This window comes from Talpa occidentalis, unplaced genomic scaffold (genome assembly GCF_014898055.3).
Source record: "Talpa occidentalis isolate TD23 unplaced genomic scaffold, MPIMG_talOcc4v2.1 talOcc4.6, whole genome shotgun sequence".
Lineage (NCBI taxonomy): Eukaryota > Metazoa > Chordata > Mammalia > Eulipotyphla > Talpidae > Talpa > Talpa occidentalis.
In genome coordinates, this window is record NW_023604972.1 from 123,612,971 (window position 1) to 123,757,149 (window position 144,179).

The 144,179-nt window shown below is 43.7% G+C and overlaps 2 protein-coding genes and 1 long non-coding RNA gene across 3 annotated transcripts; 1 reads left to right on the plus strand and 2 right to left on the minus strand.

The window, feature by feature from the left end:
- Positions 1 to 10,217: 10,217 nt before the first annotated feature.
- NPR3 (natriuretic peptide receptor 3) lies at positions 10,218 to 66,670 on the minus strand. The gene is made up of 8 exons (XM_037529440.2): positions 65,759 to 66,670; positions 54,990 to 55,112; positions 46,405 to 46,571; positions 23,088 to 23,223; positions 19,014 to 19,108; positions 18,297 to 18,432; positions 16,724 to 16,811; positions 10,218 to 15,706 (listed from the first exon to the last, which is right to left on the minus strand). The coding sequence occupies exons 1-8, from the start codon at positions 66,066 to 66,068 to the stop codon at positions 15,595 to 15,597; spliced, it is 1,167 nt and encodes a 388-aa protein (XP_037385337.1). The 5' UTR covers positions 66,069 to 66,670; the 3' UTR covers positions 10,218 to 15,594.
- On the plus strand, positions 45,610 to 80,425 carry LOC129144678 (uncharacterized). The gene is made up of 4 exons (XR_008549097.1): positions 45,610 to 45,705; positions 47,590 to 47,659; positions 76,777 to 76,849; positions 80,405 to 80,425. It is a non-coding gene; the product is annotated as an uncharacterized LOC129144678 (long non-coding RNA).
- Positions 80,426 to 115,575: 35,150 nt separating this feature from the next.
- SUB1 (SUB1 regulator of transcription) lies at positions 115,576 to 124,708 on the minus strand. Its single transcript, XM_037529517.2, has 5 exons — positions 124,630 to 124,708; positions 122,324 to 122,396; positions 120,420 to 120,542; positions 118,824 to 118,932; positions 115,576 to 115,907 (listed from the first exon to the last, which is right to left on the minus strand). Exons 2-5 carry the CDS (start codon positions 122,393 to 122,395, stop codon positions 115,828 to 115,830), a joined length of 384 nt encoding a protein of 127 aa, XP_037385414.1. The 5' UTR covers position 122,396; positions 124,630 to 124,708; the 3' UTR covers positions 115,576 to 115,827.
- Positions 124,709 to 144,179: the final 19,471 nt, after the last annotated feature.

Genomic DNA, 144,179 nt, shown 5'->3' on the forward strand with positions numbered 1-144,179 from the left:
TATTTTAAGAGAAATTATTTTTTTATTTTTTTATTTTTTTTTATTTTTACATCATTGTTCATTTTTAAACAATATTTGCTTCCCCACACCCCCTCAGGTGTAGTCCCCATAGAATTTCCTTGACAATGCACCTGTATGCATGGGTTTTTAGATTGGATCAAGGCAATGATTCAGAACATTTAGTCAGTGAGACGCCACGGAATATCAAAGAGCTGAAAACAGGGTTAGCCAGTGAGTTAGAGCCTGAGAAACAGACATCAGCAGTCTGGACCATAAGTACGAAGAGGAGCCTCTCTTGCCCACGTGGGAAGTGTGTCCACTGGACATTTAGGGACTCAGTCAGGTGAACCAGGCCACAGACCCAGGAACCCCGCAGGAAAATGTAACTGATGCCCATGTCAGAAAGCTCCTCCGAAAAGTAGTTAAAGACCACCGCGTATGTAAACTTACCTCACCACAATGACCCAACTCAGAACTTTGCCAAGGCCTGTCCTTCCTAAGACTAAGGGAGGTCATGGATCTCTTTTCGCCCCCCTTTATATCAAATTGCAAAGACATCCTTTCTAGCAGTATGGAAGATGTGATTGCCTGGAAACCATCCCCTTGAGAGAGCTTGAAATATTGGGCAGGTAGAACAACATTCCTATAAATGCATAGCTGAGCGCACACAAAAATTAAGGGAAAGCTCAGGGACACAAAATGCAGAAGGGGTTGAGTAAACACCAGAGCAGTAAGAGTGTGAGCCAAAGGACTGCCTTCCTGGGTACAAAAAGGGTGGGGAGTTTGCCAGGTTACAGAAAAAGGACTTGGGCTTTAGCTGTCATGCAGGAACAGAGATGAATGTTTCAGAGAAAATTTGACATGACTGAATATTTCTCTTGGGTGACCTTGAGTGACTTCTAGGCTCCTGGTCAAAACGTGTCCCCAGATTTTTTCCCCAGTGGTTGATTCTGAGGAAGAAAGTAAGGAACTTTTTCAATGCTTCTTCTGGATGTATTTCTCTCTATCAGAAAGCAGAGGACTCCAAAGCCTCTTTAGTACAACAACAGACCATGGAGACCCCCAGAGCCTGCAACTCTTGAACATTTAGTCACCTGGAGACTTCAGCTCTTCATCTTCTCACCCAGGTTCCCAAAGTTTCGGGACATATCTTCCACTCTTCCTCCCTGCTCTGTTCCAAGGCTTCTAGACTATAGACTCTATAGTCCGAAGGATCCTGAAATCAAAACCTACCTTGCCTTCCAATGTACAGTCAAGCCTAGAGTGTTCAGAAAAATAAAGTGATTATTCCTTTTAAAAGGAGGGAAACTTCCTGTTTTAAAAACCCAATATGATATCTTTCTTTTAACAAATCTCCATGGTGACAACTTTGGTCATGGCTACCTCAAGTCTGAAACCAAGACCTGAGAGAAGAATTGGAGGTCTCAGGAAATAGCACCAAACTCTCGGGTCAGGAAATCAGTAGGCACCTGGAAGGTGAAAAGGAGCACACAGTCACAGTAAAAACAGCTCCTTATCAGTGGAGTTCATGCTCCTCTAACAAGGAATTCCGTGTTTTCCTGAGAAGGTAAATATGAGAAGGTCATTAGCCCTGAGATGACTCACTGAAATGCACCCAGAGTAGCCGTATGTTCACTGGGAGACCCCCATTGGCATTGCAGGCTGTAAATTATGGTCATTCCTGAGAGGTAACAAGAGAGGTTCTGTCAGCTGTGCAATTACTTTGTTTTGGCAGGACACTTTGGAGTCAAGAAAACATTGGCTGGAGTTCAAGGCCAAGATTTTGGATCAGCTGCCACCATAATTTTTCAGAAATGTGATGACTGTTCCTCAAGAAATAGTTTCCTAAGTAGGCTGCAGGAATGTCTCCTGTACATGTTGAAAAGGGAGTTAAAGAATGGAGCCGTTGGGGACCCACCGGTACAGCTGAGTTTCCATGGATTCTCAAGCAAAGGATGAGCAGTCCAAGTCGCGTCAGGAAGCCTTCTCACCAAGTGTCATGAAGGAATGAGAGAATGGCTTGAACTGAGAATGGGCATGCCTGCTCTCTGCATCTTCTACATGATCTGTGCACATGGAAACATAAAATCTCTCAAGGTTACCCAGATAGCTCTCCCTTCTTCATTGAAAGTTCTGCATTAAGCTGACAGTGTATCTTCCTCCACTCCTTGGTCCATCCTATTTGGATGTAACAGTAGTAAAGAGTATCTTGTGGCCATCTAAATGACCCTCAACCCTCCAGAGGACCACAGAATGCAACCAGACTCCACTTCTCACCTAATCACAGTCCTTCATTTGTATACCAGAAACCATCACTCATACTTAAAAAATTCAGGAGTTGTTGCAAGTTGAATACCCAAGTGTATGATTTGGTGGAGACACTATCCCTGTCCTTTTATATTTAGGATGACATTGCATCTAGACAAACACTGCATTAGAAACACTATATACTGTGGTTGTCAAGGACAACATTTACAATGTACCTGAGTTCCTAAGATAGAAAAAAAGATAGAAGTCTGAGTGGTGTGAGGTTGAGTGTCAAATTGGGAGTCAAATACTGAATTAGAAATACCATTACAGAATTGCTGATGTAATAATTATGGAAGCACTGAGCAAGTGTAGCAAGTGAGGAGAGTCCCTTGAGGGCAGTAGCTGGGCCATGCAAGTCATTAATTTATTATCAAGTATTACATTCATTATTAATTTTAACAAAGTAAAGTATAATAAATACACTGTTTGCTCTATAAGAGATTTATAAACCATGGTCTCTCAAGAGTTCATAGAGTTAACACCAATGGTTTCTGAAATGGAGACTGATGTTGAATTCCTTTCTATTTAGGAAATTATAATCCTTACTCTTGGGAAACCTATAAACATTGTATGCCCTTAGATTGGGTCTACAATATAATCTTTTAAATGTTATAAAAAATAGAATTATGCAAATAGATGTGAACTGAGGTCTTGCTTGGAAGGTGTGTTTCAAGTGTTCCAACTGTATTTCATTCTCTTTATTTTTTATCATGTTTCCAACTTTACCATATGTGTCTTGTGTGAGTATGTGGTAGTGAGGGTAAGCGCTGTAAATCTGGGAGAAGGTGGGATATCTAAAACATCAACAACAGAGCTTCTATCTATAAGATTCCCAGTTAGTCTCATCTTCTTGTATCACCCACCTGTTCCCACCCACAACATGCAATGCATACACAAACCTTGCTAAATACTGAGTTTCTTGTGAGACAACACTTGGGGACTACTAGCTAAAGCCATATTTTTCATATTTTAAGGATTTCTATTACAAAAATTAAAATATTTGATCTCTCAGCCAATACTAAGGGCAGAACTTTCTCCAGGGTCAAGATTAAGCTGGGAAGTTCACCCTAGCATCCAAGTTTCTCTTTAGGATCTGAGGTGGCCTTTTTTCTCTAGGATATAAAGAGCATGAAGTAGGCTTTCGAAACCTTGAACTCTAGTCCTGGGCTTACTATTTGTCAGCTGTGAGAATTTGAACAGATTTTTGTCATGCTCACAACATCAAGTTTCTCATCTGTGAAAGAGAAGCATCATTGATAGTTGAGTTCTGAGTTCGGCTGGGAATCATAGACAGTAGTGTGCTGGGAAGCATTTAACAAGCAGTCTCTGAAGGAAGTGACATGATTTGTGGTACTTGTCAATTGCCCTGGTGTAAATACTCATCCCATGGCCCATTTCAAGCTTCTGATGTGATGTCAATAGGCAAGGAGCTGGGAAGAAAAAAACAGTAGCACACCATTGTTTTGTATTTCCACTAGAAGATACCTTACAGTGTAGATGTAAACCTCAAAAGCATAGATAGTATTAAAAAAAATTAGTGGTGTTCTTAGTACTAATTCCTTTTGTTTAAAAAAAAAAACAGCTTTAAGAATGGCTGTTAACCAACCAGTTCACAAAGTTCCTGAAAATTTAATCATTTGTTCTCCTGAGAGCCTGTTGTACAAGCCAACTCCAACACCCCACTAGATACATTCATTTTCTTTTATATGACAGAGATGAACCAGAGAATGGCAATTAATTCTTAAATAAGCATCCAAGAATTCCTTGGGGCCAAGACTTACTGGAATGAGAAGACATAGCATTTTGGGAATATAACATAATATTATAATGTAATGAAATATATGTATATTTTATTTACATGTAACATAAAACACAAAAATGCATCCTCACTCATATGCAGTTTTGGCATCATGGGCTATTCTTTTTCTCTCCTAAGTCAAGCAGCTACGTTTCAAAAAGGCATAAAGTAAGGAAAACTTTCAGTGTGGACATACTACATAGAAGCCTCTAACATGGTCTTCCGTTAATCGCTACTGTTATTATACTAAGCCAATAAACAGTGATTTTCACAACAGAAGCTTCTGGGAAGAGTAGCTACAGCAACACTAGAACATTGGAAAATGGTTTTGAGAAACAGTTATGTAAATTTTTGATGGTTAGAGCCTCAGTCTCAGATGTTTGCTTTACCAACAAACAAACGTGTTACTCAACTAGTTAGAATGTGAGTGATCTCAAAGGAAAACAAAGATAAACCATGTGGAATCTGGGCTGGGACACAGGTATTGTGTGGACCTTAAAATAATCAGCCACAAGAGCTTTCCTGAACAGATACCTCTAAACAACAGGCTCCAAAAGGGAGCAGTCTGCCCAGGACAGGAGATATTCTCATGTTGCATGAATAAACAAGTAGACATTGTGTAATCCCTTCAGACAACAGGCTGATGTTTCTGGGTGGTTTCACTTTCAGGGGAACCAAATAAGGGATCGGGAGGGAAAAACAAGAACAATATATTGATGAATTTTATGATTTTCAACCATTATTTATGGACTTTTTGATAAGCAAAAACATTTTTAAAACCCACTATCATCACTTCCATTTTTTAATTATTTATTGTATTATTTTATTGAGGTAATATTGGTTTACACACCGTATATGATTGAGAGATACAGGCTCACACCGCGTCAAGTATGTGTTACCTCAACACATCCACCACCAAGGCACCCAAAATCCTCCACCAGAGTCCGTGGGACTCCTGCCCACCTGCCTCTCCTCCTTCTCCCCATGTCTGGAAGCCTCAATTTTAGAGATAGGTTTCTAGAGTTTATTTTGGTTTGGTTTTGTCTAAACCTTCATTTTGTTTCTGCATATACCACATATTTTGAAACCATTTGATCGTTCAATTTCAAAGGTGATATTCACAACTCAGATACAAAATCCTAAAGTTATACTCTCTGAACAATTTTGAATCAATGTTCATTGATCAACATTTCCCCATTATTGCCCTAAGTTTTCTTATTTCACTACAACCTGGCATAACTCCTTGGGTCAACGCTAGTCTGCAGATAGTGCTTGAGAATCTCCAAGCTAAATCCTAAATTCTAGTATAAAGTACTATTTTCTTATCATCGTGATTAGTGTATGATAGGGCAGGGGTGACAGAATTTGAGGTGGGAGTCTCCGAGGGCTGTGCAGGCACACTTAGGGCGTGAGTGACAATTTGTGTATGTTGCCGCCTGATTCAGAGCCGAGAAGCATTGAGCTCTGAATCCACATTCCCAGGAGCTGTGTCTCAGAAATGATGGCAGCGCCGCCTCCCCCCGGGCTGTGGGGGGACAGTGTGAGGTGCCAGCCCATGGAGGATCCTGACCTCAGACGTGCACAATCATCATCGTCTGCACAGGAACTTCACGCCCGCAGTCCTGTGCCCACCCAGTGTCCCCGTGTATAAATAAGGACAGGATTAGAGGCGGGCGTCTCTCCTGTTAGCTCCATGCCCAAAAGACCCCAGGGTCTCAGTCATGGGTCAGCCTTGACCGCAGGTATCCAGGAACATGAAGTGCTAAGTAAGGTTGCTCGTGGAAATAGAAAGGGACTGTTAGAAAACACTACAATGCAGTCATTATTCTCCGGATTGCACAAAAGAGGAAACTGAGCAGGTCCTGTGATTTGCTGAGGCCTCACAGCTAGTAAATAGAAAAGCAAGGGTTGAAGCTCTGGAGTCCTTTTAGTGGAAAGTCATGTAAAAATCTTCCAGTTTTAAGAAAATTTCACAAAGCAGAAACTTGATAGAGCATGAACATCGTAAAAACTACATTAAGTTTCTTTGGGTAGTAATTCCTCTGCTGCAGGAAGTATTTTATTTTGGAACCACTTAGTATTTGATAAGCTAAAGGGAAAGAGACAAATCTAAAGTGTCAGGGGGAAAAAATTAAAGTAAAAAATACAATGTCAGGAGCCTCCCCTGGTGGCGCAGCGGTTGAGCGCTGGGCTGCGAAGCTGCCCGCAGCCTCTGCAGCGCCGGTTCGATTCCCAGCAGCTGGCGAGGGTCCCACAAGGTGCGACAGACCTCTCCTGACGTGCCCACAGCTCCCCTCTGCAGTGTATTTCGTCAGTCTGCCTGCTCTGTTCCCCACTCTGGCTCTGGTGAATTCTCTCACCCTCCCGCGCTTTTGACTATACCCAGTGCTTGTATAAATAAATAAATCAATCTTTAAAAAAAAAAATACAATGTCAGGAAATTTTTTTGAAGACTAGCTACTTGGAAGGTATGATATTAATTGGTAAGTATGGTGGCAATAGCATGAACCTATACATGATTGTCCAATTAACTGCACAAGTGGAGATTGAAAGCCCAAATCTTGAGTATAAATTAGTGAAGAAAACTGGATGTAAGAACATCAGAAGTCTAGGGGTTCTGGCAAATTCCAATTTACCCCATCCAAAAGCATTCAAAATCCTCTTTTTTTTTTTTCCTAAAAGCAGGCTGACCCTACAGAACACATGTGCATACCTCCCATTCCTAACCCCCAACACAATAAATGCCACAAAATCAGATAGAGCTCATCTGGGACTGGCGGGGGTGGGCGGGAGCAGGGGAGCTTCTGGGAGAACTGGAATTTGAGCTGCAGATGCAAGACGGACCTGGTTGGGTTTTCCAAGCAGGAAAATGCTGTGAATAAAATGTTCACAGGCAAGAAAATGCAGGAAATGTTTCATGGGTGACAAGTGAATCAATTTGAGTCCAATTTAGCACAACATAGCAAACCAAAGGAAAGTGAATAATAAGGCGATAAAGCAGGATGGAGGGTCTAGGGCTGTGAACACCAGGCACAGGCTAGAGGATCTGGCCTCTGAGCAATGGGAGTCATTAAAGGTCCTTGCACAAGAGGACATTACGAGTGTTCTTTTAGCAAGACTGATGTGACAGTGATGTGGACAATGAGTCGAGAACTTAAAAATAAGGGGTGTTAAGAGGCTGCTAACTTGGTAAATTGAGGATTCAATGATAAAGACTTAGTGACAGTGACAATGGAGAGGGAGAGCTGGGTACAAACCCGAAGTGGACAATTGATAAGCCTGACAGCGCCCTGGCTGCAGGACAAAAGGCCAGTCTGCCATGTGGTCACAGGGAGGCCTTGGGCGAGCCATTTAGCCTCCCTCTGCCTCAGTTTACAGATCCCTAAGAGAGAAGGATGACCCCAGTCCTACTGAGGAGTGACATGAGGGTAACCACGTAAGGATCAGAGAAAAGAACATGTTTAAGATGCTCAGCCCAGTCTTGGCATGTAGCTGCTCTCGACAATAGCTACCATCATGGGCCGGAGCAGGGATGCACTCTTGCTCACTCTCGTTCCCCTTCTGCACATAGTGCTAAAAATAGCCATAAAGTAGCAGTCATTTAAGATAGTAGGGAAACAGTTCTATTAAGATAAATCTCAGGTTGGATTTTTGCCTGAAAGCACAAAATAACTTTAACACCATCCAAGATGTTCCTGCTGGGGGAGCGTGGCTCTCTCGCACACTGCTGGGTTTTCTCAGGCATTCCATGGAGACAGCCATGCCTTGGGCCCAGATACCCTCATCTTTGGGTACCAGGTGCTGGCCACTGTGCTTAGCGGCCTGAAGCAGGTAACGCGGCCTAGAATGCCGCCTCCCAGATGGACACCCCCCAACCCTCATTTTGAACTATTGGAGACCGTTTCAGAAGAGCAGTTTCGTCTTTATTCTGGTGTCTGGGGATCCTAGACTGGGGAAGAGAAGGCCCCCGGGAGTGCTAGGAACCTGGTCACGTTGATGCGGTTGCTTGTCACCAGCCGGCAGCACACTTGATCCCATTAGACACGCTGGAGCAGCAGCAGAGTAAGAACCTCCTGTGTCCCCCAAGGAGATTCTCATTCTGTGTGTGTCTGTGTGTATGTGTCTGTATCTATCTCTCTCTCTCTCTCTCTCTCTCTCTCTGTGTGTGTCACACACACACACGGTGCTACTATTGCATTTGAGACAAAATCCCAGCATTCTCAGGGGAGACCTGGGCCTGAGAACAGCCTCTCACAGGAAGGCCTGTATGTCCTGGGGGAGCAGGACTGCTGTCTGGTCATGGACCCAGGGGGTGAGGAGCAGGGAGCAGTTCTTAGGGCCACCTCCTCCAGGGGCAGAAAGCAGGCTGAGGGTGGCAGGTATGACATGCTGGACCAGCCGTGGCATCTCCACTCTGAGGAGAAAACAGATTTTTGGGAGACCGGCCCCCTGAGAGCTTCAGAGATGATGTGGCCATAGCTGTTCACATCTTGGCTCTTGTCTGGATCCTTCAGGAGGAGGAGAGTGCACAGACACGAGACCTGTTCCCTCCTTGTCTCTCATCTCAGCTTCCACGTCATGGAAGGAACGGCCAAGGCCATTCCAAGCTTAAACGGCCTTAAAAATGGCCAGTTGGGGTTTTATTTCTTTATCCAAAGTGACAGGAGGGTATAATCTTCCATCTGTTGAGTGCTTCAGTCTGTGCCCGACAGGCATCTGAGTACGAAGTCCTCACAGCAGCAATGCAGCCAGGAACAGGATTGTCCCTGTTTCACACAGGCCAGTGAGCCCCACATAGCAGAGCCAGGCGCCTCCCCTAAGCTATCTGCCTCCAGGATGTCCTCACCTCTGAAGTGGGGCTGATAGGGCTTTAGCAGTATGGACAGCAGGGACGCGCGAAGCCTGCGAAGGCAATTATTTGTCTTGGTCCTAGTTTGGTGCTAATAGACGGTTTATTAAATGGCTATTTTTTTTAAAGACCTCCAGCCATTGGTGCCTCTCCCAATAGCAGCTGCTATTTAAGTCAATCCCAGAAGCCCATAATTTAGGGTGAGGGTGGGGAACTAAATCAATGGTATTTGGAGCGCCCTGGGGCTCCCCTGAAGTACATATCCCCTACTAGTCAGTCATCAGGCATTCTGGCCTTCTGAGGGGTGTTGAGTATGCAGGAAGAGGTTCGACGGGGATGAGGAGGTAGGAGATGAAATGGCAAGATTCGAGGAGCCCATGGTCCCCATGGTGATGTGGGAAAGTAGTCGCAGCACTCTGGACTGAAAGTTTGTGTTCCTCCTAAAATCCATACGTTGAAGCCTGAACCCCCGGCCTGGCTCCACTTGAACAGGGAAAGTCAGAGAAAGGAATTAAGGTAAAATGAGGATATAGGGGTGGCGCCCGAGTGTGAGAGGATTAATGTTCTTATGAAGAGAGACACCACAGTGCCCCCTTTGCTCTCTCCTCCTCCTTTCTATCACTATCTCTGTGTGCCCGTGTGCATGCGCACGTGTACACACACACACACACACACACACACATGCGCGCGCGCACACACACACACAGAGCAAGAAGGAGCCATCACTAAGCCAGGAAGAAAACCCTCACCAGGAACAAAATTGGCTGGCACCTTGATCTTGGGTTTCCCAGATTCCAGGATGGTTTTAGAAATAATTTCTGTTGTTTAAGCCCTCAAGTCCGTAGTGTTTGTTACAGCAGCCCGAGTAGACTAAGACATCCTGTGTTCCCTGGAGGTTTCCCGGCCCCACCCTGCATGCCTGCCGCATCTGCCCCGCCCTCTCTCCCATCTCAGACCCCAAACCAGCATCTTGCTCAGAATGTTTTCGAGTGCCATGTGACTGCCAGGCGCTCCCATGGTGGAGACAGAGTAGCAGGACCAGGAACGGCCCTCGGACCAGGAGAATCACCATGTGCTTCTCAGGCTTAAAATAAATCATGAGTAACTTCCCAGACAGTGAAGCAGCATTTTACAACCCAGAGCAACTGGAGAGGCTGCTTAATCTGCTTAGCAGGCTACAGCCCAAGGAGCTCGTTAGAGTGACACAGTTGACTTAGGACAAGAACACCGAGATGCAAGTCAGAGAAGCCAGCGTCTAACTACAGGGGGCCAGTAAGCTGCAGGAGCCCGGGATGACATTATTCACGCAGGTTTCTTCCCTCATCTGCCAATTCAAGATTTACCCTCACTTTGATAGTATATTCTTTTCTCATTTCTGCCAATTTCCCTTTGCTAGACAGAAGTTCTCGAGTACTTTTGTGAGTACCATTCAAACAGTACAATCCATCACGTCCACCAATTCCTCTTTTACTTCACCCCATCCTAGAAGAACAGAAAATCCTTGGAGAATATGGAAATGGCAGTGTAGGATTGCTGAATTATAAACAGGAAAAGGTCTCATTGGGGATGTATTTTTTTAATGAGAACACATTGTTATACTGTGAGCATGTAGTATTCTTGCTTGATAGAAATATTTACAAGAACACATACACATCTATATCCAAACACCAAATGCACCAAATGAAGTAGATACTCTAAATAACCGGTTTGCACCAGAAATAAAATATATTATACAAAACAGGGGTTATATCCACAGTCATTAATTCTCATTTTCTACACAAAACAATAATAAATTAAATCACATTATATGCAGATAGTTCTACTTACATCAGAATAATAAGCTGTATGTAGCTTGTGCAGCTTTTACTTTTACTTTTCTACTAGATTCATGGTAGGCTTGTATTGTTCGGTAGTCCTGCATTTAAATAAACAAAGAATAAGACGACCCAGAAGACAGGGGGTGCAGAATCCATCTTCCACAGATCTACACCATGTCCTCTTGGTTCCCATTATTTACCATACACAGGGAACAAAGCTTCCTTTCCCAGGACCCAGAAATAAGTCTGCAAACTCACAGCATCTCCAGGCTGTGGGTGCACACTTACTGCTCTCTTCAAAGTACCACATTGGACATTTCCAAATCGTAGCACTAGAGAATCCATTGGTTAGTTATTGGATATTTCAAAATCCAAATATTCTTCTTTCCCAACCTTCTTTGCCCAATTATTAAATTATGTGATATGACATCTCTGCTCTATCCAAAAAAAAAAAAAGCAATTTGGTGGCCTATGTTGTGATTTACACGTGGTGAATAGATCCTTTATTCCCTGTGCATAGAAACTTAAGTCTTTAAACATGTGAATCAAAGCAAGGCAGCGTGTTTGCTAACTCTTAATTCTGCCTGCTCAAATCGCTCCCCTAGGAATCATCCCACACCTGATACATCAAAGAGCTATTATAACATATGGATTTTTACTTCTAAGACTCAGCTCCCATTGAGACTCTCCTACTATGTTTGAAGTAGCTTAAAACATGAACAGTAACAGCATCAGCTGGGTTAGAATTGCTTTGCCTTTGGTATGAATGAACATTAGTGGTTAATCAGAAATTTGAACAAACCCCAATCCAGCACCTCTTGAAAGTCATTTTGATCCTAGAGTCTAGCTGTGGGGCATGCCTGCAAGAGATATTTGTGACATCTATAAAGTGAAAACAAAAGCCAGGCTCACTGCTACAAATGCACAACACAGGCTAAAACTGCCCAAGAGCGAATCTGGTCAAGTTAACACAAAGGGTCTGAAGAAAATCCAGCCACATTCTTACAGACAGTACTGTTTTGTCTTCCATCCCACTGAGGAATGATGGAGGTCCTGCTCACAGTGTCCACCTCCATGGGCAGATGCTGATGCATCTTAGGGCCTTGCTGGTAGATCATGCTGTGGGGAGAGGGGGTGGTTAAGATGGTATCAAGACCACACTCTTCTGTGTCTTCTGGAGGCTCAAACTTCTGATTGTTCTTACTGGATATGTCCCAGGCTCTTTGCTGCACCTGGCTGCTGAAGATGGACTAATTGCTAGTTATTCTGTAGTTCTAACAATCAACCCAAACTGAAGGGCTATCCTTAAAATGTAGCTGTTATAGCAGCCTCAGTGGACTGAGGATGTTTGGGGAAAGCTTCCTTGTTGTTCACTGAAGTTGTTCAGTCCAGTATGGACTCCCTGTGAAGCACTGAACCACGGGGCATGACTCACTGGGACCGGGACCCAGGACACACAGGCCTGAGGCCTGCTTTTGGTGGCATTTGGCTTTATGATTGCATCCACTCAGGACCTGAGGCTGTGTCCTAAGAAACATAGGCATGTGTTCCTTTCAGTTAATAGACACTTTTTTTGGTTCCCACCAGCATTATTCTACTTGGCCTCCCAAAGAGAATTCCACAAAGAGACTCACAAGAGGCTCGTGATGCCACTGGAACCGACTTTCTGAATTCCTGTCTCTCTGTACGGGATCCATGCAGCAGATACACTGTCAATGGCATATCTCATACTCCCCAAATCAATAGCAGACAGAAAGAAAGTGGTACATTCGATGCAAAGGGGACACATGTGCCTTGAATCAGTTAATGATGCCAGAATCATGTGACAGGGAAAGTGAAGGGACATTCCAAAGCTCAAGTCTTTGAATTTCAGAAAGAGAAGAGAGACATTCTCTTTCCATACATTTCTCTCCTCATCCCATTAAATGCAGTTTCTGAAACATAAAGAACTATTTTAAAGCCTGTGGAACTATGTCTGTGGTCCAGAAAAGGACAAGTTGATGGGTCTTCCAAGAAATGTAATGTTTACAAGGGCTTCCTCATGGATCCTGTGGTCTAGGGGAAGACAGGCACTCTTTACAGAAAGTAAAGTTTCTTGGTAGAAGTGAGTATATGGATAAAGCTTTTATTTCTAAGCCCTCCCAAAGATCTAAGAAGGTGACAATGATGACGATAAAACCTACACTTCTTCCTACCCCATGAATATATGTATATACTCATCTCAACCTATATCAATGTTTGGCCAAATGAGAGGATACTGATAAAGTATCTCTTGAAATCTGAACACCCTGGATTTCAGGGTAAAATTTTATAGAATGATTTGAGAACTAAAGCCCTATTTAGATACTGTATCCTATGTGGCTACTGGCAGAGGATGAATGGCTAGTTGTCAAAGGCATGTTTAGCAGTTAGAACTTAAATCCCAAGATATACTCTCCAGCGGTCTTAACACCGGTAACCTGGGCCAAACACCTACACTTTTAGCTAATGTTTCCAACTTAATGGAGTTTTGGTAACTCATATGGCACTTTCAAGGAAGAAAGAATAGATAACAGACATGTAAGAAACAATCGCTCTTAGGGACCCTAGATTTGCTTTAAGATTGGAGAGAATCTGCATAATAGAAATATCATAATTTGTTCTGCCATTTTTAAGATACTAAATTCTCACTTATTTTTATAAGTTTATCTGAGATTATAGTACTAAGTTTAGGACTATTCCGCTTCCTGAAGTAGAAATAAATTATATTTGCTCTATATATGTTAGAGCTAATGGGCCCCTATATAAATCCTGGAAACATCAAAAATGTTTATACCCAAAAACTGCAAACACATAGAGTGATTTTTCCCATGATAATAAGTACATAGGGTTTTTGGTTTTGTTTTTACAAACCAAAGATAATAGAAAATGAGTATCTCTAAAATATATAAGAGCAATAAGCTCTCCAACCCATGTAAATAATATGGACAATCCTCCTATTCTGTTTTCACTCTGAGGAGTCCTGGGCTTTGCTTTGCTTTCCTAGATTTTATTTCCCAAACTGCCTACATTAGAATTTCTAGAGCTTGTCTTTCTTACCCTCTTCTTCTAGCATCATTTTTTTTTTTTAATTCAGCACTTTATTCTTTGCATTGAACTGGAGAACTACAATCGAGTTGTTTCAGGCCATCATAATTAATTTTATCATGCTCTCCTGCTGCCTGCATTCTGTTTTTTTAATAGTAGAGTGGAAACGTGCCTCACACACAAATAATCTGTTCACTTTGGCTGGTTGAAGTAGGAGTGACAAAGGCAGACTCCTCCAGCAAAGCAAGCTCAGGCCAACTTCCCAGATGTGCAGCTTTCACTTACCACTCTACACCACCATTAGGGGTGACCCGTGACCCCTATCACTACCAAGGACTTGCGCAGACTCCCCTATTTTCCTCCTTACACATGCTCTTTTAAGATAGTTTATAACACTGTTTTCTAGATATTTAAAATGTTATTGAGGAAAGACCCACAGAAGTCCAGCAGCTTCCCATTCTTCCCTCACTGTTTCCTCCACAAATCATAATTCCAAAGGCAACCTGAGTTTAAACCTATGCGCAGAGTACTAGGTACAAAGTATTCAGCACTTCTTCAACTTTGGCCAAATTCCTTACATCCAATCCCAACCCACCGTTATGCCAGCGACTAGTGGATGACGACAAAGCTCTGTGGGGTGTATTGTCAATTTTGATAAAATGTTGTGTAAGCATTTTTTTAATTTGTCACTTTTGTCCTCATTGTCAAGTTCTAACTCTATAAAGTTGTTCTTGAGGAAAAAGGGCTGCCTCCCTTTAGGACACCCTCCTATAAATTCTAATAAATTTCGCTCTTGATCTTAAAATTTATCATTTGGTCAAATGTAGAGTCTGTAGAATCTGTAATCTGAATACAATTCTAGATCTCTGTGTTTCAGCAGCAATTGGCATTTGGTTCTGGTCAAAGGGGAGGGGAGCAGGGAGAAAAAGAAAAGTATCTTTCATCACTGTTGGCTTGTTGTACACTTTACCCATGCTTTTAAAATATAAGTGAAATTTAATCTTCAAAATGAAAAAATAGACACATTTTCTAATAGCAAAATATAAGATTAAAATACTTAAAAAATAAAATGTTAGTGTGAAATATGGCACTTTTTACATTAAAAAACAAAACATTTATATTTGCTTCTCTTGTACAAATCCTCTTATCTCGATAGTTATAGCTTTCCAGAGTAGCTCTTATGAGACACTAAAGGAGACAGGGAGGAAATTCTTTGTCAAGATGATGAAGTCAGGACCTGAATGTAGGCATATAATGGACAGAACAGTTCTCAACCTCAAGTCTGCCCCAGGCCTGGAGAGAGGAAAGCTACATCTCCAACCTTGAGGTTTTTCATTACATTTTCCTATTCTTAGGTGTTAAATTCTTTCCAAGAATATTCTACTTGTAAAAATTATTTTATTCTAGCTATAAAACATTTCATTTAAGAAAACCACATTTTATAGCCTTGTGTGAAATGCCCCCAAAGGCCATCAAGATATATGGAGACATCAGATTTTCAAACACATATCTAATCATATGCTCTCAAAACAGCAAGAACATTAACAGAGTGACTTTGTATTCTTATATTTGTCATGAGATGAAAGGCTGAGAGGCATATGATGATTAATAATGGTTCCTGAGCTTCTAAAGAAATTTTACAATGAAATGATTGCTTGAAAGAATGAGTTCAAGAGCGCCCCTTCTGTTTTCATTGATTTCTTTCATCCCGTCTATCTCCTTAAAGATCTCAGAGTGAAAGAAAAGATTTCCTTTTAAGCCACCGAAAAATGGGATCTGATGGAATCTTCCCGTAACTCCCGATGTTTTCCAATGTTACTTTCTTCTTGCTGGTTTCGCCTCTCAATGGTTATTCTGTATTTCTTCCTGGGTAAAAGGAAAGTGAATGGGTGAATATAGTAATAAAACCTCACTTGGCTACAAAATACTATGGTTTCTCTTACAAAGAATGCCCTCAAGGGACATCTGGGTTTGGGTTGATAAATGAGAAGTGACAGAATATGAAACCCTGGTCAGAGATTAAAGTAGTGTGCCCCAAGGCGTGTGGCCCTTATTCAAGGAGGAAAACTGCTCTGTTTTCTGAACTGCCACAGAACAAGCTTCCCCTTCTTCCCTTTGTGCCTTGTGGGTTAAGTCTTGTCTGTTCTGCCACAGACGTTCCCCCAACTCCCAGAATATGCCCTAGATAAAGATCAGATTAAGTGCCCAAAGGAACAGGACTATAATTGTCCCCACATAGAGTCACATACACCCAGAGTTTCATTTCCATGCAGAAAAGAAGAACTCTTAGTCTAATGATTTAAGAACTAGTCAAACTCAACCACCAAAGATTACAAAGGAATAGACCACCCTCATGATGCAAAAGTATCTGTCTCTTGAACACACATATTACAATTTTACAAGCCTTGGAGCTGAGTCCCAGTGGTAATTAGGCAGTGGGTCCTCCAAATGCTGAGAGCAGACCAGCTGGGGAGCCTGTGCCGTTGTGAGCTACCTCCACCTCTTCAGAAGGTGAACCCACACCTGTTTCTGAATTAGGGAAAGCCTGAGAATGAGAAAATGGAGCTCCCCTTCTGTCTGGATTCCTTTGTACGCACTAACTTGGTGGGTGGTAGGGATTCAGATCAGCATATTTATGGTCAATGGAGAGCGGCTGCTCTGTGGCCTTCAGGGGGAAACAATAGAAACCCTAGCCCAATACCCCTACTCTGCTCCCCACCAGTCACAAACATGGTATCTGTCACCAAAAGGATGGCTTCCTTCTTTTAACCACCATGCTTTTTGGGTGAGAACAAGCTATGAACAAGTCACAAAAAGGCTCGTGCAAAGGCAAGTAATGAAGGCAGGAAGAGCAGATTTCACAGTTCACACAGCAGTCCCAACCTGAAAAAGTAGAACGCCATTAGCAATCCAGCTCCAAGTAAAGCCCCCACGACAATTCCTGTCACCGCTGACTCTTCTAGGCCACCTGCTTGAAAAAGAAACATAGATCATCAGAGTTCATTTCAAGAAATAGTTAGAAAGGCTTCAAGTCTCATTCACTGGAATGTGTTTCTCAATGTTCCTCAAATTTTCCTGTCTTAAAGAAAGGTGTTCTGGAAGCTCCTGCATTTGGGGATTTTGTTTGTTTGTTTTTTTCCCAGTGCAGAGGTTAAGGTGCATTTAAGAAAGTCTAGACAAGCTAACTAACTGCTGTAAGAGAGTGAGCACAAAGCAGTGAAGCAGGTCCTGAAGGACTTGAGGAATGCTGGAAACTGCCGGCTTCAGCTGTCTACACCCTCGTTTGAGTTTGTCGTCAGAGGTGACACCTGGGTGGCCCATGGGGTGGACCCAGTGCTTGTTTTCACAGATGGGTGGTGACACTTCAAAGTGCTGGAGGGTTTGGTGAAAAATTCATTGGGTTAATGTTCTGTTTTTAGATGTTCTCTCACCAAACCCAGAGATTCATGTCAAAATGTCCTATATAGCTTTGTGAAAATGTGAATAACAATTTGAAACAATCAAGTTCAGCACTGTCCCAGTTATTATATAAAAGTGACAAAAGCTAACTTGTATGTGAAGTCTAATGTACAGCCTTTAGTGCATTATCTCATTTAATCCTCAAAAACAACCCTAAATGTGGGGCACGTTTCTTTCATTTTACATATGGGGAAACTGAGGCTTAGAGAAGTGAAGGAAAGCTCCAAGGACTGTAGTAAGTGTGTCGAGTCACACTTGTCACAGTAGATGACAAGGGTGAGAATTCAAATAAGCCCAGTAACTCCAGCAACCATGTTCTTAACACATTCGTGCAATCGCCACATATACATAAGTTTCTCACAGTTTGAAAACACAAGTCAAACATACATCAACCTTAGAGTGACCAGCTGACTGGAAGCAGGATGTTGCTTTGTTTTCCTTCATTAGCTTACAAAAGGGTCTCAGTAATGGAATGACTTCCAACAATTGTCCCATTTGTAAGTTCCTTATAAGAATATCCACTCGCTTCTACATTTATGAGAAGGCTGCTTATAAATAAAATGCCATACACTTGTTTGACAAGTTGTCTGATTTTGGCCATTAAAGAATATTGTCTGTTTGGGTCTGAGGAGTAGAAGGATAACCACAGACTCTGGAATTCAGAAAGAGACTCCCTGTGAGATGAATAAGTGAGAGACATTTGTTATTTAGCCTTTGATTTTCCCTAAAAGTAGAAACCTCAACTACTAAGAAATTATAATTGTAATAAAAGATGTAAAAATAGGGAGAGGTTTTCTACCATTTTGGAAAAGTAGACTAGAAGCCTCCTATAAGGTAGGATGACAGCTTGTGAATTATTCCCCAGGGTTTGACCACATCAGAAAGAGAAATCTTAACTTTCAAACACGAGCTCCTAGATGACACCTGTCTTAGAAAGTCAAGTTATGCTGATACTACAGATGAGGAGACGCATAGCAAATTAAGTCTCTAAACTTACATGATTTGCAAGGAGAGCTGTTTGTGTGCTCCACAATTCTGGTTTCATCTATTCTCAGTTTTAAAGGTCCCCAAGGATATTTGACGTTGGGCCGCATTTCAAAACGACCTTCTTTTCCAAAGTAATCACCAATCACCTAGATAAAAGGCAAAAACAAATATACAAACTGAAAGGTCAATTTACTTGTGTCTCAGAGGCATAGGGCGGCCCCCTCTTACCCACAGGGACTATAATGGCGTGTTCTGAGGGTGTTGTATGTGAGGATTTGGAGTCGCTAAAGGTACTCTGAAAGTGGGCATAGTTTAGGGAGGACTATGGTTCCTTGGCAGAGAAAGGGTTATACAGAAACAGAGGATGGGGGAAGTGGTAGGGCTTGTGTAGGGAGGCAGTGGGGTTTCCAAACTAAAGGCTGTCTCGCCAGCCTCGTCTGAATATTCTGCTGTAGCTACCACGCAGTGGGAAGGCAGGATCTTCCGTGTCTCTCTTGGCCACTTGAAGGGTAGGGCTTCCCCACTTACAATAAGCATGAACCATTTCCTGGAGTCTTCCCTGATCACCCCAATGAGAAGTGGGCCTCCCTCCCTAGAAACTCCCAAGTCTTGAGCTCCTATTTATGTGGAGGCTGCTTTCGGGACTGTTATTTGGACACCAGGAAACACATTCCTTGGAATCCCAACAAGCAGAAGCAGCAGCTGGAGCAGAACCTTCTTTGCTCACCTCCTGGGTGCCCGCTTCCATGTCGGTCATGGCGATCACAGAGAAATCCCCATATCGGTCTCCATTGGCATCTATGGACACCTGGCCAGCAATCCCTAGAGGAGGAGATGGGAGAGAACTCCAAGTGAGTTACTTACAGTCCCTCTGTCCGCCAACAAAAACAAGAAAGTGAATTGACGGGATTTTTTAAACAAACTCATGCCACAGGGAATCTCATCAGACTCTGAGCTTTTTGTTGGCCTTTGGAAAGACATTGTAATTTCATCTGTGTCTGCATTCCTAAATTCTTAACATTTCTCCATTTAAAATGAAAAGAAAAAGAAGTAAATGGCCTCCTTTGGGGAATATGTTTAAAAAAAAAAAAAACGGACAGGCTAACACTCAAAACAGCCTACTTAACCCCCCAGTTTTAGATTAGTTTTTTTAAAAAAACTGCCAGTGGGAAGTGGCAGTGGGTACATTCCTAAACTTGTTATGGGTTCAAGTTATCGCTGGAGAAATGTTATGAAAGAAAACTCATTCCAGGCCCAGGCTCAGCGATGGGCTATTGCGCTGGTTCCTCTGATGAACCAGAGAGCAGAGACCCCCATCCCAGGTCCTGGAGCCAGGAGCTGAAGAGCTGGTCTCTATCCCACTGTGTTGTTCATTCATTGTTTATCCAGAGGCTTTCTGGGTGATTGCAGCATGCGGGATTTAATGCTGCAGCTAAGGCAAAGATGCACTGAACACATTCTTTGCCCAAAAGAGGGGCAGCCTGGAGTAGGGATTCAGCTTGGTGAACTCACATTGGAATCCCAACTACTCGCATTGGAATCCCACCCCTATATTTACTAGCTCTGTGCCCTTGGCCCAAGCCCTTCAAGCTTCAGTATCCAGGGCTATAAAAGAAGCACATGAGTCCCTGCCTGCCAGGAGGCTGTTGAGAAGGTTAAATGAGATAAAACAGGTTAAGCACTCTCAACACAGCTCTAAGAGGAACTAGTTGTTTGCATCTGTGGTTATTATTACCATCACGGTGCCTAGAATAGAGGAGACCATCTGACTATGCCTGCAGCCCTCAGAAAAGAAGCTGGCCCATCTAGTTGCAGAGTCTGGGAATACTCAGTGAAACAGCAGGTCTTTGAGAGGGACATTGGAGAAAGTCTAGAATTGGGACACGCAACCATCAGGGATTGGGAGTGTTCTGCAAACAAAGGTTGCCCTAGCTAGTGTTTATGAAGGCACAAAAGCCAAAAGGAAGCAGCAGACCATGAGGCCCCAGGGAGGTAGTGATTGTAGGAAGGGGAGCAGTGGGTGGGAGGCTGGAGCATGTGGTGGGAGCACGGAGAGCCCTGAGTGCTCCCATGGAGGATGTGAATTTGCTTTGGCGGGCAATGGAGGCTTACAGCAGCCGATCAATAAAAATAAATGTGTCTCATTAGTTGGTATAACTATGTCTATATTATAATTTTCATTAGCTAAGTAAGAGATTGCATATGTCAGCCACTTTCTAATTAACTAATTTGTTCTCTTTCTCTTTAGACCATAGTAGACTGCAGTGTCATTCTTAATGGGTGTTTCTATTGATTGCGTTCTCTGCAGAAGTAAAATGAATGTCTGGGAAAAAAGAATCCCAAGGGAAAGTTCCATGCTCTAGTGTGGCTTGGAGAGGGCAGGTATTTGGGTTGACTGTCCTTTGGGTTGTGGTTTGAAGGCTCAATTATTTTTCCAGACTTTGGTCTACTTTGCCGGAAACAGAATGGAGTTACCCATTCATCTTGACTTTTTTGTCTTCTGAATATAGACTGGTTACAAAGGCTACACCTATCTCAGACTTGTTTATCCTTTTCAGCCTGTAAATCTTTTATGTGATTATACCATTTTTTAAATATATTTACCTCCAAACGTACTGGCTCTTCAAAACCTTGTGTCATGCTGTTCAGATGTGTTTATGATGGTGTGTTCTCCTAAGTGTTTTGCAGAGTATTTTATAAGACAAGGTGGCCCTCGTAATCCAGACCTCATTACACTTGAAGCTATTACAATTCTGCCGAGAAATGGGGTGAGAACCCTCAGGGTAGCCAATTAGCAAGTGAGACTTCACCTGAGAGTATTGTGTCGAAGGTGAGAGTGTCAGGCTGACAGCAGAATTTTCCTGTACATAAGTAATGACATTTTCCACCCTCATTTCCATTGGCCTGTAGCGAAGCACAAGCTTTGAGCCACAGCCCTATTTACCTCGTCACTTCTATCTCTCACACAGAGAAGAAATTCAGCTTCTCTCCAAGCCATTTATTGAAAGACTTGGGAGTTGGTCACAGGTTTCACGGTAATAAAATCCAAATTTGTCAAATAACCTCCAGGGGAGTTTTCCCTTGACAACTTAATGGTCACTGTAAGTGACCATTAAACTTAAAAGTGTTTTTAATGTTAGAAAACTTGGGGTTTTTCTTCACACAGATACTTTAAAGTTCTGGGGGGAGAAGGGGTTACGCTCAGATTGATTGTCAATTAGCAAATAAAATGGACTCATCTTACAAGTCAAGCTCAAAACTCGTCTTGGTTTTCATTGACATTTGAACAGATGCGATTCTAAATTTAGACTGAACTATACAGAACAATATAGATTCAGTTCACATCGCCTGTGTAGACCTGGCCCAGAATGAAAGCATAAGGCTGCTGATGGTAACACGTAACCTGTGCCCCTGGCTCTGAACAAAACGGGGCTCCAGTCATCGTGGGCACCTGCCTTGCCCCTAACAACCCCTCTCAGCAGACCAAGAACAAATGACCACTGGGGAGTGGCTTAGAGCAGGCTGTGGCCTACCTGCCAACGTTGTGCCCACACATGCTGGTTTCTCGGTGTATTGGGCACAACTTCTGGGAAATGTGAGCATGTCCTAATGTGCCCCTGAAGTTATTCTATTTGACTCCAGCTCCTAGCAGCAGTAGTCAGAGGTCAACAAGCAAGGACAACCCTGCAGACCTAGTCATTCATCTTACAGTCTGTCTTTAGGTAAAGCAGACGTCACTCTGGTTTTGAATAAGATGTGGCATTTGCTAAAACCACCCACCAATGAGAAATGAAACCCACCAATTTGAGCATGGCAGCTGCTGCTGGAGGCCTCTAGCTAGAACTTGTGGCAATAGCTATGTCACAATTGCTAATGCCCTTTAAAAGGCAACAACTTACTTTGGATCCACAAAAATTCTTATACAGTTAGATGGTAGAAAAATGTGGAACTATCACTTTTTAAATGTGCTAAATCTGTGAGTGCTCATCTGAAAATTCTTTTACTTGACATACAAGTTTAAAAAAAGTTAAGATGAAGAATAGCATTCATAGTCTGATCCTTTTGTGTGAATTTTTTAGATAAGATATACAAGTGCATATGTGCTGGCAGAAGGCACGAAATATTTTTAGACAGAATCATAGGAAATTGTGAATAGTGATTACTTTGGGGAGAGGGCAGTAGGGTGGGAAGAAAAACTTTCACTTTTCATTTTGTACATTTTTGTACTGTTTAAATTTTCCAGCCAAGAAGTGTCTCATTCTTGTACAGTTGTTAAATGTCAGTAGGGTTTGCTTGAGTGATGAGATTATAGGCCTTTTTTTTTTTTTGGTTGTAGTTCTTGCACCTCTTTGTTCTTAAGAAAGCAACAGCTAGTGGTCACCATTGCAAAAATAAAATAAAAACAGAAAACTCAAAATAAAAACTGTTCTTCTCAATAATCCTTTCATAATCCTTTCAACAGGGGATTATTTCACTTAAAACTGATCACAGAACTCTTCACAAACACTACTTGTTGTGGATGTGGCTTGTGATCCATGTAATTTGAAGACTCATAGAGTAGTTATCCAATGAGCAGAAGGAGAAAAGGCACGTCCTATTTCAGTGGGACTTTCATAAGCTTTATCTCATTTAATTTTCACAAGCCTGCGAGGTACGTTGGTCTTGACTTATTATCCTTACTGTATAGCTGTGAAAAACAAGACACAGGCAAGGTCCCACTGTTGTAAGAAAAAAGCAGAACAAGGAGAGAAGGGGCTGGAAAGGCTGCAGAGTGCTATCACCTTAAAGAGTGAGTCCTCACCTTCAAATGTTCTGTTCCAGGTCTGCTGGATAATTTTCCCTCCATCCTTCTTGCTGTAGCCAGCTCTGAGTACTTCATGTAAAGCCAGGGCATAGAGAAGAATGGCGTCATGAAATCCTTCAACAAACATGTTAACCTGGAAAGGAAACCCCACAGGGTGAGCCCAAACACCAAAGGACTGGCATTCAGGAATAATGCAAGCAAATTAAAATGGTTAACAAGTTAGACTCGAGACCCACAGGCAATAGCAGAGGGGGGCAGAAGATTAGCTAAGGGGCATCCCTCCCTGGTTTTCCGGCAATGCTCAGTGAGGGAGCTCTTCCCCCTGGTAGAGTTGTAGAGAGGAGACAAGACAGAGAATCAAGAACTTGGTACCTATTACTAGGTTCGGCTTCCAGGGACATAGTTCCTGTGTGCTCCCCCTTCTGCCCACGTCTGCTCTCTACCTCAGGCCGCCTCAAGTCCGGCCTCTCCTTGAGGTCTTCTCCAGCTTCAACAGACCCCACAATCTCTCTAAACTCTTCATGAGGAGCATATCTAAGAGCACAGTAAGGATTCCTCATATTCAAATATTACTAAATGCCCCGCATCGTGCTGGTACTGAAGTTACAAAGAGCTGGGTCTAACCATTGCTGTCTGCCCTGCATCTACTTCCACTCTGTCAGCTGTCACATCTCAGCTTCTGTTTCCAATTTATATTTGAGGGGTTCCTAAGCACTCAGCCATTCCCTACTTCCACCCCTGCATCGCTCCAAGGACAAGAAGGGAAACAGGGCCTCCCCTGGTGGCACTGTGGTTGAGCACTGGTCTGCGAAGCTGCCCACAGCCTCTGCAGCACCGATTTGATCCCCGGCCACCGGCGAGGATCCCACATGGTGCGACAGACCCTTCCTGCCACGCCCACTGCTCCCCTCAGCAGTGTATTTCGTCAGTCTGCCTGTTCTGTTCCCCGCTCTGGCTCTGGTGAATTCTCTCACCCTCCTGCGCTTCTGACTGTACCCAGTGCTTGTATAAATAAATAAATAAATCTTTTTTTAAAAAAAAAACCTCTTTTTAAAAAAAAAGAATGGAAACAGGTCTGGATCTTTGGTTTACCCCAGTCAGTTCTGCTCAAGTGAAATAGCCCTCAGTTCACTTACAGGCTCACGAGAAGTTGGGGAGTCAACTAATCAGTTTCAGACTCGTTTCCTTCCTTGAGCACCTATCATTTGGCAAGTTCAAATGCTACATTTAAGCCTCTGTAGTATTCATTAGACATGAAATATGCATTCATAATCTTGAAAGAGTGAGTAACTTATAAACAGTATAAAAGTACAAAAAATATCTGAGCCTTCTTAGTTCAGGAGAAAGTGTCGAGAACAGAATGCCAAAGCAGCAGAGAGAATCGGGTATCATGACTTCGACTACATGAGGTTTTGTGAAAGGTCTTCCCTGCCCAACCTAGAAAGACTCTGTGGGAATATGCCACAACTAACCAGTGTCACCCAGGTCAAATATACAGTCAGAGAAGTCATGGCTCAACATCACTCCCCTTGGCCTCATCCCACCCCTAAGAGTGGGGGAGCCCATTAGTGTGACAGCAACAAGTATTTCAGGTTTATCAAAGTCTAGTATGGTGGGCACACCTGGACTATAGTGAGGACTACGGGGGCCTTGTGATGAGCGTGGGTGGGGCATGTATCTGAGAGGTGTGATCTTAAACCTCTGATCATGTACAGTGTTGCAAACCAATGTACCTCAATAACATGTTGCAAACCAATGTACCTCAATAAAATAAAAAAGCACAACAAAGCAAAAACAGACAATTATAAACCAGAGACATCCTGCAGGGGAGGAGGCGGGAGAGGGATCAGAGGGAGGGAGGGAGGCGCACAGGGGACTGAGGTGATGGTGCACGGGTGCATTGGGGGAGTAAACTCTATGGGGACTACACCTGAGGGGGTGGTGGGAAGCAAACATTATTTAAAAATGAACAGTGATGTAAAAATTTTTTTTAAATTTTAAAATTAAAAATAAAATAAAAAGAGCTTAGTGCTGAAAAGCAATTTATAATAATGACTAAAAGAGCCTGGGCTTGTTTCCTAGCTCTGCCACTTCCTAGTTTCTGCACCACTCTGGGTCCAGTTGGGTTCCCTCCCCCAACTGGAATATAGGAAGAGCAAGTGTCCTGGTCTCGTGGGGTTGCTATGAGGTTTAAATGGGTAGAAAAGACTTTGAACAGCACCTAGTAGAGTCAGCACTCATTGCTAGCTTTTGTCATGGTTACTGTCCAGAGACAGAGAAATCTAAATCTAGGGATTCAGCTTGGTTTCTGAATCCTAATAGCAGTACTTAGGAGTGCCCTACAGACGGGCATGACATATCTTATAGACCCATTTTACACATTATGGAAACTAAAGCTCCTTGTTCATGCTCGGGCATTCCACACAGCTCTCTCCCACAACATCTAGCCCTTAATTCCTCCCAAGTGTAGTATCTCAAGCTGGTCAAGTCCATGAATGCTCTGGGAGAGGCAGAAGGTAGGAGAGTGTACTGGGGTCTCAGGGAGCTCTGAGTTAACTGCTAGACTCAAGAGCTAATCCTGATACCTTACGTCATCTCTCTTACCTTCCATGTGCTTGTGGGTTAAACTGGGGTAAGGTACCTACTCATGTCAAAGAGTTCTCAGAAGGAAGGAATGAATGTAAAACATCTAAATGTAAAACATTTAAATGAAGGAATGAATGTAAAACATCTAAAACAGTTCCTGGGACTGTAAAAGCCAAGGGGAGACATTTACTCTTAGGCGTCAAGCTTAAGTCTCAGAGTCATTATTTTCTTAGGCAAAGAAGAATAGTGTAGAAATAACATCTACTAGTCAAAGATAATTTTCTGCAGAGTTGGCTGTGCTAATTCAATTTTCCAAAGGAATATGAAATGTTCACTTAGGCCATGAAGTCATCAGGGCCCGAGAAAGTATGCATGCTGATGAGCTAATGCATTTTAATAAGTGGACTTCAGCAGTGTCATTTAACTTCCAGGCCATAATGAGAAGAACCTTTTTCAGAAGATCTACCTCCTCTTTGATAAAAGCATAAAACCTATCCCGCTGCAGACAGAAGTCACTGAAATGCAGAATCATGGGATATGAAAGAGGTAAGGCGCCTTAGGAAATCTCTGCCTTTGCTCCTCTCCTTACAGTGAGGGCCAAAGAGTATCAGTCGCCCTCAACCTCCCTGCGCTCTGTAATTGAGGGTTGCTCCCTCTATATTCCTTGTTCCTTTCTGACTCCTCAAAATACTAACGCAGGGGAGCCTCCCCTGGTGGTGCAGGCTGTTGAGCGCAGTACTGTGGAGCTGTCCGAGGCCTCTGTTGCTCGGGTTCGATCCCGGCCTGCGATAATCGCACATGGTGCAGCAGACCTCTCCTGTCTCGCCCGCTGCTCCCCTCAGCAGTGTATTTCAGTCAGTCTGCCTGTTCTGTTCCCCGCTCTGTCTCTGGTGAATCCTCTCACCCTACCGCACATCTGGCCTGTACACTGGTTTTGTACACATGAATAAATAAATCTTTAAAAAAAAAATCCTAACGCAGGGCCACCAGGCTACCATCAGCCACCCACAGCATCAGATGGTGGCCTGGTCTGGCCTTTGCACTCCTCCCCTTGGTGATCGGCCCTCTAAGCTGCCCCCTCTATGATCCGGGATGGAAGAAGCATGAACTTGGGTCACTTCTTTTCTATCAGGTTTGGTGTAGAAGAGACTCCATAAGCTCTGAATACGTGCTGGGTCTGGAGACTCACTTTATTCCGATTTGCAAATGGATTGAAAAATTCACCTTTTTCCCTCTCAATGGGGCTGAGTGTCTCCCTCTCCTGCCAAAATTAGCAGGAGAGCTGCCGACCCCCACCAAGGTTCACTGGCACCCCAGCCTGCTGCGGGGGAGGTTTCAAAACACCTACCTCATAGGACCTCAAGCCAAAAGCAAAACCCTAGAGGCCATCTTTTCTCGAGGAGAACATTCTCACATCCACACGTGTTTTTTAATGGGAGGAAAGCCCGTTAGCACATTATAGACACTGAAAATAGGAAGTGCAAATTAAAAAGAAAAACGAGGGAGAAAAAAAAAAAAATCCAGAGTATTAAGTTGCCTTTGGAACACTTTCCACTAGACCTCTGGGCTGAAAGGAGCAAGGTCATCTGTTTTATTCCCTGCTCAGAGCAATACTTGAACCTCAGACTCCTGACTGACACCTCATGCTGTCGTGACGGAGGTCACTGAGTGACCTATTCTAGTATTTAGCATTATTGTAGCCAGAAGGTTCTTCCTGCCAGCCATTCCTTACCATTAGCCATAGGACTTCATGAAATTCCTAAATGCAGCCAATTTCCCTGCTAGATGCTGAACAAAATGAGTTAAAAAAAAAAATACAGTTCATGATTCCTGGATTTACAACCTCAACTAAACAATATACCGCCACTCCACACCATACAGACGGACTCTACTCCACACACCACACACTCAGGCCTCACTCCACACACCACACACACAGATGGACTCCACTCCATACACCACACACTCAGGCCTCACTCCACACACCACACACACAGATGGACTCCATTCCACATTCCACACACACAGGCCCCACTCCACACACCATACACACAGATGGACTCCACTCCACACACCACACACACAGATTCCAGCCAGGCAGCTATGAAGTGAACCCCGGTGCGGGGCAAGCACAGGTGATGATTATTTGTGCTGGGTATCAAGGAAAGCATCATTCAAACAGGATGGAACTCACCATCTTCCACCATCTTCCATTCACTCACCATCGTCTGCTCATTCTGGGAGTTTGCCAGAACACGCTAGCATGCTGACGTTGTCTCTCCTATCATTGCATTGCAAATCTCTTGATTTTGTCCTCTGGTAGTTGACTGTAGGCAGCAGGAATTTCAAATGGAGAAATGCTATTTTTGCCTTTGGCCTTCCTTTCTGATAGCACCTGTCAATCATGTCTATTTATTCCCCTATCGTGAAGAAAACTGAATAGAAATCCTGTTATTTTTTAACAGAATACAAAGAGTTGCCATTCACAACAGGCTGCACTCTCTTTGAGGATGCAAATTCATAGACAAATTCCTCAATGCTTGTGCAAGTACGCAAAGAGGGCTGTGTGCCTCAGCTGTTCTGTAAAGTGAGAGTAAGTGGCACGCAGTATCTAGCTCCCCAGGGCCATCTGATAGCTGAGCCGGCCTGCAAAGGAAAAAGCTACCCAAGTTAAATGCATGAGAAGCTGACCAGGGGTTTGGCTAGTGGCGCCCACGTGAGCTCAGTCTATCACAGTGAGGCTGCCTTCCTTACCACAGACCACTGGTTCCCAAGGCAAGAGAGGGCCATAGGGGGTGCTTGGCATTTCTGATGAGCCTTGTGAAAAAGATAAGCTCCTTAACCTCCTGTTAGGGTGAAGGAGAGACAGGGAAAGGGAAATCTGGATAGGTGCAGAACCTGCCCTTTCTCCATCGGAGCTGAAACAAGGGCAGCAGCATCTTGTCTGGTTAATAAGAATCAGAACCTGGTCCCGCATTCCTGGGCCATGGAGACGCAGGCAGCAGATGGCAGCCGCATGGACTGGCCAACAGTTAGAGAACATGAGGCTAGTGGTGAGCACTGTTTGTGCCTGCCGTGCAATAAAACAGTTTTCATTCAATTTTCTTTTAAATCAAGAAAGTAAATGCATAGGATTCAGGCAGGGAAACAGCAGGAATTTCCATAATCCCAACTTCTTCAACACTAAAGAGAGGTTCTCACTCTTACAGATACCCCAAAGTCTGCTCGCCTCTCCTGGATCTGCCTGCAGGGAATTTGCATTTGGTCATTTGCTGACTTATTTGAGACTGAAGGAAATTTAAGTTGAAAATAGGCATCTTTATCCCAGTTGAACTCTGAGGAAATGCAAGGGGGAGTGGCTAACAGCCAGGCAGCTTGTCACAGAGAGCACCCGGACCCAGCTCTGCTTGGCCAATGCATCACTGTACCCCCTTGGCCACCTTCTCTCTCCCAAGACTGAGGTTAGGATTTCTGGGAAGTGGCACTTTATCCGAGGATGACCATCCTGTCTCCATCCTGGCCTTGGCTCCACCCCATCCCAATGCTCTAGTCAGGCAAATCAACTGAGGTCTGAAGCCTCAAGCGTGGTGCCTGCCAAGAGAAGCAGACCTTTCCTCTCAATACCCAAGACAGAACGGATGATTCAACAAAAGCAGTGCTGGGACACGCAACACCCGTTAAGTCAAGTTAGGAGACCTCATTATGAGTAATGACAGCAACTGCTTGCTCCTTTAATAGTCAGAGCAGTGGTGCAGGCCCAGTGCAGCCTGGTGCTGCATATGGCAGCCATTTACAAGAGGAAACCTCAGCAAGGAAAGCTCCCAGGGGCCTCTTTGTGGGGAGCAAGCAGGGGGGAGAACTCCGTGGAGCTGGACTCCTGGAATTGGTGGTTGTGAAGCATGAGCAGATGAGAGGCACTCTAAAAAGTTCTCCCAACGTTCTGACAGGGAATTCAGTCATCTGATACATTTGCCCTTTGAATGTGTCACACACGCGTCACATACGGATGCTTCTCATCACCCATCGCCCTTGGCTTAGTTGAGAAGTGCACATTCATAATGACATAATTGTTTCTGGCTTTCAGATGAGCGAATGAGAAATCTGTCCTTGGCCTTGACATCCCGGCAGTGACGGACTGATGTGCCTCTGGAAAGCCTGGTGACCAACCCCCACACACTAGGCTGCACACTCACTGGCTGCTCTTCCCAGGACCTGCATTCCTGTCAGGCACAATATCAAGGTGAGCAAATGCATGAACCAAAATCCAATGGCAGGAGGATGGGGCGGGCAGCAGACACCCCACGTGTCCTGTGAGGCTCATTGTAGGGCTGTGATGATTTGCTTTTGAAGGATCTTTGTTCTATATTTCCTGATTCTTGATAATAACAACAACTTTGATAAATAATAAAAAATGTAGCAAAGTTTCATTTCCCCAAATGAAAATGAGTTTCATCAAGGGAAAATGGATGTTTCACATAAGTAAACCTTTTAAGTTCTTAAATGTTATTTCTCTATCAAAACTTTTTGGACCATATAAACACCTTTTATATAAATGCTTCTAAAATGGAGAAAGGATAGTCTCTTCAATGAATGATGTTAGGAAGACAGAATATATACACATAAAGGAAGGAAACTGGACCACTATCTCAAGCTACTCACAAAAATTAATTTGAATGGATGAAAGACTTGCATGTAAGACCTGGAACCTGGAAACTACTGGAAGAAAATATAGGGAAATCTGTATTGACAAAATCTCCTTGGCATTGGTCTTGGCAATGTGTTTTGGATAAAACAATAGAACAAGTAGGTCTTCATCAAACTAGAAAGATTCTGCAGAGCAGAGGAACCATCGAAATGAAAAGGGAACCTATGGAAGAGGGTAAAATATTTGCAAATCATCTTTGGTAAGGAGCAAATATAAGAAACTCAATAGCAAAAAAAAAATCAGATTTTATAATGAGCAAAGGGACCTGGAAGAGACATTTGCCAAGGGAGACATATTGAGGGCCACCAGGTCCATGAAAAGCTGTTCAGCATCACTGATCAGGAGAGAAATGTATATCCAAACTGTAAGTGAGATAGCACCTCACACCTCTTAGACTATTACAAAAAATAAAGCAATAAGTGTTGGCAAATGTGGAGAAAAGGGAAACTTTGGGTGAGAATTTATATGGCTTTTATGAAAAACAGTACAGCTTTTCCTCAGAAAGTTAAAACCAGAATTACCATATGATCCATTAACCTAGATATATCAGGACCTTCGCTGTCTGACCCTCATGTTCACTGCAGCGTTACTCACAATAGCCAACACATGGAAACGAGCTAAGTGCCTGCTGATGAATGAATAAAGAAAATGTGATATAAACAATGGAATATTATTCAGGCATAAAAAAGAAAGAAATCCTGCCATCATCATTATCGTGATGTCATAAATGAACCTACAGAGATTATGCTAAGTGAAATTAGCCAAGCAGAGAAAGACAAATACCACATGATCTCTTTTATACATCGAGTCTAAAACTCTTGAATTCATAGAAATGGAGAGGTGAGTGGTGTTACCATGGCAAAGTGAGAAATGAGGAGACACTGTTCAAAGGGTACAAGCTTTCAGTTATAAGAGAAATCAGTTCTGGGAATCTATATATAGCACAGCCACTACAGCCAATACTGTGTTGTCTACCTGTGACAGAGTAAAAGAGTAAATCTTAAATGTACTTATCACAAAAATAAGAAAATCATAACGATGCAATGTGTTTGTAACCATTCCACAATATATACATGTATGAAATCACACGGTAAACCTTAAATTTACATAATTTTGTCAAGTATACCTCAGTAAAAAGGACGGGAAAGTGGTTGTTTGTGGCAGGTGGAAATTGGTTGGAAAGAGACATAAAAGAATTTTAGGTACAAATTCCCTGTATCTTGATTGGGATGGTAGTGACAAGGACATCCACATTTATCAAGACTGATCAAATTGTACAGGTAAGATCTACAGATTTCACTGTATAAAAATTTTATTTGGATAAAATAATAAAGAACCTGTATATTTAAAATACATACTGAAATATTTATAGATTAAATTAAAGTGCCTTAGATTTGCTTCAAAATTATCAGGAGTTGGGCTGAGGCTGAAGAAAAGGTTATAGATGAAGTCAGAAACTGAGTTGGTAACTGCTGAAGCTAAGTGAGGGGACATGGGACGCCACTGTCCTGTACTCTCTACTTTTGTATATATTTGAAATTTCCCATAATAAGGTTATCTGTATTAATCAATCCCCTAAATGAAGTCTATAACAGTGCAGAAACTTCCACAGTCGGTACTATTAGCACATATGAAAATACAAGGTCAACATTGATGTTTTGCCCTATCCAATTCTGTATTTTCTATATTGAGCCAAAATTCTATTTAATTTTTAAACCAATAAATTTTTTAAAAAAGACATTTACAGATCTCAAATATCAACCTAAAAGAATAAGGCCACGCACCAATCAACACTTTCTCAATCTCATTTGGGATCCATCATAATGAACTAATCTAAATCATTCTGGAACCATTTTAAGACAACCTTTGGAAACTATGCAAATAATGAGTTTCATATGCTTACTAACTACCAGAAAAAATAGTCATTCTTTGTAACTATCCTAAAAATATCCCTTTAGGTCTACAGTTTGAAAATTCATTTAAGACTCCAAATTTCAAGAAATACCCCCAACAGTCTTCACAAAGTTGGATCATGCTACCTCTAATTATATATTTTGAAGAGACTGTTCTTTTTAAGTTTATTCATCAGACAATTGCTTCTCCCCTGGGCAATTAAAAGATACTCTATTTCTTTCTTAAAATGTTAGGGCAAACATAACCTACTAATGTGAGAAAACTTCATTTCTCTGTTAAAAGTTAATCAAAACTGTGCAGAGTATTCTAGATGTGGATGTGACAGAACTTTATACCATGGACATTGACCTAATTTTTGAAAAGCAGAATGACACTGAGCTTAATAAATATAATGGCCACTGCATCAAAGAAACTCCTGAGATGTCTTGGGCATTAACCTCCCAGGCATTCTTTACAACCTAAAAGAATTTCATAATCACAAAACTTTACAACTTGAAGGGAATTTGGAGCTCATGTAGTGCCACCAGCTATGTAAATGAGAAAATAAAGACCACAGCGGCTCTCCGATCCAATCCACGTCTCCCGGTTATTAAAGACAGCTGCATTGGGACTCTAGCCCCCCTGACTCCAACCAGCATTTTTCTCATCAGTATGAATTTGTTTATCAAGCAAAGCAACCCCCTAAAGACAGAACCCACACACCCGGACTAGAGCACCACACTTCTCAGCCTCTTCTTGGAAGACTGAATTTGATTTCTCTGACATGTATGTATAAGACTTCCAAGATGTTTTCTGCATATCAGAAGGGAGGGGGGAAAGAATAAGGCAGTTCATCCTAGCAAACACATGGTAAATTTAAGTATCGGGAAAATAGGATCAAGTTGGAGCCAGGGGTGGATAGGAAGAAGGATATTATTCATAGATACCAAATTATTAAAATCAGCTCCAGGATTGCTTAAAAAATTATAAACTGACATGAATGCAGAAAAATACATTTAATCTCTTTAAGCCTATTGCTCATGTAGTCAGTTTATCATTTTCTACAAGGAGCTGTTACTTGTTTTTAAAAGTTGAGACATAGAACATAAAGGGAGGAAACTAATCAGAGATTGCTCTCAAAGAACTGAGGCATCAAAAATCCTGTCAGATATCACTGTCATTTGAATCAAGGACTCTCAGACCCAGGGCATAATGAATTCATTAAGGAGGTTGGGAGTCAGCTCACATTCTTCCTGTCCACCCACATTAATGCTTTCATACCAGGCCAGTTCAGCTTCCCTGGGCATTATTCATTCATTCAACACTGCAGTCTCTTGGTTCCTGGACAGCTATTAGTTTCATGAATTTTGTCTCCACTCAGTTTCATCAACTCACCCTCATGGACAGACCCTCAACCAATGTTTCTCAGACTTCACTGTGCTTTCAGCTCACCTGAGTCTATTGTCCACATGCAGCTTCTGAGTCAGTAGGTCCTGGTTGTGGGTGGGGGGAGCTAAGACACCTCCTTTCAGGCAATGCTGATGCTCCTGGTCCACAGACCTCCCAGGTCTCATCAGCAGACCCAGATCTCATCAGGAGCTCTACTTTCAGCATCCTTGAAAGTCTCTTTTGTTCGTAATCTCCTACTTCCTACTCCCTCTGGGTGCAGAACATGTTCTTTGTTGGGTGTTTTTTTTGGTTTTGTTTTTTATTTATTTTTCCTTTTTGTTATGTTATTATTTTTTAATTTAAATATTTTATTTTATATAATTCTTACATCTTTTTTCATCTTTGCACAATGTATGCATTTTCATTTTGGTTATATTCCCCACACAATTGCACCCCCCCCTTATTTTGACTCTAGTCCTTCCTTTCCCCGCCCCTCCCCACCCACCTCGTAGTGTGTCTCTGGTTTATAGTTGCTTGTTGATTTTGATCGTTACTTTGTGTTGACAACTCCAACTTCTCTCCTGAGGTGCCCACTTCCAATTTCCCATGGGCCCATCCACCTGACAACCGTCTCTGCTCGCCTCATCTTTGGGCTGGGCCTTGCTCTCCATAGAGCTCTGCTGGGCTGAGCTTCAAGAGGGCGTCAAGGAGGAAGCTTGAGTTCAAAGAACATGTTCTGCGTGCACGCAAGGAGGAACTCAGACTTCCTCCTTGACGCCCCCTTGCAGCTCAGCCCAGCAGAGCTCTATGGAGAGCAAGTCCCAGCCCAAAGATGAGGCGAGCAGAGGTTGTTTTCAGGTGGGAAATTGGAAGTGGGCACCTCAAGAGAGAAGTTGGAGTTGGAGATAGAAATTTAGGATTTCTCTTCATGGAATGAACATCCCACCCAGAAAGCCAGTGGGTTTGCTGCCCAGAATAGCGTGGAGAGAGAAAACGGCCTACAGGAGAACCTGGCAGAACACAATATTTGTGGAGTAAGTGGAAAAGAGGACTTATGAGAGGAGACTCGGACGCACACTGCAATGTAGGCAGAGAACTTGGAGATGGTTGGCAGCCAAGAAAAGAGCAGATTTCAAAAGAGAGACCTTTCCAAGCTACTCCTCAAGGAAATCCCTCCAGCCAAGCCAGGTTATTTTGCTCACTATTCCCTAAATACGTCTAATGCAGTCCTACTTCAAAGTTTGTGTTCCCACTTTTTTCTCACCTGGGAAGCTCGTCTGTACCCATCTCTTCTTACCCATCCTTCAGAAGCCACCCTCACAGGTACGCGTTGTCCTCACAGGACCCAGCACGACGCCTCGGACAAAGGAAGGACTCTAAATGCTGCTAGTGTGCGAGTTAATCACTCACCATCTGCAGGTTTATGAAATGCACAGTGATTCACAGCGTTGAGTGGCAGCAGAGATAGCTGTGCACTCAGAGGACATGTGAACTGTACCTGAAAACTGTGCAACCCAAGAGACTCTTGGACATGTGGTTACCATAAATACATGTCACTGCTGAGTACAGAAGAGAGAAAATGGTGTCAAGTTGGAGTGAGTGTAATTTTATGGCAACAGTCAGCACACTGGGGAACCAACATGAGGAAGGACTGATAACTCATTAAGATCTTTAGGAAAGGGTAGAAATTAGCAGTGAATTAGCAATTCCCCACCTCCATAGAGGTAACCAAGCAAAGGCAGTCATTAATAAAACTCCCCAGATTTTGTCAAATTGTCTGTAATGCAAAAAAAAAAAAAAAAAAAAAAAAAAAAATTGGTTCACCTACGGCCAACCTCTAAATCAGAGCCTTGGGAAGCAAGATTTTTGGAACTTTATAAAATAAAGCAAGTTCACTCTTGGAGGCGAGGGGCTCAGGGCAGGATCAGAAGATAAAGACTAATCCAGAATAATTTCCTACAACTGGTACTACTTTCAGATTTCATAACTGAAAGGGCCTGAGACCCCAGCAATATATTATTCTAGTTCCTCTCTTTAACAATTGGCTGGACCCCAGGAAGGATGTCATTCGAAACGGCTACTACACACTGCGTGCAGGGCCGTGGGGTGTTCAGCGCTCAGCTGCTTTCTTTGGAAACTATCACTCAAAGTGCTTAAGCTTATAAAACCCCTTTACAATCATTTTTCATAACTTCCAAGAACAACTCAGTGTGGTTTTCTCCATTTCACAGATGAAAGTCTCTGGCACACAAGGTGGCATGGCCTGAGGTCACTAAAATGCCCATCAATTCATATTTATTGAGCCGCCACCTTGGGCTCTGCCCCACATCCACCCACAGGGATAGCAGCATCGCTGCTCAGGCCTCCTGAACCAGAACTCTGCCCTGAGACTTTAAAACCTGCGGCTGCTGTCAGCTTCAAACACCAGAGTCCTCTATTAGCACCAAGGCCAATGGAGCTGGCAGGGCCCCGTGGGCTCCCTTCAAGCTGGAAGGCTGAAGCATGAGCTTTCCCTTCGGGTCCTGTCAAATTTTGGGGGTTGCTGCCTTCTTGCTGCTGCTTCAGACAAATGCAAAGCTACATGTTAGGGGCGTGAGTCCTGAAAGCAACTCGCTGCTTCTTCCACAGAGTGATCTCACTACAGAGCACTTGTCCGAGCAGAGCTCTCTTGTAAATAGAATAAATCCTGGCACTTGCAAGACTTTTCTCTACAAAGAACAAAACACCACCTTTAGATTCCTTTTCCAGGTTCCTGCTTTAAACGCAACATCCCAGTAAAGCTCATCTACCAACCCCTCGGCATCTTTGTGTAAATGAGTCCTCACCAAGTGGAGAAAGATGGATTCAGTGACCCAGAAGCCCCAGAAGGGGGATTAAAAAAAAAAAAGACATCTGCGCTTTTATCCACTGCAATTTTGTCCCGTGCTCCTTTGCTTACACCAGTGAGTGTAACTGTTGCCGTTAATACATGTACTTTCTGCAAATTGAACTGGTGCTGTCCCTATAGTCCATATTTTAGGTGACTGGACTATGCTGAAAAATAATTTTTGTTTCCATGGTGAAGGATTTGGCCAACTGTGGTGGAATGTCCTTCTACTCCATGCAGCGACAGTGCAGGATGAAAAATAAAACAGTTTAGCCTTTCAGTTGTGAAATTTCCACACTGCATTGCTGTTTTAGTCATGCATATTTGAGTATATTGTCACCGTTATTGCAAAATATCTTTCTAACTGAAATTATATCATCACACATAAGTTGAAAAAAACACAATGATTGTCTTTCAGAAGGTCACAATGAAGCCTGTTACTAGGGGAAGTCATTTCTCATAGGTGCTGTGGTTCTTCCTGGAATATTTCAGCTTGCACCAGTTCAGCAACGCTTTTGCAATTAATAAATCCAAACGTGCCAATATGTGGAAATCACAAGCAAATAGATACTGCTTGACAACCAAACCATAAAAAAAAAAAACTCATCATGAGCGTCCCAAGTTTTTAAAATATTCTAATTTAACACAACTAAGACTATGTCAACATTCCAGGAATAAGTCATTTTAAAGCAATTTCCCTTTATTTCAAGAAAATGCAAGTGATTTTTTCTTTTAGATTGAGTACAACTATTTAAATGTGTTTGGAAAATCAACTGATGTTTCTTTAGCTATATAAAAAAAATGACTTTTAATAAGTCATTCCTCCTGCAGTGCCACGGTCCACCTGATTGCATTTCCCTAATAAAACTAATCTTATTAATATGTTGGCATGTGAACTCATTATATTTCTGTTGTTAAAAGCCAACTATGGTTTGCTTTTATTCTTTCAAATACAATTAGCAAAGCTCTCCAGTGCCTGAAAGGGCCTTTTCATTTGGACAAATTATTCCCTGGCTGACTTTAAAGAAAAGGGGTGAAAGCAAAAGAAGGGGGGCGGGGGGTATAGTCTCCTTCTATTCTGATGCAGCCCAGCAGACACAAAAGCTTGCCTGTGCACAGTCTTGCAGAAGTGAGGCGAATACATCTTGCCTGGATGCATTTTTTCCTTTCATTGCTTTAACTGAATTGCTGACTTTTTTTTAAAATTTCAGTAAGAGTAACCAGTTCCAATGAAATGACATTATGTAAGACAAGATGGGGGTGAAGTGTCTGGCCAAGATGTTAGTGATAACTTTGCAACTGAAGTCACCTCCCACACGGCTTCCATGCAAAGTCAGTGTCAAAATGTAAGTTGGTTCAGACAGATCTTCTGCAGGGTCTTTCTGTCATTGAAGGAAATGAAAGCATTGGTTTTCAACATTTTGGACTTTCCAAAGTGTAATGTCTGGCCTATCTAAACAATGATTTATTAAGCCCTGTCTCTGTTCAAATACTTGGGCTGGATAAATTGTCCACTCCCAGGGGCTCCCATTTCATATATGAGTGTCGGAGGGAGACTGGGAATGAGGAATACCCAGAGGCGCATTCCTCCTGCCTAACAATACTGCTGTGCAGTCAACACTGCCAGAATATTTGTTTAATTAGTTAAATTTTCAACTTTTAAATAAGGAGAAAAAACAAGCTATGGGTGGCCCGCTAACCTCAAACGAGCAAATATCCAAGGTTATAAAATCACCCCCTGCTCAGAATACCTGGTTAGAAATAAAAACAGCATTTACCAAATTCTAACCCAAGTGAAGAACAGAGATCGCATTAAGAAGTATGAAACTGAATTGGAAAGCCGAAATACTAAGGGTGCAGCATTATTTCAAAAAAAGAAAAAATGGACCCTGAGCATTCTTTTAACTAAAACCTTTCTGTAATAACAACAAAAAATCTTCTCTGAGATGGAGAACAGGAGAAACACTATATATTTAAAAAAAAAAAAAAAAAAAACTGCAGACCCTCCCTTAAAAACTAAGCTCTACCCTTGTATTGGCAAAACTGCACTTGCAACTGTATCTGTACAGATGCAAATTGGAGCAGAACATTGCAATTACTTAATTTCTGAACACAAAGGTCAGCTGTGCACATGCAAACAGTTACAGGCCACAGAATGGTGACCAGTTTGGAACTGAGAAAAAGTTGGTCCTTTGTATTTTAAAGCTAGAGTCTTGAAAATTTCCAAAAGATTTTTCTGATGTAATGTTACATGCAGGAGAATACTTCATTGTAGTAAAACTCTCTAAAATGGGGAAGAGGGGCCTGTGATCATTTTACACTGTGATTTTTCAATAAAGGATAAATAAATTTGATAATGAAATATATGACAATGACAACGTATAGTGACAATGAAACACAGCCTCTAAATTAAGACTAAGGTTAGAAAACACTTTCAACATGTAACAACAGAAATTGGGGATGGGAAAGCCCTTTGAGGTAGTGCCTCCCTCGTGGCTCAAGGGGTTAAGCACTACACTATGAAGCAATCTGAAGCCTCTGCAGCACGAGTTCAATCCCCGGCCCATCAGGGAGCAACCCACATGGCGCAGCTGACCTCTCCTGTCTCGTCCGCTGCTCCCCTCAGCAGTGTATTTCGTCAGTCTGCCTGTTCTGTTTCCCACTCTGTCTCTGGTGAATCCTCTCAGCCCCCACACCTCTGGACTGTGCCTCAGCTCTTGTATGCATAAATAAATAAATATTTTTTTTTTAAAGCACACAAATCTCTGGTTTTAGAGAAGAAACCCTAAAAAGTAAAAGGGTCTGGCCACAAACTTTCTCAGCCCAGATTTATGGACTGACCCATGGTCTGGAGCTCTGCCTCTTTCCCAGGTCCTTGCTGGCAGGACTACCGTCAGCTCTAGAATGATGCTGTCTCCAGTGCTGGTGAATACCAAGAAATGGTCTCTGCTCTCCAAGGTTGTATGGGACTATAACTGGGTCCCTCTTGGGGGCCCACTTAACCAGTTTCTACCTTCAAATGTCTTTAAAAATTTTTTTCTGAAGCACTTTACAATAAAAGAGTCCTGACAGATTCTAGAAAGAGTATAAAATTGCTGTCACTGCAGATTATAAATAACTCGCTAGGACACAAACAGCTCCAATTATTTTTATGTAAATATCTTATTTTTCATCCTTGCAACTGAGTCAATTTGGCTTTTTAAAAATCTATTTTAAAACCTCAAATTCTGCTATCACTAATAACAGGATTCCTAGATGATGTACACAAAATATTATTTTTCAAATGAGGTTGGCATGAGAGTTGTGTTAAAGGAAACAGTTTAGACTGGGCGGGTAGTAAAATAAAGCCTTCTTATACCAGTCTAACAGACCTGTAAAAGAACAAGCCTTTTCTTAATGAGTATGTGTTATTGTTAATGCATGCTACCGATATACAATTACCTTGAAAGAATTAAAGAAGGCCAGTGTGTCTGAAAGGGTAAGAAATTAAGCTAGTAAATCAAGAAAAAGTAGGCACTAGAAGAGAAACTTATCATACAGGTATTTATAAAGGAGCAATACAAACATGTTGATCCCCTCTGCAAACGCACATATACACTCTCTATTTCCCTCTTCCTTCTTTGATTTGAATATAACAAGATCCCCCCAAAACAACAACAACAAAAAGCACCACCATCTTCAATCCATATGATTCAACAATCCAGAAATTCTCATAAATCACAGACATTAAAACACATATTCCCTCAAAATCCCCATCAAAATGACAACAGAGGAATTTTTAAAATTTTAAACTTGCAAATCAAAAGAATACAGGAAGAAAATAGTAGATGAGAAATGAAATGTCAGCAAATATGTGCAAGTTGGAAAGGGGTAACTGATGTCAAAGACACCTGAGTAACTGCAAGTGTGCACAGGAGCATGTCGGGAACTTCAACAAAAAGCAAAGAGCTCCACTCCGGAGGCTCCTATTGGAGACACTGGCTGTCTCTGGAGGTAAAGATGCAATGGGTCGAAAATAGCAAAATTAACTGAAAATCTGCATAAAGAACACTTAAAAGTTAGATTCCTCACCCCAAACCTTACAGAGAAAAAATAATTGCCCCTTTCCATCCGGACAGAAGACAGATCTGTTGTTTGAAAATGTTGATGCAAAGAATATCTGGATGGAAGGATACCAAGCACAGCTGGAGATTGGGTGAAGCATAAAATGGAAGTTTCATGCAGTCCTAAAGGATAGACTCCCCATCCCTTGGCTCCCAGAGCATAGGGCAGCCTTATGACTCTCCAGAGGGGTTTGGAGGTGAATTCTTTAGTAAAATTGACCAGCCTAAGGAAACAACTCCAGATAATCATATTTGAAAAAGTTAGCTGGTCATCATATTGTCCTATAATAAAGTCCACTACTAAATACGTCCCCCCACACACAGAGCTTCTGGAGAGTTCTTTAACATCTCACCCTTAAATGTAAACATACAGTTGAGGATTACCGACATCTCAAGAGAAGGTTGTAATAAGAAAGGAAAGAGATCAAATTTAATATTCAAAAAAGAGCACTTGAAAGAAATAGCCCATACAGGAAGCACAAGAAAACTATTTTAAATATTCTAAACAAATGTAAGACAGCAGCAATTATAAGACGCACCTTTGTTTTGTGTGCCCTTAGAAAGAAAATGTTCTACTTCTTAAATTATGACAGTCCACCAACTGTAAAGTGAATCCCAATCTTAGATAAGTTAGAATGCGAATGAAGTGATTTCTAGAACTGATGAATGGGTAAACTCACAATACTGCAGCCAGGAAATAAGATCAGGGTTTGTTTTTGTTTGTTTTTTTTTTATAGAGGCACTCACGGCATAAGAGAGAGCGCTTGGAAATTAAAAATATGATCACAGAATGAAAGAGGTTAAATTTGTTTCTGTTTTAGAAGAGCAAGAGATAATTTTTAAAAATGTATTATCATTAACAGCAGTATAAGTAGGTTGTAGACTGGGCCTCCTCTGGTGGCGCAGTGGTTGAGCGCTGGGCTGTGAAGCTGCCTGCAGCCTCTGCAGTGCCGGGTTCCATCCCTGGCCGACGGCGAGGGTCCCACATGGCACGACAGACCTCTCCTGCCATGCCCGCTGCTCCCCTCAGCAGTGTATTTCGTCAGTCTGCCTGTTGTGCTCCCTGCTCTGGCTCTGGTGAATTCTCTCACCCTCCCCTGCTTCTGACTGTACCCAATGCTTGTATAAATCAATAAATAAATCTTAAAAAAAAAAAAAAAGGCTGAAGACATATAGGAGGGAACAGCAGAAGAAGCCAATTCCAACATTAAGGATTATTGCTTCTAAGGAATGGGAGGCAGGGTCAGCAGAAAAGGAGGTTCATGTTTGTCTATAACACTTCAGAGGAAAATGAATTCATTGATATTCACAATGTGGATCCTTTACATTAATTATATTGCTTTAAATCTAAAAGGTCATGTGTTGTTTTGATGTAAACAACTTCGGGGCAAGGAGACAAGCTACATCCATGGGGAGAGCCAACAGTTAAGGTCTCGGAAGTGCCAAACAATAGGGTGAACGGGGCAAGAGCAAGAGTGGGATTTACAGGACTGAGAAGTCAGAGAAGCAGCCAGAGGGGGAGGATGTCTCCAACATCAGCGCCATCTAAACTGAGAAACAGGGCCTCCCCAGTGGCGCAGCGGTTGAGCGCTGGGTTGCAAAGCTGCCCGCAGCCTCTGCGGCGCTGGTTCGATCCCCGGCTGCTCCCCGGCCACTGGAGGAGGGTCCCGCATGGTGCGCAGACCTCTCCTGCTGCCCGCTGCTCCCCTCAGCAGTGTACTTTGGTCCTTCTGCCTGTTCTGCTCCCCGCTCTGGCTCTGGTGAATTCTCTCATCCTCCTGCGCTTCTGACTGTACCCAGTGCTTGTATAATCAAACAAACAAACAAACAAACAAACAAATAAAAACATGCCTCTATAAAAAAAAAATTTAAAAAAAAAAATAAAATAAACTGAGAAACAGCGTCAGGGACAAAGCTAAGTCTACCTCTCACAAACATAACACCAACACCCTGGGAACTGGAAAGACTGGCCTGACTGCCTACCACAAAATGAATGAAGGAAGATCTTTATCATCTCCAAGATAAAACTAATAATTTTACAAGGTAAGATTAGGAAGCGTTAGAACATGCAGGTGTTTCTTCATTGCTGTCCAGGGGAGCAGCTTTTCAGTGCAACCCCTGTGCGCGCAATGTTGTGCCTCATCCTTGTGAATAAGCCAGACGAGACAAGAACCGGGTAAAGGTATGCTGACCTGCCAGGGTCAAAAGCAATGATTCCTAGCTGTCTGTGACACTGATCCCATCAAAAATCAGAGGCGAGGTCTTAGCCCCTCTCTCCAAAAATATACACACGTGCACACAAAATTTTGAACATAATTATGAAGTTAATGCACCCTGAGTCAAGAAACCCTCATCCACACAGAAGTCAGGGAGACTCGGGAGAATTTGGAAAGAGCCACCTACTAAAGTACCCACTCCCGTGTGTTTGATTTCATTTCTGTAGGAATGAATATAGTCACGCATGCACCACATTTGGTGTGCAGTGGATATGCTGTCCAGACCTCTGTGAGGACCGTCAGAACTTCAGAGAGCTTTACACTGAGAGGTGAATGACATTTTATGTCCGTGCTGACACATGCATGCAGCTCTGTGGCCTTCCAGAACGTATGGTTGTGGGTATCTGCACACCTGTTTAAGCATTTTTAGGTGGTGAGGATTCCACCCCAGACTGGACCACCACATGTCCTGAACCTGCTCTCCTGGGTACTCAATAAATAGCACCTGATGGTCTAGGAAATAAGGGTTTATACTTCAGAGGAAAACAAGTCACTACAGATGAAGAGGAGACAGAGTCCTAGCCAGACTGTCAAGTGTGTGAAAGAGTAAAGAGAAATTGACACCTGAAGCGTGCATGGGGGCAGGCAGTGTGCAGGGTAAGGAAGGAAATACTCCAGCCTGTGTTGCCTGCCAGGCTCACTTGTAGGGCCCGAGACATTTAATCTTCGGGTCATGGGTTCAACCCCATGTCGGGCACATTGTTATTAAAAGGGTCAGACTGATGTAGTGGAAAAAGAAAGTCACGCAGCCAGGAGTCAGGGAATGCAGCTGATCTTGGCTCAGCCACCACACAGCGCATTCTAAATTAAATGCCAGTGCTCTGGAATTGGAACCACTCTTGTGGTAGAGGCCAAACACCTCCATGAAGACACCCGTGAGCAAGAGCCACCAACCGTGTGGGTGACCTGGAAAAACCACCAGACAAGCGCAGGCAAGCACCTGGGGAGCCCTCGTCCGAGCCTTGCCGGCGCCCCAGTGACGCTCAAGGGCCTCTCCAGTGGGCTTCTCTTCTAACTTTAGATTCTGATGCTCCCCAAAGAGCTTTAAACACCCTATTGTGGAAACCCAATACTATCTCCCAGCATAGTCACCCACAGTCTAAGTGAAATCGAATGCCTGGCTCCGATTAGTACAAATAAGAGCAGCACAAAGACCTAGAAAAGAGAGGAGTTCTAGACAGAAGAACACCAGTCTTGTCTTGTTTACCATCTCCAATTGCATTAGATCAAGGGCTAGCAGCTGTGAGGCCCGGCCACACCAGCTCCCATTTTTTGGCTCCCAAAGCCCCCTCTTCCATAATATTCACCCGATAAATATCTACAGGGGGAACTCAATGGGCACAACTAAAACACATGTAAGTAGGAAAGAGGAACTAATCTTCAGAACCGGAATAGGTTATTATAATGAGCTCTAACTTCTACTTAAAATTATAATTTTATTTATAAAGTAGGTTTTAATGATGGCACAAAGAAAAGAGTATTGTAATCTACTACTAGACATAATCTCTAAAGCACTAGTATTTGGTTTAGAAGATAGTATGATCTTTGTAGCAGGTATACTTTCCCTGATGAGATTGTGCTTACACTGCCATTAAATTAAGATTAATATGCTGAACACAGAATAACGGATGACCAAGAAGAATTATCCAGTAGTGTGTTGGGATGCCAAATTTGCCCAATGGATATCATTATGAGGACAACCTCTGCTGAAGACTGTTGAACATCAACAACCTCAGGAAGGAGGCCAGACAAAATGACACAATTTTTGAGCTTTTATACCAGAAAATTAGTATGAATCTAATAAAGTAAAACAGCATATGTCAAGACTTCGATATTTTCAATATTGGGACAGGCTACTAAAGGCAGTACCACTGAAGTAAGCTCAGTGCCCTCTGTGTTCTTTCATATTCCTCAGGCAAAGGGTTTGGAAGATGGCAACACTATCACAGGTTTCCATAAACTGGGGCTCTACTGCAGACACTCTACTTCTTTCATACTTGGGACTATGCTGTCAGAGTAAAATACACATTGGATTTCAAAGTCTGTGTACAATTTAAAAAAAAAATTTCACTCATAATTTTTACCTTGATTAAATGTTGAAATGATATTTTTAACATTTGAGTTAAAGTGCATTATTAAAATCAATTTCACCATTTTTTACATTTTTTTAAATGTGATTACTAGAAAATTTCTAAAATTTATAAGGTGTGGCTCACATTATGTAACTACAGGACAATGCTGATTTAGAAGTCAAAGGATACTTTAAGGGTATATAATATATAAAATATTGAAGACACTACTAATATATTTCTAAGACCCTTTGTATATAATTTGACAACAAATTCCTATAAAGTATAATATAGCACAAGTATAAAAGATGTGTCCTTTACTGAGTCCCAACTTTTTGACAGGTATAGTGCTGAATGCTTCAGATAGTATATCTATAATCCTCCCAAAAGAGAAGAGGAATTTGGATCAGGGAGACTGAGAAATTTGCCCCGCCTCACACTACTGAGGTGCTAGATCCAGGCTCTGAGTGCAGCTCCATCTGAAGCCAATGCCTGTATTCTACAGAACTCAGGTGAAGAAATCAGAAATGATCAGAAATGATCCCCTCTTTCGAAGTGGGTCATTATCCAATGTGGATAATGATAGCCATCTAGCTATCATTAATAACGTGTTCCTTTCTGCTTTAAAGACAGAGTCCACGGTTTGGAAGACCAGCCACCTGCCCAATGAGCCAGAGGGGCCTCTGCTCATCCTGTTTTGAGAAAGGATCTGCAGCAGTGATACAGAGGTTTGTGAGACAGTTACACACAGGAAAATCTTTTATTTTAAAAGAAGTAAAGAGGGGTGACACAGCAACATGTAGCAGAGGCACCAAGTAAGATGTGGTCAGCTGACCTCAATGCCCCTCTAAAGGAGTCTCTCTGCTTAATACTTAGCCTGGTCTACAATTCTGACCTTAATCCACTCCTAGAAAATGCATTGGCAACAGCAACACTATGGAGCAGGAAACTCTAGAATACTTGATAGGAAACAGCAGAAGTGGACAAGAACACACAGAGAGAAGCACACTTGCCACTAACTGGGCCAGATGACCCAAAGAAAGAGCCTTCTAAAACCCAAAAACAACTTCTGCCACCAAATTTTGGAAAAATAAGGCATGCAAAACATTGCCACTCCTTCCTTCATCTTCTCCCGAACATGCTCCTAGCCGAAGAGTTGATGGAAGTCTACAGACCTCTGCTCAGCATGACCACAAGTACCCACAAAAGGCCATTTTCCTTCCCGCAACAGTTGGAAAAGGGTGGGGGGAGGGGAGGGAGAGAGGAAAACCAGCGAGAAGAAGGCACACATAGAAAGCAACAGGGACATTCAGAGCTGAACCTGGGAATCTTTGAATGGCTCAGAATGGGACACTTTGTCACCTCTGATTTAATTAGAAGACTGTTTTCAGGATGCCCAAGGTCTAGGCTCATAATCAAGCACTTACGTAATCCTCCTCATTGAGTCCTTGTTTCTCAACAGAACTTTTCACCTCCATGGAAAACTTCTCAAACTCAGGTTTCACTGTCCTCAGTAGAGTGATTGTTTGGAGGGATGAGTACGCTTGCTTAGCTTCAAAGTCGTGTTTGTCTCCTCTCTTCCACGAGCCATCTCCTACGGGAGAAATAAAAATATTTATAATTCTGAGCCGGTCACCATAAAAGGGCCATTCTCCCTTTGCAACTGTGTCTCTACATGTTACTTCTGGCAGCAGGGGCAAGAGGTATTGTCACAGTTTTGCACTAAGGTAGAAGGTGACAGTGTCAGGCCGTCAAAGGAAAAGACTGTGCCCTTTGAAACTCGAGAGAGAAAGAAAGCGCTGTTGAGTTCACCGCCTCATAATAGCCACATAAAGGTGATTTTCTGCCTTCTGGACATGCAGCACAGCCAGGGTGCGAAGTGGTTTTATTCCCTTTTATTTCCTTCCACTCACACTTACTTTGTAATACCTGAGGCCAAGGTACTACTGTGATCAATAAACCTGATGGTTATGTCGATACACAACAGCTGCAGTCTGACGACAGATATGCACAAATATTACAGAGCCTGTTGAAAGAAATCACTTAGCGATGGTTGATATTTCTTGAAATACTTCTTGCACCCCTTCAGAGTGAAAAGTAACCTAGGTGAAGGTGAGCATTTCTCTCTCTCTCTCTCTCTCTCTCTCTCACACACACACACACACTCTCTCTCTCTCTCTCTCTCTCTCTCTCTCTCTCTCCAGTGTTGGCCACATGATATAAATTGTTGATTGACAATATTCATCAATAGTGAAGAAATGAAAATTGCTAACAGAGAGTGCCTCTGTAATAGTGAAATCTCACTGAGCAATGAAAATGTATAAACTCATTTAATCTCACAAGACCCCACAATGTGAGTACAACTATTCTCTCAATAAACAAATACACCAATAAAGAGAAATCAAAAAATAAAATGAAAACTGAAGTAAGATCATTCCATTCAGAATTATACTGAAAGTCCTCAGAGGTGCATTAAGAAAAGAAAAAGTATTAAAAGCAGGAGGATTGGGGTGAGGGGGAATAAAGCACAAAGCATAAAAATGAAATGCTCAAGGAGACAGGATATTTTATAACTAGTATTTGAAAAAGCAGTTACCCCCACTGTTTTCCAGATGAGGAGATCGAAGCATGGAGAAGCTGGCACCCCGCTCCTTCACCGCCCGCCTCTTCACAAAAGCAAAGGTAAATTACAAGGGTATTAAATCATTACCCTTCTCTTTGCTATTTGGTTTTTGAGAAAGCATGTCATATGCAGGCCACCTAAAGGAAACATGGACCCCTAACTTGTGACAGTCATTGTTCCTATGAATTATCATGATTCCTGAAATCTCTTCAAGGCATTCAACCTGCTCGGGTCCAATGCCAAGGTCACTTGTTCCCTATGATTCCTGACTCCACAGCAGATGCTGGAGCCCCGCTGAGCAATGTGGACACCCCTGGAGAGGCTGGAAGGGCCCCCCAGGGCTCACTCTCCTCTTAGTTCAGTGAGATGCTGTTGGCTTTGGAATTCCTATGACCACTTAAATCAGACAAGCCTGGCCTAACTGGGTACCAGGTGCAAGGTTCTGTGATAGCTACAGTGGGGAACGTGACTGTCCAGAACAGTCTCCACCACCTTCAAAGGAGGAATTTAGAGACTGACGTGTCACCAGCTGAAGATACTACAGGGTCACAGCTCGCTATGGCATGGGGGATGAGGGGGCAGTAATAAAGAAACAGTGCAGTGTATAGGGGACGAGGCAGTGAGCCCCAACAGGGGAAGGTTTCATGGGAGAAGGAGGCATCAGCCTGGCCCTAACTGTGCAAATAGGATTTTAACAAGAGGAAGGGCGGGCAGAAAAGCACTGGCAAAGGTGAAAATGCATACGGCAGCTGGGGGCCTCCGTCTGCTGCCTTCTCAAAGCATGAGAAAAGACAGAGACAAAGAATTCGTGGAGGCACCTGTATAATCATCATCCTAATAATAGCCACCATTTATTAATTGCCTAGTACGAACAAGGGAGCTGTTAAGGGATAAATCAGACAGACCTGAGGACACAATTCATTAAGGGCTAGATCCACTCTCAATGAGCACAAGATTAAATTTCAGGCTACCAAAGAAAACTTGATAAAGTCCTCCTCCTCCCATAGGGAACCTCCTTAAAAACACCAACGAGGTCTCAGCACTTGCCTGTGCTCGTGAGCAAGTTAGGGACATGTCCCTGCCGGAGCTGGCTGGCCCCAGCTGGTGCTCAGGCCCCGCAGCATTGCCTGTAGGGGCTGAATCCATTTGCCAGGAAGTCCAAATTATGAACACACCCAGAACATCCTCACCCTAAGGAGCAGCCCATCTCTTACAGGCATGCAGGCATCTTCATTAATTCGTCTATAATTGGCATGAGGCCTCAGGACTCAGCCGGAGTCATGTTTCTTGGACAAAGAGGGTCAAAGCTTCTCAGCTCCGGGAGATAGTTAACCCTATAAAGTTTTATGCCATGTAAATGGAAAATACACGTAGAACTGGAAGTAGCAACTTACTATTTTGAAAGAAGTAAAATCTGTACAATAAGTCTGTCTACCACAACCTAAAAGATAATAACTTTGGGGTTTATTTTCTAGAAAAAAGGGATGGAAGCAACAGTGCTAAGTAAGTAGGAGCCAAAGTGTTACAGCCAAATTCTGTCAGGGAAGCAGGCAACACTCAGGAGGGAAGATCTTTATTTACGCCTGCGGGCTTTCCGGGCAGGCCCAGAGGCGATCTCTCTCCAAAGTCTAAGCCCAGAGCAACTAGGTTACAGAGTGTTTATTGACTGAAGCAAGGGGTACGGTCATCTGGAAATGCATGAATCAGGGTGCGTGTGGTCTTGAGGGCGCTTATCAGCTGTTCCCTGAAACTTCCAGTCCACAGGCTCTGTCCCAACTTCAGCTAATCAACAGGTCAGCCTGACATTTTCCACTTCAAAAGTACATCCTATCACCACCATGGCCCAAACTGTGACCGCCAGCATTTGTGGGTGTTTCTTACCCATGTCGGTGGCACCCCCATACCAGGCTGAGGAGGGCTAGGAAAGCAGAGGCTGCTTGGCATGACCCCCCACTGGTAGAGACAAATTGAAGTCAGTGGACAACTGGGTGTCTCTGGAGATTTACGAGCGAAACAGAAGAATGGCATGATCAGAGCCACCCCTGGGAAATGGTAATGGTCTGGAATGGGGAGACACCGAGGTTCAGAGTGATAGCCGTCCAGAGAGAGGTTAGGAGAGGTTATACGGGGGAAGCCACAACCCTCGAAATTAAACATGGTTCTCTGTGTGATTAGAGTAAGGACATGTTTTCTTTTCTTTCCTTTGTTTGTGTCTTTATAAATCTAGTCAGTTTTCAATAATACATAGTTACTGCTTTTTAAATCATAAAGAGAGTCCCTGAGTGAGAGCAGAGGGCCTTGCAAGAGGAATCTCAAGACTCCCCCAGAGTTAGGGAGTGAGGGACAACAGACAGAGGTGCGTCATCACTGGCAGTGAGGCGAGGGACAGCGGGCTGTCAGGTTGTTGTTTGTCCTTAGAGGCCAGGGCAGAGCCAAGTGGAGGCGGTGGAGGGGTGAGGTGGGCGTGGAAGTGACAGTGATTTCAGTTGGGCTCAGCAGCCCCCAGCAGACTGACTATCCAGGTAACACCACCAGGCTGGAGAGGCAGTAGCAGCCTGGACCCAGAAGAGCAGTAAGAGTTCAAGAGAGTTGGGCGGCCTTTCCACACAGCAGGTGGGTAGAAGCCAGGACTGGCTGCGCTGGGTAAGAAAGAAAGTGCAAAAAGAGACGGAGAAGAGCTGAGCACAGACACTTTGGGCTGTTATTTTTAGTGGGCAAGAGGAGGCGAACCTAACTGAGAACCAGAAAGATTCCAAACTAAAAGCTATGAGTTTCCAGAAAGAGACAGATGGAAACAATATTGAGGCTCCAGAGCCGAGCTGTCACATCAGGAGCCTCCCTAGCCACACATGTGACTGTTTAAATGTAAATTAATTAGAATTCAATAAAAGCTAGAAATTCAGTTCCTTGGTCACACTTGGCACATTTCAGATGCTCAGAGGCCACATGTAGCTAGCGGGTGCTGTATGGAGCGACGCAGACAAGAGCCCAGTCAGCATACCCGAGGGGGTATCCTGATATTAATGCAATAAAAATAAGCAAATAAATAAAGGAAAAAATGATCCACACTATAATTAACTGTGACAGAGACACATGAGGTGAGCACATGCTGACAGGAAAATGGTGCCACAGATTGGCTCAATGCAGGGTTTTCAATCTGTAAAACACACATCATCTGCAAAGTGCAAAAAAGGAAAATGCGATAAAATAAAAATAAAACAATAATAATAAATTTTAAAAGCTCAATATCAAGTGTGTATTCATTAACAGAGAGCATTTTTCTGGAATGGCGTAGCTTGGTGTGAGGAAGCACTAGGAAAGGATGCGGTAGACAGACTTTTCCAGAACACACATCTCATTCTTAGGACACAAAATCCCAGGGAAGGCCCTTCACTGATGACAGGCACCAGAGCTTTGGTCTGGGCCACTCTGCCTGCCCTAGGATTCTGATATTGCTCCTACTCTGTGGAGGAAGCAAGCAGCAGCAGCAAACACCAACATGTATCTCCCTATATCCATTCTCCCTTCTTCTTTAGTAACAGATTCCTGAGATGATTTGGGGCAGCAGTGACTCCAACTAAAAGTATACATACATTTCCTGACCACTCTTGCTAGCTGGGGAAGCCAAAGATAGGTGAGCAGAAGTTAATGAGAGGGGCTGGCAGGACAGCCTTCCAAAAGAACTGAATCAACTGATCTGGTTTCGCGTCTCATCTTTCCCGTCTAGTCTAGAATTAGGACACAATTTCTGGAGCCCTACCTTGTGATCTTGAGGACATCATGCACTAAACTTGAGGGAGCAGAAAAATTAAGTTGGACTCCTGTTGGCATTATGGAACCACTGTCTCTGGTCCTCTCTGGACTGCTTACAGGTGAAAGAATAGCCCCCAATAGTGATTTGTTTCAATCACTAAAGCTGGTGTCTTGGCTATTTGCATGCAGATGTAATTCCCAATGCCCGCAGGTCCTTAACATGTAGTAGATAAAACAGGTAACAGAATACACAGTCCTAACTCTATTTATAAAACTAACCACAGGAAAATGTACAAACCTAACTTAAGCACTATGCATAATTGTCAAAGTAAACTGAGACTAATAGTAAGTATAGTTACCACTTACTAAATACTCATGTTCCAAGGAGTTTACTGTGTATCTCACATACATCCAGTCAGCCTGATGCCAGATGGTAGATACAGTTATTATTGTTGTTAGAACTAAGGCTTCAAAGGAAAGCAGGGTTAGGTCAATTTCCAAGAGCTAGCATGTGGAACATTCTCTCATGCAGACTGACATCAGAGCCCAAACCTGAGCAACCGTACTGCAAAAGGTTAGTAAAAGGGGAACCTCATGGGGAATGCCCAGGATACTTGAAGGTTTGCAAGAGCACCCTATATATCTCTATGCAATTAAACTTTCAAGAAGCAAAAAAAACTGAACTCACAGAAAAATGTCTTTAAAAGTTGTCCAGACACCTCCAGCAATAAGATATATATGTATAATCAAATATATATAGCTGTGTATATGCATCTGTATATATATACACACATATATGGTGTATGTATATTTGTAGGTAGATATATATCTGCCTTCTTATGCATTGAGGACACAACATCATTTTTCCAGTATTCTTACAAGAAGTATATAAACTCAGTCTTAACAGGTGAAAATACCAGATAAATCTAAATTAATTCTACAAAATAACAGACCCATCCAAAGTGTCACATCATGAAAGACAAGGAAAGATTGAAAGACTATCACAGATTGGGGGAGTATAAGGGGACACAATAACTAAATACAACATGAGATCCTGGATTGGATCTGGAAACAGAAAAAGAACATGTGAAGAAAAGGTAGAAAATTTCAAATTAGGCCTAAGACTTAGTGTAGTGTGCCTGTGTTAATTTTCTTATGATCATTGCACTGGTTATTTAAATAATTAACATTATGGAATCCAGGGGAAAGGAAGACATGAACTCTGTAATATTTTTGTAAGTTTTCTGTAAATCTAAAATTATTTTAAAATAAATTTTTTTTTAAGTTTTCTAAAAATTACCTCTAAAAAGAAGTTAGGTCCAGATACAGAGTGGAATTGTTTCCATCTTTCAAGGTCTATTCTTATGGTATATATACTGTTCTAGAGCATAAAAACAATGGGAATTGTTCCAATAAGTTTTATAACGCTAATGTAAACCTAATATTAAAATCTGGCAATACCATCTCAAGGCAAGAAAATAAGTGTCCAATCTTCACTCACAACTATATATTCAAAAATCCTAAATAAAACACTAAAAACTCAAAAATCAACAATATGTCTAAAAAAAATCATCAAGATAAGTACCTTAACTCCCAGTGTCTCAGTATTAGGAAGTCTATTTTAAAAATAGGGCAAATGTATTTAGTAACACTTATTACCTACTTTTTAAATCATATTTAACACACTAGGAATAAAAGGATACTTTAACATCTACTTAAGACAAGTCAAAGTATCACCACTGGTCTATACTATTATTCTGGAAGCTCTTGTCAAGCAAAAAGAAATAAGGTATCCGGCTATCCAAACATGGGGGAAACTGCTACTGTTTGTTGAAAATGATATAAAAATTAATATAATAACATATTAGTATTATTAAATGATTTGTGTTAATATTACATTTAAATTAATATAATAATTTAATAGGCAGCATCCTGGCAAGCTAAATAAAGAAAATTCAGAGCTTTTTATGTGATAATTAATTTTGAAAATGTGATGGGAAAAGATCACAAGCATAGTGACAATTCAAAAACATAAATGGTGCAGAGTATAAGTGAAGAAAACAGCAAATCTTTGCTCATGAACATAAAAAGAAATTCAAATAAATAAAATAATTTAAAAGTTAGGTGGTGCAGGATTGACAGGATGTAGGAAACCAATTTCACTCATTGTTGCAAAAAAAAAAAAAAACTCTTTAGAGGACAACTTGGGCATCTATCTGTCAACACGTAAACACACATCATTTTTGACTCAGAAATTCTACTTTCAGAAAATGATCTTACAGGTAATATGTAGCCCTGTATATAAATGCGTGTGTGTGTGTGTGTGTGCTTCATCTGTGAATGAAAGGAATTTGGGTTCCTAACATGAGTATTGCATTGGCCCATTCACACACTCACCTCCAAATTCTACGTTTGCGGTTGCCAACTTGCATGACTCAGATTAGATGCTTTTCACTTTTACCAGTTCCCACTACTATCTCAGTGAATTCAGTGCTGAGTTACAAGCGCGAGCTGCTGGTGGGGGCAGAAGGAAAGCGCCCGCCTGCTCTTGTAATGAGAGGCGGAAAGACAACCACGGCAGGAAGACGGGAAAACCAAGCTCCACTTTTATCAGCCGCAGGAGGCCTGGGCTACTTTTGTCCATTGACTTTTCTTCACCTCCATGAGAAGTGGGTTTTATTGTCTAAGCACGCAGCTCTATTGCTTCCGTAAACTGGGCTGCCGGAGAGCCAAGCAGAGGTGTATGCTTTGAAGATTAAAATCAAACTCTGTCTCCACAGCAAGAACTGGGGAATGGAACTCAATGTGCACGGCCCTGTGTGGTGAACACACCTCACGGCTCCCCATCAGAGCTCGGTTTTGAGCAACGAAGGTACAGTACTTGGAAGAGTGTTCCCCAATCCTACATGTCTACTCAGAGAGCGCCCCCAGCCACACTCGGGAGGTGTGCCTGGGAGGTGTGCTCCTGACAGCCTCCTCCTCATCCTCCTCACAGAAGTCTGGCAGCTTCCCCAGCTCCACCTAAAGGAATCACAAGCTTTCAGTCCTGTACACTGATGCTGTCAAACTTCAGTCTCAGATCTGTTTGAGAGGCAGTGATCTGGAAGGAGCGGGGCTGTCAGCAGTGGGTTCAAAATGTTTACCTCAGTTGACAGTACTGGTCCATTTATTAGTTTTACAATGCAGCCCTTCACAAACACACATATAACATGCACAAACATATACACACATACAGTTGTCTCTCTAAAAGAAAAGTTTCATGAATCAATACATAATTCTACATGTGACACACTCGGACGTGTCCTCTTACAGTGAGATGTTTTGCTCTAGTCCATACTATTAAAAATTCTGCCCAAATCTCACTAGATTAATCCCTCATGGGGGAAACAACGGTGCTGCTGGGAGGGCAGCAGGGAGGGGTCTTTGGGGCCTGGCTGTGCCACCACTTGGAGAGCTGAAGCAGCACAGGCAAGTCCCCTTGGCTTGAGAACTTACCAGAAGTCGTGGGAATGTTCACAAATTACTAAAATCCAACTTAATGGAAATCAGATCTACTGACGTTCATTCAAAGCGCTGGCTCCCTCGCGCACCCCCTGTGTGACACCCAGCAGGGGAGGCGAAGCTGGAAGCAGTTACCGTAGGAGGAGCTGTTGAAGAGCTCGATGTTGAAGAAAGCGTAGTCTCCGCTGGTCATCCCGTGCCTGTGCGCCGCCAGCATGATGCCCCGGACCGTGTCGCTGCTCGCACACATGATCACCACTGGGGAGGGAGGAACAGACGACACGCGTGAGTCGCCCCTCACCGGGGACAGCCACGACCGCAGAGCCGCGGGGACGTTTGACGAATGACTTGCAGATTACCGCGGGGGCAAGTAGGGGGGCAGTTCCGTGGAGAACCCAGCATCCCCGCCCGCCAGCACCCCTAAGCGGGGCGCACAGACCAGAGCTCACGACCACCCCCACCCCCCAAGTGGAAAACGTCCAAGAGGCAGCCTGAATCCAATCCGGAGGACGCAGGGGCCTACCCAGCCTGGGCCAGTGTGGAGACGCGCCTCCCGCGGTCTTTACAGGGTGGGTGTCATGAAAAACAGGGGGAAGCGCTCCAGACCAACAGAGACTTAGCAGAGCAGGAAACTAAGGCAATGAGTGACCTCGTTGGGTTAGGAACCTCAAGAAAATAATGAAAGTCCTGTATAAAGGGCATTATTGAAACTACAGGAGAACTCGGAAGGGGGTCTATAAATTAGGTCATTGTATTGCATTTGAGCCCATGTTCTGGCGGTGCCATGGGGTAAGGGGCGAGTGGCGAGAGTCCGCCGCTAAGGCCCATGTGGCAGAATGTTAACAACTGATAAAATCTCAGTGAAGCCTCTACAGAAGTTCTTTGTACGTTCTTACAGCTTTCCCAAAATATATAAAATCATTTCAAAATAAAGGTTTTTTTTAATATTTCAAAGAAATCACCAGATTTGCCCTGCAGAAGAGAGTGAAGAATGCCAGCTGCTCTGCACTGCAGCATGGCAAACACACTTCCTGAAAAAAGCAAACCGAATGGTTTTAAGGAGAATATTCATGTGACAGATCAGCAGAGGCCGCAAGAGCAAGGCAGACTTTCTGCTGTCAAATTTTGAACCGTTTCTCGACTTTCTCGAGCTGTCTCAACATATACAGGAAAGGTTAGCAAGATTCCAGGTCGCGTCTGTGCGCTCTCGGTAGATGGCCACACTGTTGGCGCTGTAAGCAGCTCCAGAATATTCTCCCCTGCCACAGAAGAGCTGCAGCTGACGCCAGTGACGGGGAGCCTGGCCGCAATCCAGTTAATCTGCTCATTGTCGCCAGGTCCCTGCCCCAGGATGGTGAACACTGTTCGGCTGCCCACGTCAAGCAAAGGGGAGACCCCCAGAGGCCGGGGTGCCGGCCCTGCGTTATCAGCATGCGCGCCAGCTCCGAGATGTGTGTGCTCTTTGTAAAAACACAGGCGCTGAAAGATGTAAAACAAACTTCAGGCTGTGCCAAAGCTGCCCGGGCACGCTGCAGGGGTTAGGTGCTGTCAGTCCTCGCTCGGAGTGAGACAGCGTGATTCTGACATTTACTACCAGAGGGCTGGGCCAGCGGGCTCCAAGCTTTTGCAGAATGTATTGTTTTTCAAAACAACACAAAGCTCCTAAACACTGATAGCTGTGAGAGTAGGTGTTCTTTGTGCCTGGAAATATATATTAGGGATAAAAAGTCCAATTTCAAGATGCGTCACTGAGGAAGTCATTGAAGAATCTCATTATTCATTTTGCCCTAAATTCTGGTTTTTGCTCTCTAATGTGTTGCTAGGCCCTTCCGTGATCTAAGTGCCAATAAAGGGCTCAGGCTGAACAGGTTTGAAGAATGCAGATTCCCAGGGTGGGTGTCTATCTCCAGGGAGCCCCAGGAAGCACCAGCTGACAGTCCAAGGACACCCCTCAACAGTGTCTGATCAACACATGGTCCAAAATCTGGCTTCAAACCCCCAGGCACAGAACCCGATCCTGTCAGCACAGTTGTGCCAGTGCTCACTGGCAGATGCCCAATAGCCCACCTCAGATAGTTTTAGCATCAGAAATGCAGATTACTTCAGTGCAGGGAGGCCCAGGATTGTCACAAACATGTTGGTGTGAGTATGCACCTGGGCATGCTAACTGGGAAGCCAAATTATAAGCAGTGGGTGTTGGCAAAGATGAAAACAGAATCAGAGAGATCAGCTAAAATCAGGCATCCAAAGCATCAGACTCGAGAGCCCTAAGCATCCAACTAAGAGATACACATACCCGGGTCAGGACTGAACAGGTGGTGCCCCCCAGGCTGAAGCACAAGCTTCCCTAAGACCTGGATGGGCTCTGCCCAGCACCGGCCTCTGTTCTATTCTTTCTCTATTTTTACATTCCTGGCCCATCTTCTCTCTATCCCCATGACCCCCAAGGTCCACCCCTTCTGATGGACACATTCTTTTCCCAAAGTCTACCTGCTGCGACTGAGCAGAGTGAGCCAGAGGACCCTGGGTCCATCTGAGCAGACTTTGGTGATTTTAGATCTCATTCACTTTGTGTCCACCATGTGGGCACCTCAAGAGGAAATCCGAACCTCCAAGTCCATGGTTGGCCAGCTGTTTCTCTTGCATTAAACAAACCCATAATGCATGCCATTGTCCAGTTCAGGCTGCAGCAGATACTGGCAAAGCAGTCAGAGGGCAGAGTCCTTCTAGGTTTATAGGATATTCCTTAATCTGCTTTTTTCATTCAACGGCAAGTACTTTGAGCAGCTTGCCTTCGTAGTCTATCAGAAGATTTAAAAGAGTTTTCATTTAAAAACCAAGTTCACCAGTATGGACAAGATCTGTGGCTACCTAGAGCCGGGGGGATGTAAAATGGGCAAAAGGGGTTAAAAGGTACAAACTTCCAGTTATAAAGTAAATAAATACGGGGTTGTTATGTACTATATATTGTGACTAGACTCAATATCTGAAAGATGCTAGGAGAGTCGATTTTATAATTCCCATGAGAAATTTTTTTCTTTATAACTATATACAGTGATGGATATTAACTAGACTGATTGTGGTGATCATTTTACAATATTCTCAAATATAGAATCATTGTGCTGTAATGATTATATAGGAGCTGACATCAATATATTATTATGTCAATTATACCTCAATTTGCAAAATTTTTTTCAAGTTTTCATTAAAATAACTTTCTCTTTCTATTCATGTTTCATCCATTTATATCATTAAATTACATACCTAAAATGAACAGCACAAAGGGCCTAAACAGATCTGGGGTCCACTCTTGGGCTGTATGTGTGGGCGGGTGGGAGAGGCGCAGGCACATGCCGGAGGAGAGCGGCTGCTCTCCAACTGTCAGAAAGGTTTAGGGAGCAAAGGAGAGCCCCGCCATCCCTGCGTGCTGCTTAGGCAGATTTTTTTTTTTTTTAATAATTTCCTCTGCTACATTCTTTTTTTTTTTTTTTAAGATTTATTTATTTATTTATACAAGCACTGGGTACAATCAGAAGCGCGGGAGGGTGAGAGAATTCACCAGAGCCAGAGCAGGGAACAGAACAGGCAGACTAACGAAGTACACTGCTGAGGGGAGCAGCGGGAGGCAGGAGAGGTCTGCGCGCCATGTGGGACCCACGCCCGTGACCAGGGATCGAACAGGCACTGCAGAGCCTACGGGCAGCTTTGCAGCCCAGCGCTCAACCACTGCGCCACCAGGGGAGACCCTGCTTAGGCAGATTTAATTAAGAGTTTCTGCTGTGTTTTTTTAAAGATTTATTTATAATGCAAGAACTGGGGTTCAGGCCAGAGACTCAGGGGGTGAGAGGATTCACCAGAGACAGAGTAGGGAGTAGAACAGGTGGATCTACTGAAATACACTGCTGAGGGGAGCAGCAGGCGAGACAGGAGAGGTTTGCTGCGCCATGTGGGTAGCTCCCTGGCCGGGAATGAACTCGTGCTGCTCTGGATAGCTTCATGGTGCTGCGACTTAACCCCGTGTGCCACCAGGGAGGCCCTGAGTTTCTGCTGTACTTAAGCATATTTAAGTATATAAATATTAATTTTTTGGTGGAATTGTTAACCTTCTAACAGGGGGGTGCTGGTATGATTCTAATTTCCAGGATAGACTTTCCACCATTCTGCTTTATTTTCTCCTCCTTGCCAAAGAACTCGAGGTGTCCCACATTATCCTGTACTGTCTGATTCCCACAAAACCATCTGTAAGAGGCTTCTTGTTTGGCACACATTCTTGCAGTCACGCCAAGAGCAGCAGAGAGGCTTGCACAGGAGCGGCTGTAGATGTCAGTTCAGGGAACCAGAAACATCCCAGGTAGCATATCTGAGTTAGGGTGTCATCCTTTCTCTAGGACCAGGTTTCCATGTGGAGCAACCTCTGTTAGGGCGGCACGTCTATCAGTGTGACTTCATTGATCCCTGTCACCCCTGTGTACACCTCTTGGGAGAATGTAGAGTGAATTGTCTGATTAATGACTGGGGATGGAGGAGAACTGAGCATACTGAGCTCAGCCCTTCTTTCATCTTTGCAATGTGTCTGCTTGCGAAGAGCAGACATTATGGACTACTTTCGTTGTCATGTGATAAGGGAGCCTCTCCTTGAGAGGGGGTCTACAGCTGTAGAGCATTGCCTGTGAGTTTGTGGACGCCTGTTAGATTACTGTGCGGGGGAGGGAGAGTTAGACATGCTCTCTAATAAGTTTACCGATAATAAAAATTATTTTCATATTCTCCGTCCGACTCCTGCATCCACCTTGAATTTAATTCTGAACTTAGAAGGGAAAGGGACGCTACCATGAGAAGCAAGGTTGCCTTATACTGAAAATTGAGGTTACAATAGCATAAATCAGAGCCCAAAACTCAGCAATAACGTTAGGACTAGTCAAATAAACATTTAAGAGGAACTTTTTTTTTCTTTTAAAAATAGGTGATCAATAAAAAGAGAGGGATTAGAAGAGTAGAATGTCCCTACATGTAGCCTAACTTCCAAATAAAACAAATTCTAGAAAGAATAGAGAAAACAAAGGGAATAAAAGAAATAGCTAAAGATATTTTCCCAGAACTAAAAGCCATGAGTTTCTGAATGGAAGAGGCTTACTCGTCAATATCCTAAGTGCACAAGGAAAAATACCGGCAGGAAAGTGCCAAAATGAAATGCTAAAACATTAGGAACATTAAGAGATTGCAAAAATTTCCAGAAAAAAAAATCATTTGGTCAAGAATCTGAATCAATTTAAGCTTCCTAAGGGAGACTGGAATTTAGAAGACAATCCTTCAAATCTTAAAGGAAAATTGTTTCTAATCCAGAACTCTACAATTATGTATAGGGTAGGATGAAGGTCTCAAACTTTTGTTATCGTCCATCCTTTCTCAAAAAGCTCCTAGAGGATGTGCTCCACCGGAACAAAAGCATAAACCACAAAAGAGGAATACACAGGGATCTAGCTGAGAAGAGATGATGGGGGCTCCCAGAGCATGTTGAAGAAAGAACCCAGCGTGCATCATGCTTAGAGAACAACGAAACTGGACCAGATAAGGAGGCTTAAAATAGGGAAATGATAGATGACTTAGTTGTAAGGCCATAGTTGTAAGACTAAACAAACAACAGCAGACATTTTTTAGTTCCAAAGAGAACAAGCAGGACAAGAAAGGAAATGTCCTCATGGCAGCCTCTATGGCTGAGCTGTAAAGCACTGTGTATCTATTTTATAGCAGTTAAAAGGAAATAATACTACAGACACTAAATATGAGTGAACTAAAATGTCTTACATATTGGAAAGAAGACTGGCTGGAAGGAAAGCTTGAGTGTGTGGTTAACATGCAGTAGAAGAAGGAACTAAATCATCCACTGGGATGGCAAAAGATAAGAAGGACATGTGAACAAGTGGAAATGAACTTGTTAGAGATATAGATTCAAAAACCTACAGAGGGCCTCCCCGGTGGCGCAGCGGTTGAGCGCTGGGTTGCGAAGCTGCCCGCGGCCTCTGCGGCGCCGGTTCGATCCCCGGCTGCTTCCCAGCCACCGGAGGAGGGTCCCACATGGCGCTCAGACCTCTCCTGCCGCCCGCTGCTCCCCTCAGCAGTGTACTTCGGTCCTTCTGCCTGTTCTGCTCCCCGCTCTGGCTCTGGTGAATTCTCTCACCCTCCCGCGCTTCTGACTGTACCCAGTGCTTGTATAAACAAAAGAAAGAAAGAAAGAAAGAAAGAAAGAAAGAAAGAAAGAAAGAAAGAAAGAAAGAAAGAAAGAAAGAAAGAAAGAAGAAAGAAAGAAAGAAAGAAAGAAAGAAAGAAAGAAAGAAAGAAAGAAAGAAAGAAAGAAAGAAAGAAAGAAAGAAAGAAAGAAAGAAAGAAAGAAAGAAAGAAAGAAAGAAAGAAAGAAAGAAAGAAAGAAAGAAAGAAAGAAAGAAAGAAAGAAAGAAAGAAAGAAAAACATGCCTCTATTAAAAAAAAAAAAAAAAACCCAAAAACCTACAGAAACAGTTATGACATTTGAAAATAGTTCCCTCTGGGAAGTAAGAAATGGGAAGTAGGAGACAGGAAACTCTTGTTCCTAATATGACTTGTATAATTTCTGTGTAATTTTCTGATTTCTTAAACCATGTAACTGTATCTTTGATAAAAATAAAATCTAACAAAAATTTTTTTCTCTCTGGTTCTTTCTACACTACATAGATATTTGCAAAATAGAGATCACACCTTTATTTTTGTTGTTCACAAAGTTCCATCTACTCCAAATGCTTTCAGAATTTCTACACTGCAGCCTACATTGTTTTTCGTTCCTGCTGTGTATTTGTTATTTTACACTTATCATGGGTTCTTGGCTTAAAAATCCTGTTGACCAACCACTCGGTCCTTTACCTCAGTCTAGTTCTAAAAATAAATGCATCATACTTATTAAGCACTTTTATCTCCCCAGTTGTTATGCAGGCCCAGATTAATGACATATTAATAACCATAGGGATAAAATGACAGTTCTTCGTACAAAAATATTTCTAGTCTTGCATCTTATAAAGTGTAGAGATGAGACAACTACTGACTTTTATTGCCCAAAAATATTTATTTTCAAACTTGCATTTTTAAAAAACAAATTTATTGTTGAGTGTAGAATATTAAGGGCAGTAGTTGATCAGTTAAATCAGTTTTAAATAACGATCACTGGTTTCAAATAATTTGTGCTAAGATGTGTGTATTTCGGTGAATTATATTGTCTAAAGGCATGAGAGAAAAAATTAAATTGACATCACGGGTAATCCCTATAATGAAGCCAAATGAAATTTTAGTCATTATTTGAGCTAGTGGCACTATCAGTTTTTATCTTTTTTGTTTGTTTGTTTTTGTTTTTATACAAGCACTGGGTACAGTCAGAAGTGCGGAGGGTGAGAGAATTCACCAGAGCCAGAGCAGGGAACAGAACAAGCAGACCAGCGAAATATACTGCTGAGGGGAGCAGCGGGTGCAGCAGGAGAGGTCTGTGGGCCATGTGGGACCCTTGCGGGGATCGAACATGGAAGAACCGGCACTGCAGAGGCTGTAGGCAGCTTCGCAGTCCAGTGCTCAACCGCTGCACCACCAGGGGAGGCCCAGTTTTTATCTTTTAAAAGATTCAAACATTTGTGATCTGGTTTTAAAGATGAACTTCGTCCCAACCACCCCCCCAAAAAAAAGTACTGAAATTGTTATTCAGAAGAGGGGGGAAACCTCTCTAGTTCTATGATGTTTAATAGAGAACTTTCAAATACGAAAAAATGGTCAGTTACATTTTAACTCTTGAACACAAATCAGAACTACCCAAGATCAGTCTGAACAAGCCTGATTCTCATGGACCTGATTCTCATGGACCTACCCCCTCCGTTTCACAGAGGCGGGAACTGAGCCTCGGAGAAGGTAAAAGATTTGCACTGGACACACAGCTGCTAAGTGGAGCCACCTAGTCCAGCTCACCTGCTTCTCACCTCTGGGCTCTTTCCCCACGGTGTGGCCCCACCTTCTAGGCAAAGATGATTATCATATAATTAATAATAATAATAATAATAATTAATAAATAAAGACTATATTAAAACCTCGTATTTATGGGGCACTTAGTCTGTGTCTCTCCATGTTTTAGCGCATGTCCCCTATTAGCTCAGTTAACCCTTCCAGCAGCCTCACAATGGGAATGCACTTCACCTGAGGAGACTGAGTGCAGAAGTTTAGAAGCATCCTGACATCCCCTCCACCCCTCTACCCCCACCAATGAATTGCTGAGCCAGGGCAGGCATTCTCTACACAGAACCCCTCACTAAACCCCCTTTTAATTCATTGACTGCGACAAGTGATTTATAAGACATCCCCTAGGAAAGCCTTGTCACCAAGCAACTTTCTCTCCTGAGTAAGAAGGGGGAGGGGGGAGGGCCTGAATAAACTTAGGAAAGAAACTTTTATTTCACATTTCTGAACCTCTGCCAAGTCACTGTTGAAAGTATATTTTTGAGTTAGAATGGTCTCTTCAAAATGGTAACTACGGGGCCTCCCTGGTGGTGCAAGGGGTTAAGCACACTATGAAGCTATCACAACCTCTGCAGCACGAGTTCCATCCCCGGCCAGGGAGCTACCCACATGGCACGGCAGACCTCTTCTGACTCGCCCGCTGCTCCCCTCAGGAGTATTTCAGTCAAATCTGCCTGTTCTGCTCCCCACTCTGTCTCTGGTGAATCCTCTCACCCTCCACACCCCTGGCCTGTACCCCAGCTCTTGTATGCATAAATAAATAAATCTTTAAAATAAATAAAAAATAAAATGGTAACTACATCCCGAGTAAGATATTCAGGTCAGTCAAGCAAACTTTTGCAACTAAATTCAAAACTGGAAGGCAGCTGGGGGACAAAGAGACTTGGGAACATCTATGAGGTTTTGGAAATTAAAAAATAATCAGCAGCAGCAGACTGTTGCCCAAACCTTCCCAAGGTTCCAGGCCCACTGGACTCTGGTGCCCTCCCTGTGCCCCTCCTACGCCCAGCCTCCACCGTTATGGTTAGGCTGAGGGCCGCGGCGGCCGCGATCCACCCTCATCTGGGTTGGTGGATACCCGTGGGCCACAGGCCACGGATCCCGGGCCACGTGCACAGGGATCCCTGCGGGCACCGGGACCTTCTGGGCAGCGGCAGCAGAGACTCTGCAAACTGCGGTTCTAGCCCGCTGGGGGACACACCCCCATCCCCAGCCCGACCCGGGAAGTCTCCCACCACTAACTCCCGGCTCTAGAAAGTCAACATCTGAAGAACCAGGTTCCCGGGCCCCGGGCAGTGCGAGGGCTGCAAAGGTCTGCAGCAGCCTGGGGACTGGAACGCAGAGAAAAGCCGACGTGGGTTTCTCCTTCGGGCGCGGCCGGTCTGTAGCGGTTGGACACAAGTGCCCTTTTTCATAATCTGCAAAGCCCGCGCCCCGCCTGCCTGGCTGGCAGGGATTCGGCGCAGACTGCCTGGAGTTCGAAGGCTCAAAACTTGGCTGCGCATCCCCGCTGTCAACACCTCCCTCCTCTGGGCTCTAAAGAGGGCGTTCACTCCGCGTCCGGCGGCCAAGACGCGAGGGGGAGGGGGCCGCAGGACCATCCCCAAGGCGCATCTGCCCACTCACCTGTCCCTGAGGCCCCTCACCCCCGCCTCCGGTTGCGCTGCCCCCCAAGGGGCTAGGGCCCAGGTGCCCGACCCTGCCCGGTCATGGACTGGCCAGGCGACTGACTGAGCCCCGCGCCCCTCGGTCTCCTCGCGTGAGGGCTCCGGGAGCTTTTCTGGGATTGCACCAGTGACAACCCAAGCGCGCGCGTGCCGAGGGGCAGCAGAGGTGGGTTTCCCGAGGGGTTGCGCTCGCCAACTCCGACGGCAAGAAAGAGGGAAGGGCGCCGTGCCGAGACCTCAGCCGCAGCCTACCCTGCAGCAAGATGCGCCGCACTGGGGGCGCTTCCGTGGTTAGGAGTCCGCGACCCCCCGCGTCTCCTTCCGCCCCCTGCGGCCACGGCCACCCCGCTCAGTCTTTAAGCTCTTTGTCCACTTGGGTTATTATTGCAAACTCCCGCAGACCCGAGGGGGGAAACGTAGGGGGCGCGTGGAAAAGAGTCAGCGCCCGCTTCCCTAGTAAGCGTTGCGGCAAAGCTTCGCTCCGGACGCTTTAGAGGCCGCGGTGCCAAACGCGCTGGGGGCAGTGAATTTCGCCTGAGTCGACACAGTGTGGCATTTTTGGTGGAAACCACAGAAGCTCGTTTATAAGGGACAGGAGGCCCAATGGAAGGATTGAGAAGGGCGATACAATGAGCCTTTAAAAGAAAGCTGAGATCTGTGCAAGCAACAGCGGGGAACACCCGGGGCCTGGAGCTACCCAACTGGAGGCGCGCACCGTAGCGCGCCCGAGTACGCTGCGGCGCTGGGAAGGGGCGCACGGCCGGGAAAGCAGTGGGAAACTAGTTCTTCCGTCGTCCGCACGCTTGCAGAGCCCCGCCGGAGCAAGCCGCGGGCTAGGAGTGCGCCCCTGATCGCCAACCCCGCGCCCGCGAAAGGGAAACAAGGAAGAAAAACAGCCCAGGGTGTTTGACGGCACCTGTCGGACCTGGCGGGCGGGAGCAGCTGGCTCGGACGCCCCTCCCCCTGGCTCCGCCACCTCCCGGGGACCCTCAACTCCCACCCCGCGACCACGACGGACGACCGTCAAAAGTCACCACAAGAGTGTACACAGGGGGACTAGTCCTCGCCCGCGCCCCCCCCCTCGCCCCGACCCAGAGCAGTACCAAGTGCCGCGGGGGGTAATGAGGTCCGCGGAGGCGCGACGGGTGTGTGCGGAGAGCCTCGAAGAAGAAGCGCTGGGTTAGGGCAGGGGGCCCGGGCCGCGCTCCCGCTCACCTCGCTCGCTGGCCTGGATGTAGCGCACGACGTCGTCCAGGTCCAAGCCTTTGGTCTCGTCGAAGCTGTAGGCGGATGTGTGCAAGCCCTCCTCCTGGAAGACCTCGTGGACCCCCTCGACGGTGAAGTAGCAGTTCCGCTGCAGCTTGTCGTCGCTGTAGACCAGCAGGGCGCGGCTCCACTGGTGGTGGCGGAACAGGGCGAGCATCATCTCGCCCATCTTGGCGTAAGCGGGCGCCACGCGCGTGAGGTGCGAGTACTCCGTGTCCTTGTGCTGGAAGCCCGCGGCCAGCGCGCCGGCCGACAGCATGGGCACGTCCCAGTGCGAGGCCAGGCGGGCCACCGGCGCCGCCGCGTACTCGCACACGGGCCCCAGGATGAGGTCGGGTCGGGCGCCCCGCGCCGCCGCCACGCGGTCCACCAGGCTGAAGAGCGCGCGGTTGCCGCAGTCAGAGTCTTCGTAGGCCACCTGGAAGCGAGTGCCGGCCGGCAGGAGCCGCAGCCCGGAGCCGTTGCCCTCCACGCTGCGCAGCGCGTACTCGATGGCCGGCCGCACCCGGGCCAGGGAGAACAGGTAGGAGTCGTCCCGGGGCAACAGCACCAGCACCTCGATCTCCTGGGGCGGCAGCGCCTCTCTCTCCCGGCGCCCGCCGCCCGCGCCCGCGCCCGCCCCCGCCACCCGCAGCGCCGGCCAGCAGCGCCCAGCCGAGCAGGACGCACGCCGAGAGCGCGAGCGCCCGCGGGGACCGCATCGTGCCGCAGCCGAGCCCTTCGCGCGCCGCCGGCTCGCCCGCTGCCCCCCGCCCGCCCCGCCGCGGCGGTCCCCACTCTGGTCTCCGAGGCCCCGGCGCCCCCCTGGGCGCTCTGAGCAAACAGAATACCCCCTCGCTACGTCGCCAACAGAGAGCGAGGACGCGTCTCGTTTGCAATGTCACTCGTTTGAAAAAAAGAAGAAGAAAAAGTTCACCGGGTGTGAACCTGCGCGCCTGCGATGTATTTGTGCATCCTTATCATAAATAGACACATGCGTCCTCCTGCACATAGACTGTTTTGCTTAGAGGTGGCTTCTTATTTGGGCGTTGCTAAGGTTGCTTTTGAAAGCGTATTTGTAAAAGAAGAAAAAAGTTAGACTTGTCCGAGTGCTTGTAATTGACGGTGCATCTCCCTCGCGTTTGATCTCATTGATTCGCGCGGGGCCCCGGATCCATAGCCCGCGTTTAAATAGCGTGGCGGCGGCGGGGCGCGCTACCACACATGGCGCGCCCGGGCCGGGCTTGTGTTTCCAGCGGGGAGGGCGGGGAGGGCGGGGAGGGGGGGAGCGGGGGGGGGCTGGGCTGGGGGAGCCTCTCATTAACATTCTGACATCAGGGCTCCGCCCCGCACCCCTTCCCTTCCCACCTCGCCTGTGTCCCCCACCCCTGCTGCTCTCCAGCCCTCGGCCTTCTCCGGAGAGCCGCCGGCGCCCGCGCCCCGACCCGCACGAGCCCCCGCGCTGCCGCGCGCCCCGGGGTCCCCGCGCTCCCCGCCCCGCGCGCGGCGCGCGCTCTCCAGCTGCGCTTTAAAAAAGCGAGACGTGTTTCCAAGTAGAGAAATGCTGGCAGGCGCGCGCGCACACACACACACGCGCGCACACACAGAGCCCAAAAAAAAAAAGCAGGATCAGAGGAAGCGGGTGGTCCTAGAAATGTGCAGATTCGTTGCAGAAATCCGTAGATCCCTCTCGCTCTCACCTCTGTTTTCACTCCGGCCACATTCCCTCCGGACCGACCGGCTCGGGGCGGGCGCCGGACATTCCCGGTCGCCTGGCGCAAGGTCAGGGAACAGGGACCGACGTCCCGGGGCAGACAGCTCGGCGCGGACCTGGAGCGCCCTGCCAGCCCGGGCGCACGTCGCGCCCGCCTTCCCCTGCCCCGCAGCGGCCTCTTCCCTCCGGGGCGCGCGGACTCGCGCCGGAGTCGCCCCGGGGTGGGGATCCCCGAGCGCCGGCGCGCGGACCCTCCCGGCAGTGGGAGCAGGAAAGCGAAACTCGTTGCTCCCCCAACCACGCGCACAATCCGGCTTCTGGAGGTGTCAAAACTTGCAAAAGCATCTCCAAGGTGTCTTCGGCGCTGGGTTTGTTGACCCAGGTAGCTAAGTGAAGAGCGTGAAGAGAGCTCCCCAAGTCGGCACCCTGAGTCCCCGGGCTGCCCGCGCGCGCTCTGCTCGCGCCCCGCGCTGGGGGATGCGGCCGCTTCTCCTCCGGGCGCGCGACCCGCGGGGCCCCGGGTCCGCAACGCCGAGGACGGGCTCCCTCGAGACCCAGCCCCGCCCGCGGTCACGGCCGCGGCCGCGGAGGACGCGGGATGGACACGGCCGGGGAGAGGTCGGTGGCCGCAGCAGCCTCGCCGGGGTCCGCGCCGCCGCAGGACGGGTCCGAGTGGAACGGGACCCTCTGAAAGGGGCAGAACACCGAGGTCGTTTGCCACGTGAAGGGCTACCCTGGACGCGAGAATTCTCACCCTTAAGTGCCGCAAATTAAAATACTTTGAAAATGGTTTAAAGCGGTCTTGGTCTGCGCGCCCCCGGGCACGCTGCGGCGGGGCTGCCACCTGCGCCCTCCCGCGGCAGGAACTCGCCGCGGCCCGGCGGCTGCGCGAGCTGCGCTTTTGGTTTGGGGGCGTTGGTTGGGGGTTTTCTTTTTGTGGGTCCCGGGGGATTTGACGGGGGTGGGGGGTGTTTGCTCCGAGACCCTAAAGATCCGTGGTTCTCGCTGGCGACGGCGAGAACGCGAACCCGCGCGCCCGGCGACGGGACCTGGGGCGCCCGAGCAGCGGCTCCGCCTCGCGCCTCCCGGCTGGGGAAACCTCGGCGCTGGTAGCGTTTCAGCCTCGGGGTATTTAGTTTTCGGATTCCTCACCTAAACCTTCAGGGAGGCCCTTGCAAGTCCTGCGAGAACTTCCATGTATTTAATTAGAGCTGCTAACCAGTAGCAAAGGAGCCTCTGTATAAAATGTAATTCCATAAACTGCATCATCCTCACACACTGAGATGCAGAGTTTGCAATTATTGTATCTTCTCTGAACTCCAAGGAATGGGGGGGGGAGAGAGAGAGAGAGAGAGAGAGAACACAATCCCGAATTCCAAGGGACTTAATGGATTGGGAAGCCGGCGGCCAGCGCGCAGTGAAGGGACCGGGTCTCCTATTACTGTCCGCTGCGCCCGGTGTCCGGGGGACGCCCGCCAGCGGCGAGAGGGTTCTGCACAGGGCGTAGCGTGGGCTTATGCGGAGAGTCTGGGGTGTCAGCGGCACCGGCCTCGCGCGCCTCTGCTCCTGCAGGCGCTGCCCGCCTGGCCGAGGGTCACCGGCAGGGCAGTGCCTGGGGGTGGGGGCGAGCGTCGCAGCCTCTCGGCGGCCTTTGGAGCAGGGCTCTCCAGCTCCAGTTGCCACTCCAGGGCGCTGACACACCCAGCTCTGGAAAGGCAGAGCCCCCCGAGTGGACAGCGTAACGAGACCGCGGCGCAGCTCTCAGCGGCCCTTCATTTTTTCCAGGGAGCATAAATTCGGATTTTTAAAGAAAAGTTTTTTTCATGAAAGTAGACACAAATGTATAGGAAGACCCACCTGGTAAGAATAAAAGTATATGCATTTGGATGTTGTTTGTTTGCTTTCCATCAAATTAGATTTTTCTCAAGCAGTAGAAAGTGTGTGTGACTATAATGCAGTTTTCCATTCCTAAGACTGGAAAAGATTTAACCAGTCATCCCGCCTGACACCCACGACGGCTGCACCCATGGCTATAAATGACGCACTTACCTACCTCTTTGTCTCCTGAGAATATTTTTGTGTCGTCCTGAATTAGAAATCCAGGATGTACCACCTATAATACCATGTAAAAGAAAGCTGGAAAATCAAAGCTAACTTTCATTAAATAATAACATTCTATGAAAACTTTATATTATATGTAGCTAATTTTGAGGCTCTACAGCAGGTAAGATGACTAATATTTTATGATAAATTTTTTGCACCTTTGTAATCATAAAAGTGAATCAAACCAAGAAAGAAAAAATAGCAATAACCCATCTCTGGGACTCACTCTTCAAATATTGTTCCTTTCAATTCTGTAAAGCACTGAAATGGAGGGGCACATGCTTTTTAAACATTCAAAAGATTACCGATCTTTTCACTACATTCTCTCTGGCTGAAGTTGTTGAGTGAAAGCAGAAGAAAATTACAGGGAAATGCTGCAAAATAAAATAAAATTAGCCAAATGAGAACCAAGCTTTCTATAAAGGATTCAACTGGTTGTTTTCCTGCCCTGAAATAAAACCAGCATCTGCATTACCCTTCTGCTGGCAAGAAAGACAGCAATGCACAGGGAATCCTACAGATTCATACAAATGTGTTAGAAAGGCTATCAGAAGGAAGTTTTCTCCACCAATTGTTATAGTCTGTGTAACCTTTTCCCTCAGAATCCTGGCAACCAGGAATCCTTCAATTTTCAGAAAGAAACTCTTTCATCAGGCCAGCCCTGAAGTCACATTCAAGAATAATACCCTAGTGCCTGCAGCCTACAAGAAAATACCTTCTGGGACAGAATTGTTGAAAACACACTTCCCCCTAGAGGTGAAAAAGATAAAAGAATATTACACACAATTCAAGCACATTTCTGTAATTCAGTGTGTTTCGATTTTATCAGTAACATATACTTGATGTTTTAGGCAGAATCATTCAAGACATGAAAGGAAAATCAACAAACACCAAAAAATTAAATTAAAACGTTGCCTTTAGGTTGTAGCTGTCCATAGCAGGGGCTCGATGGACTCTTCTTCTATTAGATAAATGTATAAGTTTTTTTGCCAGCACTATAAATAATGATTACATATTTTTTTCCTATTTAAATTTATGATTCAATTTCACCAGAAACCGTAGTTTTTAAATGTGGCCTTGAGGGAGGGATTCTTTTGAAAACGTAGCTCTAGCTGATTTATCTCTTTATGGTCAGATTTGTTTCTATATTGCTGTCCTCCTAGGTTTCCATCTGCTTCAGTTTTTTTCTGTCTCTTTAGGGATTTTCTGAGACACAAATAACATTAGAAAGACATCTGAAAAAAATGCTGAACTGGTCTATTATTTAACTGGGGTACTGACACGAAGTTTTCTAAGATCTGCAAGTGAGATGAAGAATTTTCACATCATCAATTTATAGAAAGTTATTTAATGTAGTTTATTACTACATTTGCAATAAGAAGTATATGTGCCTCAAGTTGATACCAATGCCAACTATATTTAATTGGTTTATTAATTATTTCAACATTGTGATATTCCAAAAAGCATTGAGGAGGCACACAAAAATAGAAAATAGAAATTTGGGAATAGATCATTCAAAAAGAAATTTGCTCACATATATAAATTCATGACATATAAACTTCTAAAAACATAAAATTCAAAGCATTCAGCTATGATATGGGATTTCTGATTATGCCAACAATGTAAGAAACCAAAAATCCTAAATACCAACTCTTAGAGGCCTTAACACATTGATCTACCAGCACCTCATCACTCATGCTTTAATTTTGATTATTTCCTTGCTAAAGATAAAAATTCAGACCCCTGAAAAATCAGTATTTTGTCTTTTGTAATGCTATGAACAGGAATTAAAGGTGATAGGAATTTTTTTTGTTACCACCATGTGCAATGTTTTGAGAAATAGTTTTTCATTTCTTTCCAGCAAGGCATTCCGCTAGGTATTAAATCTTGGTTAGCTGATGCATGAGACCAAAATAGAATAGAATGCCATGAGGAAAACATCAGGAAAAGTCTTGACATTTGTCCTCCCATATTTTTGGTCATCATGTTGTGACATCAAATTTCACCCTGACTTTAGTGGAGAATATTGTTGTATCAAAGTGACATTGTTCCCTTGCAATGGCTGGTCACTCCTTTGACATTAAATGTTCTACTTTGTTCCTCGCCCACTCTACAAAAATATTCTCTTTTCAACTTTTATGTTCTTTTTTCCTTTACTAGCTACCTGGGGAAAATAGTAAGGTTTATCGTTAACCTGAATCCTGTTGTTTTTTAGTTCTTGGAAGTCTTGTGGGATTACATAAAATGACTTTCTACTTGGGCAATTTCTCATGTGCAAATGTGTGTAAAGATACAAATTTTCTTAAATTGCAAATCATTTATGTCCTAGTGAATCATTTTGAGTTTTTTCCTAACCTCAGGTACAAATTTTTTCATTAACCATATCTTCAACTCTTGGCCCATTGATTGTCAGTCTGCAAGATTCCTGTATTGATATTATTTCTCCCCTTGGTTGCTCTCTTTACATTGCATTTTTTCCCATAAGATCCTCTTTGTGTATGCCATAGATAGGGTTATGTTCTCAGAAAAGAGTGCTTTTTGTTCATGTATGTGTTATTCCAATATATAAATTGCTTTATGCTATTTCTTATTCTCATAGTTACATGCATAGATCTTAAAAAAAAAACCATTAGATAAAAAATCTACATTTTTATATATATTTGATTTTTAGAACTCAATCTTTTTGATAGTTGAGCAATAATTGGCAGACAGGATTACATATATTTAAAGCATATAATGTGATAACTTTACACACACACACACACAGAGTAAAATTATCACTGAATGAAGATAATTAACACAGATTCTACCTCACAAAATTATCTCATTTTTTGTTTTTGGGATGAGAACACTTAAGATCTACTCTTAGCAACTTAAAATTACACAATACTATGTTACTAACTAATCACCGTGCTGATATTATATCCTCAGAACTTACTCTTCTTATAACTAAAAATTTGCACCCTTTGACCTACAACCCCTCATTACCCTCTCAGTTTGCTGCTAACTACTTTTCCCTTCTATTCCTATGAAAGTTGCTTTTCTAGATTCCACATATAAGTGATACCATACTGTATTTGTCTTTGTCTTGTTTCACTAAGCATCGTGCCCTCCAGTTTCATCCAAGTTATTGCCATTGGTGGTATTTCCTTCTTTTTTATGACTGAATAATATTCCATTGCTGTGTTACTTTATACCACATTTTCTTTATTCTTTCATATGTTAAAGGACTTACAGGCTGTTTTCATATCTTGCCTGTTGTGAATAATCTGCATTGAACTTGGGAGTTCAAATATCTCAAGATAACTAATTTTGTTTCTCTTGGATAGACCCCAGGAGCGGGATTAGTGGGCTTTATGGTAATTCTATTTATAATTTTTTGAGGAACTGCCACATGTTTTCCATAGTAGCTGTACCAGTTTACATTCCTCCCAACAGTGTATAAAGATGTGTTTTTCCCATGTCCTTGCCAACATTTGTTATCTCTTGTCCATTTGAAGTAACTATCCTAACGAGTATGTGATTTCTCATTGTGGTTTTGATTGCATTTCCCTAGTAGTGGTGTTGAGCACCCTTTCATGGAACTATTGGTCATTTGCATGTCTTCTTTAGAAAAATGTCCATTCAGGTCTTTTGTCCACTTGTTGGGTTTGGTTTGGTTTGTTTTTTTGTTTGTTTGTTTTTGTTTTTGTTTTCGTTTGCTATTTAGTTGCATGAGTTCCTTACATATTTTGCATGTTAACCCTTTATCAAACAGATGATTTGCATATATTTTCTCTGTTTTGTAAGTTGCCTTTTCAATTTATTTTGGTGTCCCTGCTTACTTATTTTGCTTTTCTTACTTGTCCTTTAGTGTTTTATCCAATAAATCATTGCCAAGACCAAGGTCAAGAGATTTTTTTATCCATTTTATAGTTTCAGGTTTTATCTTTAAGTTTTGAATCATTTTTTGATTAATTATTATCAACAGTTTAAGAGTCCAGTTTCTTTCTCTTGCATGTGGGCATCAGTTTCCCCAGAAGCATGTTTTAAAGAGACAGCCCTATCCCCACTGTGTGTTCTTGGTGTCCTTACCAAAAAGACAGTTGACTGTATAAACAACAGCTTATTTCTGGCCTCTCCGTTCTGTTCCACTGGTCTGTGTACCTGTGTTTATGCCCGTGCCATACTATTTTTTTGCATGGCAGTCTTTGTTTTTAAATGATTGTTATTCATACACAAGCTGATAACATGCAACAAATCCTTGAAATCTATCATCTAATAATTTTAATTAGAGAAATGAGAAGCAGCCCAAACAATTATACTGTATTTATTGTTCGAACCCTCAGCCAGAAGTGATTATTTTAAGTTTGGTTCCTGGGTCACATGGTTTACAAATAACTAACTTTTGTAGCTAAAGCTCCTGGCCTTCAAAAAGGCTTTAGGGGGAAAAAGTGTTTAGCATTTTTCTTTCTTTAAAAAAGATGATACATTTTTTTACAAAAAGTCAGTATTGATATATATTGCTTAAGCTAAAGGGCATAGAAAAGTAGATAACATATACCCATTATGTTTCTAAGAAATATGAGGTTAAAATCATTATGTCTGCAGGGCAAATGGAAGTTACCAATTTTTTTCCACCCTGCCTCCATTAGCACCTATGAGTGACACCTGTGTCTTCTGCGTATGCCTGATGGCGGACACTGGAGGATGGTGTGGGCGTGTGTAAGTGAGCACACCTGAGCCGAGCACCCATAAGAGCGGCTGCAGAGGCCAGTGGGGCAGAGGACCATGCGGCAGAGTGTGGTGGAGAGCTACGGAGAACCGCTAAGAGAGGAAAAGACTTATAGAGATTCTCAGGAGTCCCAAGTTGCTGTCTCCCTGCTGGCTTGTTTCCCTTAACCTGTGGGGGTGATGCCAAGGGCTCCAAGGTTCTCTTTTAAGCTGCCTGAACCAACTATGAGCCTGCTTGACCTGGGATGGGTTGCAGAACAACGTCTTTGGATAAACTCTAAGTTTGTACAGAGAATCTAGATTTGTCATTCTTCAACAAGTAGAAAAACCTACTACTATACAAATAACATACAGAAGTCATTTAATGCCTTTTCACAAAAATAGAACTCAAGCTTTACTAAAGCATCGTATTCCAGGAAGGCATCAAAAATGCTAATTCATGGAACAGGTGGTGCTTTCTTCATCCCCTACCCATTTATGCAACAGTTGTTTTGTTGGGTTGTTTTTTTTTTTTCATGCATTTCTGACTGGATATCACATACAAAGGTCAAGAAGCTCTCCAGAACTTCATCCCTGTTCTGCAAGGCCATCTGAGGATGGTCATCTTCTCCTGTGTCTCCTCCTTCCCTTCAGAGCTGCAAACTCCATGGGATCCCCAAGGGGGATTTCAACCTGAGCTGCTGCTTTGACCAGCTTCAGCCTCTAGTTCCTTCACTTGCAGGCCTCAGGCACCTTCTCTGCTGCCCCCTTCTCAGCCTGCAGCCGTTTCTGTGGTCTTTATTATTTTGAATCCTATTATCCCCTTGGAACCGGGAAGCCCACTTCTCTATCAACACCTCTTGTCATCAGCCCTATGCTCAGGAATAACTACCAACAGGGATGTCAGTGGCCCTGGTGCATTCTAGCCAAAGGGTTCTTTCATCCATGGAAAAAGTGATGGTCCTCTGGGCCCTCCCCCAGGTGGTAATCACTGGTGGGTTCTGTGGCCTTGGACTGTGTGTTGACCTTACCATACCCTCTTCTCTGCGCCTTCTGATCAGTTTTTCCACTCTGCCTTAGCAGTTCCAGAATTTCTACTGTCCTTGGTATGAGCCTTCCGGTTCTCCAAACTTCTGAGAGTCATCATCTACCAAGGTGATTGCAAAGGCATTAAGTCATGTCTCATGGAAGAATGCTCTCACGATAAACTCTCCATTTTTATATTCTACAAGAATTTCCCTTCATTCGACATTCCCAGGATCCAATTAAATATATATCCTCCCAGCTGCTGTTGCATGTTGGTGAGTTTCTTCCTCCTGTGTGGAGACCCCACCCTTCCCTAGCCAACCCGTCAATTCTACAACTGAGTTTTATGGTGATTTAACCCTAATTATTGTCCTTGTATCCAGATATAGAGATCATATGGTGCTGAGTAGCAGAGGCATCGTTTTCAAGCAAGGGGGCAACATGGCCCTTTAACAGAACACTGTGCCCTGTGTGCTCAGGACATGCAGAAGAATCTAGGGGGTCAAGATGTTATATCCTATGCCAGTACACCAGCAGTGGAAGCTTTAACAAAGGCATCACTGCAACAAACAGGGTTGATCAGTGTCCCACATGCCACCAGTGATGCTGTTCTAATGCACTGATTCCAGTTTCCCACCTTGTAAGGTACACCTATCAGAGGGTAACACTCTCCCAGTCGGGACCCTAGAGTCACAAACATTTTCATGTTGAGAATTCAACCACCCTGGGAAAAAGAGAATGATTCCTAGCATGTATCCATTTAGATGTCTGAATTGACTGGAATGAAAAGAAGTTATTCTTCAGAAAATGACAGTGGATCATTTGATGTTTCATCAGGTGGAAACAGCATTTGTAGTTGTCTAAGCAAACATGGGCAAATCAAACAGTCCCTGGAATCTCTTACACAATTATTGACTCAACAAGTTATTTCCCCAAACCAAGAGTTAGCAAACTTTCTCTGTGAAAGGTCAGATAGTGACTATCTTTGACTTTGCAGACCGTGTAATATCATCTCAAATGCTCAGCTCTGCCATTGTAGATGAGAGCAGCCATAAATAAAGACCATGACTGTGTTCCAATAAAACTGTAGCAACAAAAGATGTCAGAAAGTTGTTGTTTGCTGACCAATAAATCAATAGATGGAGTTTCTTTGACCTGATATGAGGGGAGGAAATATACTTTTGTGATAGCACCCAGCTATATTCAGTTCACGAGAGCAGTGACTCAGCGATTGTGTTTGACTTGATTTTTCAAATTCAACGTTTTATCAAACAAGTCATTTTTTTAAAAAACCTACCAGGTTTATTTTGCAGGAAAATTCTTTTTTAATAATACATAATCCCTTGCTTTCTATTTATTTTGGATTTCCCCCTCCCAAGTGAATCGCCCATTTTCTTAGAACTCCCTGTTTCCCGGCCTCATTGTGAACAGGCGCTCTTTTATTTCTCAACAGGAGTTATTTTTAAGCTGCCAGAGCTATAGACACCAAGTGGAGACTTGGATTGACACATCTTTTACATGGCCAGGTACTGTGCTTTGGGGAGAGATTCGCATTTATAAAACTTACATCTGTGTGGCTGCAAACATATTTCATCAATAAAATCCAGGGGGGCTCTTGGTACATGCAGCTATTCAAAGATGATGAAACAAAATAATGGATTGTTTTCTTCTTCTGAACAAGGAAAAACCACCGAGACGCAGTTTAAAAACTAAAGAAAATTTTTTTAAAAATTGCAATACCCAAAGGGTATTCTGTAGTATAGGGTGGGTGAGGGTGAAAACTTTGTCTACACAGTGTACAGAGCCTCAGGGCTTAGTGACCCAGAGCCGCAGCTGCCTACCAGCCCTGCATGACTGTTGCTGTGACCTGGGGAAGTATGCTGTGGACAGGCAGAGAATTGGGACACACAGCACCTTTAAAATATCTGTGGTTACGTAGAGAAAGAGGGTGTTCTAAAGTGTACCTGCAACTTATTTTAATCAGGTTTGGTAAGGTGACAGATACAGAGACAACTGCCTTTGGAAGAACAGTTTATTGCTTACATTTCCCAAGAAAAGTGTGTACGTCATGCAGCACCACATGGGGAAATGTGTGATCATGAGACTGATGAAGAGGGTATGGGTGAGGCAGGGTGGACATGTTGGAGTAAATTTAGAATTAAATAGTTTAAATAATGTCATAGGGCTATGAGCTGAAGGAATGGTCTCCAGTTGTCTGACACCTGCTTAGGCCAGGTATTGGTTTGAGGTATGAGCGTTAGATAAAGGAGGTAGTTGGAGATTTTAACTTTGGGTGAGTTGGTATGTACATGAAAGACAAGTTTACAGGAGCACCCTTTGCTATCCCTAGGAATTACCCAGCCCTCAGTGGGCAGTGTTTCCCTCACCAGCAATGCCAAAATATCATAAAATACATAAAAATGAAGGCATGATTAATTCAGATGGCAACTATTAGACAAGTGTTCTTAGGCAAAGGTAACCAAAAACAAAATGTCAGCAAAGAGTCCTCTGCTGTTTGAGCTCAGCACACAGGATAGGGTACATATTCCAAGCAACCTGGAAATACAGTCTGCCCCACCTTGGCTGAGTCCAGATTCTGATTAACCAATTCAGCACCCTAAAGCCAACACATTAAATCTGGGTTCCAGAAGGATTGCTCCAATGTTGATCTACCCAAAGATAGCCTCAAATGTTGCCATTTTGGTCTAACACTCTCATGGAAATTTCTCAGATTCTTGTCAACAATGATCAGTGATATCTTGTAACTGTGTATAAGCTCTTGCTCCCCAAACCAGCCTTCACACATGCCCATCAGGACTCTGTGGGTTTTAACTCTTGTCATAGGTCTACAGACAATGAATGGTGACATTAGTTTGGGAGGTAATTGCCAGGGGCCCATATAAGAGACTTTTGTCAAAGGAGGTCTCATTCTCTTGGAGAACGATGGGGTTTCCTCTGCTACCAAGGACATTAAGAGGAAATTTACAGGCTCAAAGTTTTCCATCTTGTCCATCTCTGCTCAGTGTCTTCAAACCAAGTGCCACCAGTGTCCTTACCCTAGTGGTTTAAGCTCTTGACCCTAATCCCCCACCAATATCAATCCTGCATTTATTTACAGAAGGTTTGGCTTCCACAAGGCTGTCATGGAGGCCTTCTGTTTCCCTGTGTGTTTTCTTCAAACTATGTTCAGAGTTCTTCATTTGTCCTTCACTAGCTGGGGTTCTCAGAAGCAGCCAGATGACTCCACAATCTTGACAAACAAAATCTTGACTACCTCCACCATAGGAACTAAGTGTCCCTGCCACTTGATCCCCTATCCCTGCCCTCCGCCTGCACTTCACCACTTGATATGACACAGTGATAATTTGAGTAATTCTGATGCCACTGCATGCAGTGATTCAGGCCATGTCTCATACCCTCCTCGCCCCTGTCAAGGAAACAGTCTCTGTGTTCTGTGTGTTATTAGCGTAACACAACACAATGCCAAAATCCTGTTTCAAGGGTCTGTTTCCTGAGTAGAAAGTGAACTAATAAAAACTATAACTTGAGTGTTGCCTCTAGAGTCAATAATCCCATATATAACATCAGAAAAAACACAGTTGACTACTGCCCCCTAATTTTACAGACTGGATCTTATTACATCACCTTTCACTCTAAAATCTCCAGTTTCTCGTTCCTTATATAGCTTCTATTCCCATCCTCACAAGGCTTGTAACTAAACCCTTCCCTAGGGGTGTTTAATTCCTTGCCCTCCCCCAAAGCAGAATACCAGTGTACTTCTTCCAAATGCATTGATTTTTTTATGAATATGGGTAAATTTAATTTCTTTTATTATTTTTGTACCCCCAGCACATATTGTTCAATGACCATCACATAAAACATGTCTATTTATAACAGTAATGCTTTCCATTTATATACCCTGTTTCATTCAATCTTTACAATATACTGCTATTATATTCAACTCATCTGTGAGGAAACTGAGGCTTAGAGAATTCAAATATCATATAACTAGAAAGTGAGAGAACCAGCTATATTTGACTCTAAACTCACCAAGTTCAAGGTTTCCTTCAGTAGTGTTTATAGAATTCATAGCCAGATGAGGAGCCTCAATAAATCCAACTTAATATGATTTTATTTCCACATTATTTTCTTGATCCCAAGCAAAAAATTCCTGGCATATCACTAACCCTTTTCACCAAATTTCACTCCTTATGACCCTACCAATGGTTGCATGGAATAGAAACAACACTGGCTAAACTGTTCAGGAATGAAGGGATTTGTTGAAAGGTAAGGTTAACCCATAGAATTACAGCAACAGCTGACCAGAATCTGAGGGGGAAAAAAAAAAACAGAATCTGGAAAAAACAGAATCTGGGGAAAAAAAAAAAAAAAAAACAGGGAATAAAGTAGCAGGAACTAATTGACAGCCTCTTTGGGCCACCACCATTGGGATGAATCAGCTCCAACTATTTTCAGGGCTTCTGTCACTCTGCTTCAAGCCTCAGATTCCAGCGAGTCTGCCTGACTTCATTTGCTTTCCCTGTCCAGCCCTAGGCTGGGGCATGAGGGTGGAGGAGGAATTGGGTGAGTTGTTTGGCAGTTCTACCAAGACCACATTCCAGGAAGGAAAATAGAGGGTCAAGCAACCAAAAGGTTCCATGGATGCGAGACAGGCAAATGCATAATGTCTGATGCGCGACCCTGGCAATCCACGAGCGGAGGAGGGAGTCTGATACTCTTGAGAAGTTTCAAAGAAATGCACCTTCGAGACAATTCCCAAAGAAAAACATTGGGAGCGTGGCTTCTGAAAATTCCATTTTTACTATCAATACATAAAAGATTTTAAAGGAAAACTCTCACAGATCATTTACTGTTGTCTTAAATTGCTTTTCCCTGCAACATTCCATAGATGTATACAAACATAAAGAGGGAAATAAAAATATCCTTGGATTGGTAGCACTTGTAAAATTATACAGCACGACAAATTTTAAAAGGGAATTCAAGCAAAATGACAAAAATCTATAAGAATTCAAATTGTGTACATAAGATTAACTTGACAGATGATATTTTTTTCTGAAAAGGGGCCACTGCGCCCAGCGCGAACATTGCTGTGGCTGCTGGTCAACAGGTGTCTTGGAGCTCAGCATGACTCTGCCACCACGAGTCCAGCGGTGACCCAAAGCTCCCTCTGCTTTCATCCTCTCGATTCCCTGGGAAACCCCCAACCTTGGGGCCGCAGGGCCAGGTGAGTACTAGGCCTTTGTTTGAAAAGAACACCTCTGTGTTCTTTTCTTCTTAACCTGTGACAATTAAAGTCTGGTTATCTGATGCTGGTAAGTTGGAAATTCACATGTAAACAGAGGCATAAAAATACTTGGCAGAGTTCCATCATGAGTGGTCAGTCAGATGACCCCTAGCATGCTGATATTGAAGTTCTGGAGATTACCTTAGAAAGGTTCTTATGGAGAACCCACAGGTATCTGAGACTGTATCCTGGCACTGCAAGGCTCACAACCCCCAGCTTGAGAAACAGTGGTTTGGAACAAAGGCGTCATCCTTAGAATATGCATGTGGCCTCCTAGATGAACTCTTTGAAGGTTATGACAATCGTTTGCTACTATAAATTCCTGGATGTAAACTTGGTGCCAAATTTCCATATACATATTTATGTCCTTGATCGTCTCATATTGTATTTAAAGAGGAAAAACACCTTACAATTTCTTGATAATCTCTATTAAGTAGGTGAAAACTCCAATCTTTATCAATATTGCTTTTTAAAAGCATCAAATTATTTTTAAAAGTATATAAATTGAATTCATGAGTAGAGGTTGGGATTCAGATCATTCCTCTAGTTATGAAATTGCTAATAATTATCTAGCTATTGTCTGAGTAAATTTGCACATGTGGAGATTTTACTTTCTAGTGATTGTGAAACACAGTAATTGATTTTGAAATGTTTCTGATCCAGTAATACTCACTGACATTCTGCTCTATTTAAAAAGGCCAACTCACCATAATCAAGTTTTACATGTGTGGACTTTCTGAATTCTAAAAATTATTCTAAATAATATGACTGCATTAGATTTGGAATGATAGCATCATAGAAATAAAAGAGAGCGCACAGATAACTGAAAAGAAATGCCACCATATGCAAGGGCATTCCAAAAATGCTTAAATTTGGCATTTATGTTTCTAAAATAATCTTTAAGAGCTTAGTGTCAGCATACTTATGGGGTATCTGGGTGACCATCTACATTGCAACATGAGAAATATTTTAATTGTCACTGGTAGAACCAATCCTTATAATTATAGTTATACCTTATTTGCAAGTATATTAAAAACATGAACAAATAGCACTGAGATTATTATAGAAAAAAAGAACTCTCAGGTCATTCAAATAAAAAAGAACTATTTCATGTGTTAGTTCCCAAAGCCAGAAAGATTCCAATTGCGTAGATGGATACAAATAGTTAATGTGCTAGTTTATAAAGAGAGGCGCTATATAGAACCCTCTTCTTAATATTCACTTTCACTCTATGCAAAATCGAACTATTCTTTGCTTCTACAATCATAAATTCAAAGAATTTGCCTCTAGTACTTGTGTACATTTAGGGTAAAATATCCCATCAACATTTTATATCTCTGTTTGACAACTCCCATGATGAACTTGTCATACTGAAGGAATGTAGGGTTGGGTAAGTTTAATTATTTGCACAATTCAAAATGAATTATGGTTGGGTAATAATGGGGGAAAATGTAAGGATTTCTGCTTCATCTATAACTGTAAGATGTCACTTTTCACAGTCGCTAATACAAGAAAAATTAGAAAATTTTCAAAATAGTAGAAAAATCTATGGATTATCCCTCTGTTAGTTGTGATTTGGGGGTGGAGAAAACGTCCTACAGAAAATATTGAACGTGCAGGGGTCTTCATCTCTAAGAAGATATGAGTATCATGGGAGGGAGCATAATGGATGGCCCTGAAGCCAACCAGGCCTGGGGCTGAACACAGGCTTTGCCATTGAACTGTGTGAGCCAAGGCACACCCTTAACCACCGCAACAGTTTCTTAATCCAGATAAAGAGACAATAAGACTTAACCTAGAGGAGTTGGTTTCTTCTCTGTCTTTGATTTACTCTGTAATTTTGGCCAGTTTTATGACTTCCTTGGGCCTACCTATCCTTGAGTGAAAATGGAGATTTTAATGGTTCTCAATTCTTTTCTCCCACCCTGGGGCATTTGGAAATGTGTGGGGAGTTTTCTGGAAATCACAAAATGTAAGAGAACCAAGAATGCTACCTGCCCTAAAGGGAGCAGGCCAGCCCACACCACAGGGAATTGTTCCATCAGAAAATCAACAATGCCCTGTTGTGAAACCACACTAGGTCATCTCTGAAGCACCTTTCTCATTGACATTTCCTCATTTTGTTTTTCACATCACTGTTTCTTTACAATTATGTTGGAGGAACCCAAGAATTAAGAGCTGGGAGCCTTCGTGACACACCTGAGCATGTTTGTCAAAATGTTCGTGGAGCAAAGAACTGAGTTTTTTTTTTTTTTTTTTTTTTTTTGCTTGGAGCTCAATGTTTACCGCTGATCTAAGAGTACACGAGACAGAAGCTTCCACAGAAATGCAGCCACAGGTCACTTAACAATAGGATACCTTCTGAGAAATGTACCACTAGGCAACTTTGTTGTTATGTGGCTGTCACAGAGCATCATTACAAAAACCGAGCTGGTCTAGCCCACTACGCACCTAACCTAGGTTGTTCAGTGTAGCCTCTTGGGAGCACTCGAATAATATATGTGTCCCCTGTTGCCTGACCAGTCCCTCTGGTGATTTACTACAGAGAGGGCGGAGCAACACCCATTAATGAGCAGACCTGCAAGTACCAGTCATGGATTATTCCACTTAATCCCCACAGCCCCCTGTGTATGATGTCCTAGCTCCTCACTTTACAGATGATGCAATCTGCCATAGCTCCAGGGATTTTATTTTTCCAATTCAGGTGACTTGAAGTGTGTGTGTGTGTGTGTGTGTGTGTGTACACACACACACACCCACACATGTGTTCCTTGTTTCTGAAATCATGGAAAAGTACAATACAGAGACAGGATTAAAATCCTGCCCCAGCCTGGACCCTTCCAATCTGTCTTTACATCGCAGCCCCCAGCACCTGCCACCACCACAGGCCCGGCTGAACAGAGGCCGTGGAGGAAAGCGGCCATCCCTCCTCCCGCGGCCCGGCCCACCTCGAGGCTCCCACCTCTTCCCAGGACCATTGGTGGTCGAACTGTCCGTTCCTTTCAGGGAAACTCCACCCTCCTCCCCAGCACTGTAGCATTGTTCTTCAGCCCCAAAAGACGTCAGAACACATTTCTATATCAGTATGTTTGCCAAATGGGTTATTCAATCTTTAATAACACCGTGTGGGGTCAGCCATGACCCCATCAAGGTCCCTTTGCTCCAAAGTTCTTGGCACCGTCTCCCCTCCAGTGAAAGGAGAGAGAAGGTTTTGGCCTGTGTGTGTTCCCAGACTCCGCGGGGTCTCAGCTGCTGATGTAGGAGGAAGAACAGACTTCACAGCCTGGATCTGGACTGAGAAAGTCTTCTGCCTCAGGAAGGGTCATGGTGGCCAGGAAGCTCTGCCCACCGCAGTGTCCCTGTGGACATTAGACTCATCATTGCGTTCACACCTTCATGCCCCTAAGCATAAGAGACAGCTGACTCCAGAAATTAAACATCAGGAAACTGAAAATGACCATATTTTTGGTTTCTGTTTATCAACGAGCAGTTCAAGTATGGTGGCCTGTAACATCAACCAAATCACACAATTGCACATCAGTTATTATGTGCCAGTGCAATGCCAAGTCATAAAAAACAAAAATAATTCTTTTTAAAAACTCCAGACTCAGGAATAAACATGTGTAGAAATTCAGTCTCAAGTTCCTGATGAACAGATCCTAACAATGAACCGCTAGAGCAATACATCTCTTTGGCAAGCCTGGGAATTTTGATTCCAGTAAATCCAAGTCATTCCTGATAGGCAGATTTAGAAAAGGAAAAATGGAGGTGGAAATAGAATTGTTGAAAATAGAAAACAGAATCATGGAGCATTTCTGCCATGAAACACCAGGCAGATGAAGGAGCTGAGTGAAGGCTCCTTCCTTAGGATTGTACTCGGGTTGTGCAGAAGGAAGGAACTAAGATATTCGTAGCAGGGCTGGGCTGGGCTGGGCCTCCCCGATGGTGCAGTGGGTTGAGCGCAGCGCTGCGAAGCTGTCCACAGCCTCTGCAGTGTGGGTTCCATTCCCAACCAGGGAGATACCCACATGGCGCAGCAGACCTCTCCTGTCTCGCCTGCTGCTCCCCTCAGCAGTGTATTTCAGTCAGTCTGCCTGTTCTGTTCCCCACTCTGTCTCGGGTGAATCCTGTCACCCTCCCACACATCTAGCCTGGACCCCGGTTCTTATAGGCATAAATAAATAAATCTTTAAAAAAGAGGGATGGGCAGCCGAGGCTGAGCAGAAAAACAGTAGCCCTGGGAATACCAACAATGTGGCAGATTTTCAAATCAAGGCTATTTTTAAAAGTAGCTCAACATTTATCTATTGGGGCTTGGGGGCAAAGGATAGTCATATTAAAAAGTATATAACTGCACCACCTCCTTCTCCCTGCTGCTCCCTCCTCCGCTTCTCCATTTCCTCCACCTTCCCTTCCTACTCCCCTTCTCCTGCTCTCCTTCTCCCTCTTCCAGGCCCTTCTTTTCCTCCTCAGGCAGTTCAGTCAAGAACAGGTGAGGGAGAACAGGTAAGCTGCTGCACCGGAAGGAGAAAGCGTCCACACGCACACAGCCCAGGGGCCATGTCAGAACTGGGGCGGAGGGAGGAGAGAGCTGTCCTGCAGGGGAGAATGCAGCTGGAGTGGTCTGAAAAAATCAATTAAACATTTCCAGCTTGCTTGTAGCTCTTCCCTTTCTGGAATTTTCTAATCCTAGCCAATTATTGGGAAGTATATTAAATGATAAACGCACTATTTAGTCCGCCCCTTGGCAATCCCTTGGGCCATGCTTTACTTGATTTGAGAATTCCGGGTGCCCGGGACTGCTGACTTACAGCTGACTGGATGAAACTGCATGTGGACACTGCAAATGATCGAGACATTGGAACTCCAGCTATTTAATTTTTCTTCAAGGGTCCTTCTGTCTGCAGAGTCAAGTCACTGTGGCACTGCCATATTCCTGTGCTGCTGATGCCCTGGATGGACTGTGGCCACTGGATGGACTAGGCTCTGAGGCAGCTTCATTATATGGAACCACTGATGATTGTCAGAAATAACTCAACAGTCCTGACTCGCAGACCTGTCAATAGACACACGGGAAGAAAAATAAAACACTTTGTACTGTACGTGCTATTTCAACAAAGTCAAACACATTGGCACAAGGGCATCTGGTCAATTGAGCTTGTGTTAATGGTATTATTTTATTACCAATATCAACTTTATGCTCTAATTTAATGAAGAATAACAAAAAGCAGTGTATAAGGAGATGCTATGGTGTCACCTTGGAAGATAGAGGAAGGGGCCACGATCCAACAAAAGCAGGTGGTCTCTAAAAGCTGAAGAGAATGAGGAAAGGCGTCCTGCCCTAGACCTTCCAGATTTCAGGACAGTCTTCCCAGCACCCTGACTTTACCCCATTTTTGACTTCTGCCCTCCAAGATGATAAAGATGCATCCTTGAGTGTGTGGTAATTTGTTACGGCAGCCATAGCAAACTATGACAAAAGTGGAGGAGGACCCACTGTGAGTTGTCACAAATGAGCACTTGTGTCTCTCCTTCCTGATCTTGAGATCAGGGCTGGCTCACTCCAAGACTCCCCATCAGAACCGAAACTGTTGGCAACACAAGGGCTCCTCCCATTGACCTGTTTGGGATGTGGCGACCTGTTCCTGCAAATAGCCTGTGATGACCTTTAAAACATAGAGGTCTCATTGTTTGAAGTAGATCAATGTATTGTTCGTATTGACTTTCCCATCAAGGAATTGGGGGGATTCTCTCTGACATCATTGACTCTGCAGGCTCTGTGATAATGCTTGGTGCAGACTTGCCTCCTGATTGTGGAGCCCTAGGCATTGTCCTCTGTCTCCTTGTTCTACATTCACAAATGCTCCCTGACCTCTGCCCACAGGGGATCCTACACTCCACCCCGGGTGACATCTCCAGACCTTGCTTGGAGCTGGACCAGGTCCTGCCTCATTTGACCCCTGCCTATGCCCTCTCTCCTAGATTGAACCTTGGACATTGACCTCTGGCCTGTTATATCTGAGCGTGCCTGTGCTTTAAGACAAAGTTTACTCTTGTCATTACCATTCCCTGGACTTCTGACCTGATTTTGTTTGTCCTCCAGCTTGGCTTGAGCTCTGAGACCTACACTTTGGCCTAACAGCCAGGTCTTGTTATAACTCTATGACTTTTATTCAAAGTACACTCCCTAGCTACTTCTCACCTGCTTAGTTTAGCATCTGCGTGTTAGGAGGGGGGTCTCACTCTTCTGCAACCTGAATAGAAGAATAGCCTCAAAGAATCCACAGCTTAGTCCAGCACCAGGAGCCATGCCAGCTCTACATATGTAATGCACTAGATCCCAAAAGATCGCAAGATGCGTCAAAGTTCAAAATATCAGAGTCCCAGATTTCTTCTTCTAGAAATCATACCTTCTTTCTTTCAGAGAATGTTTCTCCATCACCCCATGAAGACCTTGCTGGTGACATGAATGTGGCTAACATCATTCTCCACTCTCTAGGCACAGTAGCAGCAAGTGAGCTGAGCTGATGAGAGCACCCTCACCTCCCTCCAGGACTGGGTGTATGGCCTCAAGTCAAGGCTAATCATAGCCCTTCTGTGTCAACAGAACATGAATGTGGAGGAGTCCTTCCCAGGAACGGGGTGAGGGGGCAAACTGAGAGATGGACGCCAGGTCGTTCATCTCATTGGGAGAGTTTGTTGAAGGGAATGAAATAGATCTAAGGACACAGGAGTCACACGGAGAAAATCAACTTTGACAGCCTTTAAGTCCCTGGAGACATGCCTTGAGAACTGGTTCCAAGCATGGGCTGGGAGTCAGACTGCTTAGGTAGGTGACCTCAGGAAACAATCTCTCTGAACCCAAGTTTCCTCTTTGTGAAAAAAAAAGAAAGAAAACAATAGTACTTAACACATGGGGCACCTGTGAGGGTTGCTTGAATGCATGTTTGTGAGGCATGTTGAATGGTGCTTGCCATGTGGTTGTCTCACAACACATATTAACTATCCTAAGCTACTCCAGTTGTCTGTGAGGCTATGTCCACCTTCATCCTTGGTTTGGTTACTAAGCAAGTCTTCCTCAAGAGCTAGTATGTGCTGCATATTGCTTGTTTCCTGAAGAGTCCCAAGGAATACAGTCATTATTTCACTCAGTTCCTGAATTCTATGAAAAAATGTTTCCAGAGATAAACTGGGCAACTCTTGGTTATTGTCTTAATTTCTATATTGCTCTCCTCTTTAATAGCCTCAGTATAATATAATATATTAAAGGCTCAATATAATATAAGGCGCTTTAATATAATAAAGGCTCTGAGTGACCCCACAATTAACAAGCCAATTATGAAGCTAGTTTAATTTAGCATTTCTTAAGTTTATTTAACTTTGGTTTCCTTTCATTTTTGTGACCCTCTTTTCATATTGTATAAAATGAGTACTCCACAGAGTACACCTTGGTGGGAAAGAAGAGAAAATTGAAGAATAGGCAGGTGGAATCCAGTTCTATTTGAATCTAAAACACGCACACTTGCATTACTCACAATAACCAGGACATGGACTCAACTGAAATGCCTGTCTATACACAAGTGGATAAAGAGATGGTGGTACAGCTACTGCATGGGATACAACTCAGCTATTTAAAAAGACAAAGTGGTGCATTTGGGGAGAGCATGGGTAGATCTTGAGGTGATTATTGATGCTCAGTGAAATGTCAGAAAGTAAAAAACAATTACCAGATGATTTTACTCATTCATGGAATACAAATTATCAAAAAAATCAAATTAGCAGCACACAACAAACACAACTCTCAAACTGTGAAGAACATGTTGGTGACCAGAGGGGGCCGGGGGGCGGTGGTGGGGGGAGAGGAGGGATTATGTGATAGCATTGCACAAGCTTTGGCAGAGGGTTGAGTGAACCATGTACGTGCATGTGCATGTCAAGGTGTATACTCCTAAAATTATATAGTTCTGTAAATGTATGACAAATCCATTCATCTTTATTTTTTATTATGCATGCTCTTTCCACAGTTCTCTGTACATACAAACACAAGATCATGAGGCATTTGAAAGGTAAGTGGCAGACATATTGGTTTGGAGTTTGCTTTTCCATTTTAAGTGTTACTTTCCCAGAGAACGAAGTTTTAAGTGCTTGCTTTTGAGGATTTCATCTACACCATGCAAGATTAAGTAGAATTCAACCTTTTTTTAAAAAAATAAAAATAAAAATTATTTGGCCTCTCTGGTGAAAAATTACAAGAAAGATGTCTTTCCTTTTCTGGTTGCCAGACCAGTTGTGAAGGAAACACTAGCTTGGGAGATGTTTTCAATCTATTCCCACTGTCAGATACCTTTGTCTTCATTTGTAGGATGGCCAAATTATTGCATAAGTCACTGTCATGTTCTTCTGGGCCAAATTCTAACGTCTGGTCATCCAAAGCTATACGTCTTGATCTGTAGGTCAAATCTGGGCAATGGATATGATTGTCATCATCATCATCATGATTACGGAACGATATTGATTGTTGGGCCTTAAGAATTGTCAGACCAAAGGAGAGATCTCGTCCCCTCTGGCAGACTTACAATCTAAATTAGACTGGGTTGTATAACAGTTTTAGGCATCTGATATGGGACTTGCCAAATTTCATGGCTTCAGGCACACGGAATGCACATCCCTGTTCCAGGGAGGCTAAATATTTTTCCAAATCAGTAGATAAAACAAACTCCCTGACCTCAACTTGCTTCCTGGCGCCTGGAGTCCTGAGTAGCTGATGAAGAGTGTCTGTCTGCTATCAAGTGACACCACACATTCAGACTGGCTCCTGCGCTCAGGACCATGTGGTACCTGATCCTGTCTCCATCTTCAGAGCTAAGATTTTGGCCACAACTTAAAGCTCTAAGTCCAGAGGGCAGTGGGCCAGGGTTAGATACCATTAAATGCCATTGAATCAGCCTTGAAGGGCAACCGTGGCTTCTTAGCGCATGAGGCAATGTGCTGCAGCTGGAGGCTGGTGACAGGCAGCGATCGCAGACCCCAGAAGAGTCACGTCTCAAACGTCATCTCTGAAACGGAGAGGTGGCTACACCACCGTCTTAAATGCCATGTATGGATTTTAGAACTTACGAAGTCAACCACGTAGAGAGTAAATCCATCGAAGGGAACCTGAGGCTTCTGACCTAAAGGCTGTGTCGGGTGGACACAACTATTGGACAGCGACATCTGCTGGCTGTGCTAGACCCTGCCCCGTCCAGATCACATAAGAACCAGCTCAGCTTTGAAGGCTCGGAATGCTCAAGGGCGACTGAGGCAGGAAATGCTCGGAAAGGTCTGGAGAGATTAGTAGCAGAAGGGAGATAGAGATTTTAAAAGCATTACAGGGAGGCATAGACTTAATTCAAGTTAATTTCATAGTGTCACAGTCCTTTGAATCTTTTCCAGGAGTCGTGCTCTAAATCCGCTGGGCACTGTAAAGGGCCTTTTTATATTCAGGTTATTCTCATGGCATCTACCTTGAGGTCTCCCCTTCTAGCCAAATGCATTTGCTGTTTTCCGTTCTCTTGCATTTCATTACCATACACATGCATGCTTCTGTCCCCGCTTTCTCCTGCCCCTGCCCCAGCTCCTGCAAATAAGTCAGGTGTGATCAAGAAAACTACGTTCCTCTCTCTTCTTTTTTTGAGCGATCTAGTAACTCTCTGACATCTCCTTCTGCACCCAAGGAGCTGAGCTCGTACACGCATTCTCCCCTCAACTTCTACTTCTATTATACATCAAACATCAGTTCTGACAGGTCTCCCGTCCAAACTACAGAAGTGGGTTCCGGAGGGAAATTTCACCACCTCAGGCTCTGACTGCAAAGGCCCCCAAGGCAAGGAGAGTTGTTTCCCCCCCACATCCCTCAGGTCCTGCCTGGTTGCCTGCTCCGCACGCAGGTGGCCCTTGATCAGAACTCACTGTGTGCATGATTGAGAGGCGTGTTTTTATTCAAGGACCTCAGTGCCGTGAGGCAAGGCGCTGCAGCTGTAGGCTGCACTCATAGCATTGCCAGGGTCCAAACATTCAAAATTGGAAACAAAGGAATTAAACATTTTTGAAGAAAACTTGAGTCCGTGTTCCTGGCCTCTTCTATCACTGTGTGTTTAAAAAAAAAAAAAAAAAAACCCTCTGCTTAAACATTTATCTTAATTGATATCAGAACACAAGTTTCTATATTTCTGCAGTTTTACTCTTTGATTTTCTTTTTTGCCGTGTAGTTGTTCTTTAAGAAAATGGGTCTCCGTTGTTCAAGTCAATGTTCAAAGAATTCTCTGCCCTGAGAGTCAGGAATTAAATTGGCAAATCATGAGGATGTTGAGATTTCAGAGGAGACAAGTGACCCATCTTCGAATCCCCCAGATCTCAAACTGGGTCCTGCCTTAGAGTGAGACAGCAGAAGCCTAAGAATTATAGCTTCAATGATTTGGGAAAATAAATGAATCCTTCTTTCTGCTAAAATTCTCCTTTATTAAACTAAGATAATTCCTATCAAATTTTCATTTCATAGACGGAATCTATGAAATGAAAAGATGTTTTTTGAATATTGTTCCAAAGATTGGATGCTCATATAATTTTCAGCCATTTCTTGATTGTTGTGCAGCTCTGGGGGAACCTATAGGGATCTTAGGATGGGTTTTCATGCTTTCTGATATATTGTTTAGTAACTATAGAAAATAAACTATCCAAGCGAGATATAACATAATTAATTGATCTCATCCCTTCTGACTTTGTACTAGGCATTGACTGTCATTGGGAGAAAAATCATTAGATCTGTGACTCACTAGATCTGTGAATAAATGCAAGTGTGAACGACCCCAGTTTGAAGAGATCACCTGGCATTCAGGTGGGAAGATGACACGCGAACAAAACAATACATTCCGCAAAGGGTGCCTAGCACACCCCAAACCTCGTTGGAGTGAAGGGGATAATAAATCTTTGCAGCTCCCTGCTGAAGGGTCTTAGGCCTGGTGCAGTTAATAATCCAACGCATTTGTAATCAACAAATTGTGCTCACTTAACATATCTTTCCTTAGCAGACTAGCAAAGTTACAGGGTCAGGCAGCCGGCCACATTAGTCTATCTTTTCCAGGCCATCCTGAGATGTCTGTGTTCCTGCCTTTCCCCATCCCCTTGTTCAGGAACTTTGTAGCAAATAATGTTATCAATGTAAGGATAGTTGTGTATAAAAGGAACCCTTGGTCTTTAAATGGGTGCTCAGACCTTACTTGCTCCCCAGGTCTGGAACCTCATGCATGAGTAACAAAGCTTCTCCTGACCTCACCATTCCTGAAGTACCGCTTGTTCTTCCTCTGCCTGGGTAAAAAGTAGAATTTATTTCTACAACAGGAGCACTGGGAGACAAAGACAGGGCACCCACCATTTAGCCACAGCAGGGACTCAAAGAGGTGAGGGTCCCAGAAAAGGGTAGTCCTGGTCCAAAATAATGAGGGCCCGTAGGGTGAGTGAAGCTGCTCAGGCTTGCACCCCGCTGGCCTCTGTGGCTAACACCTGCGGCCTTGATTGTGCTAAAGCAGGAGGCGCTTGGGAGCGTGGGCGCAGGGCAGGCATGCCTGATCGTGGACACCGGGAGTGTGGTGTGGGCATGCATAAGTGGGCACACCTGAGCCTGGAAGTGAGGCTATAAGGGTGGCGTCTCGCAGGGGATGGCATCATGGGGGGGGGGGAATGAGGGAGGGCGTGAAGATGGCTGCTAAGGGTGGGAAATGGCTGTGGGAGGCAAGACCACGGGAAAATGCCAGAAATAAACCCAAAGAGAAAAGCATAAAGATTGGCCGGGGGCTGGGGGCCCTGCCAGCCTCCTGGCCCCCAGGCCTCACCTCTCTGCTCTGCGTGGGGTTGCCTCTCTACGGGGTCTTTCTGACATGGTTATCTTGGGGTCCTGCCTCCGGGACTTCTCTGCAGAAGGATGCTCATCACGAGGGTAACCAGCCAGGGGAGACATGGCAAATAGGAAAGAAGACATTAGGAATTCTCTCTGGGGCTAGAACTGGAAGGTGTGGGTATCTTTAAGGCCCAGGAACCAGGGAGCAAGGCAGCTAACGCCAGTGGGCCATGAAATGGAAGATTTAGCCAGGGGGTTATTGTCTTCCTGGGGCATAATTCTCTCTGCCTTTTGTTACTTCCCAAATCTTAGGAAAACCTCTCTTAACTGCCCTACCCTTGACTGGGCTGTGCAATGGGGCATGGGTGAAAGAAGGGTCATGCTTTCCTGTTTCGGCCTGTTTTGTTGAAAGAGCAATGGCACCCCCATCTTCACCCCAACCTCCACCGGGCAGAGGGGATGTGGGGTGCATACTCACGACGGTGGAACTTGTTGTCAAGCAGCAGGGCTCTGGGATCTAACTGTTGCTCCTCTCCAGAAAATTCTCTTTTCCTTCACCTTGAGACATCTAGTTATTGGGGTGCTGCTTTAATAAAGTTGAGGGTGGAGGACAATGACTAACAGGCCCTACTGTTTCCTAGTTGAAATGATCTGCTAGGTAACGTAAAAGATGTTATGGGCTGAATTCTGCCATTAAATTCATGTGTTAATGCCCTTCCCCTCCCCACCGAGATGGTACTTAGCAATACTTAAAGTTACATGAGGTCCTCAGTGAGGCGCTAATCCTATAGGAAGTACTGGTGTCCTCAGAAAAGAAAGAAACTGCAGGCTCTCTCTCCCTCGGGGCCATGGGTCAAGCAAGGACACAGTCATCAGGCAGCTGCCTTGAAGCCAGAAAGAGAGGTCTCCCCAGAAGCCAGCCCTGATGGCCTCTTCACCTCAGACTCCCTCGAGAACTCTGAGAAAACACCTGTTAGTGAAGCCCCAGCCTGTGGTATTTTGCCACGACAGCCCAAGCAGACTAATACAGAGGCAAGAGCACTAGCTTCTGGAGCAGCCATGCCCTTTGCTGAGGTCCAGTTGAAGGCTGATGTACCCCTGGGGACTGCAAGCCCCCAGGATGGACCCTCCCAGGGAAGGGGGCATCTCAACACACTCACTGATGGCTTAAGCTCTAAGGCTCCAGATCAAAAGACAAAGCATCTTTGTAGCTTACCGGCCTTTCCTTTTCCAGAAAACAACTACATTCTGAGAGAATTTAATTCTTGTATCTGTAGCTACCTTGGTGGTGTGTGCAGTGCTACACAGTAAGCCACGTATTGCGGTGGTTCCTGTCATGATATTTAAATGCTAAGTATGTTGCTTAGAACGCTCTAGACCATCAGTCACTATTCATCCACTTCCACTAACTTCAGGAGACTATCAATGACTGCACTTCTGAATTTTAAACTCTAGGAGGACAAGCCTGATAGTATTTATTCCTCTTCTAACCAGAGAGCACTAAATACAGTGTATGCAATAGTCATTAAATAAATGTTGGCTTAGGCAGTGAAATTTAATAAAACAAAACCCCAGTCATTTGAAATATCTGCTGAAAACTGAGTTCTTTTCTCACTTGGATGAATTTCACTCATGTTTGCCTCAGTTTGACTCAGGTTTCTCAATCTGTTTTTTTGCAACATTCCTGGCGTCATGTCAGAAAAATATTATAAAACAGCAGTTTTAAGACAATCAGCAGAACATCTGAGTCATGACGAAGACATAACCCAGGAATTTGAAATGCAAATAAACCATTTTTTCTTGAAGTGTCTGAACCAAAAATATAAAGCAAATTCAACCTAGTAACACAGATGGTTAAAGAGACTGGAAATTTAAGATGTGTAATTATTTTTGTAGTGTTGAGTCAGTAAAACTGATACTTTCTATATGAAGCGTGTCGCTTTTGATAACGTGGAAACTCTTATAATCAGAACAATGGGCTGAACTGGCGTTGCAGAAACTTCACCTCAGAACTGCAGGATGATTATTAAGATAATTGACATCTGCAGCTAAAGTAAATGATCCCCCTCCGTTCCTTTTATTGAAATATTTGAATTGTTATTTTGAGATGTTTTCCTACTCTGATTTTGGAGTCATACAATGAAGATGGGGGAGCAATTAACAACTGGCTGTGCATTGGGGCACAGAGGATTTCCTGGTCCTCACTTGTAGATGAAACATCCACACGGTGAAACGTATGATCATTGGGGGAAATCACTACTTTCAATGAGGCGCCCTTCCTGTTTGGGGACCAGTCCCTACCACTGCTCTCTATCAGAACGTCTCTGACTTTTGACCATTAAAAAAAAAAAATGCAGGTTGGTTTTGGGATAAGGGTTGCTTGGTTTATTTTTTACTTCTACCATAATCCTCGTTATCAGTCTTCCCATTTCTAGAAGCTCATGCCCAAGTGCTGGCCAAGATGCCTTAGAATCTCCTTCCTCCACAAGGAAACTGATTCCATATTGTAGGGTAGATAAAAGTGTCAGGCTTTTCTGCCCTCCCGCCATTAGGGTAGATGAGGGAACCCTGTGGTCCTGAATGCAGGCCTGATGGCGGGCACCTGGAGTGGGCACACCTGGGCTGAGAGACTGAGGTTATAAGGGCGGCGTCACGGGGACGCCAGCAGAAGCCAAGAACAAACAGTAGCTGAGAGAAGAAAAGCAGAGAGAACACAAGAGAGCCAGATAGAGTGAGGATTTGCTGGGGGCTGGGAGGCCTGCCGGCCCCCCAGCGCCCCTGCCTACTGTGTGCCTGGTAAATATAAAAAGCCTGAAAACCCACGAAGGTCTCCAGGACTCTCTCCTCCTCTACCCCGTCTGCAAGGGATCATAGGAAACCTGCTCGGTGCCCTGTTCCTGCCCCTACACATATAAACTGATACCAATGCAACAGCTTGCTTCCTCTGCAGAATTAGAAATGTGTCACTCACGAGCTCATGCCAAAGCTCCACAATGGTCAGGTTTTTGGTTTGCAGGGTTTTGTTGTTTTTTAACCTGTGTAATGTTGGGGATTTTTCTTTATTCTTTATTATCAAAAAAGAGAAAATAAAAGGAAAGATCGGACACCCCTGGGTCTACCTTTCCAAATGGCAACAAAATGGCTAACGCCTGGTGAGAGCTGCTCTTTGCACAAGGGCACACCCTTCAGTGTGATCCAAATCCCCACCTTTCCCACCACACACCCGGGCCTCCCACACTCATTTTCTCTACTCTCTGACTCCTGAAATCCTCTGGTCTCTGACCTTTGAGATGTTTGCTAATCTACGGCCGCTGATTAGTAGATTGAGTGAGCAAAATGAAGCCCACCCCACACTCACAGGCTGCTGATCTAGACCTGTGCCGTGCACAACAGCAGCCACATGTGTAGCTCCGAGAACTTGAAATGTGGCTACTGTGGCCCCAAGACACATTTCCATCTGTATTTAATTTTTTTTTAAGATTTATTTAATTTATTTATACAAGCACTGGGTACAGTCAGAAGCGCGGGAGGGTGAGAGGATTCACCAGAGCCAGAGCAGGGAGCAGAGCAGGCAGAAGGACCGAAGTACACTGCTGAGGGGAGCAGCGGGCAGCGGGAGAGGTCTGCGCGCCATGTGGGACCCTCCTCCGGTGGCCGGGGAGCAGCCGGGGATCGAACCGGCGCCGCAGAGGCCGCGGGCAGCTTCGCAACCCAGCGCTCAACCGCTGCACCACCGGGGAGGCCCTGTATTTAATTTTTAATAATTGTTTAAAACAAAGTGAAGAGCGCAGGTCTAGATGGAGAGCGATTATGAGATTGAAAGATTTTGTGACCCGCATGCAATGTGGGCCTATTGTTTTTTTCTCGGGATTGGAACAGACTTCTTCATTCCGGATACTCTGTTATTAGTTCCTCTACCACAGCCCATGCATCACAAGGTGGAGGTGATCTGAAAAATGTGTTGTTCGGTGATTTCATTGCTGAGTGAATACCACAGGGTGTGATTTTGCAAACCGAGGCACACAGCCCACCTCAGACCTCGGCGTGTGGCGTAGCTACTGGGCCACTGGGTAGATGTGTCCTGTCACTGACCACACGTCATCGAGCCACGCAGGACTGCACTCCCCCTCCTGTGGAACATGAGTTGATCATGCCCCACGATTCAAAGTTCCCCAAATTGTCATCTCCTCTCTCCTACTCCCAATGAGAAGCACAAATAAATTCACCAGGATGTCGAAAGAGGAGAGACTGTGGCCGTCTGCAGAGCTTTCCTCTGCCTGCTCGCCATCTCGTCTGCAAGTGGCACGGGACATGGGAGAAATCTGGGGGCGAGCGCTGAGGGTGAGCAGGAGACCTGACACACGCACCCCCTCTCAGCTGCGAGATAAGCGGTGCTGAGAGGTGTCCCAGGGGCCAGCTTAGGAGAAAAAGTAAACAAAAAGGAACAAAAGGCATTTCTAAGAAAGGGGGAAAGGGCTTGATCTTGGGGGTTCTCCTAGAGAGTCGGAGGCTAAATCAGGACACCAGTGGAAGGCAGGCACCCTCAAGGAGCTATAACAGTGAGGGAGATACCCCCAGAGCATAGAGGGGTGAGGGGTAACTGCAGAAGGGAAGACAGCAAAGGTGAAAGTGCTTTCCAAGTGCTCCTGAGCAGTCTGCTGTGGGGTCCTAAGCAGGGGGGAGGGAGGTGGGTAGAGGAAGGAAAAGGGGGGAGCTTGCTCTTCTACCAAGATGCTGGGAACAGGAACCTTCCTGTGCCCTTTCTGCTCCTACAGAACCAAAACTAACCTCTCAACCCCTTCCAGGTGGCTATACTGATTAAGCAATTTCCAACAACAAGACTCGGAGGTCAAGCTTGTGAAAACTAGTGCTTCTAGAACACGGCTGGTGACCCCCCACAATGAACTAGTTTGATTAGCTGCTGGTCTTAGTATGTTGTCCTAGGCCCCCAGAAGGAGAAAGGGAAGAATAACCCCTCATACGGTGTTTATTATACATGAGGAAACATTCGCCTCACTTCAACAGCACTGTAACTACATCACCCCCTTTCCACAGATGAGAAGAGGGTGGCTCTGGAAATTTAAGCCACTTGACAAAGACCCCACTGCTAATGAATGCAGATCCAAGACCAAAATCCAGGTCTCCTGACTCCAAATCCTATGTCATGTCAGGGTAAGGAAGCTGTAAAGTAGAAATTATGCACGCGAGCAAAACGTGAAAACATGGAGACCTTTCTGAAAGCAAGACCATTGAAGACATTCGGATGAACATCAAGGCTTTGCCCCAAGGCAGATTTAGGCCACATCACGCAGTGGGATCAACGTGGGGCTTCTGCACTAGCCCTGGGCCCACATACAGCTCCCTAAGTCCCTGCGAGCTGAGCCGCCCGCCGCAGGCTTCAGGGAGGTCGGTGACTCTGAAACAAAGCATGTGCTGCTCCTGGAGTTTCATTTTCAGAGGTTTCCCTCCTTGCCTTGAAACATTCCAACTGCTGCGCTGAGAATTGGCATTTAATGAGCGCACAGATGCGGAGAAGCTTCTTTCATCCCCTTGTGCTGATGGAAGCTGCCCTGAGCACATGCTTAGAAGCCTGCCTTGAAGGTCATCCATTTGCTGAGGGTTTCCACGAAATTTCCTGACCTCGAAATCTGTGAGACATTGGAAATTGAGGCTCTGTTGCCAGAGCCTCTGTGGAATCTTGTTCAGTGGAAATAGAATTACAGAATTTTAAGACGAACACAAACCTTGCAAGTCCCCTCCTGCCAAAGGCAGGGCCGAATTGAAACCACCACAGAGAGGCGTTGCCTGTGTTAAGGCTGCTCCTCCGTTGCTTTCCCTCCCCAACAGACATGTATGAGAGGAGCGTGTATAAATATCTTCTTTATGCAACCCTTGTCTCATCTTTTTTTCTGATTATTTCTTTCGGAAATAGCAACCATGTCTTAATTGGTTATGAAAGTAGATTTGGCCTAGTCCTTGCAAATCAAAGAGAAGGTGTAAAGGAAAAAGGAACTATGATTGAACTGAGAAGAGTGGGCGGCAGGAAGGTGGGGAAGGCTCAGCCATAACCTCCCCTGCCCCGACCCGGCACACTCCGTCTCCCCAGCAGCTCAGATATTGAGAGTACCCGCAAGCCTGAGAGGAGACAAAGTCTACCTTGGGATGGATCACTCACACTGCGGGGGCCTCGGGCCTGAAGCTGCAAGACGGAGGAGGCAGAATTTGAAACAGAACCGGGCTTGGAATAAAATTTTTGAGGTTTCCCTCTTTCTCTGGCCTACAGAGAGGATGGAACAGGCCTGCATCCTCCAGAGAAAAGGCACAAGATGCTGTTGCCAATCACTGTATTTGCCAAAAAACGCAATAAGAGAGGAAGGGAATTGTTCTTTGTCCTGGCTGCACTCTGAGAGCTCAAGAACTGTGGGCAGGAGCTGTGAAGTGTTGGGTTGGACTCAGCTCCATAAAGATATGGGATCTTGACCCCCTACAGGGCCAAGAAGGTAGAGGCTGTCATTCCTCAAAGGGCTTCTAGGGAGAATGGACCAACATGGACTCAGTCTCCACACAGCCTTCTGGAGAATCTCAGGTGCGTTTCAGCCAGAGTGTTGACAAGTTTTCTAACAAGTGAGTTTCCTCATGTGAAAACAGGAGTCTTTAACAAGGGTGATACTTTGAAGCAATAAACTTCAGCTGGATATGTAAAGAGTTATTTGAAAATTTACCAATCCCTTCCCCCCACAAGAATTGTTAGTCTCACAAAGTCAGTTATTTACCTCCCATTTCTTCCAATGCTCAAGCCCAGCACAGATGGGACAGACAGGTAAGAGAAGGACTCTTGGGTCAGGGGTGAACTCTGACTGCTTGACCTGAGTTTCTTGCAGACATTTGGACATAATAGGATGTCATCTTGGACATATGTTGTTCTCAAATTTTGATCTGCTTTTATTTCTTAACAACTTAATTTCTTTGTGTCTCTTTACCCAACTCAAGGGCATTTCTCATCTTCACGCTGCTCTCCGAACCCTGTGATTAACTTGGTGGGCCCTAGAAAAAAAACCACAAAAAGTGAAAGGAAAAAAAGACCCTGTGTGGGACTGATATATGTACTCATGTCCAGCACAGACAGGTATTCATTCCCATCTTTGCTCAGAATTTTCTGTAGATTGACAGTAAAGATACTAGGTCTCACAAAAAATTCTGAAAAGCTCATGTTATGAGGTAATTGGCTTATTGTGCAGAAATCTTAAAGATTTAAAAGTGTTTTTTTAAAAATTTATTTATTTATGCATAGAAGAACTGGGATACAGGCCAGAGGTGAGGGGGGTGAGAGGATTCACCCAGAGACAGAGTGGGAAAAGAATAGCTGGCTGACTGAAAGACACGGCTAAGGGAGCAGCGGGCGAGACATGAGAGGTCTGTTGCATCATGTGGGTAGCTCCCTGGCTGGCCTGGGATCGAACTCATGCTGCAGTGGGTGTGGATAGCTTCACAGTGCTGTGCTTAACCCCTTGTGCCACCAGGGAGGCTCTAAAAGTGTGTTTTATGCTGTTATTAACTAGTAATACACTAGGACAACTATAATCAAAAGGACATGATACATGTCTTGTTGAGACTGTAGGAAAGTTGGGGTCCACACAGATTGCTGGCATAAACATAAAATGGTTCCCTCACTTTGGAAAACAGTTGCTATTTCCTCAAAATGTTAAACATAGTTACCATATGGTTCAACAATTCCTGAGAACTGAAAATATACTCACATACAGCCCTGCACACAAATACCCATAGTAGCCTTATTCATAATTCATTAGTCAGGAGAAAAAAGAAACCAAGCCAAACACCAATGAACTTAAAAGTGGGTAAACTGTGGCATATCCATCTACTGGGATATTATTTGACAAAGTAAAGGAACAAGGTACTGGTAAATGTCACAGCATGAATGAGAGTTGAAAATCTTGCGCTACATTTAAAAAGACATAAAAGTTCATATTTATGATTCCATTGAAATGAAATGTCAAAAATAAGCAAAGCCATATAAAGACAACCAACAAACAGTGGGAGTGGGAAAAATATGGGGGTGACTATCAGGTAAGGGAATTTTTTATTGGGGTGATGAAACTGTCTATTAGTGGTGATGACTGCACAACCATCTACTAAAACCTGTGAAAAAATTGTTCACTTTAAAAGGATAAATTTTAGGGCCTCCCCGGTGGCGCAGTGGTTGAGTGCTGGGTTGCGAAGCTGCCCGCAGCCTCTGCAGTGCCAGTTCAATCCCCGGCTGCTCCCCGGCCACCAGAGGAGGGTCCCACATGGCGCGCAGACCTCTCCTGCCGCCCGCTGCTACCCTCAGCAGTGTACTTTGGGCCTTCTGCCTGCTCTGCTGCCCCCTCTGGCTCTGGTGAATTCTCTCACCCTCTCGCTTCTGACTGTGCCCAGTGCTTGTATTAATAAATAAATGTTTTTTAAAAAAAAGGATAAATTTTATAGTATGTGAATTATCTCAATATTTTTCTCATGTCTTCCCATAATACCTCAAATCTTATTCTAGTTCCTTGCCACTAACTCTTCCTACTATATTTCAGCCACACCATCTCTCTGTTCCTAAAAATTAAGTGCATTCCCACATGCAACATCTCTGCAGCAGCTAGAACACTTCTCTCCATTTCCTCCCACAACTGGATTCAGCCAGTAGGTCTTCCCTCAGCTGCTGTCTGTTTATACATCTCACCGCAGGAGGTAGCATGCCTTCCTCCCCGCATTACTGTCACATTTTTCAGTTCGGTTTTTTGTGCTGCTTACCCTCTTCCAAAATTCTCCAGTGTATTTACTAGCTTGCCCTCTGTTTTACCCACTGTTTCATCTGTCCAGTACAATGGCCACTAGCCACATTTCAAGTGTTGAATGGCTTAGTAGTTACTATATTGGGCAGCTCAGAGAACATCTCTCATCTCAGAAAGGTCTGCTGGGCAGTGCTGTGCAAGAATGCAAGCCCCATAGAAGCAGGGTCCTTATTTGTCTTGGTCTTCATAATTTCTCCATCTCTAGGATAGTGCCTGGCATTTAGTAGGCTCAGTAATGAAAAAGCAATTAATAGACAGATGAAATAGATAAATGAATGAATGATCTGGAGGATTCACAGAGGTGGGCAACGGTGGGAAAGGAAGTTACACAATGTTGAAAATAAGCTCAGTAGGAAAGAAAGTAGGTACAAGAAAATAAATCATTGCTAGTGTAAAATAATTAATGTCCCTCTGTGCTTGGGTCAGTTTCTCTTGTATGTCTCCATGTACATAATTTTTAATGGTACAATTTATATGAGTTCAAATTTGGTGTCCAAAAAAATTCACTTTTATTAACATATGTTGCTACACTTGACTTGGTCTATTGTTTGTTTTTTTTTTAAGATTTATTTATTTATGCATACAAGAGCTGGGGTACAGGCCAGAGATGCAGGGGGTAAGAGGATCCACCAGAGACAGAGTAGGGAACAGAACAGGTAGACTGACTGAAATACACTGCTGAGGGGAGCAGCGGGCGAGACAGAAGAGGTCTGCCATGCCATGTGGGTTTCTCCCTGTCTGGGTCGAACTCATGCTGCAGAGGTTGCGGAAGCTTCATAGGTTGTGTCTTAACCCCTTGCACCACTAGGGAGGCCCGGTCTATTATATTGTTAATCTATGATAGGTGTGCTAATGATTAGCCCAAATTTCTCTAACCATCTCAAAAAAAAAAAACTAAACACAAAAGTCTGCCTACCTCTAAAGCCAATCTTAAATAAGATTATTTCCAAATATTCCTGAGTTGTAGAATAGGCTAGAAACATGAGTTTTCTTGGTATTTACTCCCCCCTTTCTAGTGCTTTTTTATTTTTTTTTATTTTTTTTTATAGAGGCATGTTTTATTTATTTGTTTGTTTTGTTTTGTTTTTGTTTTTATACAAGCACTGGGTACAGTCAGAAGCGCGGGAGTGTGAGAGAATTCACCAGAGCCAGAGCGGGGAGCAGAGCAGGCAGAAGGACCGAAGTACACTGCTGAGGGGAGCAGCGGGCGGCAGGAGAGGTCTGTGCGCCACGTGGGACCCTCCTCTGGTGGCCGGGGAGCAGCCGGGGATCGAACCGGCGCCGCAGAGGCTGTGGGCAGCTTCACAACCCAGCGCTCAACCGCTGCGCCACCGGGGTGGCCCTTTCTAGTGCTTTTTAGTGCTCCATTTTAGATACTCACTGCCTATTTCAGGCAGAACCTTTTTATCTCAAAGTTTTTCATGATTTATGTTCATAATATAGTGCAATTAAAAAAATTAAACACAAAAATTTTAAAAAGTGTTTAGGTTCTTACCTCTTTACCCCAATTTTTCAGAAATTATAGTCTTCTCGATTGAGAATATGTTAATTGTTGTATCTTAATCTCTTTTCTAGCATTTTCCCTTTAGGGAATGTGTTGAATAATATAATGAGACACCAAATGGCACATGGTTATGAAAATTTATAGAATGCATGCACTGTATTAGTTTACCATTAATTTCACTTTCATGTCTGAGCTCCTAATTCAAGAGAGATTACTATTGACAGAGTAGAGATTTAATTTGATAAAGTCTTTGATTCTGAACTTTTAAAATAATTATTCATTTCATTAAACTTGAGACGTAAGAATTGTTTATTTTATAGAATTTTTTTCTTTTAATATTACCAGGTTCTAAGAACAGGACTACAACATAAAATAAACAGGTGGCATTTCATTGTTTTCCTACTTTTCTTGGTTTTGTTTTCATTTGGTTTGGCTGGTTTTTCATGGAGTATTGACACTGAATATTTTCACCCAGGGTCTGATTGTAACTTTGCTACCACCTTCTGGCAAAATAATGAACATCTTATGATCTTTCACTATTTTAGTTTCCACTAGTTAAGTTTGCATCATCTTGTGCACTTATTTCACCAGCCTCTGTTGTGGCTAAAAAACAAAAATCTGCTAAAAGAAGCAGATGATAGAGGAGAGAAAGGACACAGAATCTCCCTTCTGTGAATTTCTGAAAGAAATTCTTTCCTGGAAGAAAATTTTTTTAAACTAATGTTTTTAATACCCAACATTCAACAAAAGAACAAAATGGTGTCCAAAAATAAGCAGAAAAACTAGGAGGAAAAATTTTGAGGGGAAGCCCTCAGCAATAGAATCCCCCTAAGTGCCCTCAGCTTTGCACAGGCAGTAAGTGCTGACAAGGCTCCTGCCTCCAGGGCAAGAGGTTGGGCTAGGTGCGTGGGCAGGAGGTGGGCTCCCAGGGGAGTGAGCCCTGGACAGAACGCTGGACACGGCTTCAACGGCCATATTTACTCATTTGCCTCACTATTTTTAATGATTTTAATATTCTCATTTGTCACTGGAAAACATTTTGCATAAGAATTCAGGGCAAAAGCAAAAGTTATCATTTAGAGAGAGATTTATAATGTAATATAGACTGTAATAACAATGATTTAACAATTACCAACAGGCACTGGATAAAAAGTTTTAAATTTTATTGTCCATCAAAAGATGAAAATGGGTCTGGAATTCATTTCTTTTATCAAAAGATAAGTTATACAGAATAGATTGTTAAAATTGACTGCCCTTGAAGGTTTGAAGATAAATTTTGAAAATATAACCTCATGCGCTTCATTTTGAATAAAAGTTTAAAATTTATAACCAGTATTTGCTGAGATTTCTGTAGACCACTAAAATGCCGCTGTGAGCTTATTTCTCTATTATGTATGTTATTAAAGCAAAACATAGAAACAGTTCCTATATACATTTTCCCCCATGAGTAACACTGTCATCAATTTAATCTACACTTAAGTTTTAACAACTAAGAAACCAGTTCCTTTATCACACTGAAAACTTCTAATTTAAATATAACTTAAATATTGGTGCATATTTACACCAAATATTTGGCATAAAACAAATATTTGTACTTATGGCATCGTTTAAAACTACATTTGGGCATTCCCTGTGGGGAAACAGTGATTTCACTCTAACTTTTTGTTTCATTTTTGCTTATACTTACAATGAATAATGTCTATTTCTTTTTTTTTTTATAGAGGCATGTTTATTTATTTATTTATTTATACAAGCACTGGGTACAGTCAGAAGCGCGGGAGGGTGAGAGGATTCACCAGAGCCAGAGCGGGGAGCAGAGCAGGCAGAAGGACCGAAGTACACTGCTGAGGGGAGCAGCGGGCGGCAGGAGAGGTCTGCGCCATGTGGGACCCTCCTCCTGTGGCCGGGGAGCAGCCGGGGATCGAACCTGCGCCACAGAGGCCACAGGCAGCTTCGCAACCCAGCGCTCAACCGCTGCGCCACCGGGGAGGCCCGAATAATGTCTATTTCATTTTCCCCTACATTTTGCTTATTCTGATCATATCTATTAAAATGGTATTTCTTGTTGAATAATAAGAAATTGAGAAATTTATTTTCCATCTATTTGTTTTATATCATTTCTAATAATGTTTTGTTCTATTTTGCAAACATATTGGTTCACAGCAGTTTAGAAATGATGCCTTCACAGGGTAACTTGAGCAGCACTATCGCCCTGACATTCCCTAGGTGGCCACTAGATGGTGCCCAAGGATCTTCTCCCACCATGTGCCTGTCTTGTAAATAGTATCTCCACTGGGAATAAGGACATACGCTACAGATTTTTCCAGTATCGTCTGGCAGAAGTATCATACCTTTCCTATGTCAAACACACAGCGAAGGAAATCCACTCCTTCTTGTAGGGAACATTTGCAAATGTTGAGGTTGATCTATCCAAATGAAGGCAAGCATTTTCATTTAATGTGATAAATGTGTTTGCTAGCTGACAGGAGCATGGAAGCATGTCTGCACACCAAATTGTTAGAACTGTTGTCATTATGAAGAATCTATTAGCGTCTCCCTGGTGGCGCAGCAGGTTGAAGTGCAGCGCTGTGAAGCTGTCCACAGCCTCTGCAGCGCAGGTTCAATTCCTGGCCTGCCAGGAAGATACCCACATGGCACGGCAGACCTCTCCTGTCACGCCCGCTGCTCCCCTCAGCAGTGTTTTCAGTCAACTGCCTGTTCTGCTCCCCGCTGTCTCTGGCGAATTCTCTCACCCTCAGCCACCTCTGGCCTGTACCCCAGTTCTCGTATAAATAAATAAATGTTTGATGACAAGAGCCAAGTACATCCAGGTAAAATTACACGGGAAGTCTATAAAGACTTTTCAGTGCCCACATCTCCCAGGATCAGCGGGGTAGTGAAATGGCAGAACAGAATTCTGAACAGAACAACGGAAATCAGTACCTAGAACAGACTCAAGACCAGACGTCCTGTCCTGCATGTAGAGCTTATGAATGTGAGATCCACACCCAGAGGGACAACTCCCCACCACAGTGCACAGTCCAGACACTTCCTGCTGCTCCACAGGAGCGACTCACAGAATATTCCTCTGCAGCAGAGCCTTGAATAAAGTTGTTTTCTTCCTCACTTTGATGAAAAACAACCCCAACCCACACTGAAGGAAACATTATTAGAGGATCTGCTTTATGATAAGAAATTATACAGTTGCTTGAAGTCGCAGGGTTTTTTTTGTTTGTTTTTTTTTTTTAAGATGTGTTTGTTTATGCATACAAGAACTGGAGAGGTGCAGGAGGATGGCGGCAGGTAGAGCATTCACCAGAGACAGAGTGGGAAGCAGAACAGGCAGATCTACTGAAATACACTGCTGAGGGGAGCAGCGGGCGAGATGGGAGAGGTCTGCTGTGCCATGTGGGTCAGCTCCCTGGTCAGGGATCGAACTCATGCAGCAGTGGCTGGTGATAGCTTGACAGTGCTGTGTCTTTAACCCCGTGCCACCAGGGAGGCCCTAAAGTTGCAGTTTCAAGAATCTATCTCCGATGTTAAGTGTGGGTTCATTGTCTTTGAAGATATGCTTACTGCCCTGGGCTGGTAATAATGGAGGAACTGTTACCACCCCCAGCCTAAACGGGAGGGGAAGAGCCATTACTGGAATCCAGAAGAAGAAACTCAAAGACGTCACATGGACAAGAGCAGTGACGAGAATCACAGCCAGTGGGACGTGACCTCTGTTTACCTCACCCTCCTTTCACCACAGACCAAACCCAAGCAGAACCAGAGAGCACAGCCCCCAGTGTAATCCACTCACATCAGCTTCTTGGGACTGAGAACAAGGGACACAGATCTGAAGGGGAGACTGTCGCCGTCAGCATCTTCTCTTGTTCTTCACCAGGCAGAGATGTGGAGCCCCCGTCACAGGCTGGGCAAGAAATTCTCTCAACTGCTGTGTCACTGCAAATTGGTACTACTTGTTTACTCCCGCCTCAACCCAAAACTATAGCCAACATTGATGGTATTTCAGAGGAAAGGGAGACAAGAAACGTGATACAAAACATTGCTCCCTGACTTCCCTCAGGCCTCATTTGACACTGCAGCAGCCCTCCCATGTGCCCCTTAACCTCTCCCAGCATCTGGGCTGGATTCTTCATCAGAGAGGGCATCCTCGGAAGTCCTTCATCATGGTAGTTGCTGCTTTTCACTCACTAGGACCATTGGTCAGGGCTTATAAGAGATCACGAGTAAATCCCCTAATTTGCAAACTTGGTTCTTGCAGCCCAGTTTTCTCCAAGATCAATCAATTCAGTTCTCACAAAAAAAATCCCTTCTGCAGTCATTATGAAAGCCAATGGCGAGCCCTCAAAAAAAATTTTTTTGAATTCCATACCATCCAGTGACCCCACTTCTGGGCATTTACCCCCCAAATTACAAAAACACTCATTCAAAGAAATACACGCACCGGTGCTCGCTACAGCACTATCTGCAACAGCCAAGACCTGGAAACAACCTACGTGTCCACGAACTGATGAGTGGATAGAGATGTGGTCTGTTTACACAGTGCAACACCACTCAGCTATTAAAAAAAAAAAAAAGATGAAATACTAATTTTGCAACAGTAAGGGCAGACCCTGAGGGGATTTTAATGCTGAGTGAAATAAGCGGGACAGAAAGACAAACACTGTGTGACCTCACTCATAGTGGCATATAGAGAAAACAAACAGAAGCACTAAAACAAAAATATTTTTGGAGTCTAAGACCAATTAGTGGGCAGGGAGAAGGAAGGAAGAGGTGGGCAGGCCAGGATAAAGAAGGCAACAGCATGGTGAAGGATCGCATTGGGCTTCTAGCCATGACTTCATGCCGTACACTCACGTTGGTTTCTCAATAATGCACACCTGACATTTATGATGTCATAAAGCGATGTTACTTCAATAAAGTTTTTTCTAAAGGAAATGATTGGTTCGGTGGGATGAGAAGCTGAAAATGGTTCGAGAGCAAGCTCCATGCGATTCATTGAAATCATTCCTCCCTCCCACACCAGATCCCCAAAAAGTACGCACTTTTCAAAAGAATTAAAAGGGTGGGAGTAGGTGTGTTTAAAATGGAGAGACCTAGCAATCACCTTAACTTAGCCAGGATGAAGCAACCTGACCTGAAGTGCCTTATGATTTGTGATGCAATAACAGATCCTCACCTGTATTATGTTCTTGCAAAAGACACTTAATCTGAATTTATTTTTTTTTAAAGATTTATTTATGCATACAAGAACTGGGGCACAGGCCAGAGATGCCGGGAGTGAGAGGATCCACCAGGGACAGACTGGGGAGCAGAGCAGGCAGACTGACTGAAACCCATTGCTGAGGGGAGTAGCGGGAGACTGGAGAGGTCTGCCTCGCCATGTGGGTTGCTCCCTGGCCGGGGATCGAACTCGTGCTGCAGAGGCTGTGGATTGCTTCGTAGTGCAGTGCTCAACCCCTTGAGCCACAAGAGAGGCCCCACTTAACCTGAATTTAACCAGAACAGACAAATCCAGAATGTGGAACATACTCCCAGACACTTGGCTTGGACTCTGCAAAAAAGTGATTCTAGAAGACAGAAAGAGTAGGTAACTATTCTAGATTAAAAGTGACTAATAACCAAACAAAGAACACTTGATGAATCAATTGGGGAAATTTAAATATAAACTGAATATTCTAGAAAATGACTGGGCTTTTCAAAGTTGTGATAATAGTAAGGTTAGAAAAAAGAAGAATGTCTTTATTCTTGGGACGTGCACATTGAAATTCAGTGGCTGTCTCCATGGGAAAAAAATAAACACAATTGTTTGGATTGAACTGAACTATTTTTTTCTAACACTTACAAGAATGATTGACAAACTATCATTATTCAGAATTATGGATTTGGCAGATATTTCTCAAAAAGGAACAAACTCTGTCACTTCAAGGAAAGCAATCGACAGCATTTGTTACCAATAGTGGAATTCAGGCTTTCAAAGCAAAAATTACATAATGCAATTAACCTTTAAGAAACTATCATGTGTCAAGTTTTGAGGCTCTTACCAAAGAATGGCCACAATTATATGAGGTGGCTATTAAAATACTCCCCTTTGCCATTTATATATTTCCGTGAGGCTGAATTTTCTTCACATATTTCAACCCAAACATCACAAAAAATTACCAGCAGAAGTACAATAGTTCATCCAACAAAGATTTGTATGTATTTATATGTACAAATTTGTTCTTGTGTGTGTATATATGTATGTGTGTTGATTATATGTATGCATCTGCAATTTACTTTCAAACAGCTCAGCAAAACACAGCATGTTGCAAAATAATTAAGGGAAAAAATATGGATGATCCTTGTACTATTCATTCTTTTTGTAAGTTTAAAATTTTCCAAAATAAAATATGTGGGGTGAGGGGTGGGAGAAAGGGGGGAATCAAGTCCAAGGTCACTGGATGGAATGCAAACATTCTCCAGATGGTTACTAAATGTAAGTGTGAAGAGTCACTTCCATCTGACTCTTTTGTTCTAAACCCCTTAGGAGCTACTTCCACAAATGCTCTTCAGATTCCTCCTCTGCCCCCTCACACCAAGCCTGGGCCGGTCCCCAACTGCTCTGTGATGCAGGAAGTGAGGCCCCTTCAAAGCTGCCATGGAGGCCTTGTCGTTCTTTAAGTGTATTATTTTTATATGTATTGCTTTTTCCCTTTTCTTTCCTTATGTAGCTTCTCAGGGATGTGAGACGTAAGGTGTCTGCAACTTTAGTCCCAACTGGCCACAATGGCAAAGTGCCACAGCCACTAGGCCAACCAGCCCTGCCCTCCACCTGTACTTCATTCCACTGACCACTTTCTGACGCGTTTAAGTGGTTGTGGCAACACCGCTACCACAGCTTACTCATGTCCCACTGCCCTTACATTGGCTTTAACCTTGTGCTCTCCAAATGTATGTGCCACCTCATCCCGGAATATAGTGTTCCTGCGATCACTTCTCGTACCTATTACAACAGTGTCATAGTGTCAACAGGAAGTAGATGACACATCGCAACTTGAAGATGATTTTAGAAACCATTTACAAATATGGGTAGTCTAGGAAAACACTGGGATAGTTAACAGGCCCAAAGAGACCAAAGACAAGTAACTGCTGGAAATCAGGAAAATTGCTTAGCAGTCCCCTTTAGTTAAGATTCAGCTAGTCCAAGGTGACCTTGAAGGAAAGGAAGAGCCAGAGGAATAAATGTTGACAGCAACTCCACCTCTCTCATTTCCTAATAGGTTTCTGTGCTGGCCAAATCCAGCAGGAGCCAGAGCAGGGAAGCCTGTTTCTGTGTCCATCCAGGCAAGCCTACCAGGGCAGGCAGTGGAGATCAGCAGAGGCGCACCAGAAAACCTCTGTCAATTTCATCACACAGACTAAAAGGCTAGGAGGACAGAAGACTAAGGTCAGATTTTATATTAATTCTCATCTTTCACCAGTATTCATTATTAGTTAAGCTTTTTCTACACATTACAAGGCCCACGTTGTCCAGAGGTTGGCCCAAAAGAAATCCTAATCCCAATACTCAAGAGTAAATCAACTTACCTCAATTGTAGTTCTGGCCAGAGGCAGACTAACTGGTGCAAACTCAGACTTCCTTAGAGTTTAGCCTTGGTGAGAGATGCAGGCAGTCCCCAACTAGCATGTTCTGGGGACACAAATGGGGACAGTAAGGCCCTTTCTGTTGCTATGGGGGATGTGGCAAAATGGTTCAAGAAACTCTGAACAAGATTCACTGGGCCAGAAGCTAATCCTACTTAATGATGCAGAGTGAAAATCAGGGTGAGGGTTACTTCAATAGAGTGCATTGCTAAATCAAGAGAACTAAGAGAGAATTTTGCCATTGTCCAATGTCCACACCATAGGAATAAAGGTTGCGAAAGCCACTCTTTGGGGGACTTCTAAATTTCTTTGACATCATTTTTACCTTCAACTTTTGAGGGGCAAATTTCTAATGGAAGTGGCTTGCGGACAGCACTGCTTTGAATACTTCTTTTAGAGCAAGTAAACCTGCCTTTCTACCAAGAAATTGAAGCAACTCTGTGTTGAGAATGTTTTCAATTTTCTCGTGCAGTCTTCTCTACCAACTAATGACTCTTAGTAAGCAAGTATTTTCCCATATTCATAAGGAAAAAGTCACTGATCAAAAAGATCTATTTTGAGTGATTGTGTACCAAGAGAACTGCTTCTCAATCAAGGATCTTAAGGAAAACCAGTGGGCTTCTGAAATTGGTTATCAATGAATATAAGAAGGGGAGGGCTAAGGTAGCCTTCAAATTCTGAACACCAGTAGATATTTTGACCTTGGATTGAGAACTGAAAACCTCAATTTCTCAAAATCTTCAGATTTCTGCTATGTACCTCCTCACTACCCTGTCACCCTTTTGTATGACTGAAATGTGAAGTAAAACATCTTTTCTCGTCAATTTCCAAGCACAGGAATGAGAGGAGGGGACAGAGATTATGCCCCCAGTGAAGAGGCTCTTGAAGGCCTCCTGCACCAACCATGACTGCAGTGGCCCAAACCCAACAAGACCATGGTATAAACTGAACAGCTCGGCAGTGGGGGAAATACACGATTAGTAACCACAATAATCAGATTCATGTTAAATGGAGTGAAGTAGGCATTTTTCTTTTTTAAATTATAGGACTTGTTGTTAAGGTGCCACTCAAAAAGAATTCACCAGGACAGAGATTGAAATTGTAGCTCACCCCAAATATCAATGTGAAGTTGCATCAAATGCAAATAAATATGCACCTTCACTTCATTGCCCTGTGTTCCAATCACAGTCCCTGACCCCACATGCTCCTGCAGCCACCATCCCACCTCTTCATCCTTCACAACCATGCCCCCATGCGTCAGACTGAAGACTCAAGAGACATCCACCAAATGGGTTGGAAGCTTTTGCTGTAAACATTGAACAGTTGGCAAAATCTGAATGAGGTGGCTGGCACAGGCACACAAGGGAGTTCTCTGTACCACTCTTGCAACTATTCCATATGTTGGAAAATAAAGTCAGAGTAGAAGCTATTGCAGACTCAGGCTCATTTAAGAGTTGAACCGGAACTCTCATCACTTTCAAAGACACACAAGCTACTACAGACTAGTTCAGCTGCAGCGTGGCTGGTAGAAGCACTTTGTATTGTTTCAGTTACCAAGAGGGGAGGTATAGTATGAAATTCTCTGACAAAGAAGAAGAAAGTGGCCACAAAGATTTCCAAAGTAAAACAGAACACCAGCAGAAAGATAAGCCTACTTAAACTCTATTCAGAACTAAGAGTGAAATGGGAGGAACGTTTCATTACTGGAAGAAACAGGTCACTGGAAATCCAGAACTAAGACGACTATAAAAGCAGGTCTGGTGAGGTCGGAAACTCTGTCAGAAGTAATGAAGCCAGCAGAGGAAACAGTGCTGTGTGGCAAGATTTCACTGCTATTCAGTAAACCATTTCATGTGACTTTTTTCAGCGTTCATGCTTTCAAACCCATTTTCTACCCCAAAACTCCTTTGAGTCATACTATAAAATTAGTGATTAATTGGATAAATGACAAGTACTGTTTTTCCTTCATCACTGAATTTTTAATATGTTTTACTTAAAAAGCAAATTTACAGTTCTAGGTATAGCAAAATAAGAATCCTAAGTGGTCTTCCATGGATCTTTCTATCCACGTGTTAAGTTTCCCTAAATGGATAAGCAATGAGATACCTCTCTCTCTTTCTCTATATATAACAAAGCAGAAGTACTAGTCACGGAAGAGACTATAAATGAAACTTTTTGAAGCACCTGAAGCTCATTGGACAGCTAGGCATACCAAGGAATGGAAGACTGTATAGGGCCGTGAAATGAAGAGGCCGTGTACAATTTAATATTGGCATTTTTCCATCTGGATCAAGTAGATGGAAACCAAAGGTGCACACAGCCTGGTCCTTAGAAGGCTTACCACTCTCAAACTAATTCACATTCCAAAGCATTCACACAGAAGCGGTCTAAGTGTTAATAAATCCATTCAGCAGACAACCGTTCACCTTCAGGCTTGTGAAACGGAGATGACACGTAGGGTACATTTATTTTTATTTCAACATTTAAAATATTCACAGATGGAGTATTGTAGTCATTGACATCTCCATGGAAGATGTACCAAACAAAGCATACAGGAATTCCACAATTACAGAATTACATATTTGTGACTACGTGAATGTTTAATCCTAGAGTTTATCTGGAAAAACACCACTGGGGAAAAAAAAGTTTGAGTGTTTCACTGGAATAATTTCCATAAAAAAGTGAACTTCAAAGAATTTTAAGAGATACCTAAACATTAGTCGGCACTTTAAAAATTTCAAATTTTAATAGCACTCTTCTGAGATACCTCTGTCAGAAACAATACTCCGCTTTCTCTCTCCTCCACTCAGTAGCCAAGCCAGGATGTACGTACTTTCTTCCCCTTAAGTCTTTTTTTTCTCCAAACATATTGTATAGAATAGGTAGATCATCACAGCATTTTGACTAGCTAATGAGGTAGGAGTATTCTTCAAAAGAAGTCCTTAGGCATTTACGAAGCACAGCAAAAGAATACTCAAATTATACTTTCTCTTTTTTACTGGTTATTCTTTAAGTAAAATACCAAGAACATAGGAAATTGGTCAAATGCTGCTTGCACTTTAAAAGACAAGGCGGAAAAGCCCTTCTATCCAGATCAGTTAAAATCATTTTGGCATTACAAGGTAAGAAACCACTGCCGCAAAATGCCAAGCTTTCTTAGAAGAGATCTTACCGCGAAGTTGAAGGTTAAACAGAAAATAGAAGTACCCTATCTGTTCTTTTCAGTACACGTTAATTTGTCTTTCTTTTAACCCAATTTTCTTTCTTTCCTACATATATGCACATACAAATATTTCTGTCTATTGCTTACCCAGAAACTGTATTTAAATGAATTTTGCTGTAAACTTACCAAATTCTGCCAGAGAAACACTCCTTAAATGAGGGTTTTAACAACATAATACTAAACAGCTAGAAAAATGCCTAGGTAACAGATTTCAGCACCATCTCTGTAGTAGCAGATTGTTTCAAAATGCACACACCACCCTAAATTCATATACTTAGGAAATGTACCCAATATTCCCTCTTCATCTACATCAAAATCAAAGTTTTATGTTCTTTCTGTGTTCGTAACAAGAAATACTTTATAAATCTAGCCAATTTAATAGGACACGTATGTTCTCAACTAAGGCTATCATTATCAGTCAACTATGATTTGTCTAAAAATAAGATATTTTGAACACTTTGGTACCTATTTTGGTGAAGGCTAAAATACAAGAGGGTTTTTATCTCCCCAATTATGCACCTATTAGGGTTACGGTTTAAAACACAAAAAAAAAACACCTAAAAATGTTAAAAAAAAAAAAAACCAAGACACACTTAAAACACAATTGCTACCAGAAAAAAGTATTGGTAACTGTGGCCTGGCAGATGGACATAATCAAGTCCTTGACAATTCTACAAAATGTTTCAGACATAGTAAAAAAACCGAGTGCAACTCTAATATGGCAGCACCTGTGTTGAGATTAGCTGCCAAAAATAATTTGTCAACAAGGACTTTTTACATGTCTTTAAACCTTTCTTTTTACTATTCTACTACTAGAATTGTGACCTATCAAAGTGATCAAAATACCACGTTATCATTTAGTTTGAAGAGAAGTCCCTCCTCTTCAATGCCATCTTCTTTAATTTCAGTTATAGTTCCCTTACAAACATTATTTTTCTAAGGCACACCATGTCCCATTTATTGCTGCAAAGCCCCTGAAATCTGTGCTTCAATCTGTGTCTGCTTCATCACGATTTAATGGAAATCACTTCAGAATGCCTGCTAAAACTTAGTAACGTTTAAAGTCTAGAATGCTATTGTCTAGTAGGTTTACAACAAAATAACCAAGTCTACAAAGGCCAAAAACCACAAATATATGCTTTATATCCTCTTTCCCCTAAAAATTGAGATTACCTACCAGGACAGTAATCAGTGATAGCTCTAGTTATATATAATTCATACTCAATGTCATAAAATAAAATGTTAGGCCAATAAGTTTTCACAACTTTTATTAGAACCTACTCTAAGTTAACATTATCTGATTTTATAGACATCATCCCATGGTGAACATGTTTGATAAATGAAAGCAAATTGACATCTAAGTCATTATTTTTGCAGACTAAGCATTAAGATAACTACTCAGAACACTACAGATAATGACAAACACTAACTTGCTCAATTTTCATATTAGCCATGTTATTTATCTCCTAATATTTAAAACAGTAGAATTAGTGACTGTAGTTCTCATGTATTTTAATTACAAGTACCTTACTGAAATAACTAAGGTTTGGACAGTTTTACTGACTTTCCAAATTAGTATAATATATGGAAAGAAAAAGCAAAACGTGAAAACAGAACATGGTAAGTTATTAAAGGAAAATGAAATAAAGAAAAAAGGAGGGAAGTAAAGTATCTCCATGGTAGGGCAATCAAACAAGTCTCTAGACATTTGGTTGGAAGAAAACATAGCTATGAATTTCACAAACAAAAACTTGATAAATTCAAAGCAATACAAATGCTTTTAAATATAAAGGCTGAGTTGAAACTAAAAAGGTCTATACTGTTACTTTGGGCCTTAAGCAGTACCAATTCTTCTGATCAAAGAAGGCCACAACAGTTAAGGTTGTGTTACTTGCTTTTATTTTACACTAGGTGGCGGGCACAAAGCAAATCTCCTTAATAAAGTTGACAATTAGCTTCACTCAGAACATTTTTAATAATGCACATAAAAAAAAAAAGTATTCATCTTACAAACTGTTCTGCATCCAAATATACAACAGCTTGGAAAACAACATTTAGAAAACAAAAGCCAATGTAAAAAGACAGATTAAAACAACGAGAACAGTACAGGTTTTATATGGCTCTGGTTTTACAGTTTTCTTACTGCATCATCAATGTCAGAAATCTGTTCCTTCAGCTGGCTCCACTGCTCGGGGTTTAAAGAAATACCTAAAGCAAAGTTTGAAAAATCAAAAAGTTGAAAATCTATTTATGTTTCCTTGAGGATTTTCATACTTCCAATTAAAATATTGTTTTACCAAAATTGTCACTTTGAAAGTCACCATGTACAACAGTTAATTATAATTCATCACAACTACCTGAGCAATTCAATCAATCCACTTTCACTTCCAACTGTATCCTGCACAACTTCTATGACACCAGTGAAAATAAACGGCTTGAAGATGTATCCCACAAACACTTGGACCTAGCAGGTTAAGTGGCCAAGCCCAGATTTGGTATGTGACACACAATTTCCACAATAAGTTGCCTCCAACAAAATTTCCACAGGAACTCTAGCTGAATGACTGCTGAATTGTTTCAAAAGCATTCATTTCACTTTGGAAAAATCCCTGTGACATGGTCCACACATGCTTTCTTAGAATGCACACACTCGTTAAGAGTGCATTCTGGGGGCCTCCCCGGTGGCGCAGTGGTTGAGCGCTGGGTTGCGAAGCTGCCTGCAGCCTCTGCAGCGCCAGTTCGATCCCCGGCTGCTCCCCGGCCACTGGAGGAGGGTCCTGCATGGCGCGAAGACCTCTCCTGCCACCCGCTGCTCCCCTCAGCTGTGTACTTCGGTCCTTCTGCATGTTCTGCTCCCCACTCTGGCTCTGGTGAATTCTCTCACCCTCCCGCGCTTCTGACTGTACCCAGTGCTTGTATAAATAAATAAATAAAATAAATCTTTAAAAAAAAAGTGCATTCTGGGAAAATCCTCTCAGGCTTCAAATCCCAGTATACCATCACTGTGACCTTAAAAAAACTTTTTTTCCTCTAAGCTGCAGTTTCCTTACCAGTAAAATGGTACTGATGTATCTTTTTTTTAAAAGATTAACTTTTTTTTTTTTTTTTTAATAGAGGCATGTTTTATTTATTTATTTATTTGTTTGTTTGCTTGTTCGTTTATACATGCACTGGGTACAGTCAGAAGCGCGGGAGGGTGAGAGAATTCACCAGAGCCAGAGCAGGGAGCAGAGCAGGCAGAAGGACCGAAGTACACTGCTGAGGGGAGCAGCGGGCGGCAGGAGAGGTCTGCGCGCCATGTGGGACCCTCCTCTGGTGGCCGAGGAACAGCCGGGGATCGAACTGGCGCCGCAGAGGTCGCGGGCAGCTTCGCAACCCAGCGCTCAACCGCTGCGCCACCGGGGAGGCCCAGGTACTGATGTATCTTAATGTGAGTGATTAAATTTGCTGCTCTGACTTAAAGGCTTATTAGTATATCACCTAATTAAGTGAATATTTAAAATGATAGCTAATGATATGTCCTCCCATTTAAGATGTAAAGCATGAACAGAAAATACCTTGCACTTAAAACTTCCAGTGTTCTAATACTTAGGCCACCGAGAAATAAACTAGAATCAGAAGAAATCATTTATGTCTCAGAAAACTCCTGGGAGGCTGTGAAATTGAGAGGAAGAAGACCCTAAGGGGAAAGGATTTAAAGCTAATCAAACTGCTTTAGTCAGCATTTAAAGAAAAAGTCTGGTATTAGCCATACTGGAACAATGTGACGGAGCAATCCAGAAGTGGCGTAAACAAGAAAATATAAAAGGGAATGTAGACGTAGAGGTAATGTTTAGCAAACCCAAAAATGGCATGAAGCAAACAGTGGATTTCAAAGCGACATAAAGTCAGATGTAGGATCAACCTAAATCGGCCAACTGCCAAATACAGACATATCTCAATTTATTGTTTTACTTTATTGCACATTACAGATACTAAGGGGCTTTTCTGTTTGCCTTTTTCCAAAGTAAAGGTCTGTGGTAACCGCTGCTAAGCAAATCTATCAGTGCCATTTTTCAATCAGCACATGCTGTGTGTCTCCGTCACAATTAATTATGGTATAGTATATATTTTTTTCAGACAGAATTGCTACTGCACACTTACAGTATAAACCTGACTTTTACATGCACTGGGAAACCAAAAAATTCATGATTCACTTTATTGCAATAGTTGCCTTATCACACAATCTCTGAGATGTGCCTATATATGTAATTATGTTGGCACGCAAAAAGTTCTTCTAGGTGGTGAATGAATAGTCTGCTTCTATGATGCTACAGTCTTAGGACTGGATGAAGCAGATGTAAAAACAAAGACCCAGCACTTCAAGGACACCTGCCTAAAGAACATCCTTAAGGAGATGACTCAAAAGATATAAACTAAGATTTTTCATTCCTAATTTTACAACTTCCTAGAGAGTAAACTACTTCAGAACTAATGTAGTTTTTTCTTAAGTTACATTCAAGTAAACTAGCAGCCAATTTAAGCGGCAGTAGAGCTACTGTTTTTTCTGGATTTAATTCCAACAGCTATATGTAAGCCATCTCATATATGTCAGTGTGATATCTGGTGACCCTCCCAACATGGGGCACTGTGGCTGTGGCCAAGAAGTGCAGAAGAGAGCTCGGACACAGGTGTGGCTTTATAAGTAAGTGACTGTGCATACAGAGGGCTCTAGCACTGGTTTTCTGAGTATATGAATCTCTTCTAAGATGACGCAGAGAGCGCATTCTAAAAACGAAGTCAAGAAAACAACTATGTTTGACCATGCCCTAAAGTGTCTCCAAGTAGAAATGATCGGTAGTTTTTCTGGTGTCCTTTGTTGGTAGTGTTTTTCTAAAACATTTGTTCACATTCTTTTAATTACCCTCAGTGTTACCAGATAACAAATGGAAATTGCTTATATATACGCACGTGACATACACGTTTCTCTCACATCAACAAAAACTACGGAAGATAATCAACTGAAGAAGGCTCTCCCTTGCTCTATGCAGTAGAAACATTATTCCAATTTCAAATAGGCAGGTTACTTAGATCACTTCTATTTTAGTCTCACATCAAAACTAAATTGAGGAAAGGAAAGCTCACCTTTTCTTCCTGGTTTCATTTCACCTTCTGGATCCATCCAATATTCTCTAATATCAATTAGGACTTTCCCTTTAAAGTCCCGAACACTAACGTACCGCATTTTCCCAATCTGCAAAATAAACATCAAAAATGTGTCCATTTCAAGAGGTGTCCAGATTTATATTCACAACTTGCTGCACACTCAGAAGCTTTAACCATGAAAATGACTACTATTCTCAATATAAAAAGTACAAAAGCAGTCACTGTTAAGTCTTTATAAAAAAGATGGAACTAAACATATTTCACCTCATTAGGATCATTAACCTAGTGTAACTGATACGGAAAAGAGCACGGAGCTCCCTCAAAAAATTAATATAACTATCATATGAGTACATACATAATAGAATGATCAAAAACAGAATGATTCACGAACCCCACTTCTGGGTGTGTATCTCAAAATAGTGAAAGCAAGGTCTCAAGAAGACATTTTCTTGCACACCCATGTTCATAGCAACATTACTCACAACATCCAGACCTGGAAGCAACCCAAAGTGTTCACAGCCAGATGAAAGGATACACGAAATGTGGTATACACATGTGGTGAATACTGGTCAGCCTTACGAAGGCAGATCAGCCCTACCCTTGTGGTTTTACCTCTCCAGAGTATCACATAAATGAAATAATAGTACCAAAAAAATTTTATCACAGGCTAGGAATTTACCAAGTCAAATAAGCCAGTCACAACCAACCCCTCAGGTGCCACAGAAAGATGACTCTTATTTTATCACATTTACAATTAGGTCCAAAAAGTTAAACCACCTTTGCCATTGAAACTAATGTCTGTTCCTCAATTTTATCAATGAAACCTTCATTTCTATGACTCTCAAATTTAAAACCAGCCTTTGTTGACTACCTGACCTCTCTAATTGATTCTTCACCAGTAATTTATATTCATCACTATTTCGTCTTGGGGGAAAACCACGTAAAGTCCCTATCACTCACATACACCTAAAGGGATTTCACCTGCTTCCATTTTCACTCCCCATCTCTCCACAAATCCTTTGTACAATGTCAATTAGTCTCTCTAAAACAAGATTAAGAAACCCAAGGATAAAAAGCTGTATTAGTTCTCTGAATTCATCAAATCCCTCTAATGAACTTTCCTCACTTTATCTCATTATTCAATCTTACTCTCCACTAAACATTAACAACAAGGCTATTAAGGAAATCCACTTACCTCTTCTGTTCTCAAGCCACAACTTGGCAGGTCATATTGTTGCTTCCTCTGTAATACCCTATCCACATATCACAGCCCAGTCCTAAACCTATCTCCTCCAAGCTGCTTTCTAACCTCAAGAGTTCTCAACCTCTTTATTTCTAAATTTCACCTTGCTTTAAATAAGACAAAACTAGACTTCTGGACTTTAACTATCTAACACATAAAAATTACTTTCATTTCTACTAACCTGTTCTTATATTTCAAGGAATACTTAGTCAAGAGTATGATAGTATACGTAAAAGATTACTATGTATTGCCACATTATAGTCCTTTTAATGTTCTTCAAATCAAGTCAGGTAGTAATTCCTTAGCTGATCTAAGGAAATAATCAGCCTAACCTGAAACATGTTGTCATCCCTGCTGCTGCTGCTCTGCTTGGATGACGACAGAGCTCTCGAAGTCTCACCAGTCTTCTGCTTCTTCACAGGTTTCTCTGGAGTAACCTGCTTTTTCCTCTTTAACTTAAAAAGAGTAAGAACGTGGTTAACATTTGCACTTAAGAATAAAACACATCTCAGGTTCAAAAGATTCCATTACTCTATCAAAAGACTATATTAAGAGAAAAACCATAAACATACACACAGGCAATTTCACTTGCAATGGAACTATGAAACTCTTCCAGCACTGGTATCTAATCATTGTTCTCAAACTTTGGGTTCTCAAGAACCCTAAAAATACTGCAGGCATTAGAGTGTTATTAATCAGAGAAACTGTTCCTTTATAGACCAGGATGCCCAAAAAGATTTCTTTGGGAGTTTTTAAAAAATGAGGAAGGGGGGAGGAGATGATGCTTTTGAATGAACTTTTGGAAACCACAGGCCCACTAATGCTAGTCAGCGACTTAATTTTTACAAGAGATATACTAACTAGGAAGACTACAACCACATTATTCTGTTTCTAGATATGATTATTTACTTATGCCATGCCTAGTCCAAAAGGGACTTATATTTAAATTGGCTTAGAGAATTTACTAGTAGGCAAAGCTAAGAAAACTATTTTGTACTGTGCACTAAAAGTCAAATAACTCAATTTCCTCATCACACACACACAAATCCCTTATATAGACAGCCATGTGTTAGACTAGCAATTAAAATCAAAACTATGCTTTAAAAGCAGCATTACTACAAAAGCTTTTAATATAGCCTATTCTCAAAATAGGCCAAAGGCCTATGAAAATCAGTAGTTTCCAACCCTAACAGTAGAGGGCAGTCATATTCCTTAACAGAAAATATAAGCTATCAAAATATTATGTAAATATTTTACTAAATTATATGAAGCTAAAATGTATTGCTAAATACATATATAACCTGTATAAAATGTTAAGTACTTATAGGATTAGTACTATTTGGGACAAACAGCAAAAGTTAACGCAGCTCAGTAAGGAGAAAGCAATTATCTTTACGTCAGGATCTGAATACTCCCTGTGAATGGTGTATGCCTGGCACATAAAAGCTCAAAAATTTGTTAAATGAACTTATTTAAATGCTATGCCAGATACATATTTAAACATTGAAAGATGTCTTTCTCGAATATATATACACGTAAGCTAGGTATTTCCTTATGAAGGTGCGTATTCACCAAGGTTCTCCCAGTAAGCTCTCTTTCACTAACTGCTAATTCAGAGGCACAATGACAAAACCTTCTAGAAGATAAAAGGTCTTTGTGTAAGGAAGCCCTAACTACAGTGTGAACTGCCTGCTTATATAGCATATACCACTCACAGGATGATTGTCATCTACTGCAGGAAAAAGTCTAAATGCTGGGTGCTAATCTAACCTAAAACATACCAAGCCTACATTTTTAAGTACTCCTTGTGGGCTGGATAAACACCAATGGTGGCTGTCAAAACTGGTATCTCCACTCAAGTTCAGTTCAGCTCACACAACTGCTACAAATAATACCTACTGATCAGAAAGACTTTTAAATAAATGGCACACAGTGGTTTTGGACTCATGCTATTTCCCCTAGGGCCTATGGCAGTGGTTCTGCAGTTCCAAGTTTTCTAAATATCCTCAACAGGAGATTTGTGAAGTCTGAAGACTTGCTCAAGTTTGTTTTAGAGCCTAGCAGCGTGCATGGACAATAAGCACCTCAGGTACTTTTGTCAAGTATTACAGGAGCCATTCACACTCAGGAACACCCATCCAGGGTCTTCAGATTTGCTGTATCTGCTGTCCTTCAGAACTGGATGTAGGCAATATTGCTGAACTAGGTATCAAAGAAATATACATTCATATGTCACCTTTTTGTCAACTTCACTGTCAGAATCACTGCCAGAAGAGCTTGAAGAAACAAGTTCCTTTGACTTAGGCATTCTGCAAAAAAAAAAACACATTATGCCAATAATTAAGAAATGCTCTATCACCTTCATCTTAATTCTCCCCCAATCAAAACTTCAAGAAGTTCCATGGTACATTCTACCACTTGTGTGGTACTGGAGTTGTGACACTGAGCATAATGCTAGAAGTTATACTCTTAATCCATGCTCTTCCAAATTGCAAATAACATGCAGTGTGAAATGTTCTGAACCCAGCAAGGAAAAAGAGCTAAATGTCATACACATCTCACACTCCCACACTCTTTTCTCAAAGCCAACGGGTCTTTTTGTACTTCATTTTAGTGGAATTAGATGTTTATGGGTAGGATAGACTGCAAGAAGGCAGCTGACAGTATCACTGTTAAAACCAGGAATAAAAATTCTCATATTTTACACCAATCTTCTACTCTGAAAATATGAAGAATTCTCTTACAGGAAGGACAAAAAACTCTTCCTCAGATTCCTACTATCACCCCAGTCCCAGACAACCCCCGACACCTACATGAACTGGTGCCTTGCTTTCAAGAGCATGTGGAAATATCCAGACAGCAGCTTGTGCCTATGGTTTGCAAAGATATACTTTAAAAAGGCTAATTCCCAAATTTCAGGAAATTCCAAGGCTGTCCCTCTTTTTCCAAAGCCACTTACAGTGCCAGGTAGTAATACCCTTATTGTCAAAACTGGCACCTTTTTCTCTCTCCATCTTCAAAAAAATTGAGTCCTACTAATTTTTGCATGCCCTAAAGGGCCCAATACATACCCCCCACACAGTAAATGTCTGTTGAACAAAGGGAAAATAACATCCCTTTCTCATCAAAAAAATCAAATAATCTAGTTATCTAGACCTAAGCTTGCATTAGTACTGGCAATGCGTCCTACAACAGAGCAAGGTAAAAAGTGGGCCGCCCGATCCTAACTAAATTCAAAAAACACAAATCATGTCCAATCTGAACACGACTTCACCTGGCAATTTCTTGTCGCAGAGAAGAAATTCAGAGGCGAGAAGCAACGTTCCCAGCCACATTTTATAATCCTCTTACTGCTCCACTTTACAACCCAAACTCCAAAATCAATTTAGTTGTTTTTTACGCTAGCTAATGATGCCAGGAAACCATTCCACGGCAATTAAGGTGAACATAACCTATATTTTCCCTTTAGAAGAGACGAGCATAACTGCACCATCTGTTAATAAAAGGTGCCTGGGGGCTATGATCATTTCTAAGAACCATTTCGGGTTGAATCCAAATCAGAAGCTCATGCAAGGAGGAAAAGGGGGCGCGGGGCGGCCCCGCAGCCTCCCTCAAGTTGAGACAAAACATATTTTTACTTAATGAACCCTCGCGGCCGGTCCGGCTCCCCCCCACCCAGCGCCCCCAGAACCAGGGCGGCTCGTCCAGGCCTGACACGCGCGCTCGGGCGTGCGACACACGCGCGTGCAACACACGCGCAAGGAGATTTTTAAATGCTCCGTCCCCGGAGGCGGGCGGGGCGCGGGGGCGCAGGGGCGACTGGAGGGGCCGCGGGTGAATAGGGGGGCCGCAGGGCTCACGCCCCCGGCGCGGCGGGGGGGGGGGCGCCGGGACGCGCCGGGGGGGCGGGGCGGGCGCCGGGGGTCGCGCGCCGCCCCGAGGCCGCCGGGCCCGCCGCGGGGGGCGGGGGGCCGGGCCGGCGGGGGGCGTGGGCGGCGGGAGCGCAGGAGACCGCGTGGGAAGAGGAGGGACTTGCACCGAGCGCCATTTTCTTCTCCCGGAGCGTCCCCTCCCCCAGCTGCGCCCCGAGCTCCCCGGCCCGCCCGCCGCCCCCGCCGGCGCGCTCGCCCCCCCGGCGCCCCCACCCCGGGGCGCGGGCGGCGGCGGCCCCCGCGAGGCCGGGGAGACCGGCGGGCCCCGCACGCGCCCTCCCGGGCCCGGGTCGCCCCCACAAGGCCCGGGGACGGCCCGGGGGCCCCCGAGACCCCTCCCCGCGGCTCCCGGTCCTCGCGCGGCCACGCCCCGCCTCCCGGGCCGCCCCGGACGGGCTTCTGGCCGGCGCGGAGGGCCCGGCGCGGGGCCCCGGGCGGGGGCGGGGGCGAGGCAGGGAGTCGGGGAACCCCGGCGGGGAGGGGCGGGCAGCGCCGCCATGTCTCGCGGCCGTCGCCGGCGGAGGGGCGCGGGGCCGCCCCGGCTCCGGCCGCGGGAGGCTGGGATCGGCCGGGCGGCCGGGCGGGCGGTGGGGGCGGGGTCGGCACTCACGCTCCGCTCGGTCCCGAACAGCTCTCGGCTCGCTCGCTCCAGACTGACAGAGAACCGGAAGTGACGGCAGCCTAGAAACGCCGGTCCCGCCCCCTGGAGCTGCGGTCACGTGACGGGGCGGGGCCTCCCTGCGAAACCCACGGGGAGACCCTTTCCAGGGCCTTAAAGGGACCGTCCCTGGTCCGGAGCGGAGGCCGGCAGGGCTGGTTTGGGTGTGCGTAAATGGGCGAACAAAGGAATGTGAATGACAAGCTTAGAACTTTGCACTTGCTCAATAAATGTTTCTTGATTTAAAGTGAACTGCCCGAGACTCCCTGGTGGCACCAGGGGTTGGGACGCAAACTATGAAGCTATCACAGCCACTGAAGCACGAGTTCGAGCCCCGGCCAGGGAGAAACCCACATGGCGCAGCAGACCTCTCCTGCCTCGCCCGCTGCTGCTCCCCTCAGCAGTGTATTTCAGTCAGTCTGCTTGTTCTGTTCCCCACTCTGTCTCTGGTGAATCCTCTCACCCCCCACACCACTGGCCTGTACCCCAGTTCTTGTATGCATCAATAAATAAATCTTTTTTAAAAAAGTAAAGTGAACTGCCCATAATGAAAAATATCAGCACTTCTGACCCATTTTTTCATAAGCGATCCTTCCACCTTCCCAACAGTAGTTAAATCTGGCCGGTGAGGTACAAAGTAAAGAAGCTAAAGTTGCAGCGTTTAGTGCGAAAAGTGCAAGAGCTTTGCAGAAGTCCTTGGCCACAACACCCTTATTCCTCAGCTGAAGTCCAGGAGAGAGTTCACAGAAAGTAAGAGAAATCTATACTGCAAGCAGGAATATAGAGAATAGGTTATTTGAATATAAGTTTAACAAATGCCTACTATATCCAAGAATAAAATACTATCACCCAGTACACATTTTTTTTTTATATTCCCCATACAATTGCAACCCCCTTATTTTTACCCCAATCCCTCCTTCCAGTACACATTTATCAAGCATCTACATGTGCTGGGCACTGCATGAGGCATTTTATATAGTACTCATTTTCCAACAAGCACTTTCCAAAGTAGGAATAATTATGCTCCCCTTTTATAGATGAGGAAACCAAAGTCAACAAGGATAAATATTATAAGTTGCAGAACTTTAGACAGAGTGAGTCACTATTCAAACCCTGCACTGCCTGACACTCCTGTATACTGTTAGGATGCAAAGGCCCGCTCCTCTTTTCTGCAAGAGGCACTTTTGAATAATGAAATGATTGCAGTATAATTCCTTTCATACAATGTTTGCAAAAAAGGTGATACTCTATGGAGACTGAAGTCTGGCTACCCTTGGGGAGATAATACTTGGGAGCAAGTGTGAAGGATTCTGCTGAAAACTCTCTGTCTTGGTGGATACACAGGGGTAGACAAAGGTAAAATTTCACTTGATACTTGTGTGCTTCACAGTATATAAGATACACTTTAGCAAGGAAATTGAAAAAAGTAAAAAATAAAAATATTAAAATGCAATTGTAAAAAGATGAACCACACTCAATTGCCACTGTTCCAGTTGGTAGCTTGGAATTTGCATACCTACTAGCACTTAGGAAGTTCCCCCACTTAACCCTGTGGTTAGCTGAACTTTGCTTCCTTGGGACTAACAGTGCCCTGGGCGTTGAAGAGGTGTCTTGCTGAATTGAGCTCACACACTGGGATAACTGGAGGCTCACCATGTTTCCCGGACCCCTGGGAGCTATGGCTAGGGTTTTCTATCTAAATCTGGGTGCTGGCTGAGGACCCGCAGGGTTTGAACATTGGGTGGAATCTCTTAACTCACCATCTTCTTTCCCTCTTCTCCAAGACTAAAGACACAAGATATAAATAGAAAAGTACACACAGACTTATTTGATGTAGGTTTTATGTAACACAGGGGCCCATGTAAGGAAAGGAGGCCCCCAAAAGCAGCAAAACCTAAATGCTTTCATTCTAGGGTCAACTAGAAATGATTGTGGGACAGTAGCTAAAACATAAGGGGAGGCTAAAGGAAGATAAGAATTATTGAAACAACAGGTCTGTTTGTACAGAATTCTCAGTCTCAACTTCCCATTTAAGGATAAGAATGTTACTTTCCTTCTGGTATTTTCCATAAAGGGGGGGGGGGTTATCTCCTGCTTTAAGGGGAAAGAAAAGAAGAGGGTCAGCATGTTCTCCTTGCATCTGCTTTGTTGTTTTGTTTTTTTTTTTTAAGTACCTTTGGCTCAAAATAATTTTGATGTCCAATTTCAAAACATATTTTAGAGTGACATATTCTGGTTTCCCTCAAAAGCAGGCTTAACATTCAAGATAAAGTAAGCCCACTTAAATGAATAGAACATCGTCTGCATTTCTAGCCTTTCTCCCTTTAATAAAAGTTTTCATTCAGTTTGTGTCACGGAGGGAGGAAGTATGAATTTTTAGAAGCAGGAAACTTGATGCTCTGCATGCAAATTTTGTTGGCTTAATATTCTTGGGTGGTGATACCTGGTGAAACTATTAGCAAATCCTTGAGCAAAAATGATATATCCTTTTTTTTTAAGTAGATATAATTCAAAAAGGAGCAGGAATAGCTTTACACTCAGGTGAAAGCAGAAGGACAATTTTTATTAAAGCAAACTAGGACTGTAGTCACTCTCCAATGAAGAGAGGGAGGTGCTATTCACAGCAATTGTATAGGATGGGGTGGAGGATAGGAAAAATCATGGTGGGAATCTGGATATAAAAGGACCCCATTCCCTGCTCCAGATCTTGGTCTGGATGATACAAAAAGGAAGCTAAATACAAGAACTGAATGTGAAGTACGTGTAAATAAACCAAAACTGAAGCAGTTTGGGGAGCAGGGAAGAGAAAAGGAAGAATGAGTGAAGCAGTCATGAAAGAGCAAAGCTAGAGCAAGAGAAGCTTCTGGAGGTCTGGAGTCCTGGAAGGGTTGGGGGGAACTTTTAAGTGGTACCTTGCCGGGCATTGTGTTGTCAACACTCTCCGTTGTTCATTCCCTGCAAAACTTCAGAAAAAGATGTCCTCAAACTGCGGGATATTATTGAACCCTTTCCCCCAAAAGTGGCTTCTGTTCCCAGCACCTCCTACTCTCTGGCCCTTGGCCCTTCCCTGTTCCCTCACTCCATATCTTCCCAGTCACAACATTCCACTAGGAGAAGGAGGTAAATGCAGAACAAAGGGGTCAGATTCTTGGCCTTTGACTTTTAAAATCTCACAATTCCAAGCATACACTATACATTTAAAATAACATGTAATTAGTCAAATCCAATTCTTTCTGCCCCACCCCAGTGAAGGGACACTCAGAGAGATATGAGATGAGACATCTCTTAAGTGCCTTTTGAGTTCAGCTCTGTCCCCAGATGAGCCCTGGGGGAAGCTCTTCAGAGAGGTTGGGCATCTGAGAGCCTTGCAAAAGGGACTTGCTTTCCAGGCGGGGGAGCTTTTGAACATCCTCTGAACCTCCCTCCCAAGGCATGGGTGCAGATGTCTGGATGGCAATCAAAGATGGGGGACCTCAAGCAGTTGCCTGAATTCAGAGACCTCCCATGATGCTGCAGGACCCAGCAGAATGTCTTCCCAACCATCAAGAGTAGCACTAATGTGACACTGAACAAAGAGCAGCTCTGAGGTGGCATTGTGGTCAGTGCAAGATCTGCAGAGACTGCACAGAGCAAAGGTAATCTCAACAAATACCATGTGAAAAGGTAAGAAGGACATGGACCAGACAAGATGAACTCCTAAGCGAAGTCCAGCATGGACAGAGGAGACCACATAGCCTAGACCCCACCACCATGTAATGCCTGACTCCATGTAAGCCTACCCCGTCCCCACCCAATACCTAGAAGTGGAGAGAGAAGGGAAGAAATTGTGAATTTAACCCAAAATTGCCTAGGATGAAGTTGTTGCCACATGATGAAATGGGGAACATTAAACACAATCACAGGAAAAGCCAGAAAGACAAATTTCTCTCCAGCCTGAATTTGGAAGACAAGAGATGTATTTGTAACATACAAGGAGGTGGGAACAAGAAATGAAGGCGGAGGAGCAGTCCCATGTGCCAGGGATGGGGTGGACAATGAGGGAGTCCAGCAGCCCTTGCTAAGTGTCCAGGCTAAAAAGGGAAGCAGATCGTGGCTCAAAATGACTAGAAAATAATTGCCTCCAGAATTTTTGGGAAAACTTAAGAGACAACGACGCATAAGATGATAACAAACATTCCATTTGAACATTAAAAAATAGGCAACTCTGGACATTTAGAGGTCTTAGGGCCATGTAAGATGGAGCTACCTGAAGAGTTGGGAAGTGAGAGGCTACAATATTTTGGGGGAGGGGGCACACCATTCCCCAAGATATGAGAGCTGCAAGTATCTGTCTTCACAGGGTGTTAGTTACATCCCGCAGACACACTAACGTGAGAAAAATAAGGAGGAAATCCCTTGATTCCCAGGCTCTAAAGAGGAAAGAAGTCATTTCCTTGCTCTCTTCCTTACCCTGCTGAGCCTGAGAGTCAGGTGTAGAGGCGGAAGGATCCAGCAGCAAGAAGATCCACCTGGCACTGTGTGAGCCTTGCTTCAATGGAACATAACACTTGATCCAAAGGCAATAACGGGCCTCCCTGGTGGCTCAGGGGGTTAAGTCTCAGCATTGTGAAGCTATTGCCAGTCACTGCAGCGTGAGTCCGTTCCCCGGGCCAGGGAGCTGACCCATGTGGCACAGCAGACCTCTCCTGCCTTACCTGATGCTCCCCTCAGCAGTGTATTTCAGTACATCAGCCTGTTCTGCTCCCCACTCTGTCTCTGGTGGGGGGTGAGAGCCCCCACACCTCTGGCCTACACCCCAGTTCTTGTATGCATAACTCAATAAATCTTTTTTTTAAAAAAAAAAGCAATAGCAATCAGAAGCAAAGAGAGCAAAATCCCTCAGTCAGCAGCTGGAGGCCATGCTGGTCACCCACCCACTGACCACAGTGGGCAAGTGACATGAGTTGGGGGGAAGGGAAGAGAAAGAGGGGCTGTACTTGCCTCCAATGGACAGGGGTGATGGCCTACACACCAAAATTTTCTTCCACCAAAAAAGCCGCTATGGCCTTGTATTTATCTACTGAAAGTTAATGTATTTGTCACTCCAAAAGTTTACTACTCCTCACTCAAGTAATTATAAATAAGCATGAAGAATATTTAAGGTCATATGCAATGAGTAACAGGAATATATTTAAGGAAACTATTTAAATATAAACTGCTGAGCATGGTCCCCCTGGGGTGACTTTTCTGAACTTGGTAATAGAGCTATTCTCAGCTCCAACTTTCATTAGAAGTTCTATGTCACCTTTTATAGAAGATTGCATTTTATAATGGCAAAATATATATAACATACCACTTTTACTAGGTGAATAGACTAACTGGTCTTACTTGCTATACTTATTCAATGTTGTATAAAATCGTATAATTAGCTTCTAGTAACTATGTCATAACTTACACATAAATGAGTGTTTTCCCTTTCAAAAGTCCTCTTCTTTGAAGCTATATAATCATCATTATGACTCTGACATTGGTCAAAGTTAGCTTTTAGAACCCCATTTTGAGAATGGCTGTAGAGCTTAAGGCATGATCTGTTTTCCATGTCCCCAGTGATGGGAAATCTTTAGCTCTGGAGATCAATTTTTATTTGTAAGGAGCAAAATTAAAATTATCAGATCCTTGATCAGTAATAGGAGTAATTGAGATATTTATGAAATGATATCCTTACATGGATCACTAATTGGTCCTGGAGGCAATTCAGGAAAAAAAAGTTGAGTGCAAATGTGGCATCTCTGAACACATACATAACTTCCCATGGAGACCACCATGGGAAGAGGCCACTTAGATTTTGGATTTCTTAAACGTTTTTTGAGTGCTTAATACTTCCCACACATCCTGTGACACTATACTTGTGATAATCAATTAAACTGATATGAAAATACTACCCAAGTATTCCCCCTGATGCTGGGGGCCTGATGCTAGGAATTGGTTGGTGGGCCAACACTCCCTTAGAAAGACTGTCCAGAAGCATAAGATGAGCAATATTAGCCAGTGGTTTAGGTATAATTATTGAACAGACAATCAAATACTGTCATGGTCTCTGATGAAACAAAAATTCAATCAGTTGACAGCCTTGCAAAACCACTTAGGCAGAGTCCAGAGAACTGAGTGATGCCTGTGCAGAGAAAGCCAAATAACCTAATCTGGCATTACATCAGAATAGTGGGGCTCGGGCTAGCTATGTAGGATTTTTTAAGATTTATTTATTTATGCATACAAGAACTGGGGTACAGGCCAGAGGTGCGGGGTGGGGGGTGGTAAGAGGATTCACCAGAGACAGAATGGGGAGCAGAACAGGCAGATCTTCTGAAATTCACTGCTGCGGGGAGCAGTGGGCAAGACAGGAGAGGTCTGTTGTGCCATGTGGGTAGCTCCCTGGCAGGGGATAGAACTGATATTTCAGTTGCTATGGATTGCCTCATAGTGCTGACGCTTAACCCCTTGTGCCACCAGAGAGGCCCTATGTAGGATTTTTTTATTCTGGGCCATCATAGAAACCAACAGTCCAGGGCCTCCCCAGTGGCGCAGCGGTTGAGCGCTGGGTTGCGAGCTGCCCGTAGCCTCTACAGCACTGGTTCGATCCCTGGCCACCGGACGAGGGAGGGTCCCACATGGCGCGCAGACCTCTCTTGCTGCCCGCTGCTCCCCTCAGCAGTGTACTTCGGTCCTTCTGCCTGCTCTGCTCCCTGCTCTGGCTCTGGTGAATTCTCTCACCCTCCTGCGCTTCTGACTGTGCCCAGTGCTTGTATAAATAAATTAATTAATAAAGCTTTAAAAAAAAAAAAGAAAGAAAGAAACCAACAGTCCAGGGTCCAGATGACAATGCACAAACAGTCTAATGAACTGTGAATTTGTATAGAGTGTTCATAACGTACCAGCACCATAGTCTTTTCACAAACCCCTATTGCCAGTAAATATGTATTATTCGAAAGCAGTCAGTTTATTACTTTCAGTTTCAAAACCTAACTATGATTAATGAACCAAGACAAGTACATAGATTCTGGAATCTCTTTCTTTGAAAGGTCTACTTTTTACTAACACCTTCTATGGACACTTTTGCACCCTCTGTGACTTCTGGCTAGATTGTCAGGCCTAGGCTGCAAGAATTAAATAATGGGTTTTCACAGTTGCACCTAAGCTACTGTTGACTCGATGTCCCCAATATTACAATGCTGACTTTGGAAACTACTGCAGAAGAACATTTAGTCAAAGTGGGACCTAGAAGCAAATAAGGAAAACGTGCTTCTAAACACCGAAGGACACAGCAAGGTGAAGAAATCAACAACACTCTCTAGTTCAATGATATTTGATGAAAAACATGAATGAATAATTCCTCCTCACCTTGTTTTTTTCTTGGAAAGTAATTTACTTCAGATTACACCATAGAAGGGAGCCCCAGTGGCAATGTCTGTGACTCCTGCCTGTTCTTCCCAGTCTAGGCATCCCAAGATGCCCCCATCCCATGGGCACCCATACCTACTCCATGCACCATCTCATTCTCGCAGCTGCCTGTATAGTCTCCAATCCCCACTTATGTTGCTTTCCAGCTCACTTTTGCAAATATTGAGACAGAACTGTTGATTTCCTAAAACCCTCAGGGACAATGTTGTCCACATGTTGTTACAACTGTTTATTTACACTTTAAAAGACCTTTCTTAAAGACTTAAGCAGTGACCAATGCTCCCATGCTTCTGAACCCCAGGCTGCCTGCTTTGGGACTCCCCACACCCCCAGGGTGTTGATGAAGCAAGGACAGGCCACAAGGGAGTCAATTTTATCGGGCTCAGACCAGGAAGGAGTCCATGGGTCTTGAGGACCTCTGTGAACTTGTCCATTTTCTTCTACACATTCCTTTCAGCCTGTTTCAGTAGCCTCGGGCTGTTTTTCTTCTAGTAATGGTATTGGCCTGCTCCTGTCCCTTCCCCAAGGTGGCTGTTACTGCGGACACTTGCAGCCAACCTCATGAATCAGGCCCCCTACTTAGGCAAACTTTCAACTGTGAGGGCAGCAAGCCCCGGCACCAGCTCTTTCTTGTCATAGGGTGTTTGGGATCCCATCAAAGACCTTGAGGGGTCCGGGACAACCAGGCTCACTTGGTCTTAGGGGCAGCACGTCTCCCACTGTTGGCCAAAAGATACTGCTGGGCCTTGGACTTGTTAAGACCTAAAGTTGAGTTCATCTGCTTGCAGAAGGCCAGGTACTTCAATTTGTTGCTGTAGAAATTGCCAGAAATATTGATGGCCCATAGCACTAGACAATCACCTTCCAGCCCAGCAGCACTCTGTTGGCCACACTGGCGACTAGGCAGACCAAGGATGGCCTCCCCCAGCGAGCCCAGGACCTCTCCCCCACCCACACCCCCGCTATCTTTGGCAGTTACCCGGGGTTACTCACCCTATTTTAAAGGCAAGTTTAAAAGCATTGATATTTCTCCCCAGAAAATAATTTTTCCATTTTTTTTCTGCACGGGACTTAAAGTATTATCATTTTAAGCAGATTTCTCAACAATTCTTTTTTATACCCTGCAGGTTTGCTTTTCCGCTTTCCCTTGCTTTTAGTCTTTGCTCAAAATTTGCCTTTACAGGGCCTCCCTGGTGGCACAAGGGGTTAAGCACAGCACTATGAAGCAATCCACGGCCTCTGCAGCAAGAGTTCGATCTCCCGCCAGGGAGCAACCCACATGACACAGCAGACATCTCCTGACTCGCCCACTGCTCCCCTCAGCAGTGTATTTCAGTCAGTCTGCCTGTTCTGTTCCCCACTCTGTCTCTGGTGAATCCTCTCACCCCCCTCCACCCCCGCATCTCTGACCTGTACCCCAGCTCCTGTATGCATAAATAAATAAATCTTTAAAAAAAATTGTCTTTAAAGAAACTTCTAGAGATCTCTGAACACATTAGGTTCTGCTAAAGTATATTCTCAGAGGAATTTGAACCCCAAGATTTAAGACAATGGAATTATTTCTACTGCATTGCAGTGCATGATATTTCTCGCTCCTAAGCTAACAGTGATCCACACTTTTATGGAAGGACCCAAGCCAGAACAATGCCCTTGTAGCCACTGCAGGTGCAAATGAGAACTAGGTTGTTTCGAAATGAGAGCAATGAAGCGTCTCCAAAATAAGTATAGTATGGTGATTAACCTTTTGAAACCATCAACCGTACAGAGTAACATAAATACTAAATTTGGGCTGTCTTCCAGGATGACCTTTCTTTAAGAATGCAAAGTAAGGCAAAAATGCATCTGTTTCTACATCTGTGACTCTGAACAGAATCTGGCTAATTCCCCAAGGGACACATCTGCCCAGTCTGACAGGTGTGGAAAGCGGGCATTCTTAGCTAAAAAAGAAGAACTAGGCTATTTTCACTTTGACTTGCCCTTCTGTGTGTATGCCCCAAACGTGCTATTTATAAAATATTCTGAAATAAATGAAAGATGACTACAACCAAGGAGCTTTCGAAGCACCCTCTAAACACTGGTTTAGTTTCTTCTCTTGCAGTTACAGGAGCTCAGGGACTGCCCGTGGGGAGAGGAAGAAGGAGGTCATTACATGTGAGGATGGAAACTGGAACTCTCCCCCCTCACACCCTCCCCCAACATCCTCCCCCATCCTGGGACTTTTCTCCTTATGTGGAGCTGGAGCTCCCCACAGCTCGCCATATCACAGTAGCATCCTTGTGTCGTTTTAAATGTAAAGCCAAGATTGTTGGCAACATTATTGTTGTTGCTGTTGTCTTTTTATTATTCTGCTGTAGGAAAATCTGATTTCCTGCGCTTCAGTGCAGCATGTGTGTGTGTACACACACACACACACACACACACACACATTAAATTAGGTTATCAATTGTTGAGTAAGCAAGGAAGTTCTCTTTAACTCTAAGGAGATGCCAGTAAAAATGAATGAATCTCCCAAAGTACCCTTAACCATTCTGAGACAAAAATTATTCATTCAAAAGTTAATTAAAGTGACTGCTAGTAGGGTATAAAGCTTCCTTTTTGAGTGATGAAAATGTTCTGGAATTAGTGGCAATTATTGTACAACTTTATGAATATGCAAAAAATCACTGAAAATTGTATACTTTAGAGGGATGAATTTTATGGTATGTGAATTATATCTCAAAACTGTAAAAGATAATTATGAGCAGTTAGTATTTGCCAAAGACCCTGTGCTGTGCAGTGGGTAAAAAATAAGTAAGCCTTTAGAGCCACCTATTGTAAGTCAAACTAAATCCTTTGCTTTCAACCTCTCATTTAATCTTAATAACGTCTCTAGAGGAAGGGAGTGTGGTGACCCATTTTACAGCTGAGAAAATAGATTTAGAATCCCTTATGTAAAGTCACACTTATAAAATCAGGCAAAATCATTGGTAAAACTGCCGTTTTGTACACTAGGTCTGTGTTCAAATGTCAGTTTCTTACAGCTCAATCTAATAAGTAGCTATGTCTGCCCAAGTTCTTAATTGCTTACATCAGCTAACAACTCTAGGGAGATAAAATGGTGAAGAGCTAAGAGATTCTAAAGACCCTAATTCCCTAAGCTACAATGAATGGGAAAAGGGTTTCATGTGAACGGGAAATAAACTTTATGTGAGGCCACTAACGGATTGCATTTCATCTGTTTTCACACATATACCTTAACTAATACTCCAAGTTTATTGGACTCCATAGCCTATGCTCTTACCTGCTGCTAATTTGCCTAATTCAAGTTGCTTAGAACTTGGTGAATCGAACATACACAATGTAGCAGAGTACTAGGATCTAAGATGAAAGGGCTATGTTCCAGGAGAGAGGAACAAATAATGAATTACAGGGTCAATGTAACCACATCAGAACAACAGAGAACAAAAGAAACAAACAGCCGCTTGACCTAAATCAGTGGCTTATTCTTCTAACAAAGCAAGCAGACTGGAGTTCTGCAGACCAGGATTGGGCCATGTCGCCATGATTCCATTAGGGACCCAAGACTCCTCGACCTTTCCTCTCTACCATCCTCAGCATGTGGCATTCTAAAGAGCTTCCTCTGAAGTCTCTCCCAGGAATGACCAGTTGGCAAAGAACTCAAAGGAACTTCAAAGAAGACTGTGAAATGTGGTTATTTTTAAAATGGCCACATTCACCACACTACACAAAATTAGAGTTCTGTTAACTGTTAGTAATGGGAAGTCAAAAGTGAACGATAGGAGGCAACTCATGTTCTGCCTCAGGAAGAAATTTAATGCCGGGGAACCAAACCTTGGCAAATGTCTATTATGGGGGCCACTCACAGTTTGAACCCAGGTTTGATTCCTCCAGAGCTAGTATGCTTAACCCTAAGCTATGCTGACTCCTTCATGGAGTGTAGCGCCTAGAAAAGCATTGTACTATTTGCTATCATACAATTTTAGTGCATTAATTTCCCATTGCTGCTAGGACAAATTATCATCAACTTCAAACAATACAGATTTGTTCTCTTAGCGTTTTGGAGGCCAAAAGTCTGAACTTATTTTCACTGGTCTAAAGTCAAGGTATTTTATATATTTTTAAGATTTATTTCATTTATGCATACAAGAGTTGGGGTATAGGCCAAGGGTGCAGAGACTGAGAGGATTCACCAGATACAAAGTGGGGAGCAAAACAGTAAGATTGACTGAAATACACTGATGAGGGGAGCAGCAGGTGAGACAGGAGAGGTCTGCTGTGCCATCTGGGTCAGCTAGGGATCGAACTCATGCTGCAGTGGCTGCCAACAGCTTTATGGTGCTGAGACTTAACCCATTGCACCACCAGGGAGGCGCAAGTGGAGGCTGCACACGCCTTAGCTTGTGACTGCTTCCTCGAGTCACTCTTGCTTCTATCATCATATCTTCTACTTCTGCACTTCAATTTCTATCTGCCTTCCTCCTACAAGGAAATCTGTCATAATTAGAGCCCATCCAGATAATCCAAGATAATGCCCCATCTCAAGATCCTTAATTATTTATTTTCTTACATCTTTGTTAATTTTTGGACAGTAGTTGATTCCCCTCAGGTGTAGTCCTGTGGTTCTCCCAGCACCACAGCACCCGTGATCCATCACCACAGTCCCCTGCGCTCTTCCCTCTCCTGTTTTGACCTCTCGATCACTCCGTTTCCTTGCCTCAGATTAAGATCCTTAATTTAATGACCCCCCCTGCAAAGTGACTTTTGCAATATAAGGTAAAATCATAGGTTCCAGGGATTAGGACATAGAGATCTTTGGTGGTGATTATTTAGCTTACCACCAATAGTAAGTTTGAGATTAATAAGTACAAGAAAAAAGGTATGACACCTTTGGCAAGTGCCTTGAATAAAAAGCAAACTGACAACCATATGACTTCAGAAGGTCAAAAGAGAGATACTGCTTGGATAGAAAGACGCATATAAACAGCTTGGAAAAAGGAAATACAGGCATGTTAGGGAACCAGGTAAGATAATCCTGTGCTAAGAATAGGCTGGGTCAGAGTTGGAGGTAAGAATTCGAGACCAAGAGACTTTGGAGCTTTATCTCCAAAGCTAGATGGACAAAAGAAAATTCAAGATCACTATGACCCTAGGAATGCCTGCTGAGGCGCATCCACCTATTTCTTTTCCAATGGCAGGAGGCAGGTCCAGGCCCTCTTGAAGGTTGGGAGCCTCAAGACAAGGGTGGGAAGTAGAGGTGCATTTGTGCAGTAGGTGTGCACTGCTCCTCACCTCAGAGACCCCTCAGGGTGAGTGCCTCATTGACTTCATGGCCCTGGGCACCTCCTTTCTCTTACTCTACCAGTCCCAGACCTGAGGAGCTTATGGATGATAAACAAGTCTCGCTTAGATCTTGAGAATCCCATGTCCTGAGCAATGTCCAAAAAGATATTTTTTGCTGTATCTTTTATCAATTTTCCTCAAATCATGACCCCTTGTAAATATCCTAATTTCTGCATCTAAGCAATCTTGATGAAACAAAGAGTCCCCTCACCTAGGCAAACCCTTAAATAAAAGCTGCTGTCTCCTGCCATAAACTTTGGGTTTGCTTTCTTCAAAAGTCAAGTGCCTTAGGGGAAAGAAAAGTAAAAGGAGGCCCCAGCCTGGTGAATTCCTCCTGGCCCTGGGCTCTGCAGGGTTTCAAGCAGGTCAAAAGACAGGGGCACTGGAGACCGGAAGGTGACCCTGACCTCCTGCATGGCCTGTGCAGGTTCATTTGTTGACTGGCTGATAAAACAAAGCAAGTTGGAAAAAGAATAAAGGTGGAAGGTATCAAAGCCAAACAGTAGTGTTTGTTTTTATTGCTTTTAAAAACATGTAGCTTCTCCTGAGAAGGCTGTCCCAGAAAAGGAGAACAGGGTCCCCCAAAATGCAGGAGGAAAAAAAGAAGCAAGCGATGTTTGACAATTACAGTTTTCCTCCTCCATGGAACACTGCACACTTTCTCACTCGGGAGCCGTGTGCATCACACCACACCCGCCACCCAGTGTCCAGTCATGATCCACTTAAGCTCGTGTTTCCCATAAGGGCTGGGAAGAGGCGCCTCCCTGAAGTGCTGATTTGCTCTTGGGCGGGGTTTCTCCCCTCCTGACACTACTGCATTTGGGGTGGGAGAGTCCTGTGTTGAGGGGTCATCCCTGCGTTGTAGGATTTTAACAGCATCCCTGGCCTCCACCACTGGTGCCAGTCGCACCTATTCCCCCACCCCCTGTTCTAACAACCAAAAAAATCTTCAGACATTGCAAAATATTCTAGGGTGGGGGAGCAAATACTCCCCATTAGAGAATCCCAGCTTTGGGGCATGTTGAGAGCTTCATTGATGCAAACAAGGTGACTTCCCTATTGTAGGCCATTCCTCTGAGTCCAGACAAGGAGAACGGAGATTCTGTTCTTTAAAATGACATATTTCCAGGGCCTCCCCGGTGGCGCAGCGGTTGAGCGCTGGGTTGCGAAGCTGCCCGCAGCCTCTGCGGCGCCAGTTCGATCCCCGGCTGCTCCCCGGCCACCGGAGGAGGGTCCCACATGGCGCGCAGACCTCTCCTGCCGCCCGCTGCTCCCCTCAGCAGTGTACCCCGGTCCTTCTGCCTGCTCTGCTCCCCGCTCTGGCTCTGGTGAATTCTCTCACCCTCCCGCACTTCTGACTGTACCCAGTGCTTGTATAAACAAACAAAACAAACAAATAAATAAATAAATAAAACATGCCTCTTAAATAAATAAATAAATAAATAAAATAAAATAAAATGACATATTTCCAAACAGTGAGTCATCACTCTAGTCGCCCTAAAACGATATCCAAAAGTACATTACACCCAGGTGTGTTCTCTATTCTGTGGAAGCTCAGACTTCACAGAGGAGGGAGAGGGAGGGCAGGGTCCTGCTACACTCCTCACAGGGCCTTCTAAGCAATATGCACCTCCCCATCCAAAAAGTGCTCCGTCATCCTACCCTTCTTGTCTGAAATGATGCCAACAGCTATAGCTAATATTTTTACATTTTTGATTCAGGGAATTTCAGTAGAAATCATCAGATAGGAGATAATTTCTTTTTTTTTTTTGAAAGATTTTATCTATGCATACAAGAACTGGGGCAGAGGCCAGAGGTGTGGGGGGTGAGAGGATTCACCAGAGACAGAGTGGGGAACAGAACAGGCAGAGCCACTGAAATACACTGCTGAAGGGAGCAGCGGGCGGGTCAGGAGAGGTCTGCTGCATCATGTGCGTCGCTCCCTGGCCAGGGATCGAACCTGTGCTGCAAAGGCTGCAGATAGCTTCATAGTGCTGTGCTTGACTTCTCGCACTGCCAGAAGATAATTTCTTAAAGTGTTAAACTTCACGTATTTGTTATGTATAGGTAAATAGAGAGAAGAGATTATTAGATAGAGAGATGGAGGAGGGATGGATGGATGGATAGATAGATAGATAGATAGATAGATAGATAGATAGATAGATAGATAGATAGATAGATAGGGTTTCACTTGCTATAACTTTCCTGTTACAGAAGTTATTTTTCTCCTGGTACCAAAGACAACAGCAAGGTGGATTTTGTTGCTTCAGGTGCTTCCATACACGTCATGTCGCTGGATGCTCACAAGGCAGAAATGTGATTAGGTCAACTCTTGTGTGTCTGGTGTCTATGGTGATCACAGGGATAATAATCCCTGACTATCTTTGTCCCCAGAGAGGTAATCATGTTCTGAAAAAGGAAGCGAGGCCTGCCAGGCCCACCTCGTCTCTCTCCTCCAGCCCATCCCCTCCTGCATCCGCCTGCAGCTGACACTCTGCAGCTTGCTCTCCCAGGAACATTAATTTTAATTGTATAAGCCAGGCCTCTGAACACCCATAAAACACCTCCTGTATAGCTGTGCTGTGATGAGTTCTGGTACAGAACAGAGTAAGCTGGGGGGCAGGGGGTTGATGGGGCCATGGGGCTGCTATCTTATAGATTCCCCACAAGAATAGAGGAAAGCAAACATCAGCAGAAGTATGAATGGACAGAAAGCTACAATGGGGAAAGAGGACATTATTTTTTTTTTTTAAAGGTTATCTCCGGGCAGGAAGCTGTAAAGATGACTGGTACAGTTTAAACCAAGCTGCCAGTGTGCGTTGCATTTCCTTCCCTGCCTTACGTTGGGTTTTCTGCAGCCCTGTCCCCTTTGGGATAGCAGTCTGAAATCTGCAGGGCAGGCATGCAGGCTAAAGACCTGGGGACCCAAGAAAGAGTTGATGGTGCAGTCTTGAATATGAAAGAAGATTGCAGGCAGAATTCCCCCTTCCTTGGGGGATTTCTTTGTTCTTAAAACCTTCAGCTGATTGGATGAGGAATAATGGTGGGTAATCTCTTTTACTCAAAGTCTACAGATTTAAAAGTTAATCAAGTCTAAAAACTGCCTTCATAGAACATCTAGACTAATGTTTGACCTAGCCATACACTAGCCAGGACACTGAACACAGACCATCATTGCAGTCCTAAAATGTGACCTAGCGAGACAGAACTGGCTCTGCATCAGCTGAGATATAGGCAGTTGCCTCTAGGGAGCTCTGCAATGGCCTAGACTTGGGGAACCCATGGATAAGTGGGGCTTTCTGCCTTCCACATTCTTTCTTTTTTCCCATCTAGTTCAAGCCTGGTCTAAAACTACAACTTCTGTTGGATCCCCCAACTTCCTCCTCAAGTGATCCTAATACCTGCGTGAACCCCTCCTACAAGGGTTTTTTGGTGTCTACCTTGAGGTCAAAGCCAGGAGGATTGACTAGACCCTCCAAATAGATTCAGGCCAAAAATGAGTGAAGCTCCATTGTGTGGAACCTGGGGTTATTCTGGGAAGGAAGGGTCTGGGTTTGTCTCAACAGTAAGTAAGCACAATGCAATGGACTGACCACTATTCTGGAAAAAGGGTCACCTCGCCCACTAGATCACTAATAAATATCTGGTAAGCACTTTACAATGCTAGGCCTCAGGTCCCTTATTAGTAGAATGAGAGAGTTGGCTCCAGTGATATGTATGGTCTCTTCTGGCACTTAGAGTCTTTGATTCTGCTAGTCCATAGGCATGGAGACTCCAACTACAGGATGTCCCCACCAGTCCACAAAATTTGCCAGGTGCCCAGCAATTGACTTACCCTTTATCTTACCAGCCAGAATTGGACACAAGCCCAACCCTAGGCTAGACCTGGTGAAGGGGAAAGGAATTCCCAACGTTATTCCTCTCTTGAAGCCTCTGTGACATCTGACCACAGAAGGAAGAAAATGGCTCACGAGGTGAAAAAAATACATATAAATGTACACACTCACATGGAATTTAATATAGATCATTTCTACATAAACATTTATTATATTATATATAGCTATATTATATGTGCTATTTTATATATAGCACATAATACATATTTCTGTTACTTTTTTACATATAAATAATGTATCATTACATATTCTACGTAAGTATATAGGCGGCAGCCTCTGCCGCTGAACGCCAGTGAACTTGCTGGAAAGAGGGAAGCTTTCCCTCAGACACATCCGAGTGAGTAAGACCCCCTTCCCCTGTGCGCTGGACTGGACAGTCAATGACGGGTAAGATCGGGGGCAGACTAAAGAAGGCACTGGCCAGCCTCATCGTCTGTGACTCCTGACGACCTAAGACAGGCGCAGTCCAAGGGGCTTCATCATGATAAACTTTAAACTTTGGCGTTCAGATCAAACAAGGCCCACATGCCTATAAGCCTAATTTAGGCAACAAGCCCGAAGTAATTAAGCCCTCCTTTGATGGAAACAAGGCTGCTAAGAGCATCACCTGCAAACAAGCCTGAAGGAATTACCTACAAAGCAGTTTAACCATTAACCAGATAGTCATTGTTTCAGAAATAGTAGCAACTTAGCAACCTGTCTATAATCATACTACTTTTTCACCTACTTTGCTTTTTCTTTGTATGTGTGCAATCAGTTTCAGGAAATGCATGATAAAGAAAATAGTGTGTGGCAATAGTAGTTTTAAAATAATCATAATACTTCTCACATGAGACAACACCATAAAAATTAAAATGCTTACGTAGAGAATATATTGCTCGTGATCACTAAAAGTAAAAGGTGCCAGTAGGTAAATATTAATGCTTTTTGATCGTTGTGGTTTTGGGATACAAAACAAGAAAAGCTAGCTTAAAGAATGCTGTTCTGTGTAAGCAAAAATAATTGTGTAGATTCAGTACCTTGAGATTGTTTGATATGCCATGCCATGGAACATCGATCACATGAAAACGAATAACAAAGTAGATGTCTTATGCCTTACAAAGTATTTTATGCTGAGAAAGAATTAAATTGTATGAAATCATCCATTGTTAGAAAAGGTATAAAAGTGTATGATGATTTTGAGCAAACTACATTCAGATCTTCACTCTTGAAGTGTGTCTGTCTGTCATTCATTTCTGCGCCGAATCCTTGACCGCCTAGCTCAGTCTCTCATCCCTGGGTCAGCCTTGCTGCTCTGCCACTGCGCCGGTCGGCGGCATATATACACAGAAGTGGTATGTTTAACAACATTATAATAAACAGCAATACAATCCTAGACTGACTGAGGCTCAGGTCCTAGTCTCCCATCTCTCCTTGTGTCTATTTCTTATTTGTTAAGACACTAGCTAGATACCTAGGGCTTTTTTCCCTCCTCTGTACAAATAGCAATGGAGAGGATGGAGGGCATCTATAGGCAACTGTCCTAGATGGGGTAGAAGTGTCTTACTGCAGGAGACTAACCTTTCAAACATGGGCTCTGGAAACGCCTATGCTTATCTCTGAAGGCCAGGAGGATTCCTATGGTCCCACAGGGTCAGGCTGACAAGGTCAGACTAACCTCAGCCTCTGATTAATAGAGAGCGCACAGGCTTCCAGAGTGAAGGCAGCTCAGCCAGGCTTTCTGCTCTGGCCTAAAGACATTTGACAAATCACCAGGTTGTCCCACTTTCCTTCCCTTTGAGATGGGGACCGTTGAAAGGACTGAATGAGAGAAAACACATTAAGCACTTAGCACAGTGTCTGGCCTATAGTAATTGCTTTAAAAATACTGAAGTTAAAATTATGGTCTTACTTCCCTAAATGGATCGTAAGATGAAGCAAAGACTCAGTCTAATATATTGTTTGTATTTTTTCTTTGCTGACAGTACCCCTTGCCACCCAGCCAGCACAATGTGTCAGATGTCCATTAAGAATGTCTATGTGGGGGCCTCCCCGGTGGCGCAGCGGTTGAGCGCTGGGTTGCGAAGCTGCCCGCGGCCTCTGCGGCGCCGGTTCGATCCCCAGCTGCTCCCCGGCCACCTGAGGAGGGTCCCACATGGTGCGCAGACCTCTCCTGCCGCCCGCTGCTCCCCTCAGCAGTGTACTTCAGTCCTTCTGCCTGCTCTGCTCCCCGCTCTGGCTCTGGTGAATTCTCTCACCCTCCCCCGCTTCTGACTGTACCCAGTGCATGTATAAACAAACCATCAAACAAACAAACAAATAAATAAATAAATAAACATGCCTCTATAAAAAAAAAAAAAAAAAAGAATGTCTATGTGGGCCTCCCTGGTGGCTCAAGGGGTTAAGCACTGCACTATGAAGCAATCCGCAGCCTCTGCAGCACGAGTTCAATCCCCAGTCAGCCAAAAATCAACCCACACGGCTGCTCCCCTCAGCAGTGTGTTTCAATCAGTCTGCTTGTTCTGTCCCCCACTCTGTCTCTAGTGAATCCTCTCACCCACACCCACCCCCGCATCTCTGGCCTGTACCCCAGTTCTTATATGCATATAAATAAATAAATCTTAAAAAAAAAAAAATGTCTATGTAAGGCCTCCCTGGTGGCCTAGGAGTTAAGTCTCAGCGCTGTCACCTTTGTGGCCTGAATTCAATCTCCAGACAGGAAACTAACCCACATAGGGCATAGCAGACCTTTCCTGTCTTGCCTGCTGCTCCCCTTACCAGTGTATTTCAGTCAGTCCACCTGTTCTGCTCCCCACTCTGTCTCTGGTGAATCCTCTCACCCCACAACTC

Excerpts from the sequence above, each read along its gene's own strand:
- NPR3 (XM_037529440.2), bottom strand. The coding sequence starts at position 66,068 with ATGCTGTCGGCCGGCGCGCTGGCCGCGGGCTTCCAGCACAAGGACACG. Across the intron at positions 55,113-65,758 it reads CATCCAGGCCAGCGAGCGAG|TGGTGATCATGTGTGCGAGC; the intron begins GTGAGCGGGAGC and ends CTCCCTCCCCAG. Across the intron at positions 15,707-16,723 it reads ATGGCGTTCTACTTTTTCAG|GAAGAAATACAGAATAACCA; the intron begins GTTGGGACTGCT and ends CCTTTTACCCAG.
- SUB1 (XM_037529517.2), bottom strand. The coding sequence starts at position 122,395 with ATGCCTAAGTCAAAGGAACTTGTTTCTTCAAGCTCTTCTGGCAGTGAT. Across the intron at positions 118,933-120,419 it reads GGGATGACAACATGTTTCAG|ATTGGGAAAATGCGGTACGT; the intron begins GTTAGGCTGATT and ends TTTATTTTGCAG. Across the intron at positions 115,908-118,823 it reads AATGAAACCAGGAAGAAAAG|GTATTTCTTTAAACCCCGAG; the intron begins GTGAGCTTTCCT and ends ACTTTGCTTTAG.